Raw genomic sequence first — 144,179 nt, 5'->3', positions numbered from 1 at the left:
TCTAACTTGTTAGATATTAGGATAGCTACGCCTCCTTGCTTCCTATTTCCCTTTGATTGGAAAATCTTTTCCCAACCCTTTACCCTGAGGTAATATCTATATTTGGAGCTAAGATATGTTTCTTGTATGCAGCAGAAGGATGGATTCTGTCTTCATATCCATTCTATTAGCCTGTGTCTTTTTATATGTGAGTTAAGACCATTAATGTTGAGGGTGAGTAAGGTCCAATGATTGTTGATACTTGTTTCATTTACGTTTGTTGTTGGCAGTGGTATTGTGAATATATTTGTTCTGCTTCACCCTAGGTTTCTGGTGTAGTTGGATTATCTGTTGCCTACATTTTTGTGGGCGTAGTTACCTTCCTTGGGTTGGAATTTTCCTTCCAATACTTTCTGTAGGGCTGGATTTGTAGATACATATTGGGAAAATCTGGTTTTGACATTGAATATCTTGTTCTCTCCATCTATATTGACTGAGAGTTTTGCTGGATATAGTAGCCTAGGCTGGCATTCATGTTCTCTTAATACTTTTAGAACATCTATCCAGGATCTTCTGGCCTTGAGGGTTTCCATGGAGAAGTCAGGTGTAATTTTGATAGGTCTTCCTTTATATGTTACCTGTCCTTTTTCCTTCGCTGCTCTTAATATTCTTTCTTCATTCTGTATTATAGGTGTTTTGATTATTATATGTCGAGGGGTCTTTTTTCTTTGGTCCAGCCTATTTGGGGTTCGGTATGCTTCTTGTACTTTCATGGGCATGTCCTTCTTCAGATTTGGAAAGTTTTCCTCGATGATTTTGTTGAATATGTTTTCAGCACCTTTGAGCTGGGCTTCCTCACCTTCCTCTATGCCTATTATTCTTAGGTTTGGCCTTTTCATGGTGTCCCACATTTCCTGGATGTTGTGTGTTAAGGATTTGTTGGATTTATGATTTTCTTTGGTCGATGAATCTATTTCTTCTAGTTTATCTTCTGTGCCTGAGATTCTCTCTTCCATCTCTTGAATTCTATTGGTTATGCTTGTGTCCGTGGTTTCTGATTTTTTGCCCAGCTTTTCAATTTTCAGCTTTCCTTCCATTTGTGTTGCCTTTATTTTCTCAATTTCGGTTTTCAAATCTTGAACCGTTTCCTTCACCTGGTTAATTGTTTTTTCTTGGCTTTCTGTACTTTCCTTAAGGAATTTGTTCATTTCTTCCACTTTTTTGTTTATTTTTTTCTTCCATTTCTTTAAGGGATTTTCTCATATCTTCTTTGAGGGCCTCTATCATTTTAATGATGGTGATTTTTAAGTCGTACCCTTCTGCTTCCTCTGCTTTGTTGTTGTGTTCCGTTCTAGTTGGTGTAGTTTCCCTAGATTCTGGTGGTGTCATGTTTGTCTTTCTGTTGTGAGGTGTTCTCTTGTATTGCCTTCTTCCCATAGTTTCTTCCAGTAGGTGTTGGTGGTGTCTCTTCCCTCTCTCTATCGTCCTTCCCCGATGGGCTTATGTGGATCAAAGATTCAATATCTGTAGCTCTGTGTGGTCCAAGCTCTCTAGGAGGTTTCTCTGCAGACAGGGATCCAGGGATGGGGTCAAGGATGAGGATCCAGAAGATGCCAGCAGGTACTCACAGTGGTCCTCTGGCCAATAGCTCTGGCCAATGACAGGCAGAAGAGGATGAGGGCTGGGCTGGAACTTGAGAAGGTTTTGCAGGAAACTGGCGCTCTCCAGCTGAGACCTCATTCTTTGGCAGGGGCCCGGTTTGGGGGGTCAAGGATCTTGCCTGCAGGAACTCTGAGTGGACCTGCAGAGATAGGCAGATCTCTGGGAGGGGCCCGGGACTCCAGCAGAGGACTGGAGGCGGGGTCAGAGACCAAGCTGGTGGAAATTACAGGTGGTCCTGCGTGGATAGTCAGGTCTCCTTTGTTCGGAGTTGCTCAGAGAGGTCTCCGAAGTAGGGTGGACTCTTGGCTCCACCCTCTGTCCCAGTGCTCAACCAGAGAGCCAACTCATTTATTTTCTCTTGAAAGGATGGAGGTCTATGCTCCAATGGGAGGTCATATTCACAATAATGAACAGAAACCTGACCAACAAGAATCTTATAATCAGCCAAACTATCCTTTTAAAATGAAGGCAAATACATTCAAAAACCAAAAAAAAAAAAAAAAAAAAAAAAAAAAAAACTGTTTTATGACAGAAGTATGACTAGAAAAGCAACACTAAGGGCATTCCTGTCTTTAGGGGGCAAAAAAGAGCTGCACATTGACAATAACAGTGTATCCCCACCATGGAAGCGGTGTCTTACAAAGCCCCAGCCACAAATAAGGAGCAATAGGAAGTTAATTGGCTGCTAAGAGTGGAAGAAGCAGTCTCCTCCAGGAATGGGTCCACTGACAAGTTATCTAATCCCAAGAGGTTATCCTTAGTGGTTGTCCTTAAACACATAATGTGTATGAGTAACACTAAATGGATTCATCAGGTTGAATTTAAACATACAAGTATGGGGGGGTGTATAGAAATAATAATAAAGGAGAGACAATATATTTAGAGATAATTCCAAGGACAAAGGAGGAGTTGGAGATGGGACAGTGGAGTGGAAATGAGGTAAATACAGTAATCATGCATGAAATTTCCAAAACAAAATGAAATGTAAAAAATGAAATAAATATGTTTCTTAAACAATATATATAATGACATTTCTCCTTAATCTTAATAGAAAGTTTCATTGCTTTTGTAGGTATCTTTATGTTTGCCAAATAATTATACACATTTTTAAATATATAATAATTTTGTTAAATAATTACTTTGAATATGCAAAACTGTGAAGTGAAGTTCCTCAGTTGGGAAGTAATTGACAGCAATCCAAATGCACATGGATTAATATAACAAACTATAATTATGTATTTATCCTTACTTCTACCACTTTTGTTAAAAATATATTACACAACATAAAAATTACAACAATGTATCATCAGGCAGGTAACATATACAAATGAGATGTCTTTGATAATATTATCATCAAAAACAGGAGCTATATGCGAGTAATATTTTTAGCTCAGTGAGCTAGCTCAGAATGTACAGTCACTTGCTGCTCAGCCTGTCAACTTGAATTCAATTCCTGGAAGAACCCAAAGGGTAGAACAGATTTCAGATTCACATGGGTTGTCCTTTGACCACATATGTACCAAGGCTCAAGAGTATGCATGTACACACACACACACACACACAATATAATTTTAAATTAAATAGCAACAATTTACAACTTGCCAAAACTGCTTATATGAAACCTGAAGTGGATCTGATGACACGCATATGATGATAATTCATAAAGTAAACACCAAGAGTATAAAACAAAATTTAAAGAAATTTAAAATTTTAAAACAGATAATAAACTGCTGTCTTAACTGAGAAGTTAAGAAGAAATGGGAGAAGTGATGATGATGTGAGATTTCTTTGGGGCAAGACAAAAGTGTTTCTAAATTGATTCTGATGATGGTTGAAAATTCTGTGACTACAGTATAACCTATTTAATTATACACTTTCAGTGGCTGAATGTCATATATGAGCCATGTATCTGTAAAGTTACAAAGGCACAAACCAGGAGGAAGACAATGTCTCATACTCTTTGGCTCACCATGTTGACTTCCAAAACCATTTATAAAAAATCTATTGGACTCTTCACAGTACAGGAGTTTCTAAGTGAGGAATGGATTTTATATTAATCTCCTTGACAGGACTGACTCATAAGTTCAAAATAATATGTGACCAACTATGAAACTTAGAAAAATAAAAAGTGCATAAAATAAAAATAAAAATTGTTTCTCAGTTATCCCCCATAAGAAGTTGATGAGTTACCTTGGAAGACCTTTCCCTTTGGGAAAATATTTCAATTTAATCCAATAAAGCCATAGAAGATATTTCTATACCACTGATTACCAAGTTCTACTTATGGGTTAAAAAAATCTAGCCCTTATTTTCAGCAAAATAAAATTGTTGTTGTTTTATTTTTTACAAATATGAAATGAACAGAATTCCATGCATTTCAGGACCTGAACAAATCACTAAAATCCATTGGTGTCTCATGAGCATTCTGCAAAATGAGAGACAATGTGACCAATCTGTCTTCACCCTCAGCATCCTTATTACTGAACTTTATAATTTAACTGGCAAATGGATTCCTGGCAGCAGCATTTGACAGTTAAATAGTATGTGTCTTGTTAGCGCCACCTACTGAGTGCTGGTTTCCTTTCCTAAATCTCAGAAAACATCTGTAAAAGCAAAACAAATCAAAGAAACAAAAGAATGACAATGGGATGGTTTAGAGGCCAGTAAATCATTTCATCCATTCTTTTTAAGTATAGATGTAGCAATTAGAGCAATGGTGTCATATCACAAAGGGAGCTGGCTTGAAATTTCATATGTATAAATATATTTTCACTATCCTTATGTAAACCTTGCTTAATTGTTGCAAAACAGTATAAAAATTGTATTGAAATAATGCTGTGTGCCTTGTTAACCCCATGTTTATAATACAAGCAGAACACCAGCTTGAGTCAAACAATAACCACAGTGTAATTTTTTTATCTATGGTAAGCAAGAAAAACCAGCAGCCTTGCCAAATTTGGGAGCTTTTAAAATATATATGTAAATACTGCATGGTTTACCATAAACATAAAAGATCACTGTCTACAATGTTACCATTTCATGTAGAGGCTTTGATACTTGCAAATATAAAAATAGCCAAATTACTGTTATCAAACCCTATCTCCACATATTCCTTCTTGTTCAGCAGAGACCATCCTGTGGTGCAATTCTGCCACATTCTCTCTCCCATGCCATCCCTCCTGATTCTCCAGTTTGTTTGTTTGTTTGTTTTTTAACATGGAGGTCTCAATTACAATATAGTAAAAGTTCCCCTCAAAGCCAATATTCACACTCACAAAGTATTCTTTGTGAATTTGGTCCACTGCATATAACCTACATGGTATTGCCAGAGAAGACAAGAATTTGAATGAGTCTGGATGGTAAAATAAATTGCCTTGTTCCTTTAAGACAATCTCCACTGGTAAAGGCCAAGACCTTTTCCTTTGGAATTGTAATCATTTCTCTCCTAAAATCCATCATAACTAATTCAAACTCAAGTTATTAATAAGAATGCTACCTGTAACTATTTACTTCTGCCCCCTGGGTTTACTGAGTGCAGTGTGATATTTCAATTTCCTGGTATTTTAACACCTATCAGAAAAGTATAATGATCACATATATGTTTTGTTGATGTCAGTAACAAAAGAAAATGGCACAATGGTTGAGAAATTGCAATCTAAGTGGTAATCCTTTAAAAGGTACCAAGTTGATAAAGGAGTATCAGTAAGATGTTAAGTCCAAATGTATAACTGTGTCTATAAATATATTGAATTACATGCCAAGGATTTCAGGGATTAGAAACAGACTCTTCTAGAGAGTAAGAAGAAAAATAAAGAATAGTCATAAAAGTAAATGCATTTCAATGGCTCACAGTCTGAAATCTCCAGAGAACCAAGACAAGTGCCTTTTTCTAAGTTGCTCATCTTAGGAAATTTTGTTTTAGTGGCAGAAAGTGAACATAATGTAATCATCACACTTTGTATACAATTACTGAAATAATCACATTGCTGAAGTCCTATTGCGAACCAAAAATTGTACACGTCTATTTTAAATATTTTTGTATATTTAAAATATATATTCTTTCTGATCTATTCATAGTTGTTTGGTTACTAAGCTAACGTGTCTTTTGGATTTTCCCACCAACTGAAGTATTCTGGTTTTTATTTTCCCAATTTATACAAAAGTGTCAAGTGTAACACAAATTAATAAAAGACCCAGAGATAAATTTTGGGATTCAACCTGAAGATAAGGGAAGCAAAGCAGCCAAGTTACCAGAGAGCCCTAAGCTCTAACAGAACTGGGGTTTTCATCTTCTCAACATAGCTAGAGAACAGATGCATATACTGACTACTGAAGAACCTGCTCCTAACTTTTCTTTTTTATACACCTCTCATGCTGGGATCATCTTTGTGTGAGCCAATTTTCTTTAGGACTAGATCAATCTTGTGTAGATCTGGGTGGCCTTAAACTCACAGAGATCTGCCTACCTCTTAATCCTGGGTTACAGAGATAGTAGTCTATATTTATTGGTTGATTGATTTACTCTGTGTATGTGTGTGTATGTGTGTGTGTGTACATGTGTGCGTGTGTATGTGGGAATTTACATGGAAAGAAGCTAATCCACCTTCCATGTGGGTGTTCTGGGGACCTAACTCAGACCATCAAGCTTGACACCTGTACCTGTTAAGCCACTTTGATGGTGAGGAAATAACTTTGATTTCTCTCCACATCCTTAGTCATACAAAAATATACATCCCATTCAAACACACTTCTATACAAAAATACTTATTGAACTAGGTCACAAGCAGCTGCTTGTAGGATATTTGGCTCTAAAGGCATATGCAGTTACTAATGTCTCATTTGAACACAGACAAAGGCCTGAAAGTAGTCATCTATTCAGACTCTTTCAGGAAGGATAAATCACTGGGAGTATTCATCGCCCAAGAAACAGACTTCGTAGTTTATAAGTTTGATGATGCACTTGAGTTCCTGAAATATCACTGCCCTAGGGAAATTGCCTATGCTATGCCTGAGATGGCATTTGATTCCAACTTGTTCTGTGTACCAATTTGAAGTAGTTCATTCCACTAGGATCATACTTTTTGTCAAGTTTTCCCTACATTATTTGAGAACTAATGAGAAATTTTTAGACAAGCAACATTTTAGAATGCATCCCTTTTTGTTTCCTGCCGATTCACATTTCTTTTCCTTTCTTTCTTTCTTTCTTTCTTTCTTTCTTTCATTCTTTTTTTATTTTACTTGTCGATCCCAGTTCCCTCTCCCTCCCTCCCTCTTAACTTCTCTGCCCATTCACATGCACCCTGACCAATCCCTCCCATCCCCCACCCCAATTCCTCATGTAGGGCAATGCAGTCCAGGTGGGGTCATGTAAATCTGTCAAGTCATTTGAAGTAGGGACTAGGGCTTCTCTCCTGTCTCTATGTTAAGGCAGTATCCCTCAATGGGGGATGTGTTCGCAAAGTCCTTTTGTGCACCAGGGATACATCCTGTCTCCACTGTCTGAGGTCCCTTAGAGTGCTCAGTCCTTCTAGCTGAGACAAATATTCAGGGGGGCCTGAGTCAGTCCCATGCTGGATTCCCAGCTATCAGTCTGGGGGCCCGTTAGCTCCTCCTTGTTCAGCTCAGCTGTCTTTATGTGTTTCTGCAACCTGGTCTTGTCCTCTCCCTCTGCATCTGGATTCTAGTTCGACTCAGTGTTTAGGTATGGGTGTTTGCTTCTGTTTCCAAGAGGTACTAGATGAGGGCTCCAAGGTGGTCTGTAAGTTAGTTGCTGATCTCACTATCCGGGAAGGACATTTATAGCCTTTCCATGGTTGCTCAAATGGTTAGTTGGCGGTAGTCTTGTAGGTCTCTAGAGCTTTCTTTAGGTTCAGTTTTCTCTTCAAACCAATAATGGCTCCCTCTTTTATGTTCTCTCTCTGTCTCTCTGTCTCTGTCTATCTCTCTCTCTCTCTTTCCCTCTCCCACTCCCTCTCCAGTCTTCCATTCCTACCCTGATTCAATTTCCCATTCACACTTCCATTAAGAGTTTAGAGTTATATGTTTTACTCCAACAAATTAATTGGCATAAATAATCTTTCAGCTTACTATTATTATAAATTTTATCTAAATAAGGCTGTGTTGGTTATTACTGTCTCTCACATAAGGGCCTTTAACCAGTTATTAACTTCTACTAGCATCGTTATGATTAACATCATTAGCAACCTCATAAATGAATTAAGCACATATGCATGTGCACATTTTATATAGTAACTAATTGCTACTAGAAATTCACTAAATATAAACTTATACACTAAATTGTTTGTATTCCAGTGACAAGCACAAACCTGGGGTTGTCTTCTACTCATTTTATGTACAATATTTTCTGGGAATAAGTCACTATAAGGTACTTAACAAAACATTTCATTACACCTTGAAAAGTGTCATTGGCATCTAAGTCTGGAAAAACTGTTTCCTCCAAAACTGTGAAAGATTATGAGATGCTTTTAATATTTTTAGTTTATATGACTCCAAATATCAAATAATTATAGTAAGTAGAATAATAATATAATCATTTCACATATGGCTTCATATCCTATCAGCTGCTGTGCATCTGCACCAGAAAATCTCTATTAATATTATAAAGAAAAATGAGCAAATCCCAATGCATAATGTGTAGAAATGAGTAAACATTTGGTGATTAATTTTTCTTACAAAAGAGGACAAAAATATTGTATAAATTGAATGTGCATAAAAGGAAAAGGCATTAATCAGCTTTCAAAAGCTAAATGTATCTCAGGTTCATTTTTATTCAAAGGAATGAATTTTCCCTAGTAACATGTCACAAAAAAAAAAAAAAAAAAACAAGGAACAGCTCTAATGGTAGCACAACAGTTTTGTAATTTGTAATTCTGGAATCTGAAGCTTATGCATTTGAAATGCTTGGATAAACCAAGTTCATTTTAGAAGTATTCTATAAATTAAAGGCAGGCATTTTTATCTCATTAATCCAAATTATGACTCCATATTTCCAATTAAGGTATTACACTGTGTTTTGTAGATTAAAAGCAATCTTTAATTTTCCCCACACTAAATCATGAAATATAGCATTTACAATCTTTAATTATAGACAACATTTAAGAATGACAACAAATAGATGGTATAATGACAATCAATTGATGACATGTAAGAAATATATTGATGGAAATTGAAATTATCTCAAATAAAATCACCAACAAAGAGGAAGCATTATATATAGATATTTCAGTTTGACTTGTAGTAAATAATTTTACAACATTGGCCATTAGATATGTACAGCTCTACAGATATTTGGTTTGCCCCATAAAAGACAAAATTCATTGAACTTTCAAATATTTAATTTTTTATTATTTATCACAAGGAGAAATATTATTTTCTTATCAATGAACCTCAACAATCCAGTTACAGCACCATAACCTCAGTACTCTATGGATAAAAAATGATTTGAAATAACATGAAAAAAATCTAATCATATTGAAAGGAATAGTTAATACAATTTGAATGTGTTTGTGGCTGTCACTGACTTGCAATCCATACTAAATTATTTCTAAGAATACTATTCATATACCACAACCTACCTTAGAATCAAAATTATTCATGTGCCAATGGTAACTTGGGATTGCTTAAGATAAAAGCCCTCCAAAGCCATGTTTATTTATTTTCAGGACAGATTGTCTCAGATTGAAAAATAAAACTGAAAGATTTTCTTCTTATGTCCTTTCAGTAGTCCTAGGTAAAAATGGACTAAGAGTCTACTTTTGAATTACAGGAACTCTTCTTAATAATCAGAGTCATAGAAGATAACGTGCATCTGAGAGACTAGAAACAGTCCATATTCCGGCCAATCTAAATGGTGAACACCTCAGCAGTCCAGAACTGTTAGCTTATGATTTCTGAACATAATGTCTGATAGGAGATGCCATTATGTATATATGTTTCTCATACTGGTTAATGAATAAAGCATTGTTGGCCAATAGGAAAGGAAGATAGGAGGGACTAGGAGATAAGGAGGAAAGAGGAAGTAGTAAAGAGGAGACAAGAGGAGAGTCTGGAGAAGGCAGAACCGCCAGCCACCTCTCGCTGGTAAGACCACGTGGAAATACATATAAATGGTTTAATACTTAAAACAGAGCTAGTCGATAAGAAACAAGTAACTGGCTGACAGAATTATATCAAATACAGAGTCTCTGTGCATTATTTGGAGCTGGCGTGGCAGTGGGACAAGACCAGGCAGCAGGCAGAAAAACCCTACTCCTTACAAATGTCCTCACACTTGCCTTCCTCCCTACACTTCCTTCATAGTCTTCATCTAATAGCTATGACTCAGCAGACAGGTATATTCAGGAGCATCAGTAGTATAAATACCTTTTGAAGTAAAAGAACAGAACATTTCCAGACTCATTAAGGTGGCAGAGGTTGTAATGAAGAAATTGGGATATGAAGACAAAAAAGAAAAGGAAGGAAGGAAGGAAGGACAATCTTAACAATTAATTGTTCAATGACTGTTATTCTAAATGGATAGACTGAATCCGTTCTCACAGAGGACCAATAAGAGGATGAGTGCATTCCAAATGTAGCATCTCTTCTCCTTTGAACATGCCACACTAACACTCCATGAATAATATGATTTGGGTACCAAATGTCCCCAAAAGGCTAGATTCCCTGTGTAGAACTTAAAAGAAGTAACAAAACCTTAAATAATTGAGACCTACTAGCAGGTCATCAAGTCATCAGCATCATGGCCTTGAAGGGGATAATGGAACTCCTCCTACCTCCTTTCACCCTTACTCATGTTGTTTTGTTTTGCTACATAATTCCTCCAGAATGTGCTCCCTCACAGGCCATGCAGAGAAACAGACACATTGATCTTGAACTGAATTTTATGAAGTGTGAATCTAAACAAGCATTAAAAACTTACTTTCATGATATTTGTTAACAGTGAAGGAAAATTGACCAACCCAAAAATGTCTTAAATATACTTCCATATGAAAAGATTCTGAGATGAGGATATGTGTACAGGGTATTTATTCAAGGGTATTCTCAAGAATTGCCTGCAGAAGAAAAGAGGAAAGACTGGTCAAAAAAAAGAAACATGTATGGTTGTCACTGGAGCCTTAGTCAATACAGGGGAGTTCTGGAGTTGAGAAAGCCCTTGGGTGTTATTGTGAACTAGGACTGAATATGATTGCCTTACCTTATTACTATCACAAGCCACCACTAGGGAAGGATCTAAACTAGCAGAGCAATTTCCTTGAAAAGTAGGAATAAGATTTGGCCAGAGTGCAATTCCAACAACCCATCTACCTCCATGGAATATCCTGGGTCTGCTCTAAGCACACTGAACCTGTCTAAACAGCAGGACCACCCTGAGGCTGCACCAGCCTGATCTTTGAACCACATTGCTGGCACTCTGCCAACAATGAGACCGCTGACAGAACTTAGACCATCCAGAGTTACAGACATTGAACTCCTGACCAACCTACACCTACCAGGAGAGTAGGGTAGAGTGTGTGTGTGTGTGTGTGTGTGTGTGTGTGTGTGTGAGAGAGAGAGAGAGATTCCACCTGCACCCACTGGAAGAGGCGATGGGAAGACTACAATACAAGAAAACACCCTCAATAGAAAAACAAGCATGACACCACCGAATCTAGGGACTCTACACCAACTACACGTGAACATACCAAAGCAGAAGTAAATGAGAACAACTTCAAAAATAACTTCATAAATAGTATAGAGGCCCTCAAAGACGATATGAGAAAATTCCTTAAAGGGATTGAAGAAAAAAAAAAAAGAAAATTTTGGAAGAAATAGAGGAAAAGACCATGAAAAAAATGCAAGAAATAAACAAGTTTCTTAAACAAAGTACGGAAAAAAAACAATCAAAGAGTTGAAGAAAACAACTCAAGTAGTTCAAGACTTGCAAACTGAAATAGAGACAATAAAAAAATCAAAAACTGAGGGAATGCTGGAAATATAAAAACCGAGCAAATGATCAGGAACTACAGATGCAAGCATAACCAAGAGAATACAAGAGATCAGAGAGAAATTCAGGTTCTGAAGATAAATTACAGGAAATAAATCCATTGACCAAAGAAAATCATAAGTCCAACAAATCCTTAACATAAATCATCCAAGAAATGTGGGACACCATGAAAAGGCCAAACATAAGAATAATAGGCATAGAGGAAGGCAAAGAAGCACAGCACAAAATGCAGAAAACCTATTCAACAAAATTATTTAAGAAAACCCATATTCATAAAAGAAATGCTACTAAAACCCAAAGCTCACAAAAAAACTCACACACTCAGAATGGGAGACTTCAACACCCCACTCTCACCACTAGACAGGACAACTAGATAGAATATTAACAAAGAAACAAAAGAATGAACAGAAGTTATGTCCCAATTGGGATTAACAGACATCTATAGAACATTCCTTCCAAACACCAAAGACTATGCCTTCTTCTCTGCACCACATGGAACCTTCTCTAAAATCGGCCACCAATAGGCAACCAAACAAACCTCAACAGATTTTTAAAAAATGGAATAGTCCCCTGTATCTTATCAGACCACCATGTTTTGAAGTTGGAATTCAACAACAACACAAAATGGAAAAAACCTACAAACTCATGGAAACTAAAGAATATGCAATAGCACCATTACTGGGTCAAGGAAGAAAGAAAGAAAGAAAGAAAGAAAGAAGGAAGGAAGGAAGGAAGGAAGGAAGGAAGGAAGGAAGGAAGGAAAAAGATTAAATATTTCCTAGAATTCAATGGGAATGAAGACATAATACCTGAACTTATGGGACACTTTTAAAGCAGTGCTATGATGAAAGTTTATTGCACTAAATGCCCATATAAAGAAAAAAGAGGATAGTCACATTAAAGAATTAACAACACAACTGAAAGCCTTAGAACAAAAAGAAGCAAACTCACCCCAGAAGAGTAGACACCAGGAAATAATCAATTTGAGCTATGAAATCAATAAAGTAGAAACTAGGAAAGAATATAAGAATTAATGTAATAGAGTGTTGGATTTTCAAGAAAAACAACAAGAAGACAAACCTTTATCAAAAACTAACCAAAAAAAAAAAAAAAAACAAGAAATTAAAAGGGGGACAAAACAATGGACACTGAGGAAATCCAGACAATTTTCAGGTCATCCTTTGAAAACATGTACTCCACAAAATTCGAAATTCAAAGAAAATGGACAAATTTTTGGATAGCTATCACATACAGAAATTAAATCAAGAACAGATAAGCAACTTAAATAGAACCATAACCCCTAATGCAACAGAAGTAGTCATCAAAATCCTCCCAACCAAAAAAAAAAAGCCCAGACACAGATGGCTTCAGTGCAGAATTCTACCAGAAATTCATAGAAGAGCTAATATCATTACTCAACAAATTGTTCCACAAAATAGAAGCAGAAGGTTCATTACTAAACTCTTTTTATGAGGCCACAAATACCTTGGCATTCAAGCCACACAAAGACACAACTAAGAAAGAGAATTACAGAACAATATCCCTCATGAACATTGATGCAAAAAATACTCAATAAAATACTGGCAAATTGAATCCATCAGAGAAATCATCCAACATGAACTAGCAGGCTTCATCCAAGGGATGCAAGGAATGTTTCAACATATGAAAATCTATCAGTGTGATCCACCATATGAACCAAATGAAAAAGAAAAATCATATGATCATCTCACTAGATGCGGAAAATGCCTTCGACAAAATTCAACACCCTTTCAATGCAAAGGTCTTGGAAAGACCAGGGATAACAGGAACAGGAACGTACCTAAACATAATAAAAACAATATACAGTAAACCAACAGCCAACATCAAACTGAATGGAGAAAAGCTTAGGCGATTCTCATAAAATCGGGAACAAGACAAGGCTGACCACTCTCTCCATATCTCTTCAATATTGTACTTGAAGTTCTAGCTAGAGCAATAAGAGAACAAAAGGAGATCAAGGGGATACAAATTGGAAAGCAAGACGTCAAACTGTCTCTATTTGCAGATGATATGATAGTTTACATAAGTGACCCGAAAAACTCTACCAGGGAACTCCTACAGATGAAAAACACCTTCAGCGCATTAGCAGGATACAAGAAAAACTCAAAAATAAATAAATAAATAAATAAATAAATAAATAAATAAATAGAAAATAAAAATAAAAAATAAATAAAAATGGGATCCCTATGATATACACGACAAAGGGGATTAGAAAGAAATCAGAACATCACCCTTTACAATAGCTGCAAACAACATAAAATATCTTGGGGCAATGCTTACCAAACAAGTGAAAAACATATATAGCAAGAACTTTGTGTCTTTAAAGAAAGAAGTTAAAGAAGATACCAGAAAATGGAAAGATCCCCCATGCTCTTGTATAGGTAAGATAAACATAGTAAAAATGGCAATCTTGCCAAAAGTAATCTACAGATTCAATGCAATCCCCATCAAAATCCCAGCACAATTCTTCACTGACCTTGAACGGATAATAATCAACTTTATATGGAAAAACAAAAGACTCGGTGTAGCCAAAAAAACTCTGTACAATAAAAGAACTTCAGGAGGCATCACCATTCCCTATTCAACCTCAACTATAGAGCTATAGTCCTGAAAACAGTTTGGTATTGGCACAAAACTAGACAGGTAGACCTATGGAATCAAATCAAAAATCCAGATATTAATTCACATACCTAAGAATACCTGACTTTTGACAAAAAAAAAAAAAAAGCTAAAAGTATAAAATGGAAGGAGTAAAGCATCTCTAACAAATGCTGCTGGCACAACTAGATTATGGTGTGCAGAAGAGTGCATATGGACCCATGTGTATTGCCATGCATAAAACTTAAGTCCAAATGGATCAAAGACCTCAACAAAATTCCCGCCACACTGAACCTCTTAGAAAAGAAAGTGGGAAGTATCCCTGAACTAATTGGTGCAGGAGACCACTTCCTGCACATAACACCAGTAGCACACACACTGAGATCGACAATTAATAAATGAGACCTCTTGAAACTGAGAAGCTTCTTTAAGGAAAAGGACACAGTTGACAAGACCAAACGATAGCCCACAGACTGAGAAAGGATCTTCACCAACCCCACATCTGACAGTGGGCTGATCTCCGAAATATACAAAGAACTCAAAAACTAATCACTAAAACACCAACTAATCTTATTAAAAAGTGGGCTACAGAACTGAATAGATAATTCTCAATAGTGGAATCCGCAATGACTGAAAGATCCTTAAGAAAGTGCTCAACATCCTTAGCCATCAGGAAAATGCAAATCAAAACAATTCTGAGATATCATCTTGTTCCTGTCAGAATGGCTAAAATTAACAACACCAATGACAACTTATGTTGGAGAGTATGTGGAGAAATGGGAACACTCCTCCACTTCTGGTGGGTGTGCAAACTTATACAGCCATTTTGGACATCAATTCCTCAGGAAAATGGGAATCAGTCTACCACAGGACCCAGCAATTCTGCTCTTAGGCATATACCCAAATGATCCACATACATTCAACAAAGACATCTGTTCAACTAAGTTCATAGCAGCATTATTTGTAATAGCAAGAACCTGGAAACAGCCTCAATGCCCTCAGTGAAGAATGGATAAAGAAGATGTGGCAAATTTACACAATGGAATACTAATCGGGGGAAAAAATGGAATCCTGAAATTAAAAGGGAAATGGATGGAACTTGAAGAAACCATCCTGAATGAGGTAACCCGGTCACAAAAAGAGGAACATGGTATGTACCCACTCATATATGGATTTTAGACATAGAGCAAAAGATCACCAGCCTATAATTCACACAGCCAGAGAAACTAGGTTACAAGAAGAAACTTAAGAGATTCGTTCAAGGTCCCTCACATGAGGGGAAAGGAACAAGATCTCCTGAGCATATTGGGAATTGGGGGGATAGTGAATGGAGAGGGAGTTAGGATAAAGAGAAGAGGAGGACAGGAGAGAGCATTTAGGACTAAGATGATTGAGTCATGGGGACAAATAGACAGGAATAAAACAAAAAGAGACACCATAATAGAGAGAACCATTATAGATTTGAAAAGAAAACTGACTCCAGAGAAATGTCCAGAGACCTACAAGGATGACCCCATCTAACAATCTGAGCAACAATAGAAAGGCTACCTTAAATGCCCTTCCCTAATAATGAGATTGGTAACTAACTTATATGCCATCATAGAACCATCATCTATTAGTTGATGGAAACAGAAGCAGACACCCACAGCTAAACACTGAGCCAAACTCCTGGAATCTAGTTGCAAAGAGAGAAGCGTGATAAGAAAATGGGGGCAGGACCAGGCTACAGAAAACCACAGAGACAGCTGACATGATCAAGGGGGAGCTCATGGTCCCCCAGCCTGATAGCTGGGAAACCAGCATTGGACTGACTCAGACCTCTTGAACATGGGTCACAGTTACAAGGCCTGGGCAGTCTAAGGGACCTCTGACAGTGGAACCAGGATGTATATCTTGGGCTCAATAGGACTGTGAGAACACACTCCCCATGGAGGGATACTCCTTTAGCCTTGAGTCAGGAGGGAGGGCCTAGTCCCTCCTCCAAATGACTTGACATATTTTGATGATCCTTCCTGAAAGGCATCGCCCTTCCAGTGGAATGGGAGGGGATGGGAGGAAGGCATGAGAAAATAAGAAAATATATATATATATATATATGTTAGTGCTATGCTCAAGAAAGGTTATAACTGTCTCTGTCAGAAGTCAATATTCCCACGAGTAGTGGAGCTGGGGGACCTTATCATTCATTCACCATGCTTGGACAAAGTTACCCTCCTTACATTGGATTATCGTATTTCGTTTGGATTATCGGTTGTTGTTGCCTGATGCCCTGGGGGATGATCCAGATGGTGTTGGCCAGATACATTTTTCTGGTTTGTCCAACATAAGGCCAAAGGCCCTAGACATTACAGGCACTTAAAAATCTTTAAACTCACTATCACATTGGCAAATGACCAACTTTCAATGTAGTGATCGCAAGAAATCAACAATAATATTTCTTTGGTAATCTGATACTTATTTTTTTTCATTATTTTTTTTAATTTTTTTAAATTTATTTTATATAACAAAGTCCATTTAAATGAAAACAAACATTTATAGACAATATTTGGGAATTTGGGCATTGTTCTTTCCAAACTGCTTCCTGCTGGTAAGGGGCGCTGTCATGGGGGATTCGAAGAAGATTCAGAAATCCTGGCTGTAGTCTATAAGGCTGCTTTGTCCAGCTGTTTTGAATGTAGGATCACCTTGTACTCTGTTTTAGGTGGTCTGGCTTGATCAAACCACATTAGTCTGGAAGGAATCCACATCTTTTCATTTTCTGTGGAAACAAAAATAGAAATCCTTTTCTCCAGTAACTTGTCCTTGAACTTAAATTTTGGAGTCAAAGCATTTTTTTTAATTTAATTTATTATTTTACATGTCCTAGTTCCTACTTCACATGACCTGTCAGATCTACATGACTCCAACAGGATGGCATTCCCCTACATATGGAATTGAGGTGGGGGGCATGGGAGGGGAGGGTGGTTAGAGTGCATGTGAGAGGGCAGAGAGGGTAAAAGGGAGGGATAATCTGATACTTATGATACTAAGATCACATATGATACTAAACACTTCATCCAGGCTATCTCATTTAATTCTAATAGAAGCCCAATGAGGTATATCATACAATTTTTCTTATTGCAGATAGCATATTGAAAAGCAGGAATAAGTAGAATATTTACTTTTGGTATAACCAAGAAATAGTGGCATATTGAAATAAAGAAGACTTTGACTGTCATGGTTCTCAGCTTAGCAATCCATTAGTGAGGGCTTAGTTTTATCTAATATGATGGAAAATATACTGAACAATAACCTGTTTTTGATCTCCAGGACCCACATGGTCGAATGAAATTATCTTCTGAAAATTGTTCTCTGACATCCATACATATGCTATGGTACATTCATATCCTACCCCTGTAAAAACAGCAAGTACTCTGGAATAAATATAATAAAATTCTAATTGTGAATTAACCTAAGTATCTGTGTGCTAGTCCTCCAACTAAAATCTCCATTCTTAAAGAGAAAAATAGTAAATACAAGAACAATCAGAACTAGAAACAATTTTGTTATCTAAAATAAAGTTTTAAAAATATCACTACACCCTGGCTTAACACATATACCACTTGACACTGCCACTGTCTAACTCTTTGTTTTAGTTCTAAATCACATCTCCTATATTACAAATGCTAAGTTGCAGTAATTTGTTTAGTGGTCATATGTCTAACAATCTTGATTCTTTGGAATACTACTAAGAACTACAAAATCAATTTGAAGGGTATCTGTTTGGGGAGAATTTTTTATTTTTTTACTTTTTTATTTAAATTTGAAACTAGGATTTTTTACATGTCAATCACAGTCCCTAACCTTGCCATCCTCCCTTATCATCCCCACCAAATCCCAGCCTTTCTTCACCCCAGGGAGGGTGAGGCCTTCCATGGGGAGTCTTCAGAATCTGTCATAACATTTGGGGTCAAGGCCTAGTCCTTCCCCCATGAGTCTAGGATGAGAAAGTGTCCCTCCTTCTATGTGGGATGGGCTCCCAAAGTTCATTTGTATACTAGGGACAAATAGTGATTCACTACCACAAGCCCCAAAGACTCCCCAGTCCTAACACTCACATTCAGGGGGTCTGGGTCAGTCCTATGCTGGTTTTCCAGCTATTAGACTGGGATGCCTGAGCTCCCTCTTGTTCAGATCAGCTAATTCTCATGGTCATGACTCCTTTGCTCATCATTTCTCCCTTTCTGTAACTGGATTCCAGGATTTCAGCTAGTGTTTAGCTGTGGGTATCTGCTTCTGCTTCCATCGGCTACTAGATGTAGGCTCTGAGATGGCATATAAGATAGTCATCCATCTTATTATCATGAAAGGACATTTAAGGTAGCCTCTCCACTATTGTCTAGATTGTTAGTTAGGGTCATCCTTATAGATTTGTGGACATTTCCTTAGTGCCAGATTTCTCTTTAAACCTATAATGGCTCCCTCTGTTATGGTATCTCTTTTTTTACTCTCCTATATTAAATCCCATAATCAAACTTTCTGTTCCCTCATGCCCACCTCTGTCCTCCCGTTCTCCCCATTTCTTTCTCCCAACTCCCTCTCACCTCCCTCCATGCTCCCAATTTGCTCAGGATATCTTGTCCCTTTCTCCTTCTCCAGGGGACCTTGTATGTCTCTTTTAGAGTCCTTCTTGTTTCCAAGCTTTACTAGCAGTGTGAATTGTAGGCTGGTGATTTATTGCTGTATGTCTAAAATCCATACATGAATGAGTACATACTGGGTTTGTCTTTTTGTGACGGGGTTACCTCACTCAGGATTGTTTCTTCTAGTTCCATCCATTTCCCTTCAAATTTCAAGATTCCATTGTTTTTGTTGTTGTTGCTGTTTTGTTTTTTGCTTGTTTGTTTTTTGCTGCTGGGTAGTGTTCCTTTGTGTAAATGTACCACATTTTCTTTATCCATTCTTCAGTTAAGGGGTATCTAGGTTGCTTCCAGATTCAGGCTATTACAAATAATGCTGCTATGAATATAGTTGAACAAATGTACTTTTTGTATTAATGTGTATCTTTTGGGTATATGCCTAAGAGTGGAATTCCCAGGTCTTGAGATAGACTAATTCCCATTTTTCTAAGGAACTGACATACTGATTCCCAAAGTGGCTGTACGAGTTTCAACTCCCACCAACAGTGGAAGTCTTTGGTGTTTTTGATTTTAGCCATTCTGACAGGAGTATGATGGTATCTCAGTGTTGTTTTGATTTGCATTTCCCTGCTGGCTAAGGGTGTTGAGCACTTTCTTAAGTGTCTTTCAGCTATTTTGGATTCCTGCATTGAGAATGCTCTACACTGTGCCCAATGTTTTAATTGGATTATTTGATATTTTGGTAACTAGCTTCTTGAGTTCTTTCTATAATTTGGAGATCATCCCCCTGCCAGATGTGGGGTTGGTGAATATCTTGTCCCAGTCTGTGGGCTGCCATTTGGTCTTGTCAACTGTGTCCTTTGCCTTACAGGAGCTTCTCAGTTTCATGAGATCCCATTTATTGTCAATTTCAGTGTCTGTGCTACTGGTATTATGTTTAGGAAGCAGTTTCCTGAACCAATTCAAGCAAGAGTACCTCCCACTTTCTCTTTTAAGAGGTTCAGTGTGGCTGAATTTACATTGAAGTCTTTGATACATTTGGACTTAAGGTTTGTGCATGGTTATATCTGCATGGATCTATCTGCAGTCTTTTACACACCAGTACCCTGTTATGCCAGTACCATTTGTTGAAGATGCTTTCTTTTTTCCATTGTATAAATTTAGCTTTTTGTCAAAAATAAGGTGTTCTTAGGTATGTGGGTTAATATTAGGATTTTCAATTTGATTCCATTGGTCTGTCTATTTTTGTGCAAATACCAAGCTGTTTTCAGGACTATAGCCCCATAATAGAGTTTAAAGTCAGGGATGGTGATGCACCTGGAAATTCCTTTATTGTAAAGGGTTGTTTTGGCAATTCTGGGTCTTTTGTTTTTCCATGTAAAGTTGAGGATTGTTCTTTCAAGGACTGTAAAGAAATGTGCTGGGATTTTGATAGGGGTTGCATTGAATCTGTAGATTGCTTTTGGCAAGATTGCCATTTTTACTGTTTATCCTACCTATCCAAGAGCATGGGAGATCTTTGTATTTTCTGATGTCTTCCTTAATTTCTTTATTTAAAGATTCAAAGTTCTAATTATATAGATCTTTCACTTGTTTGTTAAGCATTACCCCAAAATGTTTTATGTTGTTTGTGGCTATTGTAATGGGTGATATTTCTCATATATCTTTCATAGCCCCTTTTATTGTCTGTATCTATTAGGACTGCTGATTTTTTTGAGTTAATCTTGTATCCTGCCACTTTGCTGAAGGAGTTCTTGCTGCAGGAGTTCCCTGGAAGAGTGTTTTGGGTCACTTATGTAAACAGTTACATCATCTGCAAATAGTGAAAGTTTGACATCTTCCTTTTTACTTTGTATCCTCTTGATCTCCTTTTGTTGTCTTATTGCTCTAGCTAATATCTCAAGTACAATATTGGAGAGATATGGGGAGAGTGGGCAGCCTTGTCTTGTTCCTGATTTTAGAGGAGTAACATTGAGTTTTCTCTCCATTTAGTTTGATGTTGGCTGTTGGTTTGCTGTATATTGCTTTTATTATGTTGATATGTTCCTAGAGAATTGTAGTGCTAGGGACTGGGTGCTTTGCATTCCAGACTAGAAAATCACACCAGTTATAGCAACCCTCTGCTATAATCACTGGAAAGATTCGACCTCCTTATAAATAAGCAATGCAGAACTTCACTATCAAAGAAGAAATCAACAAGCAAACTGAATCCATCAGCTTATATCCATCTGTTTCCAGGTTCTGTCAGAACAGGAAACCAGAACACACCCTAGGTATCTCCATGAACTGAGAAAGCAGAAGTCTGTTTAGGGAGATGGAAAGGTGCCTGGTTTGCCAAAATGTGTGCAACAGAGGTAGAAACTAAGCAGAAATACTCTAGAGACATGCACAGAGGTCTGCTGGAAGCTTCTACTGAGGACTCATCTTATAGATAACAAGAAGCTATGCAAAGTTTGAGAAAGAACTGCTGTAAATTCTAGCCCCCCCCCCACACCCAAACACAGATAAAATGGTATGTGACTATTTTCCTACCACTCAAGATAGCCGTAAAAAGATCACTAACTCAAGGGAGTGTAGGCTGCTGAATAGCAATGTCCTTTTTACAAACAAAAATATTTGAAACACAAAGAACTAAAAGTTATGTCCTCAGAATGGAGTGACCTCATAATGTAGGATGTACTCTGTAAAATACAACCATGCATTGTACCGAAAACAATATTTGGGTCAATCCTGGGCCATTCGTGTGTAACAGTGGCTCTGTAAGATGAAATCATGCTATGACACAGTCATCTTAGCTGGCACACAGTAAATACACACTATGCTACTTGAGCAATGACTGAAATGTACTGACTATGTACGTATCAGAACGCATTCTGTGTCATGTGTGACTTTTACTTTGAACAACTTTAGTTGTGAGTCTAAATTTTCCTACACTAAAAGCAAATCTAAACCTACCTTTACAGTGTTTAAGCCTCCATAGTATTCACCAGACTCTAAGGTCTTTTGTGCACCAGGATGTATTCCTGGCACAAAAAAGGACCTTGCGGACACATCCCCCATGGAGGGACACTCCCTTAACCTAGAGACAGGAGAGAAGTCCTAGTCCCTACTTCAAATGACTTGTCAGATTTATGTGACCCCACCTGGATGGCAAAGCCCTACATGTAGAGTGGCGGGGGGATGGGAGGGGAGGGTGATCATGGTGCATGTGAGGGGGCAGAGAGGGTTAGAGGGAGGGAGGGAGAGGGAACTGGGATCGACATATAAAATAGAAAAATAAATAAATTTAAAAAAGATAGCTACATGCCAAAATAAATTATAACCATATTTAAAAGAAGACTATAAATTTCAACAACCATCAAAATAAAACTCGTAGTGCCAAGCAATCAATCAGTTAAAAAATTACCAGGCTTATTAAAAGCTAGAACACATAATGAGTAATGAGAAAAATCAATCACAAGAAACATACCTAGAAATGAAAAACATAAAACCAGAAGATACATTAAACAGCTACTAAAATATATTCTGTCTGTTTCATCAAGAAGAAGAAAAACATATTAATAATTACTAGAAAAGAAAGGGAATTTTTTTTTAACTCCTAAGCTCAACTTTTACAGCAGGACTGACATGGGAGTGGTGGCAAGCTTCTGCCATATGGTAAGAACTTTAACTTCATGGACCACAGAATTGCTGTTATAACCATTCACACCCTATTTTATACCAAAGAGCAATCAGAGATAATATGTAAATAAATGGACATAACAAGGCTGCAGTAAAAACCCTTTCACAAAAGATATAGCACCTATAGTGGTGACATCTTCCTAGAGATAAAATATGTCTGAAATGAAAAAAAAAAAAGACATACTGAGAAAAGTATTAAGGATAAGCTAAGGTCCTTGTTTTCCTCTGCTATGACAGAATACATTACTTCCACTCAGGGGTGCTCTGTGTCCCACAGTTTCTATTACCTTAGGTTAAACACTGCCCAAAGCTATTTCATGGAAAATTTCAAAAGTTTTCAAAAGTTAAGTTTTAACCTGTGCAACACTCAGGGTTGCATGATGAAGTCTCTCTTGCATCCTCCTTCCTGCTCTGTAAGTCAATCATCCCTCTGTTGGTGTGTCTTATCTGTATATGCTACCATTGCATTAGTCACATACAAGCTGACTTAGTCATTAGATCAAATATTGTGTCAGTTTCGCAGGGCTTATGTTCAGAATAATGCTAACATAAGCTCCCAACACTAAGCCAAGTGCCTGAATTATTTACCTCAAGTCATCCTGTCATCTAGGTGCTGAATTATCTCATTGGGGGAAAGGATGGCTACACATTCATGGAACTTCTATCAGAAGGTGTTGCTAAATTTTCTATTTGGTTAGAAATTATTATGAAAGTCTTACTTTGCCTAAGTTATGAATTAAATCTATTCATTGACTCTGTGTTTAGATACAGCTGAGAAATATTCAGCACACAAATGTTGGACCGTGATACAAGAATGGAGTTAGGCTGCAGGCTGGATCCTTGACCCCCATCGCTGGGCCTCTGCTAAAAAGGCCTCAGCAGGAGAGTGCCAGGAACCAGCTAGATCTGCCTATCAGTGCTGAAACAAACTTGAGTCTAAACCTAGTCTTTGACCCCCATCGTCTTTCACCCCCATTGCCAGGCCTCTGCTAGAGGTGATCTAGGACCAATGTGGGTAGAACCCCCCCCCACACACACACACTGTTCCCTGGGATCTCCCAGAATTGGCCCTGGATCTCTCTCCCCCTGTGTCCTGTCCACATGGAGAGCACTCCTGGTTCTCTGATACACACCCACCCACACTCACCATGAGCCTGACATCCCCCTACCCTGTGTCCTACCCTGCCCGCTGTCCCACTGCACTGGTTGAGCATGGGACAGAGAGTGGAGCCAACAATCCTGCCATCTTCAGGGAACTTCCTAGAGCTGCTTTGAGCACACTAGACCTGACTATCCACGTGGGACCCCCAGAATCCCCACCTGCCTCGTCTCTGACCCCCACCACCAGTCCTCTACTAGAGTTCCGGGCCCCTCCCAGAGTGGAAAGACTACTAAAAATGCCCTTCCCTGATAATGAGATCAACAACTAACTTATCCACCATCATGGAGCCCTCATCTAGTATCTGTTGGAAACAGAAGTAAAACCCACAACTAAACACTAAGCCGAACTAGTACCCAGATGCAGAGAGGGAGGACAACACCACACTGCAGAAGCACAGAGACTGCTGACCCGAACAAGGAGGAGCTAATGCCCCCCCCCCAGACTGATAGCTGGGAATCCAGTATGGGACTGACTCAGACCCCCTGAATATGGGTCTCAGCTAGAAGGCCTGAGCAGTCTAAGGGACCTCAGACAGTGGAACCAGGATGTATCCCTTGTGCAGGCACATCCCCCATGGAGGGATACTCCCTTAACCTAGAGACAGGAGAGAAGTCCTAGTCTCTACTTCAAATGACTTGACCGATTTAGATGACCTCTCCTGGATGGCATCACCCTACATGTGGAGTGGGGCAGGGAGGTCAGGGTGCATGTGAGGGGGGAGAGGGTAAGAGGGAGGGAAGGAGAAAGGGAGGGAAGGAGAGGGAACTGGGATCGATACATAAAATAAAATAAAACAAAAAGAAAAAAAAAGAGGCAGCAGTCTGTGGTTTCAGTCTGAGACTTGGTGGAGACAGAATTGCAGTCTGAAGTTTGCTGGAGAGATTTATTCTCCAGTCAAGCTAAGGAGAGGACAGTTCTTTCAGCCTGAGGTAGAGGTAAAAGCTAATGGCTGGCTGCTTTGCTTTTCTGATCTTCAGCTTGAAGCTTGAACCCTAATATCTGTCCCTGGGTTTTTGTTATCCATACTACAAGATTGCATTTCTGATGAAGGGTTGATATCTCAAGTATATATAGAGCATGCAAACTCAATGTTTGATAACCAAATAGTCAAAATACCTGAATGAAAGGAAGAACAAAGGAACTACATAGATCATGTAGCAAAGGGAGCAGAAGCAGTCAAAAGACACAAGAAAACATGACCCATATCTCCCATGATCAAAAAACTGCCAGCCCAAACCAGGGTAAAATATCACCTTATATATGTCAGAATGGTTACGATGTGAGCAAATGTATGGGGAAGAGGGAGACCCTATTCACTGTTGATGGGCATGCAAACTAGCACAGTATGAATGTCCTTTGAATTTAAAAACAAAACTGCAGTGATGATCCACAATTCCAGGCACACAATCTAACAAGTGAAGTTAATATCCTGAAAGGTTCTCTTCATGCCCATGTTCACTGTGGCATTATTCTTTACAATAGCCAAGTTATGGATTAATTCTTAGCATCCCAACTCCAATAGACCTGATGTACTCTTATGGCTTCCATGGGCATTGCATGCCCATATACACATTCAGGCAAACACACTGAAATATGGGGGGGGGGGAAACAACCTTAAACAAAGAATATATGGATATGTATATACAGCTCTCTCTCTCTCTCTGTCTCTCTCTCTCTCTCTCCCTCTCCCTCTCAGTCTTTGTAAACATGTGGTGCTGAGGGGTTGCTTAAAATGCAACATGTTTCTTATTTAATCTTCCCGAGTATGGCTATGAACTATCTTGTATAATTTTGTTTCCAGAAGACAAAGGGAGATAATCTCAGTATAAATTTCTTTTTTAACTTTTTTGACTTTCAGTATTTGCATTGTGTCTCCAGTAATTTGACCTTCCTCCATGTGATAGCCAATGACTGTAGAATGGGATAGAATAGAGAGCAATTTAGGTAGTTACAATACTGTGCTTCCCAGAAGGACAGCTGAGATAAGGCAATCTGGATGCCTGCCTAGATTCATAAATCACAGTCCTTAGCTATTTCATATCTCACTGAAATCTCTGACCTGCCAAAATTTGGTTTGTCTTTCTACATGAATAATTTATATTTTCTGGAAAGGAATTTGGGATGATTTAATTGAAAGGTCAATAACCAGCAATGTTATTTTTGGGTAAATGATTTAACTTTATGAGGTACACCTTCATTTCCTCAAAAAGACAGAGCTGGATTACTTACAATCTGTAAGTAACTTAAGAATTCTGTGCTTTTACAACTCTAAGTATTTATTACCATACTTGCAATGATTACTGTACTTTTGAGATTTATTGAGTTATTGTTTGATATCAGCAGTTTTTTGTTCTAAGAGTGGAATAGATAAAATATCAACTATTATTTCCTCAAATGTGTTGAGAAACTACATGATTTCATTCCACTGATAAGTTCTATAATTTGAGTACAACCTCCAAAGCTCATGTTAATTTTTTCATGTTAAAATTTTATTGCTAATAACAGTGTTAAGTGACTGTACTTTAAATAGATGGTTTCATTGTGAGTCTATCCTTGGAAATGGATCGATGCCAGTTGTGGGAGTGGGGGTTAACACTGTTCTGAGTTTGTGTCTCGATGGCAAGGACACATCTCTGACCAATTTCCTTTTTTTTTTTTTTTTTTTTTTTTTTTTTTTTTTTGGTCCCAGGCATACTTGCTTGATTTTTTACTAGGTTACAGCATAAGAAAAGGTTCATGTCTGAAGCCAGATTCATTCTTTTAGACTCTCAAGCTTGCAGCACTCTGAGCCAAATAGATTGTAACTTATGTATTTTGTGACACATTAGTTTAGATTTTTCACTCCAGAGTGCTGAAACCACAGATAGTAACTAAACTTAATTCTTCATATATTTATCACTCTAGAGAAGTTGGGACCTGTGAAAATGGAGCTAATAAATGGGGCAGACTACTCTCAGGCATTTGGAGCATTAGACAATTTTATACTCTGAGGATTAAGAAGAGTCACATGAGTAAAATGTACAATCACAATGACAAGCCATACTAACAGGGAAGCCTCATGTGGCAAAAATGTGTTTCAAGGATGCTTATAAACAAATCACAGTATACAGATGTAATGAATAATTGGAATGAGCATGGAAACATATGTCAAGAACAATTCCTTGTTTTGAAGAAACTGAGGTAACAGCACTCTTGATTTCTTGGAGTTTTCTCAAAGCACTCAGAATTCTCAACAACTCCATTCTTATTTTTAATTTATTTTTTTTTACATATCAATCCCTGTTCTCTCTCCATCCCTCCCTCTCTCTGACCCTCCCTCTTTCCCTCTCTCACCTCCTCATATACACCCTGACCATCCTACCCTCCCGCTCCACCTGCCACTCCAGGAGGGGTCATCTAAATCTGTCAAGTCATTTGAAGTAGGGACTAGGACTTCTCTCCTGTCTCTAGGTTAAGGGAGAATCCCTCCATGGGGAATGTGCCCAAAAGGTCCTTTTGTGTACCAGGAATACATGCTGGTCCTACTATCTGAGTTCCCTTAGACTGCTCAGTCCTTTGAGCTGAGACCCATATTCAGGGGGTCTGAGTCAATCCCATGCTGGATTCCCAGCTATCAGTCTGGGGGAGGGCATTAGCTCCTCCTTGTTCAGGTCAGCAATCACTATGTGTTTCTGCAACCTGGTCTTGTCTCCCTCTCTACATCTAGATTCTAGTTTGGCTCAGTGTTTAGTTGTAAGTGTTTCCTTCTGTTTCCAACTGGTACTAGATGAGGGCTCGGTGATGATGGATAAGTGAGTTGTTGATCTCACTATCAGGGAAGGGCATTTATGGCAGCCTTTCCATGGTTGCTCAAATTATTAGTTGGCAGCAGTGTTGTAAGTCTCTAGAACTTTCTTTATTTTTAGTTTTCTTCAAACCAATAATGGATCCCTCTTTTATGTTCTCTCTCTCTTTCTCTTTGTCTCTCTCTGTGCCTCTCTCAGTGTCTCTGTCTCTCTCTGTCTCTCTCTCTCCTGTCTTTTATTCCTACCCTATTTCAATCTTCCTACTCGCACATGCTTTCCTCTCCTCTCCTTCTCTTTCTCCTAGTTCTCTCTCCATTCACTGCCCCCCCCCAACTTCCCATGTGTTCTGGCAGACTTGTCCCTTCCCCCTTTTGTGAGGGACCTTATATAAATCTCTTAGAATACACCTTTTATCCTAGTTCCTCAGGTGGTGTGAATTATAGACTGGTGATCCTTTGATCTAGGTCTAAAATCCATATATGAGCGAGTACATACCATGTTCCTCTTGTTTGTGACTGGGTTAACTCATTCAGGATGGTTTCTTCAAGTGCCATCCACTTGCCTGCGATTTCAAGATTCCATTATTTTTTTTTTCTGCAGAGTAGTATTCCATTGTGTAGATGTGCCACATCCTCTTTATCCATTCTTCAGTTGAGAGACATCTAGGTTGCTTCCAGGTTCTTGCTATTACAAATAATGCTGCTATGAACATCATTGAGCACATGTCTTTGTTGCATGGATGTGGATTATTTGGGTATATGCCTAAGAGGTGGGTTGCCGGGTCCTGTGGTAAACTACTTCCCATTTTCCTGAGGAACTGCCATACTGATCTCCAAAATGGCTGTATGAGTTTGCACTCCCACCAGCAGTGGAGGAGTATTCCCCTTTCTCCACATCTTCTCCAGCATTAGTTGTCATTGGTGTTTCTAATTTTACCCATTCTGGTGAAAGACCCCCCCCACTATGCTTATTGCCTGTTTGAGTTGCTCTTGCTAATTGCCAAGGTCAAGTTATGAGAAAAGTACAGGAGGGAACCAGGTGCTGCTCTCATCTGACGCCAACCAGATATCTGTGGTCTGCAGCTTGGACTAAAGCAAGGTCAGCAGGACAGTATCCAGGATGCTGAGATAGTCATAACTGAATTCTTTGTATTCTTTGTGCCCAACCGGAATAACCTACTGTCTTTGGTTAACTACAACTGCTACATTTAAATGAAACAATGAAATCCCTGTAGCCATGCTTCTGCTTCTGTAAGCCTGCTTCTTGGCACACCAACTCTATATAAACTGCATATACTTTAACCATGCACTCTCACTCAGTCTCCCAAAAGACTGAAGCATCCACAGGTACCTGTGTGTAAACAATAAATAACCTCTTGCATCCAGTGGTCTGGTCTCATCTATTGGGGGCAAGGGCCTTCCCCCCCTGATAGGCTCCAAACTCTTTGGGTCTGCTGGAGTCTTTCAATGGCAGGAGTAAGATGGTATATCAAAGTTGTTTTGATTTGCATTTCCCTGATAGCTAAGGATGTTGAGCACTTTCTTAAGTGTCTTTCAGCCTTTTTGATTTCCTCTATTGAGAAGTCTTTCTCAAATTCTGTACCGCATTTTTATAGGGTTATTTGGTGTTTTGTTGACTAGTTTCTTGAGTTCTTTGTATATTTTGGAGATCAGCTCTTTGTCGGATGTAGGATTGGTGAAAATCTTTTCCCAGTCTGTGGGCTGCCATTTGTTCTTGTCCACTGTATCCTTTGCCTTACAGAAGTTTCTAAGTTTGAGGAGGTCCCATTTATTAATTATTGATCTCAGTGTCTGTGCTCCTGAAGTTCTTTTATTATACATGGTTGTTTTGGCTATCCTGGGTCTTTTGTTTTTCCATGTAAAGTTGAGTATTATCCTTTCAAGGTCAGTGAAGAATTGTGCTGGGATTTTAATGGGGATTGCTTTTGGCAAGATTGCCATTTTCACGATGTTTATCCTCCTTATCCAAAAGCATGGGACATCTCTTCATTTTCTGGTATTTTCTTGGATTTCTTTCTTTAAAGACACAAAGTTCTTATTATATAGGTCTTTCACTTGTTTGTTAAGGATTATCCCAAGATACTTTATGTTGTTTGTGGCTATTAAAAAGGGTGATGTTTCTCTGATTTCATTCTCATCCCCTTTGTTGTCTGAATAAAGTAGGGATACTGAGTTTTTTTGAGTTTATCTTGTATCCTGCTAGTTTGCTGAGGTGTTTATCAACTGTAGTAGTTCCTTGGTAGAGTTTTTTGGGTCGCTCATGTAAACTATCATATCATCTGCAAATAGAGAAAGTTTGACTTCTTCCTTTCCAATTTTGATCCCCTTGATCTCCTTTTGTTGTCTTATTACTTTAGCTAGAACTTCAAGTACAATATTAACGAGATATGGAGAGATGAGCAGCCTTGTCTTGATCCTAATTTTAGAGGAATTGGCTTAAGTTTCTCTCCATTCAGTTTGATGTTGGCTATTGGTTTACTGTATATTGCTCTTATTATGTTTAGATATGTTCCTGTTATCCCTCATCTCTCCAAGACCTTTATCATGATAGGGTCTTGAATTTTGTCAAAGGCTTTTTGAGTATCTAGACAGGTGATCATATGGTTTTTCTTTTCAGTTTGTTTATATGGTGGATCAAGTTGATAGATTTTTGTATGTTAAATCATTCCTGCCACCCAGGAATGAAGCCCTCTTGGTTATAGTGGATGATTTCTCAGATGTATTCTTGGATTCTGTTTGCCAGTATTTTATCAAGTATTTTTGCATCAATGTTCATCAGGGATATTGGTCTGTAGTTTTCTTTCTTAGTTGTGCCTTTGTGTGGCTTGGGTACTAAGGTGATTGTGGTCCTTGTAAAAAGAGTTTGGTAATGAAACTTCTGTTTCTATTGTGTGGAACAATTTGCGGAGTATTGGTATTAGCTCTTCCTTGAATGTCTGGTAGAATTCTGAACTAAATCCATCTGGCCCTGGGCTTTTTTTTTCTTTTTTTTTTTTTTTTTTTTTTTTGGCTGGAAGGCTTTCGATGACTGCTTCTGTTTCATTGCGGGTTATAGGTCTATTAAGTTGTTTGTCTGTTCTTGATTTAATTTTGGTAAGTGATAGTTATCCAGAAATTTGTCCATTTCCTTTGAATTTTCAAATTTTGTGGAGTACAGGTTTTCAAAGTATGACCTGAAAATTGTTTGGATTTCCTCTGTGTCCGTTGTTATGTCCCCCTTTTCATTTCTGATTTTGTTAATTTGCATGTTCTCTCTCTCTGCTTATTCATTAGTTTGGATAAAGGTTTGTCTATCTTGTTGATTTTCTTGGAAAACTAACTCTTTGTTGCATTGATTTTATGTATTGTTTTCCTGGTTTCTGTTTTATTGATTTCATAGCTCAAATTGATTATTTCCTGGTGTCTACTCCTCCAGGGTGTGTTTGCTTCTTTTTGTTCTAAGGCTTTCAGTTGTGCTGTTAATCCTCTAATGTGACTATTGTCTGTTTTCTTCATTTGGGCACTTAATGCAATGAACTTCCCTTGTAACACTGCTTTCAAGGTGTCCATAAGTTCGGGTATGCTGTGTCCTCATTCTTTTTGAATTTTAAGAAGTTCTTAATTTCTTTTTTTATTTCTTCTTTTTCCCATGTATGGTACAATTGTGCATTGTTCAGTTTCCATGAGTTTATAGGGTTTCTGTGATTTGTGCTGTTGTTGTATTCCAATTTTAAAGCATGGTGGTCTGATAAGATACAGGGGACTATTCCAATTTTTTTGTATCTGTTGAGATTTGTTATGTTGCCTAGAATGTGGTCTATTTTTGGGAAGTCCAATGTTGAGCAGAGAAGCAGGTATATTCTTTTGTGTTTGGATTGAATGTTCTATAGATGTCTGTTAAACCCAATAGAGATATAACTTCTGTTAGTTCTTTTGTTTCTTTGTTTAGTTACTATCTGGTGGTCCTGTCTAGCAGTGAGAGTGGGATGTTAAAGTCTCCAACTATGAATATGTGAGGTTTTATGTGAGCTTTGAGTTTTAACAGCATCTCTTTTACAAATGTGGGTGTCTCTGTATTTGTGGCATAGATGTTCAGAATTGAGACTTTGTGCTGATAGATTTCTCCTGTGATGAATACGAAATGAACATCTTCATCTCTAGAAGTGCTCTTACCTGGTGAGTTCACTATTCCTTTGGAAGCTAAGAGTGAATATATAACATTTATTGATCAGGATTTTCCCCTAATAAGCAAATAGTCCATCAAATGATGGTATGATTCATACATGCATGATACTGTATATATTTACTGAACATTATTTATTACTGAACATAGAACTGAAAACATGATTCTTTTGCAGAAATAATTGTAAGAGCTTTTACACTTCTCTTTCTAGGAAGGAATTAATGTATAAATATATTCTGATTCTGAAGAGATAAAATGTGAGCTAATTTTTTTATTATTTAAGGAATCATTAAGTTGCTCATTTTAGAAGTTCCTATTAAAAAAAACACTGCCTTTGCCCATTGATTGCAGCTATACATAACACTGTCATTTCACTGATGAGAAAAAAAGTCTACAGTTAGTCTTCAGGATATCACAAAAGAAAGAACAGTGAGTAAAAGAAATAGATATGACCCATCATTGGTTGTGTGCTATTACTGATCTATAGAAAATAATAGCAATTGGCTCAGGTAGAAGTAGTTACTTATCTTTCTAGGTCTGTTGGGCCTCTGTATTCATAACAATATCTGGTGGATAATGTATCTCCTAAAGGACAAAATGAAAAGATAGTTTATCATGATTCATGCTAGACCCTAGTCTTACCTTGATTATCGTCCCATATGTGTATCCTCAGGGCACCTAATTGCATCTTGTTTCACATCTCTTGCAAGTATTCAGCAAAAAGATACATATCACAACACACTAATAGTATTCGGTGTTGGAATAATCACAAAACTCTCATGTTTGTAACTTCTTAGACATCTTAGATATTAGCAGTATATGTTGTGAGAGGAAAACAGAAAACATCAAAAATATTTCCATTGTAAGGACATGCCAAATAACACTGCAGAGCACACTGTGTCTGATTCACATCTAAGCAATTCTCAAGAGATTGCAGGGCCCCTGGGTGCTCAGGGCATCTGTCTGCTGGCCTGCTTTGCTGGCACTCCTGGCTGACTGGCTGGCTTTGCTGATCTTGCAAGCCAAGGGATTATTAGATTGACCACATGCCCTCTGCTTTTGTTTCTTTGTTTTTTGTTTTGTTTTGAGATGGAGATAGGAAAGTTGAATAGGGCCCCAGAGATCTATGAGGAAAAAAGAAAGGAAAAGGAGGAGGGGAGAGAATTTTGCAGATAAGTGGTTTCTGTTGTACAAGTCAAGAGTTTGATTCTGGTAGTAGCAAACTGACAACATAGTTTAACAATAGCCTACAGGGATGCCAAGATAATATCTCCTGAAAGATGTCTCTGAACTACATCAAGAACTTCTACGAAGGATGTGTAAGTAGCAAACAAGAAAATCAATTGCATGCATTTTTGTCTGTGTATTTTTAACCTTGCCAGCATGTGTTTTGTTGAGCATATTTAATGTACATTTACAAAGAACAGTAACATATAGCAACAATGTGCTGCAAGATAGTCTGAACTTAAAATTATACCTATATTAATTCTCAAGGCACTTTCATCCATTGATGCTTTAACGTAGCTCTCACTCTTAACTCAATATTAATTATGAAAAATAACTTGCCAAAACTAAATCAATACTGTTTTGTTATTTTGATAGTATTTGTCCTAATTTTAATATTGTATTTGTCATCTAATCTTCCAAAGGAAGCAACCAGACATTTTACGGTATTTATGGTTTTATTTCAAAGAGATTACACAAGAAAGAAATAGTCATTGAATTCAAAATTATTTAAAGTGTTTTAAAACTTATCTATTTGATTGACAATAGAACCCAATTTCACTCCTGCTTTCTATAATTGAAGAGTAAAGTGGCACAATACTCATTCAGGCTTTACATCTTAACGTTTTATTTTCAATCCTTTTTAAATATGATCATAAATATTCTTCAAAGTGTCCTTTTTAAATGTTCCTTTCCAACCCAATTTTTCCCTCTCCAAACCAACAGGTGAAACCTCCAACAGTGATCGGCCAGTTCCACACCCTCTTCTTCGGCTCTGTGAGGATGTTCTTTCTTGGAGTGCTGGGTTTTGCAGTTTATGGGAATGAGGCATTGCATTTCAGCTGTGACCCAGACAAAAGGGAGATAAATCTGTTCTGTTACAATCAGTTCAGGCCAATAACTCCCCAAGTAAGTTTTCCATTGTGAATGCAAACCATGACTCCCCAACACATGCAGTTTTTTTCTCCTATAGTTTTAAGAACTGTGTTCCTCTTAGACTGAATATTTGAGAAAATGTAACTTGAGGTACTCAAAGAATTCTTTCAAATCCAGTATTCTATTACCATCGGTATAATTAACATAAATATATTAAGCACTATTAATAATCATTTAATTCATCGCTATCATTAGTGAATAGTCAGTGATAGTAAAATATGATGGTGTTTTTTCAACTGACATGTTTAAATTTCTAAAATCCTAGAAAAATAAATGATATATGTCAGCCCTGCTATATTTTTTCACCATATTTTCATTTGTATAAGGTATTTGTGAAAATTTAGAATTTTTAAGTTGACCCTTGCTGAATTCACAAAATTTCCATGTGTTTTTTGTGACCTGTTGTTTTTATTTGATTTGACTAAAATAGTTCTGATACACTTTAGGTGTTCTGGGCATTGCAACTGGTGATTGTCCTGCTTCCTGGAGCTATTTTCCATCTTTATGCTGCATGTAAAAGTATCAATCAAGAATGCATCCTTCAAAAGCCTGTGTACACTGTGATTTACATTCTCTCTCTCTTGCTAAGAATCAGCCTGGAGGTGATAGCATTTTGGCTTCAGATTCACCTCTTTGGCTTCCAGGTGAAGCCTATATACGTGTGTGATGCTGAATCCCTTGGAAAAAAAATAAATGTTCTAAAATGCATGGTTCCAGAACACTTTGAAAAGACTATTTTTCTCATTGCGATGTACACCTTTACTATAATCACCATGGTATTATATGTTGCTGAGATTTTTGAGATCATATTCAGATCATGTTTCCCCTTTAAACAATGACAGGGTTGATTACTTATTGCCGTGTCATAGTTCCTATCAATCATTTGTTTAATTTTCTCATCAAGTACATTGATCCCATATATTGTTTAAATTTTGGAGTGTCTGTAATTTATTTATATTAGGTAATAGGGTATCAAGTTCTAAACTAGATGTTTTTGAGCAAATATCTCTTCCTATTTTTATTTTTATCATTTATTCTATGATAATGTACACATAATGCTAATAACAACACATTGTTAAAATAGTAATTTTATAAGTTTCTCTCATATACTATATTTTAGGTGATCGCATTATTTTGTGACCAGAAAAACTTCTTACCTCAGTTAGAGACTGGAAATTTGATATTCAGAGATGTTATGTTATGTGCAGAAAGTCACACAACCAAACTATAATCCAGGTCTTCCCTATCCCTTGAACCATGGAGCTTTAACTTTGAAGACATGATTATCTTTGCATTTGTGTAAAATATAACTTTAAACACAAAATAAAAATTAATTAAGTCATTATGTAGTTTTATCACTAATTCAGAGAATATGAGCAATTGCATATTTACTATTAAACCTATATTGTTTTCCAAAACTTAAATATTAAATGATCATAGAGATAGTTAAGAAATAAATTAGAGTTGCTATGAATAACATTGTGCATGGCTTCCTTATTTTTTGTTGTGCCTATACATAACCTGCTTTTGAATAAATTCTGTATTTAAAATTATTGAATGGAAAATTTTGTTTACATTAAGCTACAGTTTCTCAGTATTTAAAATTATCCCATAAATAATTTTATAAAATTAGTGCACTTCTTTCTATTTGCCTGTATTTTCAAAAATCACCCTCAATTATGTCATTTAAAAATAGTTATGTCCTACTTTTTTATGCTGATGTTTTAGTAGGAAACCATAAATAATCACTCAAAAACTGAAATTATGGAATTTTATTAAGTACTTGTAAGCCTATATTTGATGTTATAAATTACATATTATGATTTTAAATCATTGATCTTGTTCCACATAAAAGCACAGAAGAAAATCCAACTTAATTTCACTCACAAATAGCTTCTGAGTGCCTATTATTTAATATGTACTACATTGCTAGGTTAAATTTAAAAACAAAAAACCTCGGTTCTCAAAGAAGATCACACACTGTTGGGAGATCCAGTGATATGTGAGGAGAGTAGTGACTTGTTATAATAGAAATAAATTATAAATAAAGTAAAATATTAAGATGTTGAGCAAATATCTAAGCATTTGAAAAGTCACTGATGAATTTATATCCATAAATTGAGGAAGAACTGGCATCAGAAATTAAAAAGCAGTATATACCAAATGATAATGAAAACAACTTATTGTAATTTGTTGAAAGAATTAAAACAATGTTTGGCTGCCTACAGAAGTTCTGTATTATCTCATTAAAATTATAAATGTATTTACCTTCATACTTTACGAAATAAGCAAAACAACTAGCTAAAAATCATTAAATAGGATAGGAATGATAATAATGAAACAAATATGAAAATGAAAGTTAGACAAATGGTGATGATTTCAAAGCTTAGTAAAAGTAATAAGATTTTAGTTACATAGTTTTAGATGATAAAGAGCAAAAAAAATTACACTGAATAAATGAAAAATTATAGGACATTAACAAGAGCACATGGATACAAGGATATATAACAATAAATTTGATGGAATGAAGAAATTCTTTGAAACCCATATTACTAAAACAAGAGAAACTGATAAAATACACAGAAAGTATAAATATTCTTAAATCTATTAAATACATTAAAATTCAAATGCTTTTCATGCAGAAAACTCCAGATGGCCTCTCTGGTCAAATCCACTAAATGTTTAAGGAAGAGAAAACATTATAAAATCTCTTTAGGAAAAAAAATGAAGAAGAAGAAGCTCCCAGCCTCCTGAGCAAGATAGTGTCAGAAAAAGCAGAAAATATTTTCCATTGTGTTTAAAGAGAGTAGCATAGCATAATTTTGTTATTGAAACTGCCTAGAAAATTGTATTAGCAAATGCAATCCAGCTACGTACACCCAAATAGAACATGCCCAGGTTGGGTTTATCCTGGAAAGGACAGGTTTGTTTTTTATTTGTTTGTTTGTTTGTTTAACACTTAAAAACAATGTAATTGAACTGTATTAAAAGAAATCACATAGCCATCTTCACATATGCAAATAAAAGTATTTGGTTTTAAATTTAATAGTCATTTCTAATGAAAAACAAAACCAAACTCTTCACTTAGTAAGAGAATTATGTAAATTTGATGAAAAATTAAACATATAAAGGAATATTGGAAAACACCCCATTATATTGAAATGAATGAACAATTTTCCCCATGATCTGGACCAACAGAAGCATTTCCACTTTTGTTACTTTGGCTTAATTTGAAGTGTAGTTCATTAAAAGCAAAATGACAACAACAACAACAACAAAATGTATATATGCTGAATGATCTATTCAGTGAATTCACTAATCCAAGTAAAGGATAGGATATGTAGATTGTAAAAGAATAAATATCATCTCCTCTCATACAATAGTACACATAGAAATTTTGAAAATATAAAAAACCCTAAGGAATAATGAAATGCATCCCCCCCCAAAAAAAAACCACACACAATGGCTTTAAAACAATAAAATACTTAAATTTATAAAAGTATTGCCATTTACAATAGGCTAAAAATCAGGAAGCACATGAAAATTCACACCATATTTGCTAGACATGTACAATAAAAATTATGTGGCATTCCTGAAAGAAATTAAATTATAAAAATAAAGCATGACATGGCCATATCTGTGTTGGTAGCCTTAATCACTTAGAACTTCTGATACTTCAAATAGATCTATAAATTCAGTATAATCTCAGCAAAGTTTTGAAAATACCTACAAGTGACATCTAAGTATTATATGAAAATACAAAACACACAATAGAATGAAAGCAAAAGTTTCACTATTTAAATACTCTAGGCCAAAAACAAACAAACCCCTATTCCTAATAGGGGAAGAAGAAAATAAAATTAAAAAAAAAAAAAAAAAACTAACTAACCAGAAGAGCAACAAGCAAATACATAGACATTAGCAAATCCTCACTAACGAACTGAAACACAAATGGCCTCACCTCATCATTTCAAAGGTGATACTAGCTGTCTGGATTAACGAATAAAATCCAAGCTTTGCAAAGATCACTCAGTGGTTAGGAACAGGTACACTGTTCTTCCAAAAGAGCTGAGTGTAGTTATCACCAAGCACAGGCTTCAGGCATTGAACCTCTAATTCCAGAGGATCCAGAGGAACTCTTCTCACAACTGTGGGCAATCACACACACACACACACACACACACACACACACAGAGAGAGAGAGAGAGAGAGGGAGGGAGAGAGAGAGAGAGAGAGAGAGAGAGAGAGAGAGAGAGAGAGAGAGAGAAATATGCATGCACAGATTGGTCCATGTTTATAAAGGGAAGCAACACTACCAAACTCATTCTGTGACAGCAGTGTTACCTGGTACCAGATAAGGCAAATGAACACTACATACCAATATTGGCAATGAACATAGATACAAAAATTCTAGTAAAAATACTTTTTAACACATTAAAATCATAAACCACAGCCAAGATAATTTTATCCCAAATAAGAAGGTTGGTTCAACATATGTAAATCAATAAAAGTTATATGCCATACTTAGGACAGAAATCACAAGATCATCTCAATAGATACAGAAAACGCTTTTGTCAAAGTCAAGCATTGCTTTATTACATACATATCATTATGTCCTTTATATATAATTCATATGTGTGTGTGTGTGTGTGTGTGTGAAAATGCCATAGCAAACCCCTAAGACCATTATTTTATATACTAACTTTAAATTTACTAAATTATATAAAAATAAATAAAAGCACAAAATCTAGAAAACACACAGACACAATATCTAGCGAGATCTACTACAAGGACACTGGGAGGAGAGTGATCACATAATTTTAGGTATAGAAATTTCATAGCTTCAGATTTTAGTTCTTGGCAGTACTTGGATTTCAGTAAAAAACAGTTTTAAGATGCAGCCTCAAAGCTAAGACCTGGGAATAGGGGGGATGGAGGTTACTAAAATGAAATGTAATTCCTTAAGATGCTGCTTTGGAATGGAGAGGAGGCACAAATCATCACCATCATCATCATCATCACTGGTAGAAAGAAAAGTTGAGGCATACTGTAAAATGACCTGAATCAAAAGCGTTGAATAAATCTTCAGGACTCTGTCTTGACAAGTACTAAAATAGGATAACATTTCTCAAACACTCAGCATCTTCTGTGATTAATAAACTTAGTATTATTTCACAAAAGTATACACTACCTAGATCAGAGAACGTATTCGATTTTCATTAATTTCCATGTGTTCAGCTTTCAAGTTTGAAAAGGGCTGGCTATTTAGTCCAATATACAACCATGCAAATTTTAATTTTAAGATTTAAACATAGTGTTTCTCATGCAAGCATTTAAAGCCTCTAAACCAAAAGCAGTGAATGTTTCCAGTTCCAACTTCATTCACACACATCTTTTCTGTATCTCCCTATCATTTCTAAAAGGCTGCAATGGGTACTTTTGGTGACTGCTTATAAAATTTTATTTTGTGATCATTTGTTCTATTAAAATTAATGAACCTGGCCCCCCACTCCCCGAAAAAAAAAAAAAAAGCTCTATGAGCTATCAATAAGCATATGGCTGTAATGTCTACTAACCAAGAGCTCTACGTAATGGATATCAAGTTCAAAGCCTGCTTTGGCAACCTAGTGAGACACCCCACCCTAAAACACACACACAAAATGAGAGATGGGGTAGTTAATATATACAAAACTAAGATTGGGAAACTGGAAGTTATATTATGCCTTTTCCTTTCTCCTTGTCAATGAACTGTAATGTTTAAAAATATTTTTTTAATATTTTACGTTTCATTCCGAGTTCCCTCTCCCTCCCATCCTCCATTCCCCCGACAGACCTCCCCGATCCCAACCCTATCTGCTCCCCAGGGAGGGTGAGGCCTTTTATGAGAGATCATCAAAATCTGTCAAATCATTTGGGGTAGGGCCTGGACTCTCCCCAGTGTCTCTTGGCTAAGGAATATCCCTTTGTGAGGAATGGACTCCCGGAGTTGTGAACTTTACTTTCTTATTTTTCTCTTTCTTCTTCCTTTTGTTCCAATAAAAAATAAATAAACAAATAAATACATTAATTAATTAATTAAATAGTTAAATAAAAAGGATTCTGTTACCAGCAGAGAGCGCTGGTGCCATGAACAACACAGAAAACTCACTTGTCACTGCGTTGTAACAGCTTAGTTTGTCTCTTCCGGGCATCCGTCTGTCACCGACCAGCCGACAAGCTTCTGAGCAAGGAAAGAGTGGGTGGGATTTGCCCCGCTCGAAGGAGGAAGCGGAAGTGTTAGTACCTGGCTAGTAGGAAGTGGCACTTCGGGAAGTGGAAATGGCCGCACTGGCCCCGCTGCCGCCGCTGCCCGCGCAGTTTAAGAGCATACAGCATCATTTGAGAACGGCTCAGGAGCATGACAAGCGGGACCCCGTGGTGGCCTACTACTGTAAGTCTCCGCCCTCCGTTCTTGAGGCCCGCCCCGCTCCCTGGCTTTAGACCTGAGCCTTGACCTCTGGCCCGCCCTGGGGAACCCCAGGCACCTTAATGTCCCCTGCCTGTCATGCTTAAGTGCCTCGGGACTGACTACTACCCGTTCCTGAGTAGGCTGCACACTCCGCCCAGGTGTTCTGTGTACCTGGATAGATGAGCCTTTGAGGTGGGGTGAAACGCAAATGGGTGTCCCAGAGATGGGGAGGTGGACTAATAGAAAACATAACCAAAAGTGCAGGTTAATTATGACAGCTTTTCAGTGTCTGCTACTCAAAACTTGAATTTGACTGTTTGACTTTCGTTTTCCATACTTTTCTTTCCCAAGCAATAAGAATTTTCAGTCGTTCTTTTGTCGTCCTGAAAGTTGAGAAGTTTAACTAACAATGTTCCCAGTTTGAGATGTATATACTTTGCCGCTGAAGGGAAAACAGGTCTAACTTTGTTCATGCATTTGGAGTTGATAAAGTGGCTAGGGGTAGTGGTTTTATGTAAACTATATTTTGGATTTTATATTCATATCTTTGTTGCAAGAAATGACTACTTCTGTGAGGCTCTAAAAAACTATCAGAGCATGATGTGTCCTGTATTGTGGACATTTTCAGCAGCTATCTGAACCAAGTCATCCCTTCCCTTCTCTACATGTACCTCATTTCTCAAATATGCATGGGTGTCATTTTCATCCCCCCCTACACACACCTTCATAGTAGCCTAACTCCTTGTGATTTCAGATCTGAATTGTCACATCTTCTGCAAGCCATAAGATGACTGTACTTCATCTTTGTAAAAACCTTAAGAGTATTGTTTTCACTATGCTTGCTCTTTTAACTTCCTCGACCAAATCCTGATAATCATTCATGCCACATGTGATTATTTCTAGGTACTGAAAAAAAAAAAAAAAAAAAAAAAAAAAAAAAAACCTTTCATAGAACTAATTGGAGTAGATTGCTTCGCTTCGACGGTAAGCTAGGAAAGGGAATAGAAGGACCAGAATATCACAACAGTGTAGAGGGGGTTTCATTTTCCTTTGTTCAGAGGTTACCTCATTGACAATTGAAGCCAGTACTTCATGTATGTTTGGGGAAGAATATATCTTTAGACAGAATACAAGTGTGAAAGTCCAGAGGCAAGTCTAAAAGAGAAGCTAGTTCCTGAGAGTAGAGCCAGAGAGAAACTAGTACATGAACAAAGAAGCAATGTCTCTGAACTGAAACAGGGCCCTTTGTTCACCCTCTAAGCAGGTCCTTATTCACACACCTATTACTGTGTACATCTTTTCCTTCCTGTGTTTTTATGTTCATTCTTGCCTTTTGTTTCTAGCTTGTTCCTGATTTCCTTTGTTTCAATATAAAAAATAAAATGGAAAAAACAAAACAAAAAATACTTAAGTGTTTCTGGAGATGGTCCCTTAAAATTGAGCCATATTACTCCACCTTTTAGGTAAACTTGAAGTGGTAGTCCACTCTTGTCCTCATTCTTGCCCTGTAGGGACCTTTTAGCCTGCTGCCATCTGGTTTTCATGCCTGTTTCTGTTTCAGTGGATGCCTCTCCTTAGAGTCCTGAATGGACATTTTTATGACAAAGTCCGTACTAATGTACTCACATTTGGTGTTACTAAAGTTTTTGATTTTTGCTAATTTAGAGGCTGTGGATGCTGTCTCTTTGATATTTTTAATTCTCTTGAGTTTTAATAAGGTTCAGAATATTCATGTGCTAATTAAACATGTGGTTTCCTTTTGAACTGCCTTTTTGTTGTCTTGGCCATGCTTCTATTGACCTGTCTTTTCCTAATAATATATATCAATCCTTTGTTGCAGGTACTTTCTCCAGTTCATGGTCTAGTTTTTCTTCAGGAATTTCTATTTACAAAATGCTTAATGTAAATTGTTTGTCAGTTTCTAGGATACATTCTAAGCCTTAATTTTTTTTCTGTGTATTCACTTGGGATTTGGTTTCTTAAGACTATAAATGAATCTTCTATCAGTTATAGAAAATAATATTCTTATTGTTTGTTATAGCTATTGTGAAGTTTTATATATATATATATATATATATATATATATATATATATATGTTATCCTTTTCCCTTTAGCTTCCTTCTGTTAATTCTATAAGCTATCTCATCTGTGTTAGGTTGTGAAACTCCTTAATGTCTGTCTTAACCTCCATATATTCTGTTGCTTAACACATCTCTTGAGTTGACTTCAGTTTTTAATTTTGATTCGGGACATTGTTTGTTTTCAAATCTGTCTGGTCATTTCTGGTAGTTTCTTACCTCCACATATTCTGTTGCTTAACACATCTCTTGAGTTGACTTCAGTTTTTATTTTTGATTCGGGACATTGTTTGTTTTCAAATCTGTCTAGTCATTTCTGGTAGTTTCTTACTACTGAGTTTATCTTTAAACCTTTTAAAGTAGATTTATTGCCCCCCCCCTACTCTGTATGGTCTAAAATCCAAAAGGCTTTTAATGCCAACCTGATGGCACAAGTAGAAAATTTCATACTGAGGAACGTTTTTTTCCTGCTTGAAGCTATTAAAATATATAAATTGATCTTCCAGGTTAGAGAGATGGGTGCTGGAGAGATTGCTCAGGAAGTGAAACATTTGCTATGAAAACATGAGAACCTAGTTCAGCTCTTCAGCACCTGCATAAAAGAGGGCTTGATAACATGAGTTCCGGGAGGTCAGCCAGGTAGATACCAGTAGCTTACTGCCAGTCAGCCTAACCAATGGGGATAAACTCCAGGTTCAATGAAAGACTTTATCTCAGGAAATAAGATGGAAAGCAACAGAGGAAAACATCTGACATTGATCCCTGTCTCCATACATTCCTGTACAGGGAAGCAGATATATGCACAAAAAAATTGTCTGCAGTCTCTGTGTATAAAATATTTTTTAAAAGAAACACTGTCTTTACTTGGATTCAATCCCTAGTACAGATATGTGTGTTATATTTATTATATTTATTTCTAAGTAATTATATGTTTTCCAAAAATGAGTGAATTCTTGACTCGATAGTAATTTTCCTGTTTTATATTTCTTAAGTTACCTTAATATTACCATGCCCAGCAATTTCATTTTTTAATTAAGCTTTTTTGCTTTTAAGATTGTTCTTATCCATTCACAGGTGTAAGAAATAATACAGAGAATGCCTGTTGTCCCCCAAAATGCCATACGTTGCTGTAGCCAGAATATTGAAATTGCTACAATCCACCAATGTTTTCTCAGATTTCCAGGTCTTACATATGTTTGTTTATGTGTATGTACACTTCATTCTAAGCACTTATATCTGTGTAGATTCCTATGCTTACCATGACCATCAAGACACAACAGCCTAAGAATCCATTTCATAGAGCATGGATGGCCTATGAACTGTAAGGCACTTAGCAATAGAATGTCCAAACAAGATTTGTCTTTGGAATATGCTAAATTTGTTCACATAAACATTCCTTATATTATCACTTGAATATAAAAATTAAATAGATATCTCCCCAAGGGGTGAGCAGTTAGTTGTTTTGGGAGAAATGCTGTAGTAGGGGTTCCAGTGAGGAATGTGCTCCTGCAAGGACTCCTCAGAAGCTTGCAGGCTCCACCCACATCCACCATGAAGTCCTTGGCTGTAGCAGGCTGGGAGGATGACACTGATGGAGATCCTGGAAGTCCTTCACAGCATAGACCAACTGCTAGTGCTGACAAGTGGGCCCAGCAACAGTGCTGGAAGTTCGGTGGTCACTGAGACTAAGGCCTCACACAGTCTCAAATCCACTTGCCAACAGATATCAACACAGAAGCTCAAGAAGTCATGGCTCAAGATCAAGATGATCCCAAAGTGCCAGTTTTTGTATAATTTCATTGGGTGGTAGCTTTGTGCTCTCACAGCTCACAGCTTAGTTTTGTGCTCTTGGGGCTCACTGGTTCACTAGGATATTAGCACCACCTTGGGATTAGCTCATTAAACTATCAAGGCCTGTCCTATGGTAGGGTCCTGAATGAGGTGCCCTGCCAGGAGCTTGCGTTTGAGGCATACCTCACATCAGAATTGCCTGTTGACAAGCTAAGTATATTATTTCAAATTCATAAAATGGTTTCTAAATTACACAATTACCTTACATATATCATGGTACCTTTTACCACACCTGCCTTATTCTCCACACCACCTTACCTGTCACCTAGCAGCCACTAATCTGCTCTCCTTTTCATAAAATGTTAAACAGCCTGCAGAGGAGCTCAGTCTTAGCTTTTCCTGGTATGCACTAGGTCTGTATTTAATCCACAACACTGTACATTCATATAAAATGTTACATAAGTGAGATAAAAAAGACTGAAAGTGCAATTCCTCTATCATTTTAATTCCCACTTACAAGAAGTATGAATGATAGTAGGTGCTGGGAATCTGAACCTCAAGCTTGCACAAGAGCCTTACCATTTAGCCATATCTCCAGCCCCAAATTTACAGTAAGATTTCTGTGAGTAAACAAACAACTGCAAACTAATAAAAGACAGGGTGCTAATTATTAACGTTCAGCTTAGTTAGTGTCCCACCTAGTTTTATATCAATTTGACACAAGCTAGAGTCCTCTAAGAGGAGGGACCTTCAATTGAGAAAATGCCTACATAAGTTTGGCTGTAGGCAAGCCTGCAATACATTTTCGTGGTTAGTGATTTATATGGGAGTATGTAGCCCATTGTGGTGGTGCCGTCCCTGGGCAGGTGGTCCTAGGTTCTATAAGAAGGCAAGCTGAGCAAGCCATAGGAGCAAACAAGTAAGCAGCTCCCCAATTTGGCCTCTGCATCCTGCCCCCTTTCTGTTCCTGTCCTAACTGCTTTTGATGATGAACTCTTAATGAACTCAACCATCCCTTCACAAGTTACTTTTGTTCATGGTATTTCATCACAGCAATAGTAACCATAATTAAGACAATCAGTTATAAGTTAAAATGAATTCCATTTTTTAAGTGTAAAAAATCAATTTGGTGCAAATGAGTATATTAAAATCTTCACTGGCATAGCTGAGTGGCTTGGTACAAAGCTTTTTTATGATATTTTTTTAGTTTAAATTTGAAATAAGATTGTTTTAGATGTCAATCCCAGTTCCCTCACCCTCCCTGTCCCCTCCAAACACCCATGCCGCCCCCTTTCTGCTCCCCAGGGATGGTGAAGCCTTCAATGGGGGATCTTTAAAATCTGTCATGCCATTTGCAGCAGAGACTAGACCCTCCCCCATTTGTCTAGGCTGAGAGAGTATCCCTCTATATGGGATGGGCTCCTGAAGTCCATGCAAATACTAGGGATAAATGCTGACTCACTATGACAGGCTCCATAGACTGCCCAGTCCTCCCAACACCCATGCTCAGGGGGTCTGGGTCATTCCTATGCTGGTTTCCCAGATATCAGACTGGAGTCCATGAGTTCCTGCTTGTTCAGGTCAGCTGTATTGTGAGTTTCTACATCCTGGCCTTGACACCTTTGTTCATCACTTCTCCATCTCTGCAACTGGATTCCAGGAGTTTGACTCAGTATTTAGCTATGAGTGTCTACTTCTGCTTCCATCAGCTACTAGATGAAGGCTATAGAATGACATATAAGGTAATCATCAGTCTCATTATGAAGGAAGGGCATTTAAGGTAGCCTGTCCACTGTTGGTTAGATTGTTAGTTAGAGTCATTTTGTAGATTTGTGGGCATTTCCCTATAGCCAGATTTCTTTTTAAACCTATAATGGCTCCCTCTATTATGGTATCTCTTTTCTTACTCTCCTCTACTCAATCCCTGACTCAATCTTTCTGCTCCCTCATGCCCTCTTCACCCGTTTCTTTCTCCTAACTCCCTCTTCCCTCCCCCATACTCCCAGTTTGCTCAGGAAATCTTGTCTCTTTCCCTTTCTCCAGGGGACCATGTATGTCTCTCTTAGGGTCCTCCTTGCTTCCTTGCTTTTCTGACAGCGAGAAATGTAGTCTGGTAATTCTTTGCTCTATGTCTAAAATCCATATATGAGTAAGTACATACCATGTTTGGTTTTTTGTTTGTTTGTTTGTTTTGTTTTGTGACTGGGTTACCCCACTCAGGATGGTTTCTACCAGTTCCATCCATGTACCTGCAAATTTCAAGATTCCTTTGTTTTTTTTTTTGTTTTGTTTTGTTTTTTGTTTTTTGGTTTTTTTTTTCCGCTGAATAGTACTCCATTGTGTAAATGTACCACATTTTCTCCATCCATTCTTCTGTTGACGGGCATTAAGATGGTTTTCAGGTTCTGGCTATTACAAATAATGCTGCTGTGAACATAGTTGAACATATGTCCTAGTTGGATGAATGTGCATCTTTTTGGTACATGCCTAAGAGTGGAATTGATGGATTTTATGGTAAACTGATTTCCATTTTCCTGAGGAAACACCATATTGATTTCCAAAGTATCTGTATGAGTTTGCACTCCCATCACCAGTGGAGGAGTGTGCCCCTGTCTCCACATCCTCTCTGGCATAAACTGTCTTTGGTGTTTTTTGATTTTAGACATTCTGACAGGAGTAAGAAGGTATCTCAGAGTTGCCTTCATTTGCCTTTTCCTGATGTCTAAGGATGTTGAGCACTTTCTTAAGTGTCTTTCAGCCATTTTAGATTACTCCATTGAGAATTCTCTGTTAAGTTCTGTACCCCACTTTTTAATTAGATTATTTGGTGTTTTGGTAACTAGCTTCTTGAGTTCTTTGTATATTTTGGGAGTCAGCCCTCTGTCAGATGTGGGGTTGGTGAATATCTTTTCCCATTCTGTGGGCTGCCATTTTGTCTTGTTCACTGTGTCCTTTGTCTTACAGAAGTTTTTTTTCAATTTCAGGAAGTCTCGTTTATTAATTTCTGATCTCAGTGTCATGCTACTGGTGTTTTCTTCATGAATCTGTCTCCTGTACCAATTCATTCAAGGGTACCTCCCACTTTCTCTTCTAAGAGAGGTTCATTGTAGTTGGATTTATATTGAGGTCTTTGATCCATTTGGACTTAAGTTTGTGCATTGATGACAGTTATGGATCTATTTGCAGTCTTCTACACTCCTGCATCCAGTTATGCCAGCATTATTTGTTAAAGATGCTTTCTTATTTCCATTGTATAATTGTAGTTTCTTTGTCAAAAGTCAGGTGTTCGTAGGTTTGTGGTTTAGTATCAGGTTTTTCAATCCAATTCCATTGGTTTTCCTGTCTATTTTTGCACCAATACCAAGCTGTTTTCAGGACTCTATAATAGAGCTTGAAGTCAGGGATGGTGATGCTTCTGGGAAGTTCCTTTATTGTACAGGGTTGTTTTGGCTGTCCTGAGTCTTTTGTTTTTCCATATAAAGTTGAGAATTGTTCTTTAAGGTCTGTGAAGAATTGTGCTGGGATTTTGATGGGGATTGTATTGAATCTGTAGATTGCTTTTGGCAAGATTGCCACCTTTACTATGTTTATGCTACCTATCCAAGAGCATGGGAGATCTTTCCATTTCCTGGTACATTATTATTTTTTTTTATTTCTTTAAAGGATCAAAGTTCTTATTATATAGTTCTTTCACTTGTTTGATTAGCATTACCCCCAAGATATTTAGGTTGTTTGTGGCTATTATAAAGGGTGATGTTTCTCTGATTTCTTTCTCATCCCCTTTATGGTCTGTATATAGTAGGGCTACTGATTTTTTTTTTTTTTTTTTTGAGTTAATCTTGTATCCTGCCACTTTGCTGAAGGTGTATCCCCATGATTTCCTTTTGTTTTCTTATTGCTCTAGCTTCAAGTACAATATTGAAGAGAATTGGAGAGAGTGGACAACCTTGTGTTTTTAGAGGAATCACATTGAGTTTCTCTCCATTTGGTTTGATTTTGGCTGTTGGTTTGCTGTATATTGCTTTTATTTTGTTTAGGCATGTTCCTGTTAACCTTGATCTCTCCAAGACCTTTTTCATAAAGAGGTGTTAGACATTGTCAAAGGTGTTTTCAGCATCTAGTGAGATGATCATGTGTTTTTTTTTTTTTTCTTTTTCAGTTTGTTTATATAATGGATTATATTGATAGATGTTCATATGTTGAACCATCCCTGAATCCCTGGGAAGAAGCCTACTTGGTCATGGTGGATGGTTTCTCTGATGTGTTCTTGAATTCGATTTTCCAGTATTTCACTGAGTATTTTTGCATCAATGTTCATGAAGGATATTGTTCTGTAGTTCTCTTTCTTAGTTTTGGCTTTGTGTGGCTTGGTTACCAAGGTAATTGTAGCCTCTTAAAAAGAGTTTGGCAATGAACCTTTGCTTCTATTGTGTGGAACACTTTGAGGAGTATTGGTATTAGCTTTTCTTTGAATTTCCAATAGAATTCTGTACTGAAACCATCTGGCCCTGGGCTTTTTTTGGTTGGGAGGATTTTGATGACTGCTTCTATTTCATTAGGGTTTATAGGTCTATTTAAATTGCTTATCTGCTCATGTTCTGTCTTTGCCTTATGCTTAGTTTGGATTAAGGTTTGTCTGTCTTGTTTTCTTGAATAACCAACTCTTTATTATGTTGATTCTTTGTATTGTTTTCATAGTTTCTACTTTAATGATTTCAGCCCTCAATTTCATTATTTCCTGGCATCTATTCCTCAGAGGTGAGTTTGCTTCTTTTTGTTCTAGAGCTTTCAGTTGTGCTGTTAATTCTCTAATGTTACTATCCCCTGTTTCTTCATGTGGACACTTAGTGCAGTGAACTTTCCTCATAGCACTGCTTTCAAAGTGTCTCATAAGTGTGGGTATGTTGTGTCTTCATTTTTGTTGAATTCTAGGAAGCCTTTAATTTCTTACTTTATTTCATCCTTGACCCAGGAATGGTGAAATTGTGCATCATTCAATTTCCATAAGATTATAGGGTTTCTGCAATTTGTGTTGCTGTTGGATTCTAATCTTAATGCATGGTGGTCTGATAGGATACAGGGGGCTATTCCAGGGTTTTGTTGTTGTTGTTTTTGTTTTTACCTATTAAGGTTTGCTATATTGCCAAGTATGCAGTTGATTTTAGGGAAAGTTCCATGTTTCGTTTAGAAGAAGGAATATTCTTTTGTGTTGGGATGGAATGTTTTATTGGTGTCTATTAAATCCAATTGGGTTTACTTCTGTTGATTCTTTGTTATGTTTCTGTCTAGTGCACCTGTCTAGTGTTGAGAGTGGGGTGTTCAAATCTCCCATTATAATTGTGTGAGGTTTTTATTTGCAAATTGAGTTTTAGTAATGTTTCTTTTACTGATGTGGGTGTCTTTGTATTTGGGGCATAGGGGCATAGATATTCAGAATTGAGACTTTATCTTGATGGATTTCTCCTGTGAATGAATAACAAATGACCTTCCTCCATCTCTTTTGATTGATGTTAGTTTGAAGTCTAATTTGTTAGTTATTAGGATAGCTACACCTGCTTGTTTCTTGGTTCCATTTGATTGGAAGATCTTTTATCAACCCTTAACTCTGAGGTAACATGTGTCTTTGAAGTTGGAGTGTGTTTCTTGTATGCAGTAGAAGGCTGGATTCTGTCTTTGTATCTATTCTGTTAGCCTGTGTCTTTTTATAGGCCTGTTAAGATTATTAATACTGAGGGATATTAATGACCATTGATTGTTAATTCTTGTTTGTTTTGGATTTGGCGGTGGTAGTAGTATTCTGTGTGGATTTTCCCCCAATTTTCTTTTGGCTATTGGTTAAGTGGGGTTATTTATTGCCTATGTTTTTGTGGGTGTAGTTAACTTCCTTGGGTTGGAATTTTCCATTCAGAACTTTCTGTAGGACTAGATTACTTAATAGGTATTGTTTTGTCCTGGAATATCTTGGTTTCTCCAGCTATAGTGATTGAAAGCTTTGTTGAGTATAGTAATCTGTGTTGGCATCTGTTGTCTCAGTGTTGGTAGAATATCTATCCAGGACCTTCTGGCCTTCAGAGTTTCCGTGGAGAAGTCAGGTATAATTCTGATAGGTTTTCATTCATATCTTACTTGGCCTTTATCCTTTGCCACACTTAATATTCTTTCTTTATTCTGTTTGATGTTTTGATTATTATGTGGGATTACTTATTTATTTATTTGTTTGTTTGTTTGTTTGTTTGTTTATTTGTGGTCCACTCTATTTGGTGTTTATAAGCTTCTTGTACTTTCATTGGCATGTCTTTCTTTAGGTTGGGAAAGTTTTCTTCTATGATTTTGTTGAATATATTTTCTGCGCCTTTGAGTTGGGTTTCTTCACCTTCTATAACTATTATTCTTAGGTTTGGCCTTCTCACAGTGTCCCATACTTTCTGGATATTTTGTGTTAGGGATTTGTTGGATTTAAGATTTTCTTTGGTCAATGAATCTATTTCTCCTAGTGTTTCTTCAATGCCTGAGGTCTTCTCTTCCATCTCTTGTATTCTGTTTGTTATGCTTGCATCTGTAGTTCCTGATTGTTTACCTAGCTTTTCTATTTCCAGCACTCCCTTAGACTGTGGGGTTTTTGTTTGGTTGGTTGGTTGGTTTTGTTTTGTTTTTATTGCTCAACTTTCAAACCTTGCACTGTTTGAATTGTTTCTTGCAATTTTTGGTTTGCCTTTTCTTCCATTTCTTTAAAGTATTTTCTCATTTCTTCTTTTAGGGTCTCTATCATCTTCATGAAGTTGTCTTAGGGTGGTTCTCTTCTGCTTCATCTGTGTTGGGATGTTCAGGTCTTGCTGCTGTGGAATCTCTAGACTCTGGTGGTATCATATTGATCTTTTTGTTGTTGATTGTTTACTTATACTTTCATCTACCAATCCCTTCTCCCAGTGCATTTCTGTGCATTATCTCCTTATCCTTTGGTGGATATGGGACCAGGATTCTCTTCCAGTGAGTGCAAAAAGGTCCAATACTTCGATGGCTCTCTTCTTCCAGTGGCTTGTGGCAGGACTAGGGTGCTGGCAGACTCTGGGACAAGTTTGCCCATGGGTGTGCAGTCCCCCAGTCCTCAGAAGGCTCTGAGCAGGGCACCAGAAGGTGAGCTTCTCCTGTGGGTGAAGGCAGGACCATGACTCTGGCAGACTCTGGACAGGCCATTCCAGACAAGCTGTTCCACCTGGATGGGCTCCCCTGTGCATGTGCAGACCCCAGCCTCAGGAGGCTCTCAGCAGGGCCCCAGAAGGCAGGCTGGAAACCAGCCAAAGCTTACCTACAAACAGACACTGTCACATATTTTGGACACTGCTAGATCTGATCCTAAATTCAGGAAGATCTTTCCATTCTCAGGTTTGCTGAGCATCATGGCATACATAGTAGTCAGGTGATGGAGGCAAGAGCAAGAGTTCAAAGCCAACCTAGGCTACATGAGAACCTGTCTCAGAAAAGAAATAGTGATAGGGAAATACCTCATGTTAGAGCACTTGCCTGGTATGTGTGGGGGCCCGGATACTACACATATTTTGCTATAAATAGAGGTGTAAAATTTCAAAGCACAATTGTATATGTGTATGTAAATATATCACAGATGTACAAATATGAAAACAGTTACTGATAAAAAATAATTGTATAATTTTCAAAAATTACAAAGTGCATTTTATAAGCTGAACAGTTATACAAAAATGTAGGACAAACACTTTTGTGCCAGGCAGTGGTGGCACACACCTTTAATCACAGTACTCAAGGCAGAAGCAGATGAATCTCTGTGAGTTCAAGGCCAGCATGGTCTTCAGAGCTAGTTCCAGGAGAATCAGGGCTACACAGAGATACCCTGTCTCAAAAGAAAAAAAAAAAGTTATACATACATACATATATATATATGTATGTATGTATGTATGTATGTATGTATATGTATATACATATATATATATAAGCAACTGAATGTTTTATGTGAGTGGTGAGTGGTATTTTTCCTTTTGTATAAGTTTTTGTTTTTCCCCTTCGTGTAAGTTGGCGTATTTCATATTGTAACAAGTAAAGCCATTGAAAACAAAAGCCAAACATGATTAAAAAGCATAGGCAGTGAGGAAGTTCAAATGTTAGTCACAGAAAGTAGCAGTGTCTTCAGTGGCATGGTGCCTGCTGACTGGATTTTGAGTCCTGTTTTGTAGTTCTGATGAAATTGAGTGAGCTTGGCTGACTTTTCTTGTCTCTACAACTCACAGCCACTGCTCTGCCACTATGACTCTTGTTCTCCCGCTACACACTCCATTCTGATCCTTAAGGACCTAGCTTGAATGTCACAGTGTTCCTGGTAGCTTTTCACTTGAGACCCTAGTTTTAGTCCTCCTTGTGTTTTCCTGTGGCTGCCTGCTCATTTGCCTGTTTTCTCTTTTAGATTGTGATCATTGGGAGGCATGCTTTTCTTTATTCACTTACTGTGCCTAGTAGTGATGGACAACCAGAGATAATTTCATAGAAACGAGTAGGTGTCCAAAAAGAATGTTTACTGAATTGACTGTCTTTTTAAGGTAACAGTGATCCTTAGAGAAGAATAATAGCCACACAATTGTCTTGGGAATTGATAGACAACTAAAACTTACGTAAATCTTGGCATTTATAACAACCTTTCTTTAAGGGCATTTGATCCTGCAGCCATTGTGGTCCTCTGTTGCTGGTTTGTAGAGAGGAGGAGGAATGTTGCATGAAAAAGTTGTTGGTGATAATTAGCAAAAAGATAATGATATAATCTGGGGAGGAACATACATAGAAAGAGGAAAGTTAGGCTTTCTGAAACCTGTATCTCTAAACTCCTCTCTTGTTGTGGAGTTTGTTTTGTTTTGTTTTGTTTTCAGCCCATAGATAGGCAGGAGAGAATGGGCAGGGCTTCTGACCAGAGATGACTCTGGGAAGAAGAAAGGTGGATTCACCAGCAACACACAGGGAAAGCAGTACATGCAGTTCAAGATGAGGTAATGACCATGTAGCAGAATGTAGAGTTTTAAATATGGATTAAGTTATAAGAGCTAGTTGGAAAAAAGCCTACGGTAAAGGCCAATTTGTCAGCCATGGTGGAAGCTTCACCCCAGCTCCTGGCATCCATATACGGAAAGAGTCTGGAATGTTCTGGTTAAAGTTCCACTCCAATCCCACTCCTCTGTCTCTCTCCAAACCCTGCTGCATCTCAGAAAACCTGCCAAATGATGACCCCTTCTCCAGAGATGCTCAAGGCCAATCCCACAGAATATTCAAACTATCCCCTTTCTGGCGGGGCGGGAGCCATCTGGGAGCATTGTATCCATTAAATGTGGGTTTTTTTTTTTTTTGTTTGTTTGTTTTTTTTTTTTTTAAATTTGGTTTGATTTGGTCTGATTTGGATTGTTGTGTCAGCCGAGAGACTTATCGGGATACAGAAACTTTTCAATTTCATAATCAGTAATAAGTCTCAGTGTCATTATTTGTGGGCTGGTGGTCCCAGTAAGAAAGTCTGACTATACTCCCCTGTTTCTTTGATAAAACCAGAAAGTATTTGGGTCCCCACTAAAAATATTCTATGATAACAATTTTGACACTTCTAGATTTGGTGCTATATAATACATTAGGAAAGATCACTTTTTTTAAGTTCACTGTAGCTAAAAGTATAAACTTTCCAACTTGGCTTTTAAATATCCCTCTAAGGGGTGGCATTGTAAAGCCTTTAATGACCATGAAAACATGTGCTTGAGACTCTGTTTGTTTGTGTGATCACAGAAAGATTAAGTAGTTCCTCAGGAAGTTGTGAATACATGTAACTGTTTCAGTCAGATACGACATAGCACATAAAAGCAGAAATATTTAACTTAAATACCAAAAATGTTGGTTTTCTTTGCTAATAATGATATAGTACATGGAAATTAGCATTAAAGATATATTGACTATTATTAATTTGTTATTAATCACACAGAAAAATGAACTTTTAAGTTGGATAAGCTTAAGCCAGTGAGAAGAATCTTGTTGTCTTTATGATTTCAGAAGTTAAGTGATAAATTGGGACAATAGTTTTGTCTGAATTTTTAAAGTTATTATAATAGGCCAACTGTGACATGGTATGTTAACGGTAATACACAGAATGATCAGTTCCTGCCTTATTTGTTAGAATTCTATTACTTTTGTTTGTGCATGTATCTGGACACCTGTATTTTGTTGCATAAATGTAGTCATTTGAATCATTTGAATGTTCTCCTTTAAGTAACTCTTCAGAAAAACAAGTACTATAATAGCTTGAATGGAGCCTGTGCAACCAAATAGCATCCCTGACTTGCATTTTGTTTGCCATCCCAGATAATTTAAGCCTCTTTCATAAGGTTTGCTTCTCATAATAGTTACATTTGTAAGCCCACATCCATTTTGAATAGCACGGGATTATATATGGTAGGTTTCCATAGATATGTTTGCTAAGTTCCTGCCTTCACTCAAAATTTTCAATTAGCAGTTATGATTGCTTTTGTTTTTCTGTCCTGAACCTTAACAAGTGTTGGAGTTTTTTGTTTGTTCGTTTGTTTATTTTTTGTTTTTGTCTTCAATGGAAGAGAAATTCTTTGTTGTCAGGACTGCCCAGTGCATTTTAGAAAATCATTGTTGTATGTGGTAACAGTTCCCCCAGACACTGCATCTACAAATACAATTTTTTAGAGTACATACTGGTGTTGGGAAGATGGCCCAGTCAAAAACTGCTTACCATGGCAGCATGACCACCTCATTTTGATTCCCAACTCTACATAAAAGTCAAACATGGCAGCCTTACTCTGTAATCCATCTCTCAGAATGGGGCAAGTGGATCTTGGGAGGTAGTTTGCTATCCAATCCAGCTTATCAGCAAGTTCCAGGCTCAGTTAGAGAGCCTGGCTCTAAAAAACATGTGGTGAACAGTGAGGAAGATACCCAGCTTTGCATTCATGTGCACATACATTCACACATGCACCCCACAGACACACACTTTTCCTGCTCCCTGGAGAAGCAATACAGTATTGTTTTGTCACCTCTGAGAAACATTAGTCAAAATAATACATGTTTATTTTAGACAATTTGGAATACATACAAAAGAATAAAGTATCACTTGGCATCCCCACACTCATTAGGGGGTAACATTTGTTTGAAGTGACTAAAATGTAATGTGCAAATTAACACCTATCTTCTGTAGCTTGCCACTTGACCTTCTTAGGTTTCAGTTCTTTTGAGGGAAAAATACTTAACTATGCTAATAATGATGACCCATGATATATCAAGGATTCTTACCAGGTTAGGATCTTATTTATATTGAAATAGTCACTATATGAAGAGAATAAATAATACATTTTTTTTTTACCATGGTACTCCAGTCGAGTAAAGTGGGCAGAAAGGAGTATAGAGACTATGAAATGTCCAACATAAAACTATTTTTGCAGTGATTTTTTTTTTTTTTATGATATGCTGAAAGTGTAAATCTAACATGTATAAGTTCAAATCCTCTATGGTGGGCTGATAAAATGTTCACTGTGGAAATGACAATTACATTTATTGCAGAAAATATCCATAACATACTGTTTAAAAAAAAGACGTATGAAGAATTATATATGTATAATTTGTGGTTACATATGCATAACACATATACAATGCTGTGAGAGCTTGAGAGATACAAGGTTAGGTAACTCAAGCCAGACTGTACCTACATGAGATTCTCACCTGTTATGTGGTTACATGATCTTGGACAAATATGCTTCACATTGTGAAATTTAGTTTATTTTTAATGTTGTATAAATAGTGACATTTACATACATAACATACTTGATGGTACTTACCCTATCTCTTACCTCCTCTCCTTCATCTTTCTCTCTCACAGTAGTCTCCTTTCTACTTTAATGTCATCTTCCCGATTTTCACCCTGCCTTCCACAGATGAGAGAATATGTGATATTTGCCTTTCTGAGTTTGCTTGCTTCACTGGCATGTTGGTCATATAACTTGCCTATTGTGACTAGTGTCTTAGTACACATGGATATACAGGTATCTATAGTAAGCTTGAGAATGGTGTAGGTAGATCACATAGTAGTTCTGGTTTTTGAGGAAGCTCCATCCTGATTTTTATGCTGGTTATATTAGTTTATATTCCCACTCTATAATGTATGGATGTGTCTTTCATATATACCAGCATTTGTTTGGTTTGGTTTTAGCCATTCTGACTGAGATAAGATGATATCTCAATGTAGTTTGGATTTACATTTCCTTAATAGCTAAAGCTGTTGAAATATTTTCCATATATTCATTGACTCTTTGGCTTATTTTGAATAATACACATTTGATCATTTATTTCTTGGATTATTCTTTTGTTTTGTATTTTAATGATCTGTATATCCTAAATCTTAATTCCCTGGATATATAGATGCCAAATATTTTCTCATGCTCTGAGATTGTCTCTTTCTTGCTTTGCTGTGCAGAAACTATGTAATTTTATGTAATTACACTTGTCAATTCCTGATATATTCCCTAAGCTGTTTTGAATCCAAAAGTCTTTGCCTATACCTCTAATATGAAGTGTTTCCCCTATGATTTCAAGTCTTTAATTAGGGACTTGGATCTATTTTCAGTTGATTTTTGAGAGACATAAAGATCTCAATTACCACTTTTACATGTGACTCTCCAGTTCTCTCAACACCATGTATTTAAGAGTCTCTTTTCTGTGACATATGGTTTTAGAGAATCAGATGACAGAAGTATGCAGTTTATTAGTAATCTTGGGACAAAGTGACATCAACTTCACAATATTTTTGTGGTAAATTAATTTGATTTTGCCACTTTTAAATGATTATGTAAGTACATGATTCTTGGTATATATTCATGTAATATTAGTCATTTTAAGTTATAATTACTGGAGTCTTGAAGACAGTATATTCTTGAGTCTTAGGTTTATACTCAGATGACAACCTTGGCCTTTTAAATGGAGTAAATTATTTGTTTAACATAATTATTAACGTGCTTAAGTTTGTCGTTTTTTAATTATCATTTTTCATGTATTTTATATCCCAACCATAGTTTCTTTTCCATCCTCTCTTCCTGTTCCCTGACTCCCCTGTGCCTTCAGCCCATATCCACTCCGCCTCTGTTTCTGTTTAGAAAGGGGCAGGCCTCCGGTGGGTATCAATAAAGCATGTCATGTCAAGTTGAGGTAAGACTAAGTTCCCCCCTTTGTATTAAGGCTGGGTGGGGCAACCCAGTATGGTGAATAGGTTTCAAAAGCCAGCTCAAGCATTAGGGAAGGGCCCTGATCCCATTGCTAGGAGTCCACAAATAGACCAAGCTGCACAACTCTCCCATATATTCAGGCTCCCTAGCTGTCAGTCCAGAGTCTGTGAACTCCTGTGAGCCCAGGTTAGTTGTTTCAGTGGGTTCCCTTATGATGACCTTGACCACCTGGCTTGTATCTCCCTCTCTTCAACAGAATTCCCAGAGCTTGGCCCAGGGGTTGGCTGTGGATCTCTGCATCTTTTTCCTTCAGTTACAGCATCAGTGCTCTTTGATAACAGTTGGAGTAGTCACCAATCTGGTTACAGGAGATGTTCAGTTCAAGCACCCTCTCCACTATTGTTAGGGGGTCTTAGCTGGGGTCATCCATGTAGATTCCTGGAAGTTTCTCTGGTACCTGGTTTCTCCCCAGAAATGCCCAGCCCCGTCAAGACTTCTCTTTCATTACTCTCTCTTTCTGTCTCAGCCCCAACTTGCCCAACCCAATCCAGTTCCTTATGTTCCCATCGCCACTCCCTGCCCCCAGTTTACTCTTCTATTTTTGCTTACCAGGGAAATCAATACAACCCTCTTTGTGTACTCTTGCTATCAGTGTTGTATTTGATTTTTATTGTCTTTGTTTCCTGTTTGCCTCTTTGGTAGATAATTGAGGGTGTGTGTGTGTGTGTTGTGTGTGTGTGTGTGTGTGTGTGTGTGCGTGTGTGTGTGTGTGCGTGCGCGCGCGTTTATCATCGTGTTAAACATCTGTGTATCATATACATGCAATGCCTGCAGAGGCCAGAAGAGGGCGTAGAATCACTAAAGAACATTACAGAGGGTAGTAATCTTCCATATAGGTGCTGGAAATACGACCCAGATCCTCTGCAAGAACAGGTTGAATGGTCTTAACTACTAACCCATCTCTCCAATGCCCTCAAGAATTTGTTTTTGTTTGTTAAGGATTCTGTCATTCTTCCAATGTTTGCAATGTGAGATTAATATTTCTGTATTTATTAGTTATTATTATAAAGTTTGCATTAGGCATCAGGTTCTGCTGTCATATGATATAAAACTTCACACATAAAGTATTAAATGTTTTTTCTTGCCCTTACTGTTGGTATGTATTGGGTTGACACATATGTCATATACCCTGTAATACATTTTTACTTAACTATTGTGTTTTAAATTTTTTATAAAGTGAGAAACAAATTTCTCATATATTTAACTACATAAATATCTTTTACATAATTTCTCTCCCTTGTAACCTAAGCTTTAAATCTGAAGTTGTCCTTTCTCAGAGCTCTCAGTTTGATGCTGACATTATCTCAACCTCTGCTGGGAAGAAATAGGCTTTATCTTGGTCTTTATTTTTGAAAGATGAACTTACACTTGCTATACACTGGATTTGACTTTTTTTTTTTTCTTCACCCTGTTTTTGACACCTTTCTGGCTGACCCTCTTCATTTGGGAATCTAGTCACATGTAAGCTAAACACTTGCCATTTTTTGGACCTCTAGAGGCTAGTCTTTAAGCTGCTTGTTTTTCTTAAGATTGCTTCCCCCAGTTTTATTTTGAATGGTTTCCATTACTATTTCTGAGGCTCACTAACCATTTCTTTTTTAATGTTTATGCTGTACTATTAATCATATCAAGTGAATTTTTCACTTTGTTTAATTATTTCTAGGCATTACATATGAGTCCCTTTGTGTACATTTCTCATTTCTGTAAATACTTTCGTATTAGTTTCCAAGTATTTGACTGTCATCTTATATTTCCATAATTTTATCATTGCTTGATCTGTGTTAAGTGTTGGCTTATTACTTTTTTGCATCACATTTTCACACCAATGTGGTTAGTAATTTTTGCTTGAACATAGAACACTTTGGAAATATCTGGCCAAAATTCGAGGTATTAGTGATATGATTCATTTGATCCCTTTGTGCTTTGTTCTTTTGTTTGTTTTTCAGCATTGTTTCTCACAATTTTTGTTTCTAGTTCTCTGGGGACCGTGGATAAAACAGCCCTTGGAGAATGTACATATTTGTGGATATTAAAACCTAGATATATTAATTCATAAGTCAATTTTCATTTCATCTTTTAGTAGGAATTAAGAGTAACTTTTTCTTAAAGTAGTTCTAATTTAACAAAAACAGTGCACTAGAGAGAAAGAAACCATGTGCCAGGGTTCAAGCAGAGGGGTATTTTAATTCCAGAAAGGGATTATAAAAAGGAGAAAGGAGAGGTGAGACCCAGCTTCTGGAGACAGAAGCAGCAGGAAAGAAAGATGGGAAGTGGGCAGGTCTCTTTTTAAAAGGACTCTGGGCCCAAGAGAGATGCAATCACATAATAGCAGGACTTTGAGAAAAGCCAGAAGGTGAGAAAAGGACTGTGATTGAGAAAGGAAGCCTCACTTCCAGGAGAATGGTCAGAAGTGGATAACAGCACCAGGGACCCAGTTGTTGGTATGGAATGAAAGGCTAAGCCAGTCAGAGAATGAGAAAGCAAATTTGTTGCAGGTGGAAGAGAGCAAATCTATTGAGGGTGGGCCAGGTGGGTAGGGTCCCAGCATGAAGTGTTTACAAAGTGCTGGGAAGTGGATTTTTGGTAGGCTTATTCCACATGAGTGAAGCAGAACAAGATCCTATGGCTTCTATCAATTAATGATTGAGAAATGTACAATCTGCCTTGTTGATTCATCAATCAAGCCCAAAATTTATAGCAATACACTTACCTCAAAAAAGTTTTAAGGAAAATACATGGTAAAATTAAATCTGGTTACAAACATAGCTGAAAGGAGATTTATTTTAAAATGGAAAGGTGCCCAAGAACTGGAAGCCTGGAATTTTACATATAGTTAATGTTAAAAGAACAGAGTATTGCATTCACAAAGTTGTGCTTGATAGACTGACTTCAGCTGTACATTAGTTTGTGGTGGTAATTCATTTGTGGAATGGCAGTATGTGGACAGAATATATAACATTTTAGAGGTCAGTAAGCTTGTCATTGTATTTGCATTGGATTTAGATTTGCTTGCTTATTTCAGAAAATCTGAACTAATAACCCAAGTAAAATAAGGATTTGCTCCTTGGTTAAAAGAAAGACTTTTTAACAGTACATGTGTCAGTGTAGATCTCTATGAAATTACAGGAACTCAAGCTCATGAAGTTTCAGAAATAGCAAAGTGCATCATGAGGGTTGCATATAGTTCAAGGTGAATCCTAGAGCTGTAGTAGGAAGAGATGGTTGTAGGGAGACTTTATTACTAAAGTCTCTCCCCATAGTTTCTGATTTGCAAAGTTAGTCTTAATTATGCAAGACCATACTTTTGTTTGGAATGTTGCAAAATGTAATCTTTATACACATCTGCATAGCAAAAAGATGAGAAACATGCATATGAAAAGGCACCTTGCAGCCTCTGCTACAGTAATATCCATGTAACCAAGAAAGTTTTACAAGTGTGTGGGATGGACAAACAAAGACCCTAAGATCCACAGGCCATCACAGATACAACATTGGTGGCAGAGGACACAAATGGCCTGAGAGAGTTGAGTAGATACTTAAGAAGCATTACAGTCAGCAACAGCAGAACTCATAAAGGTATCTTGTAAATCCCAAGATAGGTGGACTGTGAGAGAAAAAAAAAATACTTAGTACCTGAGGACTCCAATTCTGATACCCTGAAGTGATATTAGACTTCAGTTAGGCAAAGCAGGGGAACCAAGGAAACACTGGAAAGGTGCCAAATAGGAAGCAGTATAGGGAGAAGAGGCTTGGGATAGATGGGTGCCAGGATATATTTGGTAGCTACGAGAATTGAGGTATAGTTTGACACTTAGTTCCTCTATCCTTAAGAACTAAAATATGTATTGAGCACCAATTTCCAGTATATTAAGTCTATAATTTATTAACTACATATTGTACTGATTTTATATAAGATATATAAAAGTAGATATTTTAGAAGATTGAGATTAAAATATCATTAGATATGCTTATATTATCTTTCCGGGGTCTTTTCAGCTGTTTTGCTGACCCAGGTTCATGTGCATTAAAGGCTTCCACTTTAGTATAGCTGAGGGTTGTGACTGTTGGGAGAAGTGTGAGCAGTCCAGAATGGACCCTGAAATGGAACTGATTTCTTCCCTCTTGGAAGCCTTGCTCTTAAAAATAAGGACTTAATGTCCTTCAGGAAATTTTGGAAATACACTAAAACATGGATTAAGTTTAGGAGACAAAAAAGCATAATGTCATTTGAAGATATTATCATGTAATATGTATCATTCATTTCATCTAAGATTTAAACAAAATCACAGATAAAAAACATGCAAAGTAAATATATTAAAGAATCACAGATTACTAGAAAAAAGAAAAGATGATGTGTTAATTGAGTTTTAATTATGTTACTTGGAGATAAGCTACAACACAGAGTTAAATTTGGAAAATTGAGCCATAAGAAAAGCCATCTAGAATTTAAATATCAGCAGATAAAAGGAAGTTCTCAAGCTTAGGCCCATTTGGTGAAAAAATGTCACAAATGTAAGTGTCTTATCCAAAATTTAAAAAGTACCCATAGTGTTTGTAGCTAACATATTTCTATCTGATGATCTCTTGTCATGGACTGAAATGTAACCAAAAACTGGAAGAAGATGTAGACAGCTCATCAAAGAAGTGGTCATAATCCTTTCAGGTTCAGGTGCAAAAGAGCTAACTAAAATATACTCAAGCTTGGGCTGAAAAGAAGTAGAATTGTTAGAGAAGGAGAGGGTGGGTGTTCAACCATACTTTAGTAGGGTTGGAGTGGGTGATAATAACCAGTGCAGTCTTCCTAGATAAAGTCCCAGACAAGTTACTAAGGAATGTGGCTGACGGAGTAGGAGTCTACTGGGTCTTTGGGTGAAAAAAAAAAAACGCTGACCTCAAGTATAGTTCATTGAAATTGTGTTCATCTAACATGATATCCCAGTTTTAATCCCTGCCCCTTCCTCCCCCACCCTCAAGAAAACAAAAAGCAATAGTTCTTCAAACCAAAAAAAAAAAAAAAAAAAAAAAAAAAAAACCAGTTTTGTAGAAGATTTTAATTTTGATAGCAGTCCTAATTCATAGAGTACCAAGAAATATATAATGTCATTAGGAAAAGCAGTGAGATGCTACTTTCAGTCCTCAGATTGACACAGTTTATGTTTAATATCCAATTAACAGAAAGAAGATATTGCATAGATTATAATTATATAAGTAACTATATAGTGGTACTCTTTTAAGCACACCTTAAAGTAGCTCTCAAAAATGGTACTAGGGATGATACCTCTTGGTTCCCCCAACCCAACTTGTACATATGTCCACTAGGAGGTGCCATAACACAAGACCAATTACAACCATGAAATTTGAGAGTTGTCCCAGTGTGCATTTGCTAGAAGAACCCGTGTGTACTATGAAACACTAGTGCTGCCATCTCCAAGACGTCCCGTGTTTGCAGAAGGGGGAAATATAGACATTGTGTGTATGTTCATCCTGTAAAGTCACCATCATAAACATTTCTAGTTCTCAGCAATGGAAAACTGTTGAAGCAGGGCTGTTTGTTAAAGATTTCTTCAGCATTATCCTTATCTCAAATCCTGTTTTTAGGGTTTTTTGTTTTTGTTTTTTAAGAAGTGTTTTTATTTAGAGAATGAACATACATTGAAATTACTGGAGCAGTTCTCCCCATAAACTTCAACTCAAGGCTCTGTTGGCACCATTCTAGCCCAAGTTGTGTATCAGCACCTCTCATCTGGCACTTGGCGGACACTCTTTGCATGGAATGTATTTTGTCTTGTCTTGTCTTTTAATGCTTTTACTCACCAGTACATCCTTTTAACAACAAAGGACCTATCCAGTTTTTTATTTGTTTTTAACATGACAGCAAAAGAAGGCCATACTTGTAAACAATATGTTACTATGGTGGCTCTCTTGCATTGTGTAGGTGAGATTTTTGTGGTAGAATCCTCAATAAATCTAACTTTATTTTAAATATATATAAATTCTGAATGTCTTACTAAATAAAAATTATTTTAAATATTCATTCAATTAAAAAAGTTTTAAGTATAAAAGTTCAGCTGCTTCCTGTCTCATAAAATACCACTTAAAAGCAAGAAAGATAGACCAAAGGTGAAGCCTAGAGCCGAAAAAGCAGTGTCGGTGTGTTTCAACAGTTTAAGCATGAGACAGGAACACTCAGGAATGTGAAACCTTCTTTTGACAATTAACAAATATTCCTTAACTTTCTGGGTGTTCTAGAAAAGGCATGTAGAAGACATGCTCAGCTGGTTAAGTTCAAGGTTGTGAAGAATAAGACCATTCAAAAACCACTTGGTGGGAACAAGATTGGTGGTTCCTAGTTTGTATGTTTGGCAGAGTAACTAGGTATTATTCTACTCAAGACACAAGGCAAAATCTCTTGAGCCTCTGGAGGTTGAGGAAGCCTGCAATAAGCACACACTCATGGTGTCCAGTCAGCAGTGCTTACCTCAAGAACAGCATCCCAAAAACGAGGACCATGAGGTAAATGTCATGAAAAAAATGAAAATACCAGATTATAGAGCAGCTAAGGGTCATCAGAAAGTTGTAGACATTTTACCAAAGATCAAAGTTGTTCCCCCGCCCCAGGTATGCATGCCATCCACTTTTATCCTAACAAATGGAATTTGTCCTCACGAATGGGTGCTGTAAATTGCTTAGTCATAGATGCAATTAAGTAACCGATGGGTATTTTTAAATGTATATAATTTTAAATCTAACATATTTTTCTTTTCTGTGTAGGTCGTTTATATGCTATGCAAACTGGAATGAAGATTGATAGTAAAACTCCTGAGTGTCGTAAATTTTTATCAAAGCTAATGGATCAGTTAGAAGCTGTAAGTGACTTATATATGGTATTTAATTAAGTGTTTGTGCACATGTTTTCTGTCATTTCAGTTCTTCCCTTAGCAGCACTCAGTAATGTCATTGTACCTGAAGTAAAACGAGGAATATTAATATTTTATCCAGGGGTGTTTCAAGTATAAAGTAGGCTCAGATATCATTGCATAAGCATTGTTGTAGCTGGCTTTTGCTCATCCTTTCTTGCCTTCATTTATGTAGTCATGTGGATTTTTGATTGAAGAAGTCTTTAAAAACTCTTGCTAGAATACAATAAGCTATATAGTGAAAGGAATCATGAAGGAGGTATTACTAAATGCATATCCTCTTCATGGCAAGGCACACTCCTCTCCTGGTTGGATGGAGGTGAGTGAGAACATCTCCCTCTTCACGCTAGAAGAACGTTATGGGTTATTGTGCAGGTAGATTGAAAAAAAGTTGAGTTGTTTGAATTAGATGTCATTGAACCAAGAATATAATGCCAACTATTAATAGTCTTAACAATCAGGGTTCACTTAGTGACTCCTGTGCCATGCTATCCTGGTGTCATAGTTAGTTTGTGTTGTCACTTGGTGGTGCAATCTGAGTCACAGGAAAGAAAGAAATTCAGTTGAAAAATTGCTTTGATCAGAATGTCCTGTGGTTATGTCTGTGAGAAATGGTCTTGATTGATAATTGGTTCAGGAGGTCTCAGCCCACTGTGGGTGATATTCTTAGGCAGGTAGGTGTGAACTGCTAAGAAAGCTACCTAAGAGAGCCAGAGAACAAGCCAGTAAGCAACATTCTTTCATAGTTTCTGCTTCAAGTTTTTGCCTTGGTTCCTGCCCTGGCTTCCCTTAATGATGGGTTGTGACCTGGAAGTGTAAACCAGATAAGCCCTTTCCTTCCTTAAATTACTTTTGGTTTTTAGCACAACAGAATAGCAAACTAGACCACCAGTTTATCTCTAAGAAAGGCAGACAGTAACACAGTCATGCATCTACTCCAAGTGTTCCTTGAACAGTTGTGTTCTTACTTTCTGTCTAAGTTTGTTTTTTTTTTAAATTGGATCACCTGCATTATAAGAAAAAAAAAAAAGTAATCCATACTAAAATTAAACAACTTATGTTAGCCAAGAACTTTTTAAGGTTTTCATTGTTTTGCTTTATTATTCCAAAGTTACTGTTCAGATCAAAGGGCCAGTCCAATATAGAATATACAGCCTAGTTGTAATTGGCAACGGTAGATAAAGTGTCCTCTGTGACTTGCTGTTATTGTCTACTGACCCAAAGTCCCTGGTTTCTAATGTTGCTTCTGTGGATATATAGTGAGTTAGAGGAGTTAGAGTGCTATTGCATAAGATGGTGGTATTGAAGATGGACAGTAACTTTTACACATCACAGTTAATTTGCAAAGTTCTACCTTTCACAGATATTTATACAGATTGTTTCTTTCACACTAGTAATAACAGCTATAGTAAAAGCTTTAGACTAAGAGGAACTCAGTTCTTTACAATGAATATAATCACGATAAGTGAGGTAAATTCATTCACAGGAGTGCATATCTGTATGATACTGTTTGCATTACACTTTAAAACATTAAAATGTGTTATGATTTTATCAGATTTTTTTCTTGATTATAAAATGAAATAGCATATTTCACCAGTTTTTTTAGGACTGAATCTGCTTTTTTGCAGGTTAAACCCAGTAAATTGTTTTATATGGGAATTTGGGTAGGTTTCTGCTATTACTCAGAATAAGGTTAGGCAAAATTACCTTAAATTCCAACATTACATACTTCTCTTCTGGAGATTAAAATATTGTTTTAATTGTTAGTTTTTACATTGGCTGACTTTTTAGGCAATCCAGAGAGAGAGAGAGAGAGAAAGACTGACTGTGTGTGCATGTATGTAAGTGTACCCCATGTATGCAGTGCCTGCAGAAGCCAGAAGAGGCATCAAATTCCCCTGGTATTTGAGTGACAGATTTAGTAAGCCACCTGGTGGGTGCTGGGTACTGAACTCATGTTCTCTGTAAGAACAACAATTGATCCTAACCTCTGAGCCATCTTTCCAGCCAGCCTCTAATAAAAGCAAATTTAGTAATATGGCTGCCTAAATCTGATGTTCTGAAAAACAATTTTATTTCAGTTTAATGGTCTTATACAAGCAAAACAGGATGTGCTTTGATTTTGAAACATTTCAAATTGCTGTATGTGTAATGGAGGGATATGCAAACTGAAATCTTCATAATTGTAAATTGTGTTGACTTGGGCTATATGTGTCTAGGTTTAAAATAATCTGGTAATGAATTTGTCACTTCATACCTTTAAACACTGTCTAGAGACACTATTTTAGGACACAGTGATATGTATAATCTTATTTCATATTTGATGCAAACTGAAATGACTTACTAAGGCAACGTTAAATTTTAAATTATGTGCTTAAGAAGTTTGTAGTTTCATTTTATAGTAGTTGTTAGTGGCTGGGTACTGTTTAGCAGGGTTTGGATTTGATACTTCACCTGGATACTTGGCAATGGTGTCTCCTCCTCCTCCTCTTCTTCTTCTTGATAGAGCTGTTTTATAAGATTTACTGTTACAGTTTTTATTGAAATTATTAGAATCACTTGTGTTTAAGCAGACCCTTCTGGAAATACAAAATCATGAGCTATGTGTCTGATTTCATTTTAGCTTAAGAAACAGTTGGGGGATAATGAAGCTGTTACTCAAGAAATAGTTGGTTGTGCCCATTTGGAAAATTATGCTTTGAAAATGTTCTTATATGCAGACAATGAAGATCGAGCAGGACGATTTCACAAGTAAGTGAAGAAGGAAAGCAGAATCTCTTTTTTTTTTTTTTTTTAATTTATTTATTTATTATGTATACAATGTTCTATGTACAGGCGTACTGCATGCCAGAAGAGGGCACCAGATCTCATTATAGGTGGCTGTGAGCCACCATGTAGTTGCTGGGAATTAACTCTGGAAGAGGTGTAACCAGTGCTCTTAATCTCTGAGCCATCTCTCCAACCCACAAAAGCTCTTTTATAAGTTTGAGTTTAGCTACTTTCTAACATGAATTACCAGTTTCAGGTTGAATAATTTCTGACCACCTGAGTAGTGGTTTCTATATTTTGGAATTATAATCCACAGTGATTTTTATGTTACAAGTGGGACCCTTTCTCTTTGAATTGAGCAGCTTTAGGAACTATTTATATCAAACTCATGTCTTAGCTCATGTCTTAGTACATTTATCCCAGTTAGCCACTCTTTACAATTAATAAAAATGTGAAGCGATTTTATCCAAACAAATTTGTCCTCATTGTCAATTTTAAAAGCATACCAGCCTAGCTAGGTGTGATTGATACATAGCTATTTTGAGATAAGAGGATCATCAAAAATTAAGGCCAACAGAGGTTACCTGCAAGACAATGTCTCAAAAAACAAATGATACTACAAAAAAAGAAAGAGTACCAGCCAATTTAGATAATTGATTGGTCATTGTTATAGTATTTAAAACCATAGAAATACATTGTTGTTTTATATAGATTCAGGTATAGCTGAATCAAACTCCAAAATAAAACTTTGTTACAATTACGTTCAGTGTGTTTCTTTCTTTTGATGACATTAACAATGGACTCCTATTTTTGTTGTAGGAATAGAGTTTATTTCAAGTATTTACTTGAGTGTTTTAAAATGTATTTTTTTTCTTATGGTCACATGACTACATTTCAGTGTTTGTTGGTTTGTTGGATATAAATTAGAATACCATTTCTCTTCCAGAAACATGATCAAGTCCTTCTACACTGCAAGCCTTTTAATAGATGTCATAACAGTATTTGGCGAGCTGACAGATGAAGTGAGTATGCACCTAACTGTCTCATAGCTGAAGATGAATAATATTGCTTTTTATTGGTTTTCTACTTCATTATTTATTCAGACCAGCATGTCTGTCAGAAGGGTGATGTAAGTGACAATGGTAATTGTTTTTTTCTAGCTACATTTTTAAAGTCAAATGAAATAACACTTTACACACAGAATAGCAAGGCTTTGGAAGATATTTGATTTCTCATTTTATAAAGAAAAGAAAAAGAAACAAAGTGATGTAATTGTAAATACAAGTACTTAAAGAAAAAAGAATGAAATCAAAGAAAAGCAGGAATAAGAAATTGTTCATCAGAATTCAGTCAATACAGCATTCACTTGAAAAGGATGAAAATGGGGCAGGAGAGACAGCTCAGCAGTTATGAACACAGGCTGCTTTTTCTAAAGTAAAAATGTACAAAAGGACATGTCAGATACTATGTCACCAAAAGCCAGGTAAGCTTCCAGAACATATTACTGTCTCATATTACATGAGACATTTCCTAGTAGTCAAGAGTCAGTTCATGAAGAAAATGGCACAGTTACAAATGTCTTTAATCCATAACAAGATTTTCACATTATATGAAATAGTGCAAAATTTTTAAAAATTTATAATTATAGTGAGAGATTTTTAAGACCTACTCAATATTGTTAAAAAAGAAAGAAAGAAAAATACAACACAAAACAAAATCAGTGGCTTTAACAATCACTAAAATTAACCAAATAAATAAAGACTAGTGCCTGAAATGTTTAGAATGAAGAAAAACTACACCTCTCAGACTTTGCTTGGTGAAAATGTTAGATGTTATAACTACTTAGTGGAAAGAATTGGCAGGTTTTATAAAGTTAAACATACTCCCACCTTTTTTACCCAGCACTTCCTTTTTCAGTACTTACCCAAGAGAAATAAAAATATATGTCTAGAAAAAGAGCTTGCTCGTTGGAAATTTATTCATAATAGCCAAAACAAAACCTGGAAACAACCCAGATGTCATCATCTAAGCAATTGGTAAGCAGATTGTGGTATTATACAGTATATTACAGAATTGACAACTAATATGGCCTAGAATATGAATAAATTTTGTAGAAATTCTAATCAAAAAAGGAATCAAATGGTGCACTATGCATTTTGCCTGTTAATAATGTATAGCTATAGACTAGTTCATTCTAATCCAAAAAAGAAAAAAAAAATGCTTTTAAGTGGGTTTTTTTTGTTTTTTTTTTTTTTTGTTTGTTTGTTTTGTTTTGTTTTTTTTAAGTGGAGCAAAGAAAATTGATCTGGAAAGGGCTATAAAGGAACATTTTGGTTAGTTATATTGGGAGGAATATTCTTTAGACAAATACCTAATTATCAAAACAAGAATTTACATACTTAACATTTATACATCTCAAGTTATATATCAGTTTTGCAAAAATTTCTGTATTGAACTGTTTATATGTTTAATTGGGGTAAGTTGGTAGTTATAAAGTGGCTTACTCTACTCTGGGATTGGGCAAATGGGTAAATATAGAAGGAAGCATGTTTTCATTGTGGTAGAAACTAAATACAAGAGAGAGGTATATTGTGTTGCAAAATTAGAGGATATTACTTCATGCTTCTGAATACATTGGTTTATATATGCACATTTGTGCATATGTATACATGCTATTTTGTGTGTATAGTTTGCATGTTTTGTGTATATTTATTTACAGTGTGTATGTAATATGTGAAAAGCACATACAGCCTTGGTCCTATTTTTTATACCAAGACAGTCTAAAACAATGAAGCTCCAGTAGCAGAGACCACACTGAGTACCTGAGTTGTCTATCAAAACCAGTCTTTTGTAACAGGAACCAGTGCTCTTAGAAAAATGATTGAATCATAACTCAGGTCAGGAAAGCACTGCAATAGGTTGGACTGCCTTGTGCCAGAAAGTCATAGCATGTCATTAATCAAGAGACACAGGAGACACCTTGCAGGGGCACCATTGTCTGTATAAAAAATAGCTTCCTTTGGGTATGGTGGCACGCACCTATGATTTTGAACTTGGAAAGTTGAGATAGGAATATTTTAAGTTAGAGACCAGCCTAAGCTATGTTGAGACCCAGTCTCTAGATGGATGGGTGGATGGGTAAATGGGTGGGTGAATAGGTGAATGGGTGTGGGGGTGGATAAAAGAAAAGAAAAATTTGAGGGTCGATGCAAGTCTGATATCAATGGATAGTAACTTGTGTTTATAAATCAATGGGTCCATGGTGTTAAATATAATAAAATGAGGAAGTGATGGAAAAACAGAGAAACTCATTATAGCATTAAATCATATTAACTATCTCCCCTCATATTACTTGGTATCTTCAAAGAGAGAAAGAGTAAATTTCTAAGGGAAAAACATGGACCTCTTTAACCAGATTGTGAAATCTGGTATCACTAGTATTAGTGCAAGCCATTATCCTATTTAATATTAAATAATCTGTGGCAGTGCTATTCAAACTATATAACATGAACCAAGGATAAAGAAACATCCAACAGATCTAATCAGTAGACATTTTATAACTCCGCTAGCCTTTTTTATGTAAGGGTCGATAAAAACAGTCTTTATCAGGTTGAAAATAAATAGACATGATTACTAAATATGACTAAATAATGCCTGCTCCTTAGATTAGATCTCTGCCTTGGGAGAAATAACTGCAGAGGACATTACTGTTGCAGCTGACACTGTGTTATAGCTGTGGAGCAGATAATACTGCTGTGTGTGAATATTCCTGTTCTAGATATCTATGAGATTATCTTCCATCTGAGAAAAATGATTACAAGATATGTGGAATATCTTGACTAGATAGGATTGTATCTACCATATATAGTATAGTATATACTGTTATTAAAACTTTCCCATAGTTTAATGAAACTATATTATTGACTAGTTAACATCCATACCTTGTTTGGAAATCTTAAATACTATGAACATACATACCAATGCTATGATAATAGAGTAGATAAATTCAAATATGTGGATTAAATTATAATTATTTTTGAAGTAAAGTTTGTTCTCTTTAAAACCTTGTTTTGTGAGATTATGGATGCTTTGAAAATTCTGCAACTATAAAACTTTTGTATAAGCCTGCCAGGAAGTATATATAATAAATAATTACAAATACTTCAGTATATAGTCATTATTATTATTATAACAATTTATATTACTTATTTCTCAAGTATTTCATTGCTACTGCAACTATGTAGACTGTCTGTTATTTTTATGATATATTTTAGGGACCAGAGGTAAATGCCCTGTTGATACTTTTTTTTGTTTTGTTTTGTTTTGTTCTAATCGTTGCTTTGAAAATGTTCTGAAAGCTGTAAATTCCCTCTCAGGAATTTTTTTTTCAACTTCTATTTATAGCTTGGGGATCTTACAAATACCTTAACAGTATCTTCAACCCCAGGTCATAGTGTATTCACGTTTAGTAAACTTGTATTCAAAAACAAAAACAAGTCTATTGCTACATTTCAATAGTTGTCATTGAAAAATTGAAGGTAGGAATAAAGACTTGTAAGTAAATTGATTTGAGGAAAGCCTTGCTGACAATCAGGCAGCATTTTAGCTAAGCCTTAAAAGCTATTAAGGGGAAAAAATCATACGGATAATTCAGTAGGAAACAATTTTATATGAATTCATACATTTTATTAAGTACCATAATGATTCTGAAGCTAATATTAACTACTCTTCAACAGATGTGAGATAGCAAGGGCTAGTCTGTGCCTTAATTGAAAAATAAGAACAAGGAGAATAACTGGATAAGAGGAAATTCAAGCATAATTGATAATAATTGTCTTTATATAAACAGTTTCAAGGTAGTAGACAAGGATTGACTAGGGAAATCAGGCATTAGATAATCAATATGAGAGCTATTACTTGTTCAGACCTGAATCTGCAGTGGAGGTCATGGCAGTAAGTAGTTGGATTCTGAATGTGTTTCTGTCATAACACTGATGAAAGTAGTTAAGAGCATAACTGAGAGCTTGGCTTAGAGCAGCTGTTAAGAATGGTGTTGCAACCTCATGTGGTAGCACACTGTAATCCTAGTACTCAGGAGGCAAAATCAAGAGGATCATGAGTTTCAGGCCAACTTTGTTTAAACCTAGCCTGGTTAGTACCTCAAAACAAAAGCAAATAACAAAAAAAGAGAATTGCCATTCCAACATGTCAGAATTGACATGAGAAGTAACAGACTTAGTGAGGGGCATCAGACAATGGAGCTGAGCATAAAGAAGACTTTGTTAGTGTATAGTAGTGGCTTATTGTCAGTTGAACTACAACACTGAGATCATTGTAAGTTTATTAATTTAGGACTACAAGGAACTTATTTCTTCTAATAAGAATATATTCCCTAATAAAAAGATTTCCCCCAAATCATCTGATACTTTTTACTAAGTTTTAAAATGTGTTACCCCTCATATATTGCCTGTAAGTAATAAAACCATATGAAGGATGAGGCAGGAGAAGGTTATCAAGCCAAGAAGTGAAATGTTGAGTTAGATGTGTTAGTCTTGAGGCTTGAAATAGTCTGAAAAGAAGATATACATTTAGGAGTTTTTCTTTTTTTTTTTAATATGTTGTTTAAAGCCAACATGACCGCAGCAATCATTATAAAAGAAAGTACTTAAATGGGTGCCTGCTCACAGTTTCAGAGGATTAGTCAATTATTATGATAGGTAGAAGAATCATAACAAACTTGGTGCTGGAGCTGGAGCTCAGAGCATTGTGTCATGATCCACGGGCAACATGCACAGAGTGCAAACTTGGGCCAGGCATGGGCTTTTAGAAATTTCAAAGCCCACCCCCAGCTGCACACCTCTAGCAAGAACACACTTCCTAATCCTTCCAAGCAGTTCATCAACTGGGGACTAAGCAAACATCTGAGTCTCCAGGTACCATTCTGATTCAAACCATCACCCTGGATCAGAGAATCAAGCTTAAATGGGGAAGAAAGGGTATCTAAGAATTAATTAGAAGTCTAGGCCTGGTAGCAAGAGCAAACCAGTATAAAGGACTGAATGCAATGTCATTAAGGTAAGAAGAAAATCAGGAGACCTGGAGAGCCAGTAAACCAAATACAAATGGAGACTGAAGCAATGGGAGTGATACAACAAGGTCTCAGGGTCCAGAAAGTATAGAGATAGCAGAAAGTGGCATCTAGTATGGGATGAGTAGAGAAGTATTCAGAAATATGTAAGGTTGATGAAAGCAGCCAAAGTGAGTAATGATGATATTTGTAATGTTGAATCTAGGTAGGTTCAAAACAAAGTCATGGAGGAAGAATTAAAGGTTACTGGGTCTGTCCCCTAAATGAAGTCTTGTTAGCCAGAAACTGGTTATATTTGCTTTTCCAAGTATACAAGTTTGTGGCAAACTTTTTTTTTTTTTTTAATTAAATCTCCTTTCATTACTGTATGCACTTAGTTTGAGAATACCTGATCCAGCTTTGTGTTTTCCTACCAGTCCAGTCACTCCAAGGCCTAGTGCAGGCAATAAATTGAGAAATCAGTGGAAATTTTCATATCTGCTGCTGACTCTACTAACTTAGATTTGTCATTCTCAGTGATTTTCATCAATTCTGTTACAAAACAGGAACTTGGGGCTAGGGACAAAAGTAAAAGCTCCTTTTACAATTCCTGTTTCCCAGAAAGGATGTCTTATTCAGCCAAAAGTACTGAATGGATTTTAGAAATAATTGACATCTTGAAATTTTACATTTAAAATGCTGTGCATCATCAAACATTCTTTATTTTTACAACAGCATTCAGATGTCCATTTTCTCAACTTAAAACTGTCAGAAGTGTCTGCTATATATTATTTGTGCCAGGGTTTGGAAAATAGGAACTAAAAGCAATTTTTTCTTTATGTGCTGTTGGAATTTTTTCATATTTACTAATATAAACCCTCTTTAACTTAAACTAATTTCTTTAAGTTTTACATACTTGGTGAAGGTACCCAAGATGCTTTAAGCTTCTTACAATAGGAAACCAGGAGAAAATCTTATATTCCTGATATAACTCTTCTACAAGATCTACAGACAAGGTTAACTCATATAAAGATGAAGTTCATTTGTTTCCATCTTAAATATATATATATATTTCCATCTGAATTACAAGTTATAGCTTACCAAAGCTTTCCTAAATAGTGTGCCTTCTTTTATTATTAAATTATCATGACCATTAAAAGCTCTGTAATGATGAGATTAATGGACTCTAAGGTTTGAATAAGGTCTCTCCAGAATCCAGATATTGGATGTTTATTTCCTTGAACCCAGTTCATGGAAACAGTAGGACCTTGTAGAAATCATTTAGACCATTGAAAATGTCTCACCAGGGATACTGTGAGACCCAAGCCTTTTTCTCTTCTTTCTTGGTGGTAAAGGATGTGGTTTCTTCTCCAGCAAAAGCTAAAGCAGAACTTGGATGAAAGGGCTCAATTTAGAGATGGCAGTTACTAGCTGGCCTCATGTTTGACTGTACGTAATGTTTGTGCTGTCTCATTCATCCTGCCTCAGCAGTTAGCATACTGCCTGCATTGAGAAAATAAAAAATAATTAACATTCTGCAAGCCAGGGGGGCTATTTGAGCTGAGCCTTGAAGAAGAGGGGACATTTGACTACAAGATGACCACAGTAGGGAAGGGAGAATAGCATGAGGAAATAGCATAAAGGAAATGGCATGGCTGAGACTGAAGCAGAAACATAAATGTGGAAGGTTTTGAATGCCAGACCAAAGTATGTTTTTATTCACCTGGTCCCATAATGTCTCTGAGTCTTAGAGAAAGTAAAATATAACTTGCTTGCATACCAAGGTAATTGGGGAGGACCAAATAGAAAAGTGCTGTATAACTTGGAAGGTGAAACACAGTTGTTGGCTGAAATTTTAATCTTGTTTTGGATTTTTCTTATCCAACTCACCTATAATCTACTTACCCATAGCAGATTGATTTTCCATTCATCTTACCTTCTTTTTACTTCAGCTATCTGACTGCATAGACCTTTCTTCCTCCCCAGTATGGGCTTGCCTTTCTCTCCACCTTTTCACATCATGCTTGTCTTGAAAGAACACACCAAAATACCATTTCTACTCCCAAGGATTTTTGTGCATACTTTTTTTTTTCTTTCTGAGTTTATGGTGGTTTGAAAGAAAACAGCCTCAAAAGGGAGTAGCACTATTAAAAATGTGGCTTGTTGAAGTAAATGTGGCCTTGTTGGACAAAGTATGTCAATGTGGGGACAGGCTTTGAAGTCTCTTTTGCTCAGGCTTCCCTCAGTGTGACAGTCAGTTGACTTCCTGATGTCTGCAAATGTACTACTCTCAGCTTCAGCACCATTTCTGTCTGCACACTGCATGTTCCCTGTCATGATCATAATGGGCCAAGCCTCTGAAACGTTAAGCGAGCATCCTCAGTTAAATACTTTCTTTGTAAGAGTTGCCATGGTCATGGCATCTCTTCACAGCAATAAAACCCAAACTAAGACAGAAATATTCAAACACCACAAGAAACTAGTTTAATATTCTCTACTTGTTGTAGCTGATGTAATATGCTTTCTTTGTTCATAGCTGGATGGTTAGCTCCAAGAGGCAAATGGAATGCATAGCTTACTTTATATCTCTTTGTTTGCTAATTTAAAGTCTTAATAGCAAATGTTTATTATACTATAAAAATATCAATGGTGACTACTTATATTTAAAATAAGTAATAACTTTAATTTTACAACTGGAGGACATGATAATATCTTTTGTACATACAGGATTCAAGTGGACATGTAAACCTAAAGATTCTTAAGTTAGATAATTTAGTGTTTATATAGGATTTTGAAAACATAAAGCTAATGGAAACTCAATGCTTTGACATTTTTGTTTTGCTTTGTTTTTATTAAAAACAGTGAAAAAGAAGGGAAGGAACAGCAACCCATGTGCCAATGATGTTTGTGTAGATCAGAAACTGCTAGTCTTGTGTGGTAGCTCATGCTATAATCCCAGCACTTGGGAGACTGAAGCAAGAGAATTGCCACAATGTTAAGACCAGCCTTGATTATACAGCACTAACTACCCTGAATCAGCTAGCCTAAGGCCTTGGAATGATACCCTGTGTTAAAAAGTTCAACAGGCAAACTTTGGAAATTTCAAATTGTACTACATAACAATATAATCAATTCAGTTAAACTTCCTAAACTGAATAATTCATACATAGCCAAACAACTCTACTACATATTTGGAGAACATGGTAATGTCTGTTAGCTAGCACACATTTATCAGATGGGAGATGTTATTAAGTAGCTGGTGTGTGCTAGAACAAAACCAGATACATGGTACAGAGGGCAGACAGTAGACTGCCTTTGGTGATATCAGTATGTTTATAGACAAGGAAATGTTTTATAAATATAAATATGTAATTATAAGTTATGGCAAATATTGTTAAAATAAGTTCCTTAGTTTTAGATTGGATGGATCAGGAAAACCTTTGTGAGGAATTAATATTTGATGCACCCCATTAGGAATGAGTAAGGTAAATAAATATAAGAAAAAGTAGAAACAGCCAGAGATAGCAGCATCTATGGGCCTGGACAGGTTTAGGGACAGAAAGTATCCAGAAAGCTACATGGTAGAGTGAAGTGGACAGAAAGACTAAGAAGCCTGGACAGTTATGAACCAAGTAGCCCAAGTGACTAGTGAAGCTACTGCAAAGATTGATATGAATGGGTTTGTATTTTAGAAGATTTATCTGAGCACTGAACTAGGAACACACACAGGAAGATAGGTTAAAAATATAGAGACATATTAGTGGATTAGGGAACTCTTAGAATGTGTAGATAGGAAACGTTATAATTTCCAAAAGTAAAATCAGGTGAATATGGTGGAAGTGTCCAGAGATAAGGTAAGGGTGCTAAAAGTGACTCCTACAGATACCTGTCTTCAGTGAATTTATTTAACTGGGGTGAAGAGAGGCTAGGAAAATCAGGAAAGGGGTTTGGGGAAGATTCATTTTAGTTGTATATGTGACTTCATAATAGAAATAACCATGCTATCAAATATTTATCGGAAGCAAACTTAGAGTAGTTACATGCATTTCAGATTAATAAAGAAGCTGTGTAAATCAATATGACTGCCTTCCTGATGCTTGTAGAAATTGTGTAAATAGAAAGACAGGATGCTGTGAGGTTAAAAAAAATTGTACCTGATAATAAATGCCAAAGATGTATGAAGCTGGGAATGCAGGGAGAGGGCAATAGAAGAGCCAGGGAGAGATGGTGTATTTATGGATCTGCATGCATCATTTGAAAGAATTGTCGCCCAGTTCAGACACACTGCCAAATAAAGGGAATCCTAGTGTTCCAAAGTCCCATTTTTAAATAGTTAACAATAATGGGTTTCTGTAACTTTGCATATATTGTAAGAAACAGGTGATATATGAATCACCCCAACTGTCCACTAGTTTGCAGTCTCTGCTAGAATAGGAACCTTCAGGCTATTTAGAGGTTAGGTAAGGGCGTAGGTAGCAAAAATGGAGGAAGGAGAAAAAAGAGAGTCACAAAATGGGACTGACAGTTTCACAAACAGAAATGGTCCAGGGCTTAATATATTGTTGTCAGGTTTGACAAGGGAAGGTTACAAATGTCCACTGGGCTTGCCGAAGAAAATTAGGTTATTGGTGACATTAGCAAGGAAGGCTTCTCTTTGGTGAGGTATAAACTCATGCCACTAAAGAGGTGGGTACATTCAAATTGTCTGACTTAGTGTGTGACAGTAAGAGAACTGAAATAAAGTAAAACAAGCACTCATGCCAGTGAGCTGAACAGTAAAATCGTGAAGACTTTAAGTGTGGACAGTTGTTTTGAAAATTTGTTAAAGAAATGGAACAAAGTGCAGTAAAACCTGAAGGAGGAAAAAAAAAAAAAAAATGGGAACAGGAGAGTTCCAGGCTCCTTAGTGAGTGGTGTTTCAGTTCCTCTTTAGACAGCAGACTGAAGTCCTGCCAACACCCGCTGCCATCCCCCTCCACCCTTAAGAACTGAGGTGATCAGATCCAGCACTTAGTAGCATATGACAATTTAGAAGTTAACATTAATTATATATCACTTTCACTTTTGTCATCTTAGTTTTATTTATTTTTGTGTGTGTATATATATATATATATATATATACATACATACATACATATACATATATCTTTACAGAAACAAGTTTTCTGTTGTTGCTATCTTTTATATTTTAGCTTAAATTCCACTTAACCTATTTTTCTAGGAACCCAAGAGTTAGAAATTTTGCTGGCAAGACACACAAACAATTCCCAGCGGCCTTATTCTGTGATGTGATGTCATGGTGTTCTAATGAAAAGACTGTCTCATGGAGTCTTCCAGGGCCTGCCTATTGGAACAATCAGCAGTAGAATGCAGGCATGGTCAGACTCTTAGAGCTGCACACACAAATAGAGACTTCATCTCAGGAATATGACTTAGCCCATGTTATTACTTCTCATTTTTATTTCACCATGGTCTGATGGTGCTACAAATGTATTCCCTTTTAGAATGTGAAACACAGAAAGTATGCAAGGTGGAAGGCAACATATATCCATAACTGCTTAAAGAATGGGGAGACTCCTCAAGCAGGCCCTGTTGGAATTGAAGAAGATAAAGGTATGTTTTTAGTAGTACTAATTAGAAATGTTTCAGTAGAATCTTGAGTTTTCAGAAGACATCAAGGTTTTCAGAAGATACTGACAGTTTTTTCATCTACAATAATTATAAAGCCAGGAACTTGGGAACATTTAAGATTAAGGCTTTACATGTTCTGTCTATCCATATCAGCTAAGTGTCTTCACTGCCTCCCATATCTGCCCAAACTTGATCTCTGCATAGGAAAGACAGTCTACTCACAGTGTGACCTAGATGGTGTTTCCAAACCTTAATGGATATTGTATTAGTGCTATGATGTTTTTGTGGGTTTTTGTTTGTTTCTTTTGTGTTATGTTTTGTTTTAATGTTTTGTATTGGCAGGGGACAGAGTAATACTTTACATGGCTCCCAAAATTACAGATCATACAAAAGTGGGAAGTGAATTTCTAATTCCATATACTCATCTTCTTAGATTCTACCAAAACTCATGGTAAATAAGTTAGTTTTGTTTATCTTTACAGTTTTTTTTTTTTTTTACGAATTTTCAAGCAAATAGAAGGATGGAATGTGTGAGATGGATGGATTCTGATATATAGTAGATAGTCTCTTTTTTTCCACACAATTTATAATAATACTGTTTTGCACTTGACTTATAAAAGGAAATCTTTGTACAGGAGAATTTTGATGTTATTACATAGTGAGTGGGTTTATATAATTTAATCATCTGCATCATAATAGTAGAACCATATATCCTTCACGAAGGATATATGGTTCACAAGTATATACTACCTAACCTTCTGCCATAAATAATCATCTTCACAGATGCCCCCAAATCATCTAATAAAATGCAAGGATTAGCTGGATTTTTCTCAGTTCAGAGAAAATGGTATACTGATTATATGTAATGCTTTTGTAAAAAGTGAGAAACATTTTTTCCTTTCTTTTTCTTCCATATTAACTACTGTGTGGATAAAAATAACAAGAATTTCATACTTTTCATGATTAAATTCCATAAGGGTTGACTAAGAAATACCTGAACACATATTTACATTACAATTCATAACAGTAGCAAAATTATAGTTATGAGACAGCAATGAAAATAATTTTATGGTTGGGGTCAGCACTGTTGTTCTTTTGATGCAACTAATGCCTATAAAACACAAACACGAGAGTCAGCGCCCAGTGGAGTTTATTAAGAGAGGGGAGAGAAAGAGGGGGTAGCTGGTGGCCAACCGAAAGCAGGAGAGAGAGAGAGAGAGAGAGAGAGAGAGAGAGAGAGAGAGAGAGAGAGAGAGAGAGGAAACAGAGAGGGACCAGAGAAAGAAACCAGAGAGGCAGAGAGAGAGAAGCACTTGGCGCTCTTGCTTTAAAAGAGGCTTGCACATGTGTAACTGAGTTCTCTGGCCGCCAGGTAAAGCTGAAGTAGAGATGATACGCTATGAGCGTCCCGCCCATCGTCGGGACTGGGGTCAGCTGGCTGCTAGTTCCTAACAAGCACAACATGAGGAACTGTATTAAAGGGTCACAGCATTAGGAAGACTGAGAACCAATACACTTGAGAAAAACAAATGTATGTTTACACAAAGGACTGTATGTGAATGTTCATAAGAACTTTATAATTGCCTAAAATCTAGAAATAACCCAAGTAACACTAAATTTTAAACATGTTAGTATGGAACTTCTTTGCAATTGAATACCACTGCTTTTTTAACTTTCATTAATTGATTTCTTTGACAGTTTTATACATGTACATAATATGTCTGTATGCATTGTCACTGCCCACATACTCTCAAACACCCCCAGATCTCTTTTGCCTTCCTTTCTGTCTAGAAATCCCTCCCACAATGGTCTGTTTTTGTTTCATGACTGGCTAATTTCAACAAGGGCCATCTATGTGACCATGGATTTGGAACTAAGCATCAGGACCTGGTCAGCTCATCAGTTAGAATGTGTTCTGGAACCTATTAGTAATCCATCATTCAACAGGAAAGTGTATAGGGCCCAGGGAGCCCTGTCCCCACCCATAATTGACTGTTGACAGACCCAGTCATGTTCAGGCCCATTATTGGTAGCCCTGGTGCTGTGAGATCGTGATTGCATTAGTTATGCCATTCTCATAATTTAGCATTTACCAGAACTTGTCCATATTTTCCTGATATTACAGACTTTTCTCCTCTTCATGATGTTCCCTGAGTTTTTAGGTGGTGGTATAAATGGCCTGTTTAGGCCATCCTTTCAACTAGCACCTTCAGTAGCAATGAGTCTCTTATATTCACCACTATTCATTGCAAGGAAAACCATCTTTGAGCTAGGCTGAGAGTAGTGTTTTTCTTTGAATATTTCTAATTTCATTTCTGTTGCTTTGACCAAAAATAATTTAGGGTAGGAAAAGTTTCATTTCCATGACAGCCCATCGTTGAGAAAAATCAAAAGCTCAACAGAAGCTTGAAAGCAGAAACCATGGAAGAACACCGCTTGCTGGGTTACTTGGAAATATATACTTTGCTTGTTTTTTCATATAGCCTAGGGCCTCTTGCCCAGGAAATAATGCTGCCCACAGTGGACTGGACTCTCCCACATGAAAAATAATCGTTGCAGTCCCTGCTAGACATGCTCACAGGCCAATCTAATCTGAGCAAACCTTCAATTGATACTTTTCTCAAGTGACTCTAAGCTATTATTAAGTTGACAGTAAAGGCTAACTAAGACATATAAGCTCCTTTAGATATTTAGAAAGAGGCCTGGTACCATGACAGTTGAGTCAATCAGCAGTAGTAAGTTCTCCCCAGGGCCTGAAATTGCCTGAGCACATAATATTTGTTTCTTTAAAATAAGATTCAAAGCTTCAAGTGAAAAATAAGGACATTTTGACAAAATAGGTCACATTAGTGTTGTCCAAAATTGTTTTTTTATAGTTGTCTTTTTTTCAATATTTGCTATGGACAGCCTATTAAATGATTGTCTATTAGTATTGATCAAAGATTAATAAAAATTAAAATGAAATTTCACATTCAGGTATCTATACCATAATAGATATTTGGGAAAATATGGACTTTGGGACTTTGGATTAGAAAAGCAGTTGAATGATTTAAGTGGGGCTTGAAAGGCCACATCAGTAGGAACAAGGAATCAATGGTCTGAAGGTATTTGAACTATGTAGTCCTGGTGGGTAACATCCTAAAGAAATGTCATTCATTGTAAGTCAAAACTTTTAAGAAAGTAAAAAAATATATATATAACAATGGTTTCAAGAAATAACAGGCATATAAGATGCATTAGGTAGAATTGCGTTTGTAGATTCTACTTGTCATATGAATGGAGGAAAATAAAAATACTTATCAATTATATTTTATAATGCCTGCTTCAACATTGTACATTTATTATATACAGATGCTGAAGAAACTGAAGATGTTGGAGCCACTTCTCTGCCCACTCAGCCACCTCAGCCATCATCATCTTCAACAAATGACCCAAGCAACTTGGCACCAGGCAGCTACACTGGGATACAGATTCCTCCAGGTGCACATGCTCCAGCTAATACGCCTGCAGAAGTGCCACACAGCACAGGTATGAACTCAGTACTGTGTCTTCCGTTTTCATACAAACTGCATAGTTCTGAAGCAGGAAATAGCTCAGCGGGTAAGAGTAAGCTGCACAAACATGAGGACCTTAATTCAGATTCCAACACCCACAGGAAAAGTTGCTCATGGCCACATATGCAGCTATACCCCCAACATTAAGAAGTACAGAGATGAGGATTTCTGGATTTGCTGGTGAGTAGCTTAGCTCCATGTGTTTCTGAGAGACCCTACCTTAAAGGCAGAGAGTAATAGAGCAGAGGATACCCAGTGTCCTGTGGCCTCAACACACCCATGCACATACCACATACACAAACACCACACTCAGGCACCACACATATATAAGCACCATGCACTTGTACATACACTCACATATACATGTGCCTTACACACAACACATATGCACCACATTCAGTCATATACACATAAAAGGTTTTCAGAAATAAGAATAACACTGTATTTGGTCCACATAATGATGCTTAATAGAGTTTGATACTTAAGTTCTGTTTTACTGCCAATAGGTGGTGGTGCACACCTTTAATCCCAGCACTCGGGAGACAGAGGCAAGTGGATCTCTGAGTTCTAGGCCAGCCTGGTCTACAGAGCAAGTGCCAGGACAGGTTCCAAAGCTACACAGAGAAACCCTGTCTTAAAAAAAAATTCTGTTTTACTTTTGTTTTCAAGCAGTGACAGGAGCTTATATGTATTGATTGCTGTTTAATTCTTATTTTACTTATGTTTTCTGTATATAATAGAAATGGCTTGTTCCCTTTTTGTCTTCTTTCCTGTCTGTCCCCTCCACTATAGCTTGAGAATAGTTCTGCAATACTAGTCTCTCCCTAGGTTAGTTAGTCAGGATGCCTCTTTGGCAGCTACCTTTGCCTCTACATGGTCTCATTGACACTGGTGATGGAGAGTAGGCTTGAAGGTATCTCGTGACAGAACATAACAAAAATATGACTTACAGATGGCAAAAGGCAATCTCTGCTATTCTTGACTTGATCAATGCATTCATTATATGTTTTATAAGTAAAGATGTAACAAAATTCATGTCCAATAATATCAGTATCAGTAGATGAACACTCTTGCACATAGCTGCAAACACTTTTCCATTTATGTGTATTTCTGACAAAACTCTGCCTTACTTCGAAAAAGAGAGCCATTTATAACTAATACTTAAGTTTTGATATAATTTAGGTTTATTTGCTGATTGTTTTTCCTTAAAAATTGTTCATGAACTTTTGCTTTTATCTCAGCACCAGAATAACCTATGGTATTAATTTGTGCAGTATCTCTCCAGTTTTAATTACAAAAATAAGAGTTCACCTACGAACCCTGATGTATACTGTTTCTGTGCCACTGTACCCCCTTACTTCATGGGCTTCCATTTCTGAGCCTTTTTTTATTCATACCACTTAGAGTATCTTGCATGGATTTCATAATAGTTAAAAATGTATTTTCACCATTAAAATGGCAATTATATTTTTCTTCCTATTTTTAAAATCCCATGTTTTCTATTTATATTGCTAATACATTGCCTTTATTATTGATGAAATTGATCAATGTCATCATTGACTTTCAACGCTTTATGGTCATGAAGTAGCTAAGGCATCCAATGTGAATTTGTTTTGTACATACATTTCATGGGACAAACACTGTTTTAAATATTTTATGGTCTTTATAAACATTGTTTCTAATCTAGAGTACTTAAACAAAACCAGCTAGTCCAGTGTATCTGCCATAGATGACTACTGCTCAGAATGTACCTGAAAGAGTAAACACTGGCATTCTTACAGAATAAGCATTTGGAGGCAGATAACAATGTGTGTTTTTTCCCAAAAAACCATAAACATGCCATAACTCAACTGACATCTACGTCTATTACCCTATGGTTTTCTTCTTTCTCAGATGAAATTAGTGCCACCTGTTCCTCTTGTTTATTTTAATTATCAACAGAGGGAAAAGCATAGAATGACTAGTACTTAGCCATTAGACATAAACTAGCACTCTACGAATTAGTTTCTTTTCCTTTTCTTTTTACATCTTCCTTCTCAGTGCCAAAGACATGGGACTTTCAGTGGCAAAGTAAAATTTAAAATCATTTTGTGAATCAAGACAAATATCCTACATCAGTGTAGGGTAAACAGAAAGATTACCTGAAAGGTATTACTGGAGAAGCAGATCTGAGAGCAGCACTGTAGTGAAGTCACTCACACCAGGTTCGATATAGTCTTGTTTTGTGTGTGAAACAGCAAACCATACTTTTAGTAGGAGGACTATCAAAGATTGACCTATATAAAATTGACATTTTTGTACAACAAAAACATTAAAATCTTGAGAACTTTGTATGGTCAGCATTTATTATTGGGAATATTCATAACAATAAATATTAGGAGGTGGGATCCAGCACGTGTTCTAATGTGCACAGTACATTTTAATCTGGTTAACAAAGGCATGTTGTAGTGTGTGTTCTCCCTCTCTCCGTGTACATATATGTGAAAATACAGCATTTTATATATCCTAATTACCCCTCCTTACCCTCCTCTTCCATTCATCAGAAAAAGGAATAAAAGTAAAACTTCTGAGTAGCATACCCAGTGAAGAATGAGAATTTGAATTCAAGACTCTGTTTTCATTTAGTTAGCTAATTGCTACTTCCTTTCTGTGTCCTTTGTCCGAGATCCTTGGTAGATAAGGATCTAAAATCTTCGAAGCCAAAGCTACTTTCTTGGTGACATGCCTGTATTTAGTTCTTAAGTTTAGATGTTGGATCGTCTCTTAACTGCCGGTTTTGAGTTTTTGTTTGTTTGTTTGTTTGTTTGTTTGTTTTTTCTGTTACACTTACTAAGTTTATAGCTATCAAATAAAAGAAAGCAATAACATTTTTTTTGTTTATAAACATAACAGATGTTTCCCCTCTTGCTCACTTTAAGAGTGGTTTACCTTCTCTCATGTAATGGGTCCAGGATGCACTTCTATCAAAGGGAAATCCTTCAGATAGCTGAAAAGAATAGTATGTACTCATTTACAAGTTTTAGTTCTTCCACAAAAAAGCATTGGGTACAAGGAGGGCAGGAATAGTGGTTGATTAGCAGTGTTTGCCTCTATGCCTAAGTCATTGAACAGCTGACTCATGGAGACACTAGTAAGTAATGTCCACTTTATCTCTCAAAATGTGTACTTCTTGCAGTCTGCATTACAGAAGACCTTAGCAGAAAATCAAGCTAGATAAATATGATAGAGTTGTGTTATTGCTGCTAATATTTTGGTTTGGGGTTTTGGGTTTTGGGTTTTGTTTTTTGAAGCAGGGTCTCAATATGTAGCTGTGGCTGACCTGGATCTCTCTATGTAAATAAGCTGGGCCTCTAACTCAAATATCTCCTCCTGCTTCTGTCTCAGAAGTACTAAGATTAAAGGTGTTCTCCACCACACCCACCGGCACTAGGCTTTTTGCCTCTTACCTAATACACTGCAAACCTGAGCTCTGTGAGGAAGGAAGAAGTTATGCTCATGGGTTCTGTGAGGTGTCCTGGCTTGTGTTTTTCTCTCAGTGCCATTTCCCCTGGATACATGGAGGATCTATTGTGTCTGGTTCCTACTTCCTTACCTTTGCTTCTAGCTATGTCTTCCTTTCTTTGCAGGGCCTCTAAACCCCACTACATTTCAAGGCTCTGTTTATATTTGGGGAGTCAATCTCCTTTAGCTTCCTAACCAACTCTCATGTCTCCCGTCTCAAGTATTTTTGTACCATTTAGTCTATAGAACAAGTTCATACTTAACTAAAAATGTTATAGTATTCTTGAACATGTATGAATGCCTTCAAATGTGCTGCTTAAGTGTAACTCAGAAGTTACTTTCTGATAATAATGCTTGCATTTTATTAACAGAAAAAAATAAATGCTCAAGCTCACTGCTTTCCTCCAGGAGTGGATTTTAAAAGGATTACCTCACCCCAGCATATTGCCGTCTAAAAGTTGCAACCATTGTGCATATTACCCAGAGGGACCTATCCATATCCTGAACATAGAGGAAAAGTAGCAGATTAGAGTACCCAGAGAATATATAGTAACCTAAAAACCATAACAAATTTACCAGGTATTTTTGACTTTACGTCAATCCATTATTGGTTTCGGCAAAACGGCAGATGTGACTCTGTGCTTCAAGACAGACAGGAAGAGACATGTTCAGACTACACTGCCTCAGGCCTGTGCAGCTGGATGACTGACGGAAACCTAGGAAGATTCATAATGCCTTTTAAATATTATTCACATGAAGTTATCTTTTATAACTAAGGAGTCTGAATCCTACTGTGTTCTTAATACAGCCTGTTACACATAATTATTTGAAAGTTATCACAGGATGCTGGCCAGAAAATGTGCCCTTCCATGAAGGAGGTAGCTAAAAGATTTAATCTAAGGAAGAGGATGAGTTACTTGGGAAGGAATGGTGTTACCTGCTTGTACTTACGATATGGCTGCTATAAAACACTAGGTTTGATAAACAGCCTCTCCAATCCTCTAGCTTTCTAATATTCTTTTTAATTGTGTTTTGTTTTTCTTTCTGTTTGTTTGTTTGTTTGTTTTGTTTTGTTTTTTAGGCAAAGTCTCACTGTGTAGCCCTGGCTGGTCTGGAACTCAAAGAGATCTGTCTGCCTCTGCCTCCCAAGTCTTGGGGGTGTGAGTCACCATGCATGCCCAGCTTTCTAGTATTCTTTATATTGTTGATTTTATATGTGTATTTAAATATTTGTGAGAAGAATAGGTCACATGTTAGTAGCTCAATATGCTTTATTAGCACTGAGGAAAATTAAGCAAAAGGTCACTGAATTATTTAGCATAGATGTTATATATCTTCTGGCTTTGCAATAATAAATATATCCACTGTAGTACTGTGTGTAGTAGCAAAAAGTGTAAAAACTTGAGTGTGTTAATAATGAGTTGTTTTGTGAATCATAATCTATGCATTGGAAAGGAGCATTGTAAGGCCATTAAGAAGAAAGCAAGGCCTATACGTATTAATCCAGAATTACAGCTACTAAGCCATATGAACTGCAGAACACACATTATGCTTTGTGGAACTAATTATTATTTGCAAGACACATGCCGTACATAATTTTGTTTTCAGAGATTACTTGGCTCCTAAAGCTTGTCTTTGTACTCTTCTTCTGTAAAATTTCAGTGCAGTTTACTCATTTTTTACATGAGTAATAGGCTACAGTAGGAGTACAGTGCTCATTCAGTATGACAACATTGACAATTTTTTACAGGAAGTCATGGTAATCATTCATTTACCTATAAGAAATATCATCTTAAAAACATTAACTAGGATAAAAAATATCTTAAAAACATTAACTGGAAAATTGCATTGTTCAATTCTACACAATTATGGACTGTACTCTCCTGCCATCTTAAAAAAAAAAATCGTATCCCACTTTGTTCTCAAGGGTACATATTGGGCTAAGACATTTAAAAGTGGGAAGGGAGTCTCTTCCTTTAAATACACATGACAACTTTAAATTAAGAAGCAATGTGACCACTTGATCATATATATACATATAAGTGATAAGATATGGGATGAGCAGGTCACTGTTATATGTTTATTAATATGTAACAATAATTATAGAAAAAGGCACTGAATTTGTGAGAGAGCAAGGGGGTACATAAGAGTGGTTAGAGGGAAGAAAAAGAAGGGAGAAATGGTGTATTTATTTTTCTTTTTTTTTTTATTTTACATGTCGATCCCAATTCCCTCGCCCTCCCTTTTATCCTCTATGTCCCCTCACATGCACCCATGCACCCTGACCATCTTCCACTCCCGTCCCCCCACCCCAATTCCACATATAGAGAAATGTCATCCAGGTGGGATCATGTAGATCTGTTAAGTCATTTGAAGTAGAGACTAGGACTTCTCCCATGTCTCTAGGTTAAGGCAGTATCCCTCCATGGGGAATGTGTCTGCAAGGTCCTTTTGTGCACCAGGAATCCTGGTTCCACTATTTGAGGTCCCCTAGACTGCTCAGTCCTTCTGGCTGAGACCCATATTCACGGGGACCTCAGTCAGTCCCATGCTAGATTGCCAGCTATCAGTCTGGGGTCCCATTAGCTCCTCCTTGTTCATGTCAGCTGTCTCTATGTGTTTCTGCAGTGTGGTCTTGTCTTCTTCCTCTGCATCTGGATTCTAGTTCGACTCAGTGTTTAGGTATGGATGTTTGCTTCTGTTTCCAACATGTAGTAGATGAGGGCTCCATGATGGTGGATAAGTTAGTTGTTGATCTCACTATCTGGGAAGAGCATTTATGGTAGCTTTGCCATGGTGGCTCAGATTGTTTGTTGGCATCAGTCTTGTAGGTCTCTAGACCTTTCTTTAGGTTCAGTTTTCTCTCCAAACCAATAATGGCTCCCTCTTTTATGTTTTCTCTCTCTTTCTCTCTCTCTCCCTCTCCCTCTCTACCTCCCCATTTCTCTCTTTCTTCTATCATCTATTCCTACACTGACTTAATCTTCCTAGTCACATGTGCTTTCCTCTCCTCCCCCTCTCTTTCTCCTAATTAACTCTCCATTCACTGCCACCACCCCCTTCCTATGTGCTCTGGTGGACTTGCCCCTTCCCCCTTCTGTGAGGGACTTTATATGACTCTCTTAGAAGAATACACCTTGTATCCTAGTTCCTCAGGTGGTATGAATTATACGCTGGTGATCCTTTGCTCTAGGTCTAAAATCCATATATGAGCAAGTACATACCATGTTCCTCTTTTTTGTGACTGGATTACCTCATTCAGAATTGTTTCTTCAAGTGCCATCCACATGCCTGCGAATTTCAAGATTACATTATTTATTTCTGCAGAGTAGTATTCCATTATGTAGATGTGCCACATCTTCTTTATCCATTCTTCAGTTGAGAGGCATCTAGGTTGCTTCCAGGTTCTTGCTATTACAAATAATGCTGCTATGAACATAGTTGAGCAGATGTCTTTGTTACATGGATGTGGATCATTTGGGTATATGCCTAAGAGGGGGATTGCCGGGTCCTGTGGTAAACTAATTCCAATTTTCCTGAGAAAGCGCCATACTGATTCTCCAAAATGGCTGTACGAGTTTGCACTCCCACCAGCAGTGAAGAATGTTCCCCTTTCTCCACATCCTCTCCAGCATAAGTTGTCATTGGTGTTGCTAATTTTAGCCATTCTGGCAGGAATAAGATGGTATCTCAAAGTAGTTTTGATTTGCATTTCCCTGATAGCTAAGGATGTTGAGCACTTTTCTTAAGTGTCTTTCAGCCTTTTTGACTTCCTCTCTTGAGAATTCTTTCTTCAGTTCTGTACCCCGTTTTTTAATAGGGTTATTTGGTGTTTTGTTGACTGGTTTCTTGAGTTCTTTGTATATTTTGGAGATCAGCCCTTTTTCTGATGTGGGATGGGTGAAAATCTTTTCCCAGTCTGTGGGCTGCCGTTTGGTCTTGTCCACTGTGTGCTTTGCCTTAAAGAAGCATCTAAGTTTGAAGAGGTCCCATTTATTAGTTGTTGATCTCAGTGTCTGTGCTCCTGGAGTTATGTTCAGGAAGCAGTCTTTTATAACAATTTGTTCACAGGTACCTCCTACTTTCTCTTCTAAGAGGATCAGTGTGGCTGGATAGATGTTGAGGTCTTTGATCCATTTGGACTTGAGTTTTGTGCATGCAACAGACATGGGTCTATCTGCAGTCTTCTACACACCATCATCCAATTGTGCCAGCACCATTTGTTGAAGATGCTTTCCTCACCCCTTTGTATTCTTTTAGCTGTTTAGTTGAAAATCAGGTGTTCATAGGTGTGTGGGTTTATATCAGAATTTTCAGATCGATTCCATTTGTCTACCTATCTATTTTTTGTGCCAATACCAAGCTGTTTTCAGAATTATAGCTCTGTAGTATAGCTTAAAGTCAGGGATGGTCATGCCTCCTGAAGTTCTTTTATTGTTTTGCTTATCCTGGGTCTTTTGTTTTTCTATATATAGTTGATTATTATCTTTTCAAGGTCAGTGAAAAATTGAGGTGGGATTTTAATGGGGATTACATTGAATCTGTAGATTGCTTTTGGCAAGATTGCCAATTTTACTATATTTATCCTACATATCAAAGGACATAGGAGATCTTTCCACTTTCTGGTATCTTCTTTAATTTCTTTCTTTAGAGCCACAAAGTTCTTATTATTTAGGTCTTTTACTTGTTTGGTAAGCTTTACCCCAAGATATATTATGTTGTTTGTGGCATTGCAAAGGGTGATGTTTCTCTGATTTCTTTCTCAGCCTCTTTGTCGTCTGAATAAAGTAGGGCTACTGAGTTTTTTTTTATTTTATCTTGTATCCTACTAGTTTGCTGAAGAGTTTATTGGGTCGCTTATGTAAATTATCATATCCTCTGCAAATAGGGACAGTTGACTTCTTCCATTCCATTTTTGATCCCCTTGATCTCCTTTTGTTGTCTTATACCTTTAGCTAGAACTTCAAGTACAATGTAGAAGAGATATAGAGAGAGGGTAGCCTTGTCTTGTTCCTGATTTTAGAGGAATCGCCTTAAGCTTCTTTCCATTCAGTTTGATGTTGGCCATTGGTTTGCTGTATATTGCTCTTATTATGTTTAGGTATGTTTCTGCTATCCCTGATCTCTCCAAGACCTTTATCATGAAAGGGGGTTTCATGAAGGCTTTTTCAGCATCTAGGAAGATAATCATATGGTTTTTCTTTTTCAGTTTGTTTACATGGTGGATCACGTTGATAGATTTTTGTATGTTAAACCATCCATGCATTCCATGGATGAAGCCTACTTGGTCATGGTGGATGATTTTTCTGATGTATTCTTGAATTCGGTTTGCCAGTATTTTATTGAGTATTTTTGCATCGATGTTCATCAGGAATATTGGTCTGTAGTTTTCTTTCTTAGTTGTGTCTTTCTGAGGCTTGGGTACCAAGGTTATTGTGGCCTCGTAAAAAGTTTGGCAATGAACCTTCTATTTCTATTCTGTGGAACAATTTAAAGAGTATGCTTATTAGATCTTCCTTGAATTTCTGGTAGAATTCTGCACTGAAGCCACCTGGCCCTGGGCTTTTTTTGGTTGAAAGGCTTCGGTGACTGCTTCTATTTCATTGCGGGTTATAGGTCTATTTAAGTTGTTTGTCTGTCCTTGATTTAATTTTGGTAAGTGATAGTTATCCAGAAATTTGTCCATTTCCTTTGAATTTTCAATTTTTGTGGAATACAGATTTTCAAAGCATGACCTGAAAATTGTCTGGATTTCCACTGTGTCCGTTGTTATGTTCCCCTTTTCATTTCCAATTTTGTTAATTTCCATGTTCACTCTCTGCTTTTTGGTTAGTTTGGATAAAGATTTGTCTATCTTGTTGATTTTCTCACAAAACCAACTCTTTGTTGCTTTGATTTTTTTTTTTTTTTTTTTTTTTTTTTTTTTTTTTGTATTTCCCTATTTTGTTGATTTCAGCCCTCAAATTGATTATTTCCCAGCATCTTTTCCTCCTGGGTGAGTTTGCTACTTTTTGTTCTAAGGATTTCAGTTGTGCTGTTAATACTCTTATGTGACTATCCTCTGTTTTCTTCATATGGGCACTTAGTGCAATGAACTTTCCTCATAGCCCTGCTTTCAAGGTGTCCCATAGATTCAAGTAGGTTATATCCTCATTCTCATTGAATTTTAGAAAGTCCTGAATTTCTTTCTTTATTTCTTCTTTGACCCAGGTGCAAATGCACATTGTTTAGTTTCCATGAGTTTGTAGGTTTTCTGTGATTTGTGTTGTTCAATTCCAGTTTAAAGCATGGTGGTCTGATAAGATACTGGGAACTATTCCAATTCTCTTATATCTATTGAGGCTTGTTATGCTACATAGTATGTGGTCAATTTTAGAGAAGGTTCCATGTGGAGCAGAGAAGAAGGTATATTCTTTTGTCTTTGGATGGAATGTTCTATAGATGTCTGTTAACCCCAGTTGAGACATAACTTCTGTTCTTTTGTTTCTTTGTTGAGTTTCTGATTTGTGGTCCTATCTAGTGTTAAGAGTGGTGTATTGAAGTCTCCCACTATAAGTGTGTGAGGTTTTATATGAGCTTTGAGTTTTAGTAGTGTTTCTTTTACGAATGTGGGTGCCTTTGTATTAGGGGCATAGATGTTCAGAACTGAGACTTTGTGTTGATGGATTTCTCCTGTGATGAATATGAAATGACTGTATTCATCTCTTTTGATTAATTTTGGTTTGAAGTCAAACTTGTTAGATATTAGGATAGCCATGCCTGCTTGCTTCTTGGTTCCATTTGATTGGAAGATCTTTTCCCAACCCTTTACCCTGAGGTAATGTCTATCTTTGAAGCTTAGATGTGTTTCTTGTATGCGGCAGAAGGATGGATTCTGTCTTCGTATACATTCTATTAGCCTGTGTCTTTTTATATGTGAGTTAAGACCATTAATGTTGAGGGTGTTGATTGTTGATGCTTGTTTGTTTTAGGTTTATTGTTGGCAGTGGTATTGTGAGTACATTTTCCTTGGTTTCTGGTGTAGTGAGATTATATGTTGCCTACATCTTTGTGGGCATAGTCAACTTCCTTGGGTTGGAGTTTCCCTTCCAAAACTTTCTATAGGGCTGAATTTGTAGATATCTATTGGGAAAATCTAGCTTTGTCATTAATTATCTTGTTTTTTCCATGTATAATGACTAAGAGTTTTGTTGGCTATAGTAGCCTGGGCTGGCATCCGTGGACTCTTGGTACTTGTAAAACATCTATCCAGGACGTTCTGGCCTTGAGGGTTTCCATGGAGAAGTCAGATAGATCTGCCTTTATATGTTACCTGTCCTTTTTCCTTTGCTGCTCTTAATATTCTTTTTTTATTCTGTATGTTAGGTCTTTTTGATTATTTTATGTTGAGGGGTCTTTTTTCTTTGGTCCAGCCTATTTTGTGTTCAGTATTCTTCTTGTACTTTCATGGGAATGTCCTTCTTCAGATTTGGAAACTTTTCCTGGATGATTTTGTTTTCGGCAGTTTTGTTCTGGGCTTCTTCACCTTCCTCTGTGCCTATTATTCTTAGGTTTGGCTTTTCATGGTGTCCCACATTTCCTGGATGTTTTGTGTTAAGCATTTGTTGGATTTACGATTTTCTTTGGTTGATGCATTTATTTCCTCTATTTTATCCTCTACGCTTGAGTTCTCTCTTCTATCTCTTGAATTCTGTTGGTTATGCTTGTGTCTGTAGTTCCCGATCATTTCCCCAGTTTTTCTATTTCCAGCATTCCTTCGGTTTGTGTTGCCTTTATTTTCTCTATTTCAGTTTTCAAGTCTTGAACTGTTTCCTTCACCTGCTTAATTGTTTTTTCTTGGCTTTCTGTACTTTCTTTACTTTTCTTAGGAAATTTGTTCATTTCTTCCACTTTTTTGTTTTTTTTTTTTTTTTTCCATTTCTTTAAGGGATTTTCTCACATCTTCTTTGAGGGCTTCTATCATTTTTATGATGATAATTTTTAAGTTGTTCCCTTCTGCTTCATCTGCTTTGTTGTGTTCCAGTCTAGTTGGTGTAGATTCCCTAGAGTCTGGTGGTGTCATGCTTTTCTTTCTGTTGTTAGGTGTTTTCTTGTATTGCCGTCTTCCCGTAGCTTCTTCCAGTATGTGTTGGTGGGGTCTCTCCTTCTTTCTATGATACTTCCCCAGTGGGCTTAGGTGGGTCAGAGGTCCGATGACTGTAGCTCTGGGTGGTTCAAGCTCTCTAGGAGGTCTCTGCACAGGCAGGGGCCTGGCATTGGGGTCAGGAATCAGGCTCCAGCAGAAGACTCTAGCCAAGGCCTGGTGATAGGGGACAAAGGCTGGGCTGATACTCCATATTTATGTCTTAATTTCCAAAAAAAAAAATTTTTGAAGCACTAGTCGTGAAGGTTAGCACTCATATTTTCTGTTCCTGCATCAAAATGAAAAAAATGTTGAAGCAATGAAATAATTGCCAACCTTTGATTTCTTTCCTAATACTTTATTAGAGGATGAAACACTTTCTGTACATCTCTGGTTTTGATTGACAGGTGTAACGAGCAATGCTGTGCAGCCTAGTCCACAGACTATTCCAGCCATTGATCCTGACCTGTATACAACTTCTCAGGGTGAGTCATCTGGCTTTCTGTAGGCTGTATTATGTCTCTCCGTATTTGGGATGGTGCAGGAAGGATTATGAGAAAATGCCTCTTAATTTTGCTGTGAACTTAGAACCTCTCTAAAAATTGGTCTATTTTCAGAAAAGCAATACATATTTCTATTTCTGTACTGATTCCTCATGTCATCGCCACCTGGGCCATATGGTGCTTTCTCACCTGTGCTTAGAGAAAAATGGCTTTTACTTGATACAGTAAGATTGTTTTATGATACTGAGTGTAAGATTAGGTACCCTGAAATTAAACTGTCTCCTTTTTTTGTTTCTTCTACCTTCTCTATTGAAATTATATGTGATAATTTTCAGGAATCCTAAATATGTGACAGATTTATTTTTAATTCATATTAGAAGTTCTTATATTTTACTTAATTATATTGCTTAATGAAGTAAATGAATGGTATATTACAAGTAATTATTTTGCATTGTTGAAAATAAGCCTAACATCTTTATATGCCTAGAAATTACATTTTGAATATGAATGTACATGTTGATTTTTATCATCTAGTTACTGTCTTTCATATATCAATGTCTCATGTGTGTTCATAAGCTTTATATGTCTTTTCTTGGTAGTAATACTTTACTTACACTTTATTAATATTAAGATACCTTCATACAAAGCTAAAATGTTTGTATTTTAAAACAGTTTCATTCTTGGTGAGTAAGTTTATAAAAATAAAATCAACTTTGCTACTATGCATCTTTTCTCTTACTAATGAGTAAGTGATGCATCAGCAAAACAAAACTGACATTGATGCTGTAAAGATGAAGTATTTCTGGGCATCGGAGCTTCTTTCGCAACAGGTGTGGTGAATATCAGTCACTTGTCTTTGCATTAAAATTCTAAGATGGGAGTAGAGGCTGTCAGAGACTAACTGGGCCACATTAGGGTACACTCAAGGTACACATTGTTCCTCTCTCGGAGGGTGTGTAGACCCAAGTGGCCAGAGCATTCATTATTTTGAAAAACTATTGAAGAACCTAGTGGATATTTTTTTAAGCAAAGCATAAACTGAAGTGCACATGACAAAATTGTGAACAGAAGTGAAGGTTTGTATTTTTTGATGAGGTGAATAACAAACAATTCCACTAAACTACTAACAAATGGTGGTGAATTATGCTTGAATATTAAGTATATGATTATAGTTTTACTCATTTGTTGGTTGTATTACTTTTAAAGAAAGAGAGAAATTAGAAAATTAAACACTTTCTGTTAAAAGATTTTATCTAATTGCTTTAATCTTTTACTAATTCAGTGGCTAGTTGAGTGCTGACTTTTGTAGTATCCTGCATGTTTACCCTATGGAAATGTGTAAACTCCTTTTTTTTTTTAAATCTGGGATTTAATTAATATTCAACTGTTTGTGAGCTATATTTAGAATATAGGGAATTAGTGGCAATGAAAGTAGACTTTCCATTACAGTAAGCCACTGAGCTGGCAGCCTTGAACTAATTAAGACAAAAATACATAGAGTGTTTCAGTGCTTGCTTTGGGAGATGGTAATATTGGTTAGAATTTAGTATGAGCCTACGAACAGTTGCTGTCATGTTTTGGTATTTCCACCAGTGGGAAAAAATTAAAGACCATTTAAAAATTATCTGTCAGTATAGCCTTAAAAACAAAGTCTGCTGCCTGCTCATTTTCCTGTGCTTCTGCCTTCTAGCCAGGTTACCATCCTCAACATTTTCCGCACCAAAAATAAATAAACACCCATTTGTTTCTTCTCCAAAGACAAAACACTGTGCTTTTATCTTACTGTAGAAATACATATATGCAGACATTTGTGTCTTAGATTAAGTAAATAATGTATTTTTACCCAAATTATTTAGTTGAATTCTTGCATATTTCACATCTGTAAGTAGAAAACTGCTGGAAATAAATTTTGAAGAATTGTTTTATAATGGCTATTTTCATGTTTTGTTGTACATTTTAATGATAAGAATTGGGGGGGATGACCTTAAGGGTTTTTTTTCACATGAATGAAGCAAAATGTAGACTATTTTAATGCTTAAAAAATGACAATGTTCAGCATAGAGTATGTCACCCCCTCCTCCCATTGTATTGGAGGATATATTTATATTCTAGCTCAAATAACGGCTGAAGGATTTAGTCTGTCTGTGGTATTCCATGAAGAGTGGCTCAGCATTCTAGTATAAACATCAAACAGCTTTTCTTTTTTCACACAGCCAGTCTTTTTTTTCCCCTCCCAGTTAATTTCCTAAAATAAAGACTTCTGGTTTGTTACTTACTGATGAGAAAGTGTATATATCTAAGTTATTTTTGTTGCGGTGTGCCTGCTTTATATAAGTAACAAAGGAAGCTTGATCTTTTTACATAAGCATGAATGTATTGTTTCATCTTGAGTGTAAACAGATGCCAAAGGAGCAGCACAGTGTGTGTAATCTGTGATGTATTTGAATGTGCTTCCTTTAGGGGATATCCGCCTGACACCAGAGGATTTTGCTAGAGCTCAGAAGTACTGCAAATATGCTGGCAGTGCTCTACAGTACGAAGATGTGGGCACTGCTGTGCAGAACCTCCAGAAGGCTCTCAGGCTTCTGACAACAGGCAGAGAGTGAAGCCTCTGCAGTAGAAGTCATGCTCCTTCGGCCTACAGAACTAACAACACTCCTTACACTTTCCTCAGCTTTTGGGAGCATGGTTTACAGAAGATTGCAGTTCCACTGAGTAAGACAACTCCTGTGTGTTTCAAATTCCTAGAGAGGCATTCTTCAGCTGCTCAGCCAGTTGTCATTGTCCATTTAGTGGATCCAGTTATCCCTGAGTACATAGAGCTGATGTTAGCATCAACGCTGCTTCAAAAAATGAAAATGTCCCCGTAAAAAATCATGTTGGGTATAAGCTTTCTTAATTTATATACACTAAAGGAAGTTTTTGAAAAATCTGTAATATTTGGATAAACAAACCGTATTATGTTGCTGTAATATTCAAAACTTTTAATAAAGATTGCCAGAATATTCTGGATTGAGTTCCTGGCTTTTTTTTCTCCATAAGATTTGTAAGGCAAATGTGAACATTCAAAAATGGTAAATGATCACAGAGAATACATGCAATTTATATTCATATTTAGATATAACTCAGTAAAAATAAAAGGTCATGGAAGGAAATACAAGGTAGAGAGGAAGAAAAATAACTTTATCACTGAAAAATAACACTGGCTTCCAGTGACTTCTTCCTACCCACAGACACTCACAGTGGGTTACTGTCCTTCAGCAGCCCTTGATTCATGTATTAGAAAATGAAGAAAAGAATTTTGTTCAAATGCTAGCAAACTAGTGTCGTAAAGATTCTCTTCTGCTCTTATGGGCTTGTTGAGTGGGGATAAAGACTTTTAGTTCCTGGTTAAGTTTATGAGTTTTCTACCACCTGCAGGTGTGCCCTATGGACACTAATACAAGGATTCTTTTTAACTATTTGAATGTACCCCAGAGCCAACCATGTTGTGATTTGCATGATAGAAACATTATTTTTATTACATGTTTTTAATTAAAAGGTAAATTTGACAAGTTCACCTGAAACCTTTAAAAGGATCTCATCCATTTTGCTTATGCCATTTGGATTAGAATTTTTTAGTAGGGGACATAGACTCTATTTATCATAGGGAATAGCAGGCCATAGCCCATAGGCTCTATTAACATTGGACACAGCAGGTCATGGCCAATAGTTTATATTTAACATGGGACAGCAGGCCATGACCTATAGACTTCACCTATCATATATAGTCTTATTTGAATGACACCATACCCATTTGTTTATATATTGTGTGGATGACTTTCACAATTGTAGAGTTATATGGCTTGTAAGTCTGAATGTTTACTATCTAGCCCTTTAAGAAACAAATCAACTGAAAAATTTTATTCTAACCTTCTTGAGAGCAAAAACGTCACTAACTCGTTATTTTTGTCTGTTTTTCTCCACATTAGTATATTATTGTTCAGTTTTATAGAATGGATATATTTACTGACTGTTAACATCATCACAAAGAATTCATGGCATACATCTCCTGGAAAGTACTAATAAACATACTCTGGCTCAGCATTTCTATCTGTAAATCCAGTGCTCTGCTATGGTTTTATAGAACATCAGAATCAAAACATTCTTGTATGGTTGGTCTTCTCAACAGGCATAAATGTGGTATAGCAAAATTTAATGCAAGCCTGGACATGTTTGCACATTGGAAGTAAAGCTGTAACTTCCTGTTTCACTCCCTGTTGGCAGAGCATATTCAGGTAAGGAAACAACCATGAAGTACATTGCTACAACCCAGAGCCCCTACCTGTAAGATGGAAGGGACAGCAGTAGTATCTGATTGTAGACATGCATGAAATGCCATGTGCAAGGTGCTTAGCACACAGTAGCATTCTATCCATGTTGATTATTCATTCAGATGCTTTGAATAATGTAAAATATGAATGATAATTTATTTTCCAAATAATCAGGAAATATTTTCTTGCATGAGGGGCTGAACTATATTTAATGTCTTTGTATGTACCTCTCCCCTTAATTTGGGATGCATTTTCTGATGTGCTTTGCACTCATTTAACATGTATTTTTTAAGCTGCTGCTTTGTGCAAATGGCAGAAAATAAAGTCAGCCTCAGTTTATATTCTACTGGGGAGGAAATGGCCATCTTCAACAAAAGTTAGCACATGTTATAAGTGTTTTTCAAGGATGCTTGTTAGAAATTTATTTCTCAGGTGCTTCCTCAGCTGTATCAGTCAGAAACTCCAGCAGTGGGACTCTGAGTTCCATGCTGTCAGAGATACTTTGTCTAATGACCCTAACATTTTAGTGGCTTAGCCCTATGCTTATCAAAAAGAACAGGAGACAAAGAGGAGATTGCCAAAGCAGTTCTTCACAAAGGGGTAGACCCTGGTCCACAAGGCATCAGGAGTAACACTAACACTCCACAAGGCATCAGTGATACCTGGGCACTAGTGAGAAAGTTCAGAAACTACATTTGGGTGATTCCTTGTTGGAGAGTAAATACTGTGGAGAAACTAAGGCAAAGACTAGGAGACTCTCGATATGTGCAGGTGTGTGTATATTCAAATTGGTCATTTGGATGGGACTCACAGAGGAAAGAGCAGAAGAGGTAGCATGTAGCTACCCTTGTGTGGTTGGTCATAGTGTATGTGGAGGAAGACTGGCTAGCTTGAAGGAGGCATAGAGTATAGAGGGGTTTTGTAAGGGACTTGGCTTTGAATAAAATGAAGAGCTGCAGGTAAGTGTTGAGCCAAACGGTGGCCCAGTATGATGATAGCAACCTTTAAAAGGATCTTAGGGCCAAGCCTGTGAAGAGAGGCTAGGGAAAGAAGCACTGGGAGCTAAGAGACCAGTAAGAGTATCACATTGATTATCGTGTGAGAGGTTGGCTTCACCGACAGTATTCAGAGTGCAATTTCCAATTGTACTAAGTAGATCCAAGAGATTTCTGTGGACTGGGCATGAGTAAGAAGGTGGAAGTAACAATTGACTTGCAATGTAATTATAGCTCAGAGTATGGCAGAATTTATTTTAGTTGAAGTACAGTGTTCCTAAATTCTTATGACCATCCAAAATAAAACTAGTAACAGTGTTTTATCAGTGTGACAGAAAGGGATGAAAAAATAAGATAAATTTCTCTCCACAGTGATTGTCCTGAATATCTCGACAAGCCGCTGCTCTGCCAAATCCAGAGCCAAGAGTGGTTCCCATGGTTAGCCTGACCAAATAGACATATTGGCCTCATCAAGACCACACCAAGAAAACATCCCTCTACTTCTACCTCTAGAAATTTAGTACTTTGAGGTGCTAACCTACTGTGTGTATGATTTGAACTTCTGGAAATGTAAGGCTTCTCTGTCCTCATTAAAGGAAGAAGCAAACTGAAAGCATCTTCAGTTCTGAAAGAAAAGGAAGCTGGAGAATTTTGGTTATCTGCATGGCTTCCTCTTCAAGCATTCCCCTACCCTTTTTATGTTAAAAGCTTCTGGTGGGCCCAAAACAAACCTTCATCCACAGAAAAGTTGTGTTTTGAAAGAGGTCACAGAATTCTATTTTTAGCCACAGAGGTTGCATACTTGATTAGTAACCAGTGGAATTTGCTTCATATGGCATTGTCATTTGTATAGGCATCATTTGTATATTCACCACCCCTTGAGAATGAAAAGGACATTGGTTTTCTCTCCTATGCTATGCATGTATTATTTTCCAAAACCAAAAGGGTCCTTTAACAGTAGCTTGGAAAACTTACAACTGTATCTTAATTGCACAAAAACTGAACATTGTTTATTTTAAGTTTATCCATTGCGTGCTGATTTTCCAAGCCTTTCATACATGTGACTATTAGTAATTCCCATGTAGCCTGGTGCATACTGAGTGTCTCAAGCGTGAACAACTGAAACAATTATACAGAAATCACCAAATAAAAATGGAGATTCTAAAACCTGTGCTCTTTAGTATCACAGTTATGAGGCTGATTATGCTCAGGGGAAAAGCACTTCACATGTGCAAAGGATGACTTTGATCCCCAGCACTGGGCTTAGTGGAAACTTCCTAAAAGTACTTTTAAAAGTATGTTCTGAAAGTATTCAATCAAACACATATATGTTAATGTGTATACATATATATTTAAGCCCAGTGGAGTTGAGAACAAATGTGATTAAAAAAAAATCACAATGAAAATTGAACATAATTATGACAGCTGAAATAATTAGTAACATTTTTGTAGATGAATGGGCAAGTAATTTAGAAATGTAGTAACTTCCACAGAGCTTTGAAAACTGGAGAATAGAGAAGTCATTTGATTATTTTCCCCTAAGGGTATAATATATCACAAATTTGAAGCCAAGTAGTTGAAAACAAGGTGTGAAGATTATAAAGCCATGGTGTCCTAGTATCAGCAAATGTGTTCTTTTACCTTATTGCCACAATCTGTTCTGCCCAATGAAAGAAAATTTGCCCATTTGACCTTCCTGTGCTAGTGCCGCGTTAGTTTTCCCATATATAAAATGATCCTGTAGAATTGGATTGACAGCATAGATAGAAAGTCTGAAATTCAAGTCCAAATATTTGGGCTTAGGTTGATGAAACTCAGATGAGTCTGTGGCCCTTGAACCACTTTTTATCTGAAACATAGCATGTTTTTGAAAACCTAAATCCTGGCATCAGTCCTGGGGAGTAAGTAAATAGTCTTGAACATCCTATGATAATATGCCAAGAATGCAGTCAATAAATGCCTTTGAGGAAAATTGAAACCATACACCATGACCAACAAAAATTTGCTGTTTGGATGGTAGAGAGTTTTTTCTACCAGAGTTTTCTTTGAAAACGGAGCAAAAAATACTATCAGGGATAAAGAGTTATTCATAATGATTAAGTGATTAATCAATCAAATTAACCAAAGGAACACAATCCCCTTGTCCTTTCGAAGAGTTTCAAAATACGTAAAGCAAACACTATTAAGAACAAACATGCCTGTTGACATGATACCCAAAATCAAATGTTTAGATAGGATTACCTATATAACCCTCAATAAATTTTAGATTTTGGAGCATTTTAGATGTGAACTTTTCATGTTAGAAATGTTCGACCAATGAAGTCTGTAAAGGTACCCCAAATTCTGAAAGCACATCTGGTCCCAAGTATCTCAGATTAAAAACTGTACCACCTGTGCTCATAAGTTAAAGGAGAGGTAGATTTTTCAAAAACATCTCAACAGATGCAGAATAATTAGAAAATATCTGCCATAACTAATACCCTATATTGGTTTTGAGGAAAAGGAAACTCAGAAACAGTCATCGCTTTTTTTTTTCCAATGAGCTTATTCTTTTCTTTGCATGTGACTTTTATGCCTAATGATGTGACAAATAATTTTTTCTCTTAATTGTAGGTATTATTTTTACATATGCAAAGGTTATAAGTAGCCAAGAACTTGAAACATAATGTACCCAGTTTTTTACAAACACATACATATACTTGTTGAGCTCAAATACTTTCCAGTCCTCTTCAGTCCTCTCCAAATTTTTGTTTGTTTGTTTTTGAGATAGGGTTTCTTTGTGTAGTCCTGGCTGTTTGCAGCTCACACTTGCAGATCAGGCTGGCCTCATACTCACAGAAATACACCTGCCTCTGCCTCCCAAGTTCTGGGATTCCAGGTGTGCCCCACCACAGCCAAGCCCTCTCCAATTTTTTTTATTAACATTCCCTGATGCTAAGTATATCTGAAAGACTGTCTAACAGCTTTGAAAGAGAAACTTATTGCAAGTCACTGTAACAAAAGTTCTTAGACTCTTCATTGTGTTCTCATATCATTTTTTTCTTTATTATTTTCTGATATCATTTATGAGAAAAAAATCATAGTTTTGCAGATAGAAAATCAGAGAGCCCTGTTAACATATTTGCATAAGTGTGTATGTCAGTAAATGTATCAGAAAACAAATACACAGATGAGATTATAATCATTGGAAAGTATATTCAAATAGAAAATCAAAGAATGAGTAATTCATTTGCTCTCCTACTCATATCTGCTAAAATAAGAGATATGTTTTGTTCCTGTCATACTGCCCCAAAGAGTAGGTGACAAAGGTAAGGCCATTTCTGATGAATGATGTTTGAGCTGTTATAGTCAACCAAGCTTTGGTTAAGAAGTTATAAAGTGCCAAACACTTTGTGTACCTAAAGACACAAAATTCCAATTAGATGTGTCTAGCCATTTAAAGACAGATAGACAAATAAAACCTAACTGATGGCCTAGTTGGGTACTATTGAGGTAACACTAGTGTGCTATTGGAACAATTTTCATTATCCAAATCTGGGTAACTGCTAGAAGACATAAAAGTATTTCTAAGAAAACACGGAGAAAATCCAAACACAAAATAACAGATACATTCAAATTTAAATTTTTTATGATTTTATTGCTCCTGCATCTAAGCTGTGCATTCCAATGCTATGTAGCTTATAAAATGAGCAGGGATCCAGTAGAGAAACTTTGATGGCTGCTAAGAATGTCAGGGAAGTGTGAGAGGAAAATGAAATTATCAAAAGTTGTGTTAATTTACAACTGCAGCAAAATGTTCATTTAGCCCTAAGGTAAAACCTCCTAGCAGGCTGGGTACAATAGATCACACTGTTTCCAGCTGGGCAGGACACAATCTAATCTCAGTGTCCTTGTTAGGTTATGGATCTATTCAATATGTCACTAACTTTCTGAAGGAAAACCCCTTACATTGAACATGGTTTACTTGTTGGAATGTTAAAGTTCAACTACTGCCTTGTCATAGGCTGGACAAGCTGCCACATCAAAATAATTATATACAGTAGAAACACCAATAGCTCTGGATACCAGGAAGTCTAAGATCAAGCCAGCAGCACATTGAATATCTAAAAAGAGCCCATTCTCTTTCTGTGTCTTCATATAGAAAAGAAGTAACAAACTCCATGAGGTCTGCTTGACAAAATCCCTAATCCTAAAGGTTCCTGCCCTAGGGATCCATTTAATGTGTGACTTTGAGAAATACAGAATTTCAGACCATAGCATGCCTACAGTGCATTTTCTGTACACAAATACAAATTCCCTGAGGATCAGATAATAGTGTGTCTATCATCATAGCTATAATTTCTATTATGTCAAGAAATAATGAATGTTGCATTTAAAAATCTTCTTAGCAAATATCAAGAAAAGAAAAAGGAAACAACAAAATAGATACATTCACCTCTACTTTGTACTCTTCCTAGAGTTGAGCTGCTTATTTCAATATCCTGTAGTGACCTCCACCCTGCCTGGTTTATGTCTTTGCGGTATCTTGACTGTCAAAGTGAGCACTGACTTCCCCAGAAGGCAGGACCAGTGAAGCAGACAGAAGATCTGGGAGAGAGGGAAAGGTGGATCAAACGAGGGGTGAAATACTATACATAGGACTGTAGAAGATGAAAGTCAGCAAGCAGTACAGTCTCCATGGCCTCTGGGAAATCTGGGAAAGTCAGGAGGTCCATCTAAAAGGGTTTTGTTGTTCAGTAAGTAAATGCTTAGAGATAGCTGAAAATGCAAATGCTCTAGTATCTAGTAGTTTTTGTTTTTTTTTTTTTTTTTTTTTTTTTTCCTTTAAACCCAAGTAACCTGTTCCTTCTATAAGTTGCCCTGGTGTTTTATCACAACAATAGAATAATAACTAACACAGTTGTTTTCCATGCTTAACACTGCATTTTTTATGTTGGATAGTCTATGGCTTTTGGGGAGCATTGTCACCCCAAGTATCATAAGGTCATTTAAACCTATAGTTATTTATGTGTATGTGCCACATTTTCATTATTCACTTATCAGCTGAAGGACATTTAAGTTGCTTCCATTTTCTGGTAATTGAGAATGGCAATGGACATAACTGATCAAGTATCTGTGGAGTAGAGCGTCAATTCCTTCGGGCCTATGCTGAGGAGTGGGAGAACTGGGGCACAGGGTAACTCTGTTTTTAGCCTTTTGAGGATTCTCCACCCTGACTTCCATAGTGACTTCACCAGTTTGCAGTTCCACTATAAGTGAATGACGACTCCTATTTAGATCATAATGATTGTCATTACTTCCTTTAACGATTAAGTTTTGAAAAACAAGACACTAGGTCAGATACACATTGATGGTTGTACTATGATACTATAGTTGTAATTATGTGTGGTACTTTCTATATCAAGAACTAACTTGACTTCCTGTGATTTCCCACACAGCCTAAAGCATCTTCTTAACCTAGAGACAGGAGAGAAGTCCTAGTCCCTGCTTCAAATGAATTGACCCCACCTGGATGGATGTCATTGCCCTACATGTGGAACTGGGGTTGAGGGGATGGGAGGGGAGGGTGGTCCGGGTGCATGTGAAGGGGGAGAGAGGGTAAGAGGGAGGGAGGGAGGGAGGGAAGGAGGGAGGGAGGGAGAGAAAGGGAACTCCCCACTGCTGGTGGGAGTGCAAACTTGTACAGCTGTTTTTGAGATCAGTATGGAGGTTTTTCAGGATTTCAGGAAATCAGTCTACCACAGGACTCTTAGGCATATACCCAAGTAACATCTGGGTATCTGTTCATACTATGTCTGTTCATGGTTGAACAGACATCTGTTCAACTATGTTCATAGCAGCATTATTTGTAATAGCAAGAATCTGGAAGTAACCTAGATGCCCCTCAAATTAAAAATAGATAAAGAAGATGTTGTACATTTACACAACGGAGTACTACTCAGAGGGGAAAAAATGGAATCTTGAAATTTGCAGGCAAATAGATGGATCTTGAAGAAACCATCCTGAGTGAGGTAACCCAGTCACCAAAAGAGGAACATTGTATGTACTCATTTATATGGATTTTATACATAGAGCAAAGCATCTCCAGCCTATAATTCACACCACCAGAGAAACTAGGATACTAGGAGGAACCTAAGAGTTTCATACAAGGTCCTTCACAGAAGAGGAAAGGAACAAGATCTACTGAGCATATGGGGAGGCAGTGAGTGAAAGGGGAGTTAGGAGAAAGAGAAGGGGAGGGGAGAAGAACATGTGGAACCAGGAAGACTGAGTCGGTGGACAAATAAGAGCAAGAGAGAGAGAGAGAGAGAGAGAGAGAGAGAGAGAGAGAGAGATCATAATAGAAGGAGCCATTATAGGTTTGAAGAGAAACCTGACTCTAGAGAAATGTCCAGAAACCTATAAGGATGACCCCAACAAACAATCTGAACAACAGTGGAGAGACTATCTTAAATGCCCTTTCCTGATAAAGAGATTGATAACTAACTTATATGCCATCATAGAGCCCTCATCTTGTAGCTGATGGAAACAGAAGCAGATACCCATAGCTAAACACTGAGCCAAACTGGAATCCAGATGCAGAGAGGGAGGTTGATAAGAAAATGGGGACAAGACCAGGCTACAGAAACCCACAGAGACAGCTGACCTGAACAAGGGGGAGCTCATGGACCCCCAAATTGATAGACCTGACATATTTTGATCCCTCCTGGAAGGCATCACTGTCCCTGTAGAGTGGGTGGGGAATGAGACAGGAAGATGTGTCACAGGACATTGGAGGAAGGGAGGGAGAGGGAACTGGGATGGATATGTAAAATAAGAAAAATAATAAATATTAAAAAAAATCTTTATCTGAAACAGCAATTCCTACAATTATCAACAAAAACATCAAAGTGTTATTCACTGTGTCTCTACCTGTCCTCATCAAATTTTAGTTTTGTAGTCAAGTAGCAGTTGCTAACTAATTCAGTCTGATTCCCCTGCCTACACTCCTGAGAACTGGGATGACAGTCCTGTTGGCTAATCATATGTATTCTTAAAAACAAAGGACTTTTCCCAGACTTGAGCAGAGCACAGTGAGCAATGTAAGAAGGATTGATCTGCCTTTGAGACTTTGAAGATGGAAAAGGAGACATAATGCCAAGAAATATGGGTGGCCTTGGTTAGCTGGGAACCACAAGGAAACAGCGTTAATCAAAGATCTTCCAAGAAAGAAAGGGAAAAAAAAAAGAACTCAGCTTTCTTATATTTTAATGTTAGCCCCCTGAAATTTCTATCAGACTCTGGCCTCTAGAACTATCAGATAATAAATCTGGTCTGATTAATTCACTGAATCTTCAGTACCTTTTTACAGAAGTCATTAAAGTACATGTTATTTAAAAACAAAAAAGAAAAAAGAATACAAAACCTGTCTAGGAGTATCTGAAGCTACAATTAAAAGTACATTTGTACTAGTCTGACATTATTAAGAGTAAATATTTAGTGCTACCTAAAAGGGAGTGTGTGTGTGTGTGTGTGTGTGTGTGTGTGTGTGTGTGTGCGTGTACAAATTATCCAGTTGTCAAATGTATTGGCTAAAGCTTCTGTAGTAAAATCACAAGTATAATTTTCTTTCAAGCCTGATCTTCCATTCCACTTTCTCAGTGATTCATATTTTTTTCTGGCTTCCTTCTTTTCTGCATTTGGATTACATTTACATAATGCAATTCATTCATGCAGAAATGAGGGTCAAGGGAAGAACACTTGTAATCCTTTTAATCGGTATTATCTCTTTATGAGCTTGCAAATGAGCCCATCAGCTTTTACAATAGCATTCTCGGTAATTGCTGTAGGACAGAAACCCATGAAGAGGATGTGTGTCAAGGGGGGTCATATTACTGAGTTTACAGGGTCACTGGACATTTCTTGATTGGAATTCTTGGGGCCATCCTAATCCTGTTCTACTACTATCAAAATAAATGTTTAAAATAGTTTCTATTATTCTATCTGTTAAGTATACACAGCAATTTTTTGTAGTATTTGGCTAATTGAAATTAGCAGTCATCACTAAGTTCTTTAAATTTCTCGGAGAATTTATTGTACAATTTAAAATTACATTTTTCCTTCTGAAGTTATGTGTTATTTTAAATTTTTTTATTTATGTTGAAGTAAGTTTAGTATTTTTAATGTATAAAAAAATGTGTTTATCTTTCTAATACAACAAAACACAACCCATTTTAAAAATGAGGATATAGGTTAGTGGTAGAGAACTTGCATAGCATGTATAAGGCCTTGGGTTCCATTCCCAGTGCTGGAACAAAAAAAGGGGGGGGGGGACTTGATTCAATATTTGGCAAAGCAAGGAAAAGCTTATGACAGATACTCTAGTCATCATGGGAATTGAGTTTCGGATTAGGTCCTTTGAATCCAAAAGAAATATTCTTCTTTACACAATAATTAGCAGCATCCTCCCTGTCTGCTCTTAGTCCCTACCCAGAGTGACTTCCCAGCACCATCACCACATCCTCTGGTGACATCTTATAGAAAGTGGGCACATGGGTCATTAGAAATTAAAAAAGACAAAATTAAAACTGGCAACACAAATAGTGTGACTCTAAAGTCTATTTCTCAAGTTGCTTTTGAAACCTTGTGCAAGGGAATATAGATATTCTTTCCAAAGAATTCTAAGAGAAGGCAAACATGCTGCAGATGTCTGTAGCTCAGTCAAAAATATTCAATATAAGATAAAGTGTGATATCTGGCCCTTGCACCATAGAGAATCGCAACAGAAACATTGCCAGCTTTCTACCATGAACAAAAAAAAAAAAAAAAAAAAAAAAAAAGAGGCAGCAAAGCAGCAAAGACTCCTTTTCATACTTCAGGAACCTAAATGTCTTCAAAGGCATTCAAAATTAATATTTCTCTATACTTTGGACACAGTCACAATGTTTTATTAAACTGACATGAGATACTTTCAGAATGTCTCATAGAAAACATTTTTTTGAAGACAAAAGTGGCACTTAGAATTCACTTTGAAAATTTTCAAAACATTAAGTCGTGCTTCAAAGAGTTTTCAGATACTTTTTTCTTTTTTTGCCAAAACAGTTACTTATGCCAATGTCTGAGGGTGGAAATCTCATGCCTAGGATATCACCCCTCAACTAAGATGGTCTGTTTCATTTTGCTGGCTGTGGATCAGTTCAGATGCTGGCATACACTTGCAAGTTTGCTGCCACCAGACTAGCTCTCCAGCCTTTACTGTCTTTCATTTTAACTATGGTAAATATTGTAAAAGAAGAGATCAAAATGTATTGGTGACAGAAACAGTTTACAAATGCAGATTAGTGTTAATTGTCTGCAATCTAATAAAGGATATACAATCTCGTACTGTTAAAGAAATTCTTCAGGAGATCATCACGTGGTTGGGAGAGGAGGCAAAAGGGCTTCAAGGGGGGACTATGTGTGTTAAGACATTTAGGTTCCTAAAGTATGAAAAGGAGACTTTGCTGCCTTAAAGCTTTTGTGCAGTAGAGTTCATCATGCCCACTCAGATTTCATCAAAATCATCATTCACTGAAAAGAACATGAAAGACAGCAGAGCCTTTCTTATAAGTGACATATTGTCACTTTATGCCCTTCTCATGGGGGGCAAGAATATGAAACAGGACCTCACAATGTAACATTGGCTAGCCTGGAGTTCATGATGTTTTTCATCAGCATAAGCATACAGCCCGGAATAAAAAGAATCATTTTTTTTTTTTTTAGCTAATTCTAACTAGTATTGAAATTATTTTAGGTTGATCTTTGTGGTTAGTGTATGTATGTATGTATGTATGTATGTATGTGTGTGTGTGTATGTATATATATATATATGTGTGTATATACACATATATGAAAAATAATTCCTTCTCAGTGAGAAAAAAATACAATCTATAGCATCAGTTCTCAACTTGAGAGTTATGACCCTTTCCAGGGTTGAACAACCCTTACAAAAGGGTTGCCTAAGACCCTCCTGCTATTTACATTGTGACTTTAGCTAAATTATAATTACAAAGCAGTGAATTATTGTGATTCATAACAGCAGCAAAATTACAGTTGTGAAATTGCAATGAAAATAATTTTATGGTTGGGGGTCACCACAGCATGGGGAATTGTATTAAAGAGTCACAGCATTAGGAAGGTTGAGAACCACTGTTCTATAAGACAGGACAAAGAAAATGAAATTTTCCTTAAAGCCCAGAGATTTTCATCGTATACATTTTGATGAAATCTCTCCTTTTATACATGTTTGTATGAAGATTTGTATAAGAGTTTATTTCATACAATACCACTGTGCAAACCTAAACATCCTAATTATTTTTATTTCTGACAGATAGCTGCATTCCACAGTAACACTAAACAACTAAACAATTTGTATAAAACTCATTATTTAGTTTTGTATGCCAGAATAACATAATTTGATTAATCTTTTTCCTTCATACTGTTACTGGCAATTATTTAATTAAAAAGTGGCCAGAGTTTGTTGCATTTTGGGTTATTTACAGGTTTTTGTTATTTTGATTTGTTTATTGTTTGTTTTGACACAATGGCAAAAATAGTAAAGAAAAAAACTTTATTTATTTAGTTAGTTAGTTATGAATGTTCAGCTTTAGCTGATGCTCATTTCTGGCTAGCATTTTTTTTTTTAACTTAAATTAACCCATTTCTCTTCATCCACATTTTGCCTTAAGGCTTTTTGCTTTTTCTTTTTTTTTTTTTTTTTTTTTTTTTTTTTTTTTTCCTGTATGTCCTACTTTTCCTGTTTCTTCCCTGCCTGGCTGCCTGGCCGGCCCTGGATTCTCCTGTCTATCTTCCTGTTCTAGATTTCTCCTTCTATTTGTTCTCTCTGCCTGTCAGCCCCACCTATACTAAGAAAAAGCCTTTTTAAAAGAAGAAGCAGTTGTTCTGACTCAGAGTTTCAGAGATTTTGATTTGTTGTTGATTGGCTCTATTACTGTGTCAAGTGCTAAGGCAGAATGTTACTGTGGCAGGAACTTGTGGCTGCTCACCTCATGACAACCAGGAAGAAGAGAGGCCAGGATAGGGATGTGGAAGATGAGTGAGTTGTAGGCCAAGGTGTGCCCTTCAAGAACAACCTTCTTCCATGTGGGCCCTGTCTCATAATTTGTATTCTTTCCCAGGAATTCCATAAAGTTAAGATCCACCCAGTAGTTGTGGTACATGCCTTTAATCCCAGCACTCAGCTAGCAGAGACAGGAGGATCTCTGTGAGTTCAAGGCCAGCCTGGTGTACAAAGTGAGTTCCAGGACAGCCAGAGCTGTTACACAGAGAAAGCCTGTCTCAGAAAATCAAATGGCCCACCTCTGAGCGTTGCATTGGGGATCAAACATTCAACATGGCATTGGGGCTTACTTTATACCCAAATTATACCAGCATTTTCTGTGGGTTGTTGTGGGTTGTTTTAAAGTTTTCAAAGAATTTCTAAAGTAAAATAGATAAAAGAATTTCCACATTTTATGTTTTAAAATATATTTTATATTTTTTTCCCTGAAATGTTACAAGTCACAGTCTTATGTTAGCTGTTGGTTTATTGTATTTGGCTTTTGTTGTTATTGTTTTCATACACTAATTCTATAGCTAATTCGACTTTACCATGAACAGATATTGAATTTTATTAAATTTCTCTTCTGCATCTACTGAGATGATCATATAGTATTTATTTGTTGTTCATTGTATGGATGTGACAAGGCACGTTTCCTGGCTTGTGTGTATTGAACTATAATTACATCCCAGAGTAACTTCTACTAGGTATGGTGAACCATTCTTTTAATTTGTTGTTAGAATAACTTATTTGTGTTTTGTTGAGTGTTTTTTGCCTCTTTGTTCAAGATTGGTGTGTAGTTTTCCATCTTATTTTGATTTTGGAAGAATCCTAGGATTGTTAATTGGGTAAGAAAGAATTCCTTCTTTTAGAAGGATTGGAATTCATTTCTTCATTGTTTGGTAGAAGTCGTTGAATAACTGACTTCTTTGGTTTGGTTTTGTCCATTCTTCTGAACTGGTGAGGTACAGTTGATCAAAGTAAACCCTTATTATCTTTTGTGTTGATGGTGTCTGTGATTTTGAGTCTTCTTTTTTCTCTTAGTCTGGCTACAGCTTCACCAATTTTAATAATTTTTCAAAGAAACAATGTTTTATATTGTTTTTAAACTTTTAACTCATTTACTATTTCTTCTATTGATTTTTATTTATTCTTGTTTCTCGGCTTCCTTGAAGTGCAGCAGCAATAATTGATAATATTTGAGAATGATATTATCTGTTGACCACTATGAAATTCCCTTGATACAGTTTACTATATCCCCTAAATTTTCATTTGTTTCAAGAATGTCCACAATTTTATTCCTGACATTCTCATAACCCATTATTTGTATGCAAGTAAGTAGTTTAATTCCCATGGTTTTCAGTTTTTCTTATTGATTTCTAGTTTTAGTTCATTATGGTTAGGAAAGATACTTAATGTGTTTGCAAGTTCAATTTGTTAAGGACTATTTCATGATCTATCAAATAATCTATCCTAGAGAATGTTCCATATGCTGATGAGCAGAATGTGAGCTAAAATGTTTTGTAAATCTATCTTAGCCCCTTTTGTTCTAGAGCACAATTTATCCACATTTGTTTCTTGGTTTTCATCTAGATAATTTTCCCATTGGTAAAAGTAGGATATTAAATATCTTTAATTTTATTGTGTTATAGTTTATTTTCTCTTCAATTCTCCAGAAATGTTTCCTCTACTAGGTATTAGGGGATCTATACATAAGTATTATTTTCTCTTGTTGAATAGGTCCCCTAATCATTATATAATGGCTTCTGTTTTAGGTACTTTTCTATCACTCTGATAACCAAAGAAAGTGTTCATTTTGGCTTACAGTTTCAAAGAGTTAGAGTCCATGATGGCTGAGCAGAAGGAACAACCTGAGAACTCATATCTTGACCCAAACCATGATTTTTGTTTTTATTTTGATTTTCGAGCCTGTATAGCCTTGGAGTCTGTCCTGGAACTGGCTTTGTTGACCAACCTGGGTTCAAACTCATAGAGATCCACCTGCCTCTGCCTTCTAAGTGCTGGGATTAAAGGCATGAGCCACCACTGTTTGGTTACTCTTGTACTAATAGATTCCATTTTCATGGAGCATGTTGTTCCTTTATTTTTAGTTCATAAGTGGCCTTAGAGGTGAGATGGATTAATTATAAGAAGTATGTAGGTGAATTATATATTTTTTAATTAATTCCATTTCTCTCAGCCTTTTATTGTGTGGACTGAGGGACTGAAATTCTCTAGCATGCACAGGACCATGATCCTTCTTTAGTCTTCTGTTTGTTGTGATTCCAAGTATGCAGTGTTATGCCTGACATACCACATGTCTTTTAATTGGAGAGTGAATCCACTGGCATTCAAAGTACGTATTGATAGATAAAACTTTCCGATGGCAATTCTGTAACTTGGTTTCAGTTTTAGCATGCTTCCTCTTTTTCTGAGTCTCTCATAGTTTGTCTTGTGGTTATACAGTTTACCCTAATAGCATTTTTTCAAGAATTTTCTTGGTGGTTACCAGGAAGTTAAGATAATGATCATCAGAAGTAATGACACTAAAATTATCATGAAGGCAGGAAACAAAACCAAATAGAAACTGGAAATACATTCATGAAATATTAATACTCACGCTGTCTTTCCTCCTTGTCCCATTTTATTTTTATATATTGTTTAGTCATTAAACTACTTGTATAGTCAGCATTATTTTAATTGTTTGAGTTTTAGTCTTCATATAAAGGGCATAAATGACTTCTATAACATGTCCACACAATGATATCATTCTGAACTTATCTGCATATCTACTACCAGTTGTCTTCTTACTTAGGAACATCTCATTCTTTTCAACAGGAAGACAACTACCTTTCACAATGTTAGTATAAAAGTTCTATTGAAGAAATTCTATGCTTTCTATAGTTCAATCTTCCTCACTTTTATCCCCATATGTTTAAATAATGTATTGTATACTTAAATGTGTTTGTTTAATGATAACTTGCAAATAGAAAACTTTTTATTTTAAAATTAGTTATTTGAACCAAATGCTAAAGAGAAGATGTTTCAAAAAGTACTTCAGGGTTTGTGATTTTTACCACCTCTTACAGTAAAACGGACACTGTACTATAAAAATTAAGATTGACAAAGTATTTGCATAACAAGGCTTTATTTCACTGATAAATTGATAAAGTCTGGTTTTGTCACTAGCAATGGCAAAACAATGATGAGCAATACTACCATCAGGGAGAAATTTCAGGATTCTGCATCACATATCAGACATAGAAAACTATGATTCATGAACTAAATCTGACCTTACCCAAATTTTCTTCAATAAAGTTTTATTGAAACACAGCTATAAATTTTCACTAATGTACATATAGTCTGTTATCCTTTTGGGGTACAATGTGAGTAGTTGTATAGTCATGCAACAGTACCATCCATAAAGGCTAAGATAGATACTTTCTGCCTCTTCTAAGAAAAAGATTTCTGATTTCTATCATAAAATGGGAAATATTTTAACATAGAGAAGGCCATGTTAGATAGGTCCTGCAATCCTCAGAAACCTTCAGTACAAATTTTTTAGGATTTCTGCTTTGAACTGCATTCTAGTCTGATAGGCCTATCAGAGTTCATTTGCAAAGTCTACAAAACAATTGGTTCACTGAAAGGTGACACTGAATAGCAATGAAGGATTACCTACAACAGCAGAAATAATGTGCATAAAAATGCCTACGTTAGTTTTGTACTGATCCTCACTCAGTTCACTAAATGGAACCACATGCCATGAGGTTTCATTCATTCATTCATTCATTCAGTCAGTCAGTCAGTCAGTCAGTCAGTCAGTCAATCAGTCAGTCAGTCAGTCAGTCATTTCTGTGTTCACTTTCTCATTTTGGTAAATCTGTTGTCATTGAGACAATATGAAAAGTTAATAGACTAATATTCAACATACAGCACTGGCACTATTGCCCAAAACACTCTAGAGAAATTGTTTATTATAGTAAAAAACAAAGAGGCTCTTCTTTCACTAAAAGGAGTGAGTGTATAGGTCTGACAGTTCTTGTACTTGCACTATGTGAAAAGATCAGAGCATCCGATAGCAATAGAACACAAAGATCAGGGTAGTCTGAGGCTTAAGTTACAGAGGAAGCAAAACTTTCTGTTCATAACTTCAACAACTTCTTTTTCTTTTTCTTTATCTATGGTTTGTAATTTCTTTTTTTAAATTTAATTTTATATAACAAAGTCCAATTAAATGAAAACAAACATTTATAAAAAATATTTGGGAATTTGGGCATCGTTCTTTCCAAACTACTTCCTGCTGGTGAGGGGTGCTGTCTTGGGGGATTCGAAGAAGATTCAGATATCCTAGCTATAGTCTGTGGGGTGTTTGGTCCAGCTGTTTTGAATGTAGGATCAGCTTGTACTCTGTTTCAGGCGATCTGGCATGACCAAACCACGTTAGTCTGGAAGGAATCCACATCTTTTCATTTTCTGTGGAAACAAAAATAGAAATACTTTTCCCCAGTAACTTGTTCTTCAAGTTAAATTTTGGAGTCAAAGCATTTTTTTTAAATTTATTATTTTACATGTCCATCCCAGTTCCCTCTCCCTCCCTCCCATCCACCCTCCTTCCCTCCCTTTTACTCTCTCTGCCCTCTCACATGCACTCTAAACACCCGCCCCTCCCACCCCCCCCCACCACAATTCCATATGTAGGGGAATGCCATCCAGTTGGGGTCATGTAGATCTGACAGATCCTGTGAAGTAGGGACTATGGCTTCTCTCCTGTCTCTAGAATAAGGCAATTATCCCTACATGGAGGATATGTTTACAAAGTCCTTTTGTGCACCAGGGATACATCCTGGCTCCACTGTCTGAGGTCTCTTAGACTGCTCAGACCTTCTGGCTGAGACCCATATTCAGGGGGGCCCGAGTCAGTCCCATGCTGACTTCCCAGCTATCAGTCTAGTGGCCCTTAGCTCCTACTTGTTCAGGTAAGCTGTCTCTATGTACTTCTACCGCAATGTCTTGTCCTCTCCGTCTGCTTCTGGGTTCTAGTTCAACTGAGTTTTTATGTATGGGTGTTTGCTCCTATTTTCAACAGGCATTAGTTGAGGACTCAATGGAGAAGTTAGTTGTTGATCTCACTCTCCGGGAAGGGCATATATGATAGCCTTTCCAGGAAAGCTGAGATTATTGGTTGGGAGGAGTATTGTAGTTCTCTCGATATTTCTTTGTGTTCTATTTTATCTTTAAACAAATATTAACTCGCTCTTTTATGTTCTCTCTCTCTCTCTGTCTCTGTCTCTGTCTCTCTCTCTCTCTTTCCTATTTTCCATTCCTAACCAGGCTCAATCCTCCTGGTCGCACATGCCTTCCTCTCCTGCCCCCATTTTCTCCTACTTCTCCCTCAATTCGCTGTCCTCCCCCACTTTACCTGAGCTCTGGGGGACTTGTCCCTTCCCAGTTCTGTGAGGGGCTTTATATGAATCTCTTAGAATACAACTTGTATCCTTGTTCCTCTGGTGATGTGAATTATAGGCGGGTGATCATTTGATTTAGTTCTAAAATCCATATATGAGTGAGTACATACTGTATTCCTCTTTTTGTGACTGGGTTACCTCATTCAGGATGGTTTCTTCAAGTGCCATCCACTTGCCTGCGAATTTCAAGATACCATTATTTTTTTCTGCAGAATAGTATTCCATTGTGTAGATGTGCCACATCTTCATTAACCATTCTTCAATTGAGGGGCATCTAGGTTGCTTCCAGCTTCTTGCTATTACAAATAGTGCTGCTATGAACATAGTTGAACAGATGTCTTTGTTACATGGATGTAAATCCTTTGGGTATATGCCTAAGAGGGGGATTGCCAGGTGCTGTGGTAAACTAATTCCCATTTTCCTGAGGAACCGCCATACTGATCTCCAAAATGGCTGTATGAGTTTGCACTCCCAACCAGCAGTGGAGGAGTGTTCCACTTTCTCCACATCCTCTCCAACATGAGTCATCACTGGTGTTTCTAATTTTAGCCATTCTGGCAGGGGTAAGATGGTATCTCAAAGTTGTTTTGATTTGCATTTCCCTGATAGCTAAGGATGTGGAGCATTTTCTTAAGTGTCTTTCAGCCTTTTTGATTTCCTCCATTGAGAATTCTTTCTTCAGTTCTGTACCCCATTTTTTAATAGGGTTATTTGGTGTTTTGTTGACTAGTTTCCCGAGTTCTTTGTATATTTTGGAGATCAGCCCTTTGTCGGATATAGGACTGGTGAAAGTCTTTTCCCAGTCAGTGGGCTGCCATTTGGTCTTGTCAACAGTGTCCTTTGCCTTACAGAAGCTTCTAAGTTTGAAGAGGTCCCATTTATTAATTGTTTCTTTCAGTGTCTCTGCCCCTGGAGTTATGTTCAAGAAGCAGTCTCCTATACCAATTTGTTCAAGGGTACCTCCTACTTTCTCTTCTAAGAGGTTCAATGTGGCTGGATTGATGTTGAGGTCTTTGATCCATTTGGACTTGAGTTTTGTGCATGGCGAAAGACATGGGTCTATCTGCAGTCTTCTATACACCCTCATCCAATTGTGCCAGCACTATTTGTTGAAGATGCTGTCCTTGTCCCATTATATAATTTTAGCTGTTTTGTCGAAAATCAGGTGTTCATAGGTGCGTGGATTAATATCAGGATTTTCAATTCGATTCCATTGGTCTACCTGTCTATTTTTATGGCAATACCAGGCTGTTTTCAGAAGTATAGCTCTGTAGTAGAGCTTAAAGTCAGGAATGGTGATGCCTCCTGAAGTTCTTTTATTGTATAGGGTTGTTTTGGCTATCCTGGGTCTTTTGTTTTTCCATATAAAGTTGATTATTATCCTTTCAAGATCGGTGAAGAATTGTGGTGGGATTTTAATGGGATTGAATCTGTAGATTGCTTTTGGTAAGATTGCCATTTTTACTATGTTTATCCTACCTAACCAAGAGCATGGGAGATCTTTCCATTTTCTGGTATCTTCTTTAATTTCCTTCTTTAGAGTCACAAAGTTCTTATTATATAGGTCTTTTACTTGTTTGGTAAGTGTTACACCATGAAACTTTATGTTGCTTGTGGCTATTGTAAAGGGTGATGTTTCTCTGATTTCTCTCTCTGCCTCTTTGTCATCTGAAAAAAATAGGGCTACTGATTTTTTTGAGTTTATCTTGTATCCTGCTAGTTTGCTGAAGATGTTTATCAGCTGTAGGAGTTCCCTGGTAGAGTTTATAGGGTCGCTTATGTAAACTATCATATCATCTGCAAATAGAGACAGTTTGACTTCTTCCTTTCCAATTTGGATGCCCTTGATCTCCTTTTGTTGTCTTATCGCATTAGCTAGAACTTGTAGTATGATATTGAAGAGATATGGAGAGATAGGACAGCCTTGTCTTGTTCCTGATTGTAGAGGAATTGGCTTAAGTTTCTCTCCATTCAGTTTGATGTTGGCAGTTGGTTTGCTGCATATTGCTCTTATTATGTTTAGGTATGTTTCTGTTATCCCTGACCTCTCCAATACCTTTATCATGAAAGGGTGTTGAATTTTGTTAAAGGATTTTTCCGCATCTAGGGAGATAATCATATGGTTTTCTTTTTCAGTTTGTTTATATGGTGGATCACGTTGATAGATTTTCGTATGTTAAACCATCCCTGCAATCCAGGTATGAAGCCTACTTGATCATGGTGGATAATTTCTCTGATGTATTTTTGAATTCGGTTTGCCAGTATTTTATTGAATATTTTTGCATCGATGTTCATCAGGGATATTGGTCTGTAGTTTTCTTTCTTAGTTGTGTCTTTGTGAGGTTTGGGTACCATATGAGGTGTGGCCTCATAAAAAGAGTTTGGCAATGAACCTTCTGTTTCTATCTTGTGGAACAGCTTGAGGAGTAGTGGTATTAGTTCTTCCTTGAATGTCTGGTAGAATTCTGCACTGAATCCATCTGGCCCTGGACTTTTTTTCGTTGGAAAGCTTTTGATGACCTATCAAAATTACACCTGACTTCTCCATGGAAACCCTCAAGGACAGAAGATCCTGGATAGATGTTCTAAAAGTATTAAGAGAACATGGATGCCAGCCTAGACTACTATATCCAGCAAAACTCTCAATCAATATAGATGGAGAGAACAAGACATTTAATGACAAAACCAGATTTTCCCAATATGTATCTACAAATCCAGCCCTACAGAAAGTATTGGAAGGAAAATTCCAACCCAAGGAAGGTAACTACGCCCACAAAAATGTAGGCAACAGATAATCCAACTACACCAGAAACCTAGGGTGAAACAGAACTAATATATTCACAATAGCACTGCCAACAACAAACCTAAACCAAACAAGCATCAACAATCATGGTCCTTACTCACCCTCAACATTAATGGTCTTAACTCACCTATAAAAAGACACAGGCTAACAGAATGGATACGAAGACAGAATCCATCCTTCTGCTGCATACAAGAAACACATCTTAGCTCCAAAGATAGACATTACCTCAGGGTAAAGGGTTGGGAAAAGATTTTCCAATCAAATGGAAATAAGAAGCAAGCAGGCGTAGCTATCCTAATATCTAACAAGTTAGACTTCAAACCAAAATTAATCAAAAGAGATGAAGACGGTCATTTCATATTCATCTAAGGAGAAACCCATCAACACAAAGTCTCAATTCTGAACATCTATGCTCCTAATACAAAGTCACCCACATTTGTAAAAGAAACACTACTAAAACCCAAAGCTCATATAAAATCTCACACACTTATAGTGGGAGACTTCAATACACCACTCTCAACACTAGACAGGACCACAAATCAGAAACTCAACAAAGAAACAAAAGAATTAACAGAAGTTATGTCTCAACTGGGGTTAACAGACATCTATAGAACATTCCATCCAAAGACAAAAGAATATACCTTCTTCTCTGCACCACATGGAACCTTCTCTAAAATCGACCCCACACTAGGTGACATAACAAACCTCAACAGATAAAAGAGAATAGGAATAGTCCCCTGTATCTTATCGGACCACCATGCTTTAAAATTGGAATTCAACAACAACACAAATAGCAGAAAACCTGCAAACTCATGGAAACTGAACAATGTGCAATTGCACCACTCCTGGGTCAAAAAGAAATGAAGAAAGAAATTAAAGACTTTCTAATATTCAATGAGAATGAGGATACAACATACCCGAACTTATGGGACACCTTGAAAGCAGTGCTACGAGGGAAGTTCATTGCATTAAGTGCCCATATGAAGAAAACAGAGGATAGTCACATAAAAGAATTAACAGCCCAACTGAAAACCTTAGAACAGAGAGAAGCGAATTCACCCCGCAGGAGTAGATGCCAGGAAATAATCAACTTGATGGCTGCAGTCAATAAAATAGAAACCAGGAAAACAATACAAAAAATCAATGCAACAAAGAGTTGGTTTTTTGATAAAATCAACAAGATAGACAAACCTTTATCCAAATTAACGAAAAAGCAGAGACAAAAAAAAAAAAAAAAAAAAAAAAAAAAAAAAAAAAGGGGAATAAAAAAAAAAAAAAAAGAGAAAAAAAAAAATTTTTAAAAAAAAATTTAAAATATTTTTTTTTAAAAAAATTTAAAATTAAAAAGAAAAGGGAAAATTTTTTAAAAATTTCTTCTTTACAAAAATTAATTCAGGAACAACCAACCCCCCCCCTGACCCCCCGGATTGCCCCCGATCCTGCTGCTCCTGTCTCTGGTCCCCATTGAGAGCACCCTTGGAGCTCTGATACACCCCCACCCATCCCAACCTCCAGCATCCCCCCCCCCTGTGCCCTACCCCACCTACGGTCCTGCCACTCTGGTTGAGCACTGGGACAGAGGGTGGAGCCAACAGTCCACCCTACTTCGGAGACCTCTCAGAGCAACTCCGAACAAAGGAGACCTGACTATCCACATGGGACCACCTGTAATTTCCACCGGTTTGGTCCCTGACCCTGCTTCCAGTCCTCTGCTGGAGTCCCAGGCCCATTCCAGAGATCCGCCTATCTCTGTGGGTACACTCGGAGTTCCTGCGGGCAAGATCCTTGACCCCCAAATCCGGGCCCCTGCCAAAGAACGAGTTCTCAGCTGGAGAGCGCCAGTTTTCAGTGAGATCCCACTACCCTGCAAAACCTTCTCAAGTTCAAGCTCAACCCTTGTCCTCTTCTGCGGGTCATTGGCCAGAGCTATTGGCCAGAGCTATTGGCCAGAGGACCACTGTGAGTACCTGCTGGCATCTTCTTCTGGATCCTCATCCTTGACCCCATCGCTGGATCCCTGTCTGCAGAGAAACCTCCTAGAGAGCTTGGACCACAAAGAGCTACAGACATTGAATCTTTGATCCACATAAGCCCATCCAAGGGGGGACGACAAAAGGGGGGGAGGGGACACCACCAACAACACCAAGAAAAAACAAAAGGAGAAAAGGAAAAAAGAGGAGACCAAAAAAAACAAAAAAACAAAAGAGACCACAACAACAACAGAGAATACAACAACAACAAAAAAAGACAACAACAAAACAAGGGGAGGAGGAGGGGAGGTATATATAAAAAAAAACAACAAAAAAATAATAGAGGGCCACAAAGAAGATAAGAGAAAATCAATAAAAAAAGGGGGGAAAAAAAAAAAAAAAAGGGAAGGAAATGGGAAATATTTCTAAAAGGGAAAGAAAAAACCCAAAAAAAAAAATTTTACCGGGGGGGGGAAGGGTTCAAAATTTGAAAACCGAAATTGAGAAAATAAAGGCAACACAAATGGAAGGAAAACTGGAAATTGAAAAGCTGGGCAAAAAATCGGAAACCACGGACACAAGCATAACCAATAGAATTCAAGAGATGGAAGAGAGAATCTCAGGCACAGAAGATAAACTAGAAGAAATAGATTCATCGACCAAAGAAAACCATAAATCCAACAAATCCTTAACACACAACATCCAGGAAATGTGGGACACCATGAAAAGGCCAAACCTAAGAATAATAGGCATAGAGGAAGGTGAGGAAGCCCAGCTCAAAGGTGCTGAAAACATATTCAACAAAATCATCGAGGACAACTTTCCAAATCTGAAGAAGGACATGCCCATGAAAGTACAAGAAGCATACCGAACCCCAAATAGGCTGGACCAAAGAAAAAAGACCCCTCGACATATAATAATCAAAACACCTAGCATACAGAATAAAGAAAGAATATTAAGAGCAGCGAAGGAAAAAGGACAGGTAACATATAAAGGCAGACCTATCAAAATTACACCTGACTTCTCCATGGAAACCCTCAAGGACAGAAGATCCTGGATAGATGTTCTAAAAGTATTAAGAGAACATGGATGCCAGCCTAGACTACTATATCCAGCAAAACTCTCAATCAATATAGATGGAGAGAACAAGATATTTAATGACAAAACCAGATTTTCCCAATATGTATCTACAAATCCAGCCCTACAGAAAGTATTGGAAGGAAAATTCCAACCCAAGGAAGGTAACTACGCCCACAAAAATGTAGGCAACAGATAATCCAACTACACCAGAAACCTAGGGTGAAGCAGAACAAATATATTCACAATACCACTGCCAACAACAAACCTAAACCAAACAAGCATCAACAATCAATGGACCTTACTCACCCTCAACATTAATGGTCTTAACTCACCTATAAAAAGACACAGGCTAACAGAATGGATACGAAGGCAGAATCCATCCTTCTGCTGCATACAAGAAACACATCTTAGCTCCAAAGATAGACATTACCTCAGGGTAAAGGGTTGGGAAAAGATTTTCCAATCAAATGGAAATAAGAAGCAAGCAGGCGTAGCTATCCTAATATCTAACAAGCTAGACTTCAAACCAAAACTAGTCAAAAGAGATGAAGACGGTCATTTCATATTCATCTCAGGAGAAATCCATCAACACAAAGTCTCAATTCTGAACATTTATGCCCCTAATACAAAGTCACCCACATTCGTAAAAGAAACACTACTAAAACTCAAAGCTCATATAAAACCTCACACACTTATAGTGGGAGACTTCAATACACCACCCTCAACACTAGACAGGACCACAAATCAGAAACTCAACAAAGAAACAAAAGAATTAACAGAAGTTATGTCTCAACTGGGGCTAACAGACATCTATAGAACATTCCATCCAAAGACAAAAGAATATACCTTCTTCTCTGCTCCACATGGTACCTTCTCTAAAATCGACCCCACACTAGGTGACATAACAAACCTCAACAGATAAAAGAGAATAGGAATAGTCCCCTGTATCTTATCGGACCACCATGCTTTAAAATTGGAATTCAACAACAACACAAATAGCAGAAAACCTGCAAACTCATGGAAACTGAACAATGTGCAATTGCACCACTCCTGGGTCAAAGAAGAAATAAAGAAAGAAATTAAAGACTTTCTAATATTCAACGAGAATGAGGATACAACATACCCGAACTTATGGGACACCTTGAAAGCAGTGCTACGAGGGAAGTTCATTGCACTAAGTGCCCATATGAAGAAAAGAGAGGATAGTCACATAAATGGATTAACAGCCCAACTGAAAACCTTAGAACAGAGAGAAGCGAATTCACCCCGCAGGAGCAGACGCCAGGAAATAATCAACTTGAGGGCTGAAATCAACAAAATAGAAACCAGGAAAACAATACAAAAAAATCAATGCAACAAAGAGTTGGTTTTTTGATAAAATCATCAACATAGATAAACCTTTATCCAAATTAACGAAAAAGCAGAGACAGCACATGCAAATTAACAAAATCAGAAATGAAATGGGGAACATAACAACAGACACAGAGGAAATCCAGTCAATTTTCAGATCATACTTCGAAAATCTGTCTTCCACAAAAATTGAAAATTCAAAGGAAATGGACAAGTTTCTGGATAATTATCACTTACCAAAATTAAATCAAGAACAGACAAACAACTTAAATAGACCTATAACCCGAAATGAAATAGAAGCATGCATCGAAAGCCTTCCAACGAAAAAAAGTCCAGGGCCAGATGGATTCAGTGCAGAATTCTACCAGACATTCAAGGAAGAACTAATACCACTACTCCTCAAACTGTTCCACAAGATAGAAACAGAAGGTTTATTGCCAAACTCTTTTTATGAGGCCACAATAACTTTGGTACCCAAACCTCACAAAGACACAACTAAGAAAGAAAACTACAGACCAATATCCCTGATGAACATCGATGCAAAAATACTCAATAAGTAATGGCAAACCGAATTCAAAAATACATCAGAGAAATCATCCACCATGATCAAGTAGGCTTCATACCTGGATTGCAGGGATGGTTTAACATACGAAAATCTATCAACGTGATCCACCATATAAACAAACTGAAAAAGAAAAACCATATGATTATCTCCCTGGATGCGGAAAAAGCCTTCGATGAAATTCAACACCCTTTCATGATAAAGGTATTAGAGAGGTCAGGGATAACAGGAACATACCTAAACATAATAAGAGCCATATATAGCAAACCAACTGCCAACATCAAACTGAATGGAGAGAAACTTAAGCCAATTCCTCTAAAATCAGGAACAAGACAAGGCTGTCCTATCTCTCCATATCTCTTCAATATCATACTACAAGTTCTAGCTAATGCGATAAGACAACAAAAGGAGATCAAGGGCATCCAAATTGGAAAGGAAGAAGTCAAACTGTCTCTATTTGCAGATGATATGATAGTTTACATAAGCGACCCTATAAACTCTACCAGGGAACTCCTACAGCTGATAAACACCTTCAGCAAACTAGCAGGATACAAGATAAACTCAAAAAAATCAGTAGCCCTATTTTTTTCAGATGACAAAGAGGCAGAGAAAGAAATCAGAGAAACATCACCCTTTACAATAGCCACAAGCAACATGAAGTATCTTGGTGTTACGCCTACCAAACAAGTAAAAGGTCTATATAATAAGAACTTTGTGACTCTAAAGAAAGAAATTAAAGAAGATACCAGAATATGAAAAGACCTCCCATGCTCTTGGTTAGGTAGGATAAACATAGTAAAAATGGCAATCTTACCAAAAGCAATCTACAGATTCAATGCAATCCCCATTAAAATCCCACCACAATTCTTCACCGACCTTGAAATGATAATAATCAACTTTATATGGAAAAACAAAAGACCCAGGATAGCCAAAACAACCCTATACAATAAAAGAACTTCAGGAGGCATCACCATTCCTGACTTTAAGCTCTACTACAGAGCTATACTTCTGAAAACAGCCTGGTATTGCCATAAAAATAGACAGGTAGACCAATGGAATCGAATTGAAAATCCTGATATTAATCCACGCACCTATGAACACCTGATTTTCGACAAAACAGCTAAAATTATACAATGGGGCAAAGACAGCATCTTCAACAAATGGTGCTGGCACAATTGGATGAGGGTGTATAGAAGACTGCAGATAGACCCATGTCTTTCACCATGCACAAAACTCAAGTCCAAATGGATCAAAGACCTCAACATCAATCCAGCCACATTGAACCTCTTAGAAGAGAAAGTAGGAGGTACCCTTGAACAAATTGGTATAGGAGACTGCTTCTTGAACATAACTCCAGGGGCAGAGACACTGAAAGAAACAATTAATAAATGGGACCTCTTCAAACTTAGAAGCTTCTGTAAGGCAAAGGACACTGTTGACAAGACCAAATGGCAGCCCACTGACTGGGAAAAGATTTTCACTAATCCTATATCCGACAAAGGGCTGATCTCCAAAATACACAAAGAACTCGGGAAACTAGTCAACAAAACACCAAATAACCCTATTAAAAAATGGGGTACAGAACTGAAGAAAGAATTCTCAATGGAGGAAATCAAAAAGGCTGAAAGACACTTAAGAAAATGCTCCACATCCTTAGCTATCAGGGAAATGCAAATCAAAACAACTTTGAGATACCATCTTACCCCTGCCAGAATGGCTAAAATTAGAAACACCAGTGATGACTTATGTTGGAGAGGATGTGGAGAAAGTGGAACACTCCTCCACTGCTGGTGGGAGTGCAAACTCATACAGCCATTTTGGAGATCAGTATGGCAGTTCCTCAGGAAAATGGGAATTAGTTTACCACAGCACCCGGCAATCCCCCTCTTAGGCATATACCCAAAGGATTCACATCAATGCAACAAAGACATCTGTTCAACTATGTTCATAGAAGCACTATTTGTAATAGCAAGAAGCTGGAAGCAACCTAGATGCCCTTCAATTGAAGAATGGTTAATGAAGATGCCCTCCCACAAAAAAAAAAAAAAAAAAAAAAATAAAAAAAAAAAAATTTGTGTTTTTTAAATATAAAGGGAAGGGGGCGGCCCATAAAAAAAACCACCAAAAAAGGGGCCCACCCAAAAAAAAAAGAAAAACAATTTTTTTCCCACCAATATTTTGTTTTTTGGACTAGATCATATGCTCCCCCCCCATTATTCCCCACCACCAGGGGAGGAGGGAAACAATTTTTTTTCTAAGAGTTTTTTATACCCCCCCACAGAACTGGGAAGGGACAAGTCCCCCAGACCTCAGGTAAAGTGGGGGAGGACAGCTAATGGAAAGAGAAGTAGTAGAAAATGAGAGGGAAGAGAGGAAGGCATGTGCGACCAGGAGGATTGAGCCTGGTTAGGAATGGAAAATAGGAAAGAGAGAGAGAGAGACAGAGACAGAGACAGAGAGAGAGAACATAAAAGAGGGAGCCAATATTGGTTTGAAGATAAAGTTGAACACAAAGAAAGGTCGAGAGAACTACAATACTCCTCCCAACTAATAATCTCAGCTTCCGTGGAAAGGCTATCATAAATGCCCTTCCGGGAGAGTGAGATCAACAACTAACTTCTCCATTGAGTCCTCAACTAATGCCTGTTGAAAACAGGAGCAAACACCCATACATAAACACTGAGTCGAACTAGAACCCAGAAGCAGATGGAGAGGACAAGACCATGAGGTAGAAGTACATAGAGACAGCTTACCTGAACAAGGAGGAGCTAAGGGCCACTAGACTGATAGCTGGGAAGCCAACAGGGGACTGACTCGGACCCCCCTGAATATTGGTCTCAGCCAGAAGGTCTGAGCAGTCTAAGAGACCTCAGACAGTGGAGCCAGTATGTATCCCTGGTACACAAAAAGACTTTGCAAACATATCCCCCATGGAGGGATAACTGCCTTATTCTAGAGATAGGAGAGAAGCCCTAGTCCCTACTTCACAGGACCTGTCAGAGCTACATGACCCCAACTGGATGGCATTCCCCTACATATGGTATTGTGGTGGGGGGTTGGGAGGAGAGGGTGTTTAGAGTGCATGGGAGAGGGTAGAGAGGGCAAAAGTGAGGGAAGGAAGGAGGGAGGGCTGGAGGGGAGGGAGGGAGGGAGGGAGAGGGAACTGGGATCGACGTGTAAAATAATAAATAAAAAAAAAAAAAAAAAAAAAAAAACTTTGACTCCAAAATTTAAGTTGAAGAACAAGTTACTGGGGAAAAGTATTTCTATTTTTGTTTCCACAGAAAATGAAAAGATGTGGATTCCTTCCAGACTAATGTGGTTTGATCACACCACACCCCCTGAAACAGAGTACAAGCTGATCCTACATTCCAAACAGCTGGACAAAACAGCCCTACAGACTACTGCTAGGATATCTGAATCTTCTTCGAATCCCCCAAGACAGCGCCCCTTACCAGCAGGAAGTAGTTTGGAAAGAACGATGCCCAAATTCCCAAATATTGTGTATAAATGTTTGTTTTCATTTAATTGGACTTTGTTATATAAAATTAAATAAAAATAAAAAAAAAGAACAGACAACTTAATAGACCTATAACCTGCAATGAAATATTGTTTGTAATTTCTAAGCAGCTTGCCTCTAAGGATAATAAACCAGTAAGTATACAGAATCCCAGTATGTTTGTTAAAGAAAATTCCAATGAATGTAGCTTCTAGGAATATGCTCATACAACTTATGAATAATGTATTCACTTAATGGAATGCTTGCTAATTACAGGAAGTATCCTAATAAAAGCCAACAATGTCTTCTCTAAGAGGAGCTAAGAGACATGACAAGTAAATGTAATATAGATCCCTATGTAGGACAGAAAAAGATGCCTGGTTACAAATAAAGAAACTGAGTAGGCAGTAGATCTTAGTAAGTAGATCTTAGTAAGTAATGAGGCATCAATATTGATTTGTTTGCTGTGACAAATGTGCTACACAGACCTAATAGAAACTTGCTGTGTTCTGTGACTTTTTTCCCCATCCATTTATAACTATTCTAAAACAAATTAAAAACTGAATTTTCATTTTGGCTCTCAGCATTTTTTTTCTCTTACCTTTCCTGTTTTTTGGTGTGTAATTACAATGTTGCCCTGGGTATTTCTGTTCACAAGCCACATAGATTTAAGTAAGTTGTGTTAAATTAATAGTGAAATCCAATATCTGAATTTAGCATCAAGAAGAAATAATTAAAGGAAGGAGCTACTGGGACAATAACTACACAGAGGATTTGAAGCAGTCTATGGAGGTGTCAAAATGAGTCCTCAATGGATGATTGACTTGGAACCCTGTAAATGTTATTTTCTTATGTCTCAACAGACCGTGTCACAAACATCAGCTCCAAGAGCCTTCCACCTTAAGTCTATTATAATCTTCCCAGATCAAACCCTATGCCACTTCCCTGGTTAAGAAACTACCTTTTGAATACATGCTCAGCCCCTTTTGATGGTCTTCTTCCCACTTGTATTATTAGATGCAATTTGATGCCTCAAGTACTTTATATACCCAGTCACAATGGAGGGAAAAGTAGTCTGCTACCCTTCCCTGCCGCAGGGGCATTTGATGGGGTCCAGACGCTGGGGACTTGCATTTTGAGGCATAGCTGGACATATATAACCTGGTTCCTCAGCATTCATGTTTCCCATGCTGATGACTTGGCCATTCCCCCAGTCAACTTCAGCATCTTGGTCTCTGGCCTTTTCCACTTCTCTTACTGCTTCCATGTTATGTCCAGGAAGGATATGTCGGAAGTTTTAGATTGCTTGTACTACCTACATATGGACTAGAAATGAAGAATGCAATTTCAGACCAAACAGCTAACACCCTTCTTAACTTTGGTAATAACTGTTAGGTTCCTTGCTGCATTCCAAGGACCCTTTTGTTCCTGAATTATGCTGAGTGAAGTCTTTCTGGAAGGGAAATCCTTGTGTTTGAGGATTATTCTAAAACACGGGGATTTCCATCCACTGCCCATCACCAAGCCCGCCTCTCTCTCGCTTTCTCTCTCTCTGGTATGTGGCAATATAGGATTAGACTCTCCAATTGACTTCTGTGTATGTGCAAGTGTATGTGTGTGTATGTGTGTGTGTGTGCGCGCATGTATGTGAGCGCATGCATGCACAGGTGCTGTATATGTATGGGCTATGCTTTGTGATACCCATGGAGAGGCCACAGGACAATTTTGGATGTCTTCTTCAATCATCTTGACCTTATGTTTTGAGATGAGTCTCAATGAACCTGGAGCTTACTGACTCAATAGACTGGTTAGTCAGGAAATTCCAGGAATCCTTCTGCTTCCACCTCCCCAGTGTTGGGATTACAGGTGCATGCCAGCAGCACTTGGGCTTTTATATGGGTTGCAGGAATCCAGAGTGAGTGAGGTCTTCATACTTACATGGTAAGAATTTTACCAACTGGGTCATCTCCCCAGCATCCCACAGAACTTTATTTCCTTTTCCTTCCTAGTGGAAACTTCTGCCACCATCACCATTTCTTCCATATCAAAATTTTATTATGGTAATCTGTGTATGATTTTAGATTTGAAGCTCAGATTTGCAATTTTAAGAAAACCTTCCTATAGCTAACATTAATCAAGTATCTTCCAAATCAAACAAAAACAAAAACAATAAAAACACCACTTCAGACCAGTAATACATCACAGACTCGAAGAATCTCTATTTTGAAATTCCAGTAAAGCATTGATTTCTATAGTCTAAATGGTGTCTGCCCTCTGCTGCCTTTGGGCAATACAGTTAGGCTCAGCTCTAGGCTGGGCAAAAGGGCTCCAGGAACAAAATTCAGTCACTCAGGGGAAAAATACAATAGACCACACTTACAGTATTAACACCAGGTATGCCAGGACTCTGCTTGTCTCAGATTTCAACAATGAAGGCCATGGCCACTAAGAAATGTAGCATTTCCTAACTTCTTTCTCTGCCTTCCTGCCAATGAAACACCAAGTACAGCCAATTCTCTCTCTGTGATACTTTTACCATATGTTCTTCCTCCCAACTCCCATTCATTCACCTTGCAAACTCCTGTCCATTCACTCTCCCAACTCCCACTCATTCACCCCTGCATCCTTTCGAGATCACTTCTGCAAACATGATCCACTCCAAGAAGCCTCTTCTCCCTGAGTTTCTTTTTGACATTTGGGAAGAACTCTGGCTCAGCACATCAGCTTTCCAGTTGCCAAGCTCTTAATAGGAAGAAACTCAGCCTTATTTTTTTGTATCAGCTCTTATTCATATGTAATTATCCTTCAGTAAACTACACAGTTGTACCAGCACAAACAGCTGTGGGTTGGAGCCAATGAACTCTTGTGACATAATTGTACTAGCTTCTCAGTGGCCATCATGTTTTCCACAGGCTAAATGATTTCTATCTGATACACCTAGTTGAGGAAAATTCTACAAAATTTTATATACTATGTATAGAAATGTAACAAGCTTTCCCTACCATCATGAGCCTTCTGATCCAAAAAGACTTTTTTAAAATGTCAAGTATCTAATTGTTTCCATTTCCCTACCAGGATGATCAGGATTTGTACAGAATGATCCAGGACCCCAGGTCACTGAGTTGTCTCAGAAGGACAAGAGTCATAAATAATTCTGTTAATTGCTTTTCTTTGTTAAAAGATTTTCCTCCAAATGACTTAGCAGACTTTTGTGATTCCCCCATAGAAGGCCTCACCATTCCTGAGGAGTGAAAGGAGGGATAGAGGGTTGGTGGGGAGCATGGGAAGATGGGAGGGAGAAGGAACTGGGATTGATATGTAAATAAGATTGTTTCTAAATTAAATTTTTAAAAGATTAAAAAAAGATATTTTCATGAAGTTGGACATGGTGGCTCATGCATTTAATCCTAGCACTCAGGAGGCAGAGGCAGGTGGATCTCTGTGAGTTTGAAGCCAGTCTAGTCTACATATTGATTTCCAGGACAGCCAGAGCTACACTGAAAGCTCTTATTTCAAGAATGAAAAAGAGCCTTTTGTGAATGGCGGCAAAGGAGCACGTACTGCCATGAGGGCTCAGGCACACTTCGGGAGTACAAAGTGGTGGGGTGCTGCTTGCCCACCCCAAAGTGCCATAAGCCACCATTATACCGAATGAGCATCTTTGCGCTAAACCATGTGGTGGCCAAGTCCCACTTCTGGTATTTCGTGTCACAGCTAAAGGGAGATAGTGTATTGTGGACAGGTGTTTGAGAAATCACCACTGCGTGTGAAGAACTTCAGCATCTGGCTGCGCTATGACTCCCGCACTGGCACACACAACATGTACCAAAAGTACCAGGACCTGACCACTGCTGACACTGTCACACAGTGCTATCGAGACATGGGTGCCTGACACCGTGCACATGCTCACTCCATCCAGATCATGAAGGTGGAAGAGATCGCAGCCAGCAAGTGCCATCGGCCGGCTGTGAAGCAGTTCCATGACTCCAACCAAGATCAAGTTCCGTTGGAATTATGTTCAGGAAGCAGTCTCCTATACCAATTTGTTCAAGGGTACCTCCTATTTTCTCTTCTAAGAGGTTCAGTGTGGCTAGACTGATATTGCGGTCTTTGATCCATTTGGACTTGAGTTTTGTGCATGGTGACAGACATGGGTTTTTGTTTGTTTGTTTTGTTTTTTGTTTTTGTTTGTTTTGTTTTTTGTTTTTGTTTGTTTTTTTTTTTGTTTTGTTTTTTAATGTTGTCTCTCACTGACCTTGAACTTACCAAGGATTCTAGAGTAACTGACTAACACATTCTAGGGCTCCTGTTGTCTCCATGTTCTCATTGCTAGGATTACAAGACCTTGCCACCACATCCAGCTTTTTGTTTATCTATTTATCTGTTTAATATAAGTGCATTCAGATATTTATGTTTGCAAGAGAAATACTCTACTGATTAAGCTATGCTCCCAGCCTGGAAACCTTCTTTTAGAAGGAAAAAAAAATTGCATACACTTCTTCCTCTTTTCCTATCTACCATGGTTCATATTTCTACATCTTGAAAACCACAGCAATGGAGTTTACAAGTGAAGCCACATGGTGGCAATAAATGTCAGTTCTTTAGAGAAACCAGCATACCAGGAGCACAATTGATCTGATTGCACTCTAACAGTTCTGGAGGTTTCTGTATCAAACAAGAACTTTCCCTTCTAGTCAGTGATGCTACTTGAGGGAAGGTGGAAAACACATTTGACGCTTACTTTGTGCAGGAAGAGAGGAGTGTTAACTAATTTTATGTTAACTTGGCACACGCTGGAGTCATTTGGGAAGAAGTCTTGGTTGAGAAAATGCCTCCATAAAGATCAGGATGTAGGCAAGTCTGTAGCAATTTCTTAGTGACTGATAGGGGAAGGCCCAACCCATTATGGATATTGCCCACTATTCCTGGGTTGGTGATCATGGGTGCTACCGGAGCAAACCATGAGAAGCAAGCCAGTAAGCCACATACCTCAGTGGCCCTCTCTTCAGTTCAGGACTCCAGAATCCTACCTTGAGTGCCTGCCCTGACTTCTTTAGATGACAATAAACTTTGGTTGGGACATGTAAGATGAAATAAACCCTTTCATCTCCAAGTTCCTTTTATTAATTTTATGAAAGCAATAGCAATCCTAACTATGCCAAGAAGTGGAAAGAAAAGCTCTATACTAGTTACTTTTTACTTGCTGTGATAAACACTATTACAAAGGAAAGGGTTTATTTGGGCTTATGGTTCCAGAGGAATAAGAGCCTCATGATAGAGAAGCATGGCAGCAAGCAGATGCATGGCAGCAGAAGTAGGAAGCTTTGGGTTACATCTGGAACCATAAGCTCAAAGCAGAGAGCACAAACTAAAAATGGCATGAAACTTTAAAACCCCATAGCCAGACCCCCAGTGATATACTTTCTCCCACAAAACCATACCTTCTGGATGTCTCCCAAACAGTGCCACCACTTGGGAAACATGTGTTCAAATGCCATAGTCTATGGGGGACATTTTCATTCAAACTACCACAAGCTCCAATAGAGAGATAATTTATACTCTGGGATCATAGATTTCTCACCTGAAAATAGGAAAACCATATCATATAATTACTAAAAGGATCAACTGAACTATGATGAAGGACTTAAAGATAAGAATCTTGGGCAACCTGTTATCAATATACTTCTAAAATTAAGGCATTCCTGTATCATAAGCATTTCTATCATCAATTTAAATATGTGAACAGATTCAGCAACCCTATAAAATGGGGACTATTATTTTTCTGTTTTGCAAATGAGAAAATGGAACAAAGGTTTGTAACTCGTGCACAGCTTCACAGTTAATTTTGGGACCCAGGCATCAGGCTGTAAGCAGAGCATTAATTCTGATGATGCAGCTTATACATTGGGTTCTCATTTGCATGGACCATTCCAAGCCTCAAGTGGGGCCCTGATGAAATCCTCACATGTTCAAATGTTCTCATAAACTCTGCAAAGCTATCTTAACCAAATGATTTAAGACTGTTTTCCTTCCTTCGGATCTCTCATTTTCCAACTTTATTTCTCATTACCCAACTTCAAATCTCTCCATCGTTCCTAAAATATAGGAAAGAATAGATTGAGTTCATTGTGCCCTTAGTTTGAGTTTATTGAGATTCAGTCCTGTGGTTTGCAGTTGATCTTATGTTTGGCCTAGTTACAATGAAGAGATCTTACAGGATCCTGGAGGGAGAGGCTGGAACCAGACACATATGATTCTACATTTTTCTTCGTACAATTAGCTGTCTATAAACAAGTCCTTTATTCCTTGATTTAAATCCTCCAAATCAATTGATATGATTTTGTAAGTCCTCCCTGTTTCTTACAGATCCTTTCAGTTCCTTGCCACTCCATCTCTTCCCATCCCCACAGCTCTTTAGAAGTTTGCCTTTCTTTGCTGGACCATACCCTTGGTTCATGCATCAACTCTTATTAATTACTTGCAAAACTGACATAAAAGTCTGACATGAGCTTAGGTATCAAATTTCTAATCGACCTCTGTGTATATCAATTACAAACTGTTAGTTGGTTTTGGCAATTCAATGATTATTTGAAATAAATACCTAGACAATAAAACTTTAAATGCTAGAAACCCTAAAGGTTATGTTTTTAAAAAAAGAAATGGTGGTTCTCTGGATTGACAAGAACATTAAAATCATAGGAAATGACCACAAGTCTTAAAGCTGAAACTTTCTTATCTGTTAATAAATAGGATTATTAGCTAGTAATTTGAGTCACTCCTGAAGTGGAAAGCCTTAATTTTCTTTCTATGCTTGGTTTTATGAAACTTATTTTATATAACAAAAATGGAAAATCATACATATTACATTGTTATGGTTTAACTATGAAATTATACCCTTGAGCTCATGTAGTGAGGGTTCAGTTGGCACCTGATCAGCTCTGGGAAGAAAACAGATTGCAAGAGCTCTGTGTTTATGGCTAGATCACTCCATTGATGGAATTAAAATCTGAGCAGACTCTTTGGAAATGGCACAACTGTGGACAATGGGAGTTAGTTGGAAAAACTCCATCACCGGGGATGTCCCTGAAGGATGCATCTTACATCTGTCCAGGCTGCCTTTTCAATGTGTTGTTTTTCTACCACTTGGTTGAGTCATTTTCTCCTGCTATGCCTTTCTTCCATGATGATGATGCTTGCCCTGGGCCTGAAAGTAAGAGATTGAAGCTACTATAGACTGGAAACCTCTGAAACCCTGACTTGGATAGACATGCCTAAAGGCTGTCTACTAAATCAACAAGCCTCTGATAAGAGTGGTCATGAATAAACATTGTGTTTCAGGTCTCCTTCCAGAAATGTTTGCAGACCACATGCAAGCAAAAATTCTTGGAATTGCAATGCCAGGAAAACCTGTCTTATCTGTCAGCCCCAGAAAAATTAAGGAACATTGCAGCTGAGTGACACAATTTAATTCTAACATGGGAAGGTTTTACCACTGCAAATAACACTAATTTGAAAATAAGCTTATTAACTAGAGGAAAGTTTGAGTTAGAGAGCAGGAATCAAGTTCCTGATAAAAAGAAGAAAACATATATCCAGAACACCTTAATACATTTTCAGGGGACATGCAGGCCAGCTTTTATTTTTACTAAAACACAAGTGAAAGCAGAAATAGTGCCTTCAGCTATCAAGGGATCTTGTGAACTGCAAAATCACCATTATAAGGGAACAAGTGAACAGTCTCTTCTGTCTCTCAGGGTGGATAGCTGGTGCCTACTGGAGATGAAGACTTTGTCCTCAGCTATTCATCCTTGTCCACTTGGCATCTCTAGTCATCAGTAAAGAGCATCAAGGTGCTCCTGGAAAGCATGAACTCAAAATGGGCACCAAGCCCTGCAACTTCCCACAATCCCTGGAACACAGCTTTCTCCCTTGTCCCTCAGATTGACAGTCCCCTGGGTATGCCCTGGTGGCACTCTCCAGGACCAGAGTCTTTGCTGTGGCATGTTTCCAGGGTCATTGCACTGCTACAGTACTCCTTCCTATGACTCATCCCCTCAGAGTGTAATAAATGTAGTTTGGAAGAAAAGAACTGAGGGATATAAGTGATGTAAATTTATGCAGACAATCTGGAACTTCATATAAATACACACATACATATGTATATATGTATATGTATATGTTCTGGTTTGGATATGCTAAGGATCAAACGCAGAACTTCATCCATGCTAGGCAACTGTTTAAATGTTGAACCATATTCCCATCCCTGAACTTAAAGTTTTATTGAGAATTTAGCTTTCAATTTATGACTAATCTTTAAAAGCCAATAAAATTAACTGTCACTGTTTACATGAGGATGATTCAAAAAGTCAAATAAAACTTCAGCAGTTGCAAACTGTGTATAGTATATGGGCTGTGGATACTGTGACCATGAATAAACAATAGACATTTAAAAATAACTACTGTGAAAAGGATAATATATTAATGAGAATTAAAAAAAAAAGCAGACAACAGAATAATTTTATGTTTGGTAAATTTGAACCCTTTGATAAAGTAAACAATTTTCTAGAAAGACATAGATTAATTTTATATGTCAATATTATATGTCTAAATCTTATCATTAACAAGAAAATGTTATAAAGTTTCCCTTGGTAAATTATGCAAAATCTTCTTTTTGTGACTTTCTCTGGGAAAACAAGAAAAATGTTAATTTTCAGGTAGGGCACTGGTGGTAAAACAAACAAAGGATCCCATGAAATTCTGGGCTGGTGAAGCAATGAGATTTTTGGAGTTACCTACCCTACAGAGGTAGATGGATCAAAGGGAACCGTATCACAAAAAAAAAAAAAAAAAAAAAAAAAAAAGAAAGAAAGAAAGAAAGAAAGAAAAAGAAAAAAATGCGCACATGCGCATCCTAGTTAGCATCAATGACAACATAAGATAATTACATCAGTAAAGAACCATAAACAACCTGGAGGCAGCCCCACCATAGTTTCTCTTATACAGTTGCTTACCTCTTACAGAAACTTGGGGGAGCAGGGAGGGACATTTTGGCCTTGTAAATTTCTTGACTCTCTTTTTTTTCCCTTCTTCCTCCTGAATACTACAGTGAAGATACCATTTCAGAGAAAACAGCTCAAGAACCCTCTACCTTTTCCTCTTGATTTTTCCTCCATTCCTTCTACTCTATTCCAGTCTTCTTCCATATTTTCTGAGTGATGGAATATGTGCTAAAGATGTGTGATCATTTTCTTACATTTATGGCTGAGCATTGAGTCAGCACATTCTCAGCAGAGAAGTTGCTGAATATGAGTCGCCATAGTAACCAGTGCCTACTGCCAAAAAGGATTCTTCTACAACCCAGACTGACAGTTGCAGTAATGTAAGAGCACAAACACAAATGCTTTAGAAGGCAATTATTTGATAGTCACATCACATTCATTTAACAAAACAGTAGCAGTGACCTCCCCATAGATGATCTCCCAGCTGTAGCTCTTTTCCCAGGCTTATGTTATGAACTTGATGTCCCTCCTTTGCCTAGAGTTTTACATTTAGTCAAAGAACAGTTGGTTACACTCAAAACAACTGTGGCACTACTTGATGGAATGTCTGTAATGTAGCACATGTGACAGTTCTCCCATAGCTGCCTGCATAATGCCTTCTAGCACTACAAAAGCCATCTGGCAGGCAGGAACTTATTGCTTGGTCAGTCCCAGCCTAATTAGTTCATGGCCTACAATCATATTCAGTGTCTTCTGAAAAGAGATCCCACCTTCTAGGTCTGGCATGCAAACAATAGCAGTGGTGAGATTCCTTGTAGTTTGGGGATTCTTAAGAGGTCACCATGGCTAACAACTAATAAAAAAGGTAACCTACTCCAAGCACTAGATTTTTTCCAGCAACCATGTGAGCCTTTTCTACCCATGCAGTGTGCTTTCATTTAACCACTGTAATTTCTGCTTTTATTATTATTCCAGTTGTTATTCCACATCTGAAGATCCTGTGGTTAGCACTGTGTAATGAAGGCTTTTATAGAAGATGGGTGGGATCACTGAAGATCTTCCTGCCTTCTATTCCAACCAAATGCCAATTGACCCCAGATTTAGCTGCTGAGGGGATAATTTTTTTTAATTACTAAGGTAAAAAAAAGGCATAAAAAATATCCCATCATGTATATCAATTTCTTCATTAAGAGAGCCATGTTGGGTACAGCTGTCTGAGTGAAGAATACTATGTATTCCTCCCTAATCCGCAATCATTTTCTATGAGACACTTGGCCTCCTCCTGCATCTGCAGCTACTGATAGAGGGGCTGCTGAATAAATCTGCATTCCCAATTAATGCTGCTACTAGGCATGCATGGGTTCCAAAGGGGAGATGGGTTGTTTTCTCACCTAAAACATGCTCTATTTTAAACAGTTCTCTGGGTCTAATGGCTACAGAGAAGGTTCCAAGCTGGTTGAAATCATCTGTGGTATATTTTCTTCCAGGGAGAAATATACACAGTGTAACTGCTCACCTCCAAGACCTACTCTTCACCTACTCCACTCTGTCTCCCATTCTTTTGGTTTTCTTCCTGTGGTGAGCAACTGTTCAGGTATAAAGCTGACAACTTACAGGCACTCACAGCATTTGACTTCTCTCAAATTGACCCCCCAAACTCCAGACTGATGCAGACCTTGTTACTTTTGCTTTTGAATGACCTGGACAGATCCTGTTATCTGTTTTCTCTTTTTATCTCCCCCTTAATGCTTTAACTCATCACAAAACCAGGTAATTTTTTTCAGTCTAAACCATTCAAATCCACCAGAGCATCTTCAAACTCATAAAGATCGCATTCCTTTTGGTCTCAGCAAAGCCTCTAAAGCCACATGCCAGTCTCCAAATATCTGCTGAATCAATATTTTCATTTACTCACTCATGAACACACCTCTATTGGACCTGATGAAGGGAGCAGAAGACACCACCGTTTTCATTCCCAATTCCCTCTGTAATATCCTATTTTCTTCCAGTTCCTGATACTCATGGAGACCTCATCCAGGAATAACTAAATGTTGCTATTGGCTCCAGAAAGACCAGCTTTCTATTGTATTGCCTCAGGTTATGGAGTCTTTTGAGTAATGAAGAATTACTCACGTTCTTGGTTTTCCTAGAAATCATACTGATCCCAGTTTTTCCTCTACCCAACAGCCTCTATGCCAGGTTGATGTGGGATCTTCATTTCTTACTTAAAATTTCTCTCCTGCCAGGCATGGTGGCACATTCCTTCAATCCAAGAACTTGGGAAGGAGAGGCAGACAGATCTCTGTGAGATCAAGGCTAGCCTGGTCTACCTAGCAAGTTCCAGAACAGCCAGGACTATATAGAGACCCTTGATGGGAGATGTCATTCTGTAAATATGTTTCTCATAGTGGTTAATGAGTAAAGCACTGTTGGCCAATAGGAAAGGAAGATAGGAGGGATTGGGACAGGAGGAAAGAGGAGGTAGGAAGGAGAGTCAGCATGGAGAGAAGGGAGAGAACAGAACCGCCGGCCCCCGCTCTCCAGTAAGACCACGTGGAAATACATAGAAATGGGTTAATAATTAAGACAGAGGTAGCCGATAAGAAACTAGTACCTGACCAACAGTATTATATCAAATATAGAGTCTCTATCTGTTAATTGGGGCTGGTGCGGCGGAGGAACAAGACCAGTGGCAGGAGGAAAATCCTTACTCCTTACATATGGGACCCACGTGGCTAATAAGAACTTCCACTTAAAATTTAACAAAAACTTTAAAAAGGGTTTTAGAAACAAAAGAACAGAGACAAGCAAGGTTTCTTGGTAGCAGCATTTTTCTCGGTTGGACTCTGATTTGCGAGAGACAAGCAGATACTTGCGCGGCTCCTTTAAGAAAAATTTCTTGACTCACCATAAGTGGCAAAAAACCGCAAGGCTTTTAAGAAACTCTGTTAACAATTCATTGGTGTGTATGAAAGCTGGAAATGGCAGGGACCACATCTCTAAGCCGGCATCATGCTGCTGGATGCAACACAGACCAAGGCAATGAGCACAGCTCTCAGTGCTGGCAGTAAAATAGCTGCCGCCATCTTTGATAAACCATGGCAAAAACAACTATGAATTTCATTTTAGCAATGATGTTGTTTACCTGATAAAAGACGTGTGGCTACAGAAAGATAAACATTTACAGTAAAGACAGATTCCCATTAAGAAAAACCTCTAAAGGCTTACAGTGTGTTCTAAAATATATTTAGGCTTGGGAGAGAAAAGGAATAAAATGGTTTTAAATATACAGCGAGAAGCCAGTTGTAGTGGCACACGCTGATAGGATTTGCTGAAGAAGGTAGAGGCAGTTGAATCTCTGTGAGTTCAAGGCCAGCCTGGTCCATGGACTGAATTCCAGGACAGATAAAAGTTACACAGAGAAACCCTGTCTCAAAAAATGAAAAAATAAAACTAACAGAAACAGAGTAATAAAAAAAGCCACATAAAGATGGAGAGAATCTGCATACTGTACTGCATTATATTGCCTTTGTATCTTTTGACTGCCGAGGAAATAACAACAACTGTTAAAACAAATGCTGCTGGATCAATCCAATTTATATATTTTAAAAATGCTTTGTCTCCTAAATTTAAGTTCAAGGACAGGTTACTTGGGAAAAGGATTTCTATTTTTGTTTCCACAGAAAAATGAAAAGCTGTGGATTCCTTCCAGACTAACATGGTTTGATCAAGCCAGACTGCCTGAAACAGCGTTCCTGATGATCTAGCATTCAAAACAGCTTGAACAAGGCAGCCTTGCAGACTACAGCCAGGATTTCTGTGTCTTCTTAGGATCCCCATGACAGCGCCACCTATTAGCAGGAAGTAGTTTGGAAAGAACAACGCACAAGTTCCCAAATATTGTTTATAAATGTTTGTTTTCATTTAATTGGGCTTGGTTATAAATGGTTTATGACTAATCTTTTTAAAGGTAAAAAGGGGATTATGGTATAGATATGAATACTTTGTTTTGGAATGGATTTTCATTTATTGATACAATTTAAAGTCAATTTTTGTGATATGTATATTTCACCTTTTGTTTAGGTATTGTGTTTATATAGCTCATTTAGAAATGTAATGTATAATGCAGTACAGATTATCGATAATTGCCTATGATAATCAAAGCTTGGAGTTAAGTTAGTTAGGTTTTCAAGATACACAGAGAAGTATTTGATAGATAGGCATTCTTCAAACCTTTCAAAGACCTACAGACTATGGCATTTAAAATGGTTTAGGGTTTTTCTTGACAATGAAACATAACTGCTCCTGGCAACACCACTGCATCAGAAAGGAAGATGGACATAAAAGAAACGCATTATGGAGTTTGCTTTCAATATGGCAAGACTAGCCATTTGGACAAGATACTACTCTTGTCAGGAGTATTTGACTTTATGAGGTATAAACTGGACATGCAGGACCCACAGAAAAGTGACTGCTGATTCAAGATGGAGATTGGTACAGAGTTCCTGCTTCATGGAAGAGTCTGCCAAACAGTCTACAGGACACAGAGAAAAGTGACTGACAAACTGCCAATACAAGAAGACAGTTTAAAGTTTTCTGCTTTGCTGAAGAGTCTGCCAGACACACTATGGCCTATGGGCTGAAGATGAAAGATTACAGAAGAACTTCAGGTGACTGACAAAGCAAGATGTCTCTGTCATTTCTAGAGTTTATATACTATCCTTCTGTGGTCTTTGAAGGAATTGAAGACAGATAGTTATGGTTATAGTTTTCCTTAGTTAGGACTAAAGATAAGTTACATAGACTTTAGACACACAAAGATAGGATAGATGATGGAATATTTTCTTTAAATCTTGCTAAATGTTAATGGACTAAACATTGTTAACTTTGATTCTAACTCGATAACTGTTGTGTTATATATTTTGCTATGCTAAGGTTAAAACCCTTCCTTTTATTTAGACAGAAAAGAGGAGATGATAGGAGATGTCATTCTGTAAATATGTTTCTCATAGTGGTTAATGAGTAAAGCACTGTTGGCCAATAGGAAAGGAGGATAGGTGGGACTAGGACAGAAGGAGGAAAAAGGAGGGAGGAAGGAGGGTCAGCATGGAGAGAAGGGAGAGAACAGAACCGCCGACCCCTGCTCTCTGGTAAGACCACATGGAAATACATAGAAATGGGTTAATAATTAAGACAGAGGTAGCTGATAAGAAACTAGTACCTGGCCAACAGTATTATATCAAATACAGAGTCTCTATGCACTAATTGGGGCTGTGCAGGGGAAGGACAAGACTGGGGGTGGAAGGAAATTCCTTACTCCTTACAGACCCTCTCTCAAAAAATCAAACAAATAAACAAGCCATGCAATTTGAACCACATACTGTTAGTCACTGCATCGAATACATGTGCTACTTTCAGGGACTTCAATATATTCTATAGTCGATTATTCATTTGTTGGTCTCCATTCCTACATGGCAGATCCCTTTTATCAAGGAAGTGTGCCACCCCATAAAAGGTAGAAAATATAACTACCTAAAGTTTCCATACAAGGATACACTACTTTTCAGCCTTGATCAAAAGTTATATCCTTAACAGGCAGCATGGAACAACCACTATAGGGGTTTCACACCATACAAAACCACATAAAGAAAGTGTCCTGTCATTGTTCTACTGCTGTGAAAAGACACTGTGGCCATGGCAACTCTTGAAAAGGAAAACATTTCTTCTGGGACTTGCTTATAGCTTCTGAGACTTAGTCCATGGGGAGCATAGTGGTAGGAGGCAAGAGGCAGGAGGCAGGAGGCAGGAGGCAGGAGGCAGGAGGCAGGAGGCAGGAGGCAGGAGGCAGGAGGCAAGAGGCAGGAGGCATGATGCAGCAGGCAGGAGGCAGGAGGCAGGAGGCAGGAGGCAGGAGGCAGGAGGCAGGAGGCAGGAGGCAGGAGGCAGGAGGCAGGAGGCAGGAGGCAGGAGGCAGGAGGCAGGAGGCAGGAGGCAGGAGGCAGGAGGCAGGAGGCAGGAGGCAGGAGGCAGGAGGCAGGAGGCAGGAGGCAGGAGGCAGGAGGCAGGAGGCAGGAGGCAGGAGGCAGGAGGCAGGAGGCAGGAGGCAGGAGGCAGGAGGCAGGAGGCAGGAGGCAGGAGGCAGGAGGCAGGAGGCAGGAGGCAGGAGGCAGGAGGCAGGAGGCAGGAGGCAGGAGGCAGGAGGCAGGAGGCAGGAGGCAGGAGGCAGGAGGCAGGAGGCAGGAGGCAGGAGGCAGGAGGCAGGAGGCAGGAGGCAGGAGGCAGGAGGCAGGAGGCAGGAGGCAGGAGGCAGGAGGCAGGAGGCAGGAGGCAGGAGGCAGGAGGCAGGAGGCAGGAGGCAGGAGGCAGGAGGCAGGAGGCAGGAGGCAGGAGGCAGGAGGCAGGAGGCAGGAGGCAGGAGGCAGGAGGCAGGAGGCAGGAGGCAGGAGGCAGGAGGCAGGAGGCAGGAGGCAGGAGGCAGGAGGCAGGAGGCAGGAGGCAGGAGGCAGGAGGCAGGAGGCAGGAGGCAGGAGGCAGGAGGCAGGAGGCAGGAGGCAGGAGGCAGGAGGCAGGAGGCAGGAGGCAGGAGGCAGGAGGCAGGAGGCAGGAGGCAGGAGGCAGGAGGCAGGAGGCAGGAGGCAGGAGGCAGGAGGCAGGAGGCAGGAGGCAGGAGGCAGGAGGCAGGAGGCAGGAGGCAGGAGGCAGGAGGCAGGAGGCAGGAGGCAGGAGGCAGGAGGCAGGAGGCAGGAGGCAGGAGGCAGGAGGCAGGAGGCAGGAGGCAGGAGGCAGGAGGCAGGAGGCAGGAGGCAGGAGGCAGGAGGCAGGAGGCAGGAGGCAGGAGGCAGGAGGCAGGAGGCAGGAGGCAGGAGGCAGGAGGCAGGAGGCAGGAGGCAGGAGGCAGGAGGCAGGAGGCAGGAGGCAGGAGGCAGGAGGCAGGAGGCAGGAGGCAGGAGGCAGGAGGCAGGAGGCAGGAGGCAGGAGGCAGGAGGCAGGAGGCAGGAGGCAGGAGGCAGGAGGCAGGAGGCAGGAGGCAGGAGGCAGGAGGCAGGAGGCAGGAGGCAGGAGGCAGGAGGCAGGAGGCAGGAGGCAGGAGGCAGGAGGCAGGCAGCCTGGCATGGTGGTGAAGTAGCTAAGAGCTACATCCTTATCCATTGGAGAGACATAAATAGAGTGAAACACTGGGCCTAGGGTGGGCTTTTGAAAGCCTCAAGACCCACCCCTAGTGACTCACTTCCTCTAACAAGCCGCACCTTCTAATCCTCTCAGAGTTCCACTCTCTCTCTCTCTCTCTCTCTCTCTCTCTCTCTCTCTATATATATATATATATATATATATATATATATATATGATGACATGGGGGCCATTATTATTATTATTCAAACCACTATAGAAAGATAGCCATATCTGGATTGTCCCCACAGATGTCTTACCTCCAGATGTGTTGCCTGTCTGTCACTTACAGCAAGGTGCTTGCAATTACTGCCCTCATTTTTTATTCTGTCTCCATTTAGAAAATAATTACATTTTG

At 37.6% G+C, this 144,179-nt stretch overlaps 2 protein-coding genes and 1 pseudogene across 3 annotated transcripts; all 3 read left to right on the top strand.

The window, feature by feature from the left end:
* Positions 1-33,611: 33,611 nt before the first annotated feature.
* Positions 33,612-34,706, top strand: Gje1 (gap junction protein epsilon 1). The gene is made up of 2 exons (XM_051203281.1): positions 33,612-33,840; positions 34,314-34,706. Exons 1-2 carry the CDS (start codon positions 33,616-33,618, stop codon positions 34,704-34,706), a joined length of 618 nt encoding a protein of 205 aa, XP_051059238.1. The 5' UTR covers positions 33,612-33,615.
* Positions 34,707-40,152: 5,446 nt separating this feature from the next.
* Positions 40,153-97,259, top strand: Vta1 (vesicle trafficking 1). 2 transcript variants are annotated; one of them, XM_051203279.1, is made up of 8 exons: positions 40,153-40,297; positions 64,246-64,340; positions 67,015-67,142; positions 68,107-68,182; positions 78,732-78,840; positions 82,210-82,386; positions 94,443-94,520; positions 96,999-97,259. In XM_051203279.1, the coding sequence occupies exons 1-8, from the start codon at positions 40,186-40,188 to the stop codon at positions 97,142-97,144; spliced, it is 921 nt and encodes a 306-aa protein (XP_051059236.1). In that variant the 5' UTR covers positions 40,153-40,185; the 3' UTR covers positions 97,145-97,259. The 2 variants fall into 2 exon arrangements, with proteins under 2 accessions (XP_051059236.1, XP_051059237.1); XM_051203280.1 differs by lacking the exon at positions 64,246-64,340.
* Positions 97,260-129,915: 32,656 nt separating this feature from the next.
* LOC127235935 (60S ribosomal protein L18a-like) lies at positions 129,916-135,109 on the top strand (annotated as a pseudogene).
* The last annotated feature ends 9,070 nt before the right edge of the window (positions 135,110-144,179 follow it).

The sequence above is a fragment of the Phodopus roborovskii genome, unplaced genomic scaffold (assembly GCF_943737965.1).
Source record: "Phodopus roborovskii unplaced genomic scaffold, PHOROB, whole genome shotgun sequence".
Lineage (NCBI taxonomy): Eukaryota > Metazoa > Chordata > Mammalia > Rodentia > Cricetidae > Phodopus > Phodopus roborovskii.
Note: the sequence above shows the minus strand (reverse complement) of the source record. Positions and strands in the feature narration are given on the sequence as shown.

Bases quoted from the DNA above. Each gene is read 5' to 3' on its own strand.
- Gje1 (XM_051203281.1), top strand. From the start codon at position 33,616: ATGTTCCTTTCCAACCCAATTTTTCCCTCTCCAAACCAACAGGTGAAA. The intron at 33,841-34,313 runs GTAAGTTTTCCA...GATACACTTTAG, and splicing joins TCAGGCCAATAACTCCCCAA to GTGTTCTGGGCATTGCAACT.
- Vta1 (XM_051203279.1), top strand. From the start codon at position 40,186: ATGGCCGCACTGGCCCCGCTGCCGCCGCTGCCCGCGCAGTTTAAGAGC. The intron at 78,841-82,209 runs GTATGTTTTTAG...TATTATATACAG, and splicing joins TGGAATTGAAGAAGATAAAG to ATGCTGAAGAAACTGAAGAT. The intron at 94,521-96,998 runs GTGAGTCATCTG...TGCTTCCTTTAG, and splicing joins CCTGTATACAACTTCTCAGG to GGGATATCCGCCTGACACCA.